Genomic DNA, 104638 nt, shown 5'->3' on the forward strand with positions numbered 1-104638 from the left:
GGGCTGAACACAGGCCTACCACACTTCCTAAAATCTCCTAAAATTTTCAAAATGCTACTAAAATGTCCTAAAATTAGAGTTCAAAAATCTCTTTAAACTTCTATAAATCATCACTGACAAAAGAGAGTGGAAATTCTTATTCTAGATTACCTGGAGACAAAATTAGCTGCTACAAGTAAGAATTTCAACTCTTTTTTGTCAGTGATGATCAAGATGAAATCAGTGGATGAGAAAAATAACATGAAACATTACGTCTGCAACGCTTTTCATTTTTTAGATCTCCAAAAAGCAATTGTTTTCGAAATTACTAACGATAGATTTGAAATAATATTCTGTAAAACGTGTTGGGTCATTCTGGATTTAGATACTGTCATCAATACAGTGGTGATAGCTTGATTAAATATGTCGAAAAACTTACTTGTTCTGAATTCCATTTGGAATAACTTTCTGAAAATAGGTATCGCAATCACAAGTCGACATACTTTTAGTCATATTTTATCAAAGTCTTAATTTTTGTATGACGACAAGAAAATCGTTAACTTTATCCCCAACTCAAGATCGGACAATCAAACTTTTTCGACTTCTTTATATGTTATCGACCTTCAGAATAACAAATTTAACCGAATGAAAAAAACATAAATTTTGTGTAGGAAGAGGCGAATGTCCAAAATTGAACTTTGAGCGTTTTGGTAACTTTGGGTGACTACAATTTTTCTGGATAGTCATTTCCGATCCTGTAAAATCTATAGAATCTAAATACCTAGTCTAAGAGTATGCTGCAACGTGAGTTTACAAGAAATATAGACTTCCAAGCAATAGTCATTGTAAAAAAAAGGTACGAGTTTTTTTTTAAGAAATAGGGGCTTATATTATCAGCATTCGTATGAACTTATCACAACAATACTGACCTTACACAAGGGGACATAAAAGTTTTTTTTTTAATATATTCTTCCCAATGAACGAAAGCTGCTAAAAATCTCCTAAAAGCTACAAGTTTAACAATCTCCTAAAATATGGGGATTTTTAAATCATTGGAGGCTTGTGAACATGTTTAACTGCACTGCTCTTTTTAGTGCTTCAAGTTGTTAAATCACTGACCCTGCTTTGGCTTTACAAATACGAGCAGCAATAAAATCAGGGAATATTTTTCGTAAAACATTCCATACGCCTAGTCGGTTGGCCTGTAGAGTCGTCACATTTTTGTATAGTACTTCAATCTCACTGGACTATTTTTTAGACCCGTACGAAGTACTGGGGTCTTATAGGTTTACGCATACGTTTGTAACACGTCGAATTGGACTCCCTGAGTAAGGGGAAACCTATTGTGGTTGTCTAGAGATGCCAAATCCGCGAAAAAAAAATGTCCGTCTGTCCGTCTGTCTGTCTGCACGATAACTTGAGTAAAACGCATCCGATTTTGAAAATTCTTTTTTTTCCCGTTTGGTAATGTCAAAAGACAGGCTAAGTTCGAAGATGAGTGATTTTGGATCGACCCCTCCCGAGCTGTGGCCCAATAAGTGCTTTACGGTTTTTCGAAGATATCTCCGGACATTTAAATGTTAAACTTGTAAGTGATCCGTCAAATTAAAGGTGTTTACAATACCGATCGACAAAAAAAAAGTTTATGGAAATCGGATGACCGACTCGTGAGTTAGAACCCTTGGTGTGGAACAGGCACAGGGCGGCAAGCAGTTTTTGCTTGTAGGTCGGCCACATTTGAACATATTTCGTCTGTTTTAGCTTTATTAGATAGGTATTGACCGTACCAATCAGGGAAAAAAATGAAATTATGTTCTCCGGAGCGTGAGCTAGGTCTCTTGGAGTGAGCTCTTATCTGGTTACTCGGAAATACAGTGAACGTGGTGTATTTTGACAATATCTCGAGTAAATTTTGACCGAATTTCATGAATTTTTTTTTTGTTTGAAAGGTAATAACGAATGTAAAGCGTCGGTACTATTTCCGGTCTCCTAACAAAATGGCTGCCGGCGGCCATATTGGATTTTAGTAAAATAGAAATATCTTGGGAAAAATGATACTTAGAGAGTTTCTGTTAACATGGAAATAATTTGTTATGTGTGTGGGGTTTCAGGGATTCCATATACGGACATCTATATATACCTATATACAGCTATATTGAGCTATATACAGGCATATAGAGCTATATAATAGCATATTCCTCTGTGAATTGTTTATTTAAAGTGAAATATAGGTAAATATAGCGGTATATAGCTGTTTAAATAGGAATTTATGAAATTTGTCTTCGTACGGGGCTGTCTATATTGCCTCCGGCAATTTAGTTGTATATGATAACAAGGCAAAGAGTGGATAATGTAAGTGATTTTAAAGGGAGAATAGTTTTTCAGCAGAGAAGAAAATGAAGTAAGAGAAATGAAGAGTTTCACATTAAAGGCTTTTGATACGAATAGGTGTTTCGTACGGGTCGGCGTTAGCTATGTTTTGTGTAACAACTTCACATTGATTCATTCCCATAAAATGTCACAGCAGTGAAGTTTGTTCATGAAAAAATAATTCAGTGTCAGCAGTCTTTTTATGAAGAAAAGTACTAAATTACTAAAAGTACTAACCCTAAGTTTTTAAACTCCATTCTCCTATAGTCAATTATAAGTACGACTTATCACTAAACATCTACTTATTGCTGAAGGAAGCTTGGTACGTTTACGGTAAGGGTATTTCCCTTATACTAGAGCACGGCAGAGTAAAGTGGACCAGGCAGGAGCGCTTGATTTGACTAAGGGCTTGAATTATCTAGTAGCCTTGTTTGGCGCGAATGAAATTATTCGATTTATGTCAGTGTTCATTTGAGAACACCGCTACTGTCTGGTTTATTTTACTCTGCCGTGATCAGCTTATCTGCTCGTAACTAGCTTACCATAATGGCTAAGGCGGTGCAGAGACTTGTCAATGATAATTTTGGACAAAGTGCTATTCTTGATAAAGGTAATTGACTTAAAGTCAATTTTTAATGAGATAACAAATATTTTGGTTTAGTGATGTGACGAATTCTGGCAATTAATTTTGTCTAAAAAGTCTAAAGTTCGCTAGAGTTGTACAAACAAAAATTTGCTATTAAAATTTTAGGTTCATGTGGAATTACTTTCAATTTGCTAAGGACGGTTAGAAAGTACGCTATGGGACAGCGTAAACAGCTTGCGCGCGCACGTTTATACTTCGAACTCGAGCTTATACGTATGCATTGGAACTGTTTACAGATAAAAAACCTAACAAATGCACCATAAACAGTTGAAATGGGCGATATGTAAGACTACACAGGCTTTCAAATCCGTATACACTCAGAATCGATCATTCCACTTTATATCAATTTTAAATTCGACAACTTTGTTATTTGGCGTTTTCCCTTGAAAATGTTAAAGAACTTTCGATAAGCCGACCGAAAAAAAACAGCAAACGATTATTACGTCAGTCAGATCATGTGAAACAGGGTCTAACCGAAAACAAAATGTTGCGCCGGAAAAAATTGGATAATGAGACGAAACTGACAAGATCTGGTCTGAGGGTCAGGAGTTATTTTTTTTTATTTATTCACAAATCTACGAGAAAAAAGCATTATGATAACGTAGTCCATTCGTGAAAAGGTCTTCACAAATACATTTGTTGATGGCTTGATGATTTATGAATATTTTGCAATTCTTACCCATTTTGAATGGAGTGTGGAACACTCTTTGAACGATGTCAAGTTCAAGTCAAATCGATTCTACTAACTGTATAGTATTACACTATCTTCTACTGGACTACGATCGAGTGTATGATATTTAACGATTACTTGAACCCTGTCTGCAGGTTATCATAGACTACGAAAGAATAAAAATCATTTTTCTGAGAAAAATTATGTAAATATTTGGCACCACGACAATCATTTTTGTTAAGGTAGTCTTCGGCATTACATATAAGCAATTTTTGAACATTTTTTAACACGCGCAATGAAATTCGCAATAGTTTTTGTGGCAATCATACTGTGTCCTGTACTGGCAGATCATTTTCTGGACATAACCGAAGCTTGTTTCGTTCAATATCTGAAGGAAAAAGGAAAACTCAGCAGTAACTTCGAAGCAGCCATAGAACCAACCGAGGAATGTTTGGAAAAACTGCCCAATATGGTACAAGCACTACGAACATTCGTCGACAACTTAGTCAAAAAAGCGATGCCATACGAATCCGAATGTTTGCTGGGTGAACTCGATTACAGAGACGCGGTGGATCACTTCATCACAATTTACGTTGTACGTCTGAATAAGTTTCTGAGTGAAAATGTGCTCACTCTTCAATTGGAATCAAGTCGTGCTCAACTAAAGCAGGAACTGGAAAGTGCAGCGTTCCGGTGTGAAGTGGATGGTAAAGATTTTGTGCAATTATTCAACAAGAATCTGGGCATCCGAAACGAAACGTTGGCGGCGTTACAGCATGACTATTGCATCACAAAGTTCTGTGTCGACACCAAAATTCTGGAGTCGGAAAATTATGAATTGAACCCGAACAACATTTCAACGGATGATGTTAATTGTACGTCCATCATTGACATAGATCGAAACAACGCTGAAAAGGAATTCACTGATGAGTACATTACAACGCCTGAAACGATAGCTGCGAAAGATTGCATCATGGAAGTGTATCGGAATGAAAAGAGGTACGAGTTTTTTGCCGCTTTAAATGTTCTCGGTAACGTTGTGTTCGCAAGAAAAACAAAAGAAGCGGATGTGACAAAAGTTACAGAAAAGCTTACTGATCCATCATTTGGACAGCTAATAAATAATAATTGTTTGTAGACATTACAAGAGTTTACCCATTATTGTTGAATCTGCCTCGGAATCTGCGAGGCACAACCAATTTGCCAGCAAACTTCAATTACAACACACTGTCAAGAGAAGGCAACAACTGTTACTCCTCTAGGTATTTTCTTATCAAATTGGTATCTTTTACGGCGCTAGATTTGCTATGCTGTCATTAGCCATACTTCACCAAATTCCAATTTGATCCAAAGAAGAAAAAGAGATTCAGAACCAACGCGACTCTCCCTAAGTTGGTAAACACGGCAAAAAAAACATAGCTAACGCCGACCCGTACGAAACACCTATTCGTATCAAAAGCCTTTAATGTGAAACTCTTCATTTCTCTTACTTCATTTTCTTCTCTGCTGAAAAACTATTCTCCCTTTAAAATCACTTACATTATCCACTCTTTGCCTTGTTATCATATACAACTAAATTGCCGGAGGCAATATAGACAGCCCCGTACGAAGACAAATTTCATAAATTCCTATTTAAACAGCTATATACCGCTATATTTAACTATATTTCACTATAAATAAACATTTCACAGATAAATATATGCTATTATATAGCTCTATATGCCTGTATATAGCTCAATATAGCTGTATATAGGTATATATAGATGTCCGTATATGGAATCCCTGAAACCCCACACACATAACAAATTATTTCCATGTTAACAGAAACTCTCTAAGTATCATTTTTCCCAAGATATTTCTATTTTACTAAAATCCAATATGGCCGCCGGCAGCCATTTTGTTAGGAGACCGGAAATAGTACCGACGCTTTACATTCGTTAATACCTTTCAAACAAAAAAAAAATCATGAAATTCGGTCAAAATTTACTCGAGATATTGTCAAAATACACCACGTTCACTGTACTTCCGAGTAGCCAGATAAGAGCTCACTCCAAGAGACCTAGCTCACGCTCCGGAGGACATGATTTCATAAAAAAAAATTCCCTGATTGGTACGGTCAATACCTATCTAATAAAGCTAAAACAGACGAAATATGTTCAAATGTGGCCGACCTACAAGCAAAAACTGCTTGCCGCCCTGTGCCTGTTCCACACCAAGGGGTCTAACTCACGAGTCGGTCATCCGATTTCCATAAACTTTTTTTTTGTCGATCGGTATTGTAAATACCTTTTATTTGACGTATCACTTACAAGTTTAACGTTTAAATGTCCGGAGATATCTTCGAAAAACCGTAAAGCACTTATTGGGCCACAGCTCGGGAGGGGTCGATCCAAAATCACTCATCTTCGAACTTAGCCTGTCTTTTGACATTACCAAACGGGAAAAAAAAGAATTTTCAAAATCGGATGCGTTTTACTCAAGTTATCGTGCAGACAGACAGACAGACGGACAGACGGACAGACGGACAGACGGACATTTTTTTTTTCGCGGATTTGGCATCTCTAGACAACCACAATAGGTTTCCCCTTACTCAGGGAGTCCAATTCGACGTGTTACAAACGTATGCGTAAACCTATAAGACCTCAGTACTTCGTACGGGTCTAAAAACTGAAATGTAAGTATTGGCTTAAATAGGTAGTGAACCAGCAACCTATCAATGCAATGTTTACGGTATTTTACCTAGTTATGCCCTACTTAAAATCCCATGTGTTGAGATAGGCGGATAGCTCGAATTGGTTGTATAGGTTCTATGGCTATTCGGTAATACTTCGGTTTGGACTTAGTTCTTTTCTTTATTGAGCTGAGATTCGCCACAGATTAATAAATTTCACACGAAAGCTAGATGTTTCACCCAAAAATCCATGGTTAGGGTCTGTGTGTTGCATCAGAGTTTTTTTTCTTCTTCTTACAACAAATAGACAGATTTTGTTGTATCTATGTTGTAACATCCATTAAACCCAAATCTCCTATACGCCTTACACTAATGGGAAGTATTTAAAATGATAACCTTGGAGAGGAAAGCAGACTCTACTTTAGTATGAATCATCAAATCAATTTTTTCTTCCTATTTTTTTTTCTAATGAAAATCGTTATGGCTCGTCAGTATTTTTTATGGTCAGGTTGGACGGTAAAGAATTCATGTTCAAATGAAAATCCGATTGACTCTCATCACAATGCCAAATGGAAAATTATGCAAAATGTTCATTCGTTATTCGTTGTTTGCCTGTAGAAACGAACGCTATAATTCCACAATTGCACCAAGTGACACGAAATTAAATTTTTAGAAGATTTTTGGTTCATTCTGCTTCGAAGTAAGGTGAAATCACCTCGACCCAAACGTTGCCAAAACTACATTTTTTCATATAAAAACTGAAGAATTCGAAAGGTACAGCATATGACTTCACGAGAAAAATACCTTTGGCTCGATCAGGTTAGTTGGGTGAGTGAAGTAGGTGAAATCAGCTTCCCAGTGGTCATAATTGTCATCCTCGAATTTTGACTCGTCGAGGTTATCTCGAAAAATTTTGTAACCATTTTTTTAAATGGATTTGAGCAACATTTTCTGTGGAGCTACAACCACCAACTTAAAAAAAATATATTTCTGGCTATTAATGACCACCGAAAAATATCACTTTTATAGACATAAATCCATCAAATTTTGAGCTACCAACCTCACATTATGCTAAAACTGCGCGTCGTGACCATGGCTTTCAGAAAAAAAAGTTTACACAAATCAGTTCATTTGGTGAAAATATTTTTAAAAGTCACAACCGTGTAACGCAACTAACCGTCGACTTCTTCGATCACACAAGTCACACTTCAAAGGCTAAAAATTACAATTCTTGTTGGTATGAATGAAATCACTGTGTCTCCTGAGTATCAGAACATTTATAGACTGATTTGTTACCGCAAAACATAGCCAACACAGCTCATTTTATGACTCAAAGATATAAAAACGAAATTTGAAGTTGTGTTACCCTGGAGTTACCCATATACTGTCTGTTCCAGCACGGCAGAGTAAAATAAACTTTACTCTGCCGTGGTTCCAGGTAAGGGTATAATTAAATACTGCTTACAGTATATGAAGATTTACTTTTATATACTGGTACCTTCCAAGTACATAAAAGTAAATGATCATATACTGCGAACAATATTTACTCGTACCCTTATGTATACTCTTGCATACTAAAAGTCAGTCTGCCAGGAATTCTCGTCGAGGCAACATCCTTGGTGACATGTAAAAAGATTAAAAAAATTCATGAAACATTTTCTTGTCAGTTCACATTATACTGTTAATTCCGCTGTCGTTTTTCTTGTGAGACGTATCTGTAGGGCTTTCACTTGTTAGGAATATGTGTAGGGCTTTGTCTCGTTAGGTATTAGGGATTGTCTGGCAAAAACGGATATTAACAGAAAAATGTGCAACTGATAAGAAAAACTTTGTTACATTAATTTTCTCATTCTTTAAAGTGAATCAATTCAATAAAGATTATAAGTAAATGAAGATGGGTAATCAAAACCGAAATTGTCATATTTTATTAGAAGCACATTTTTCACAAATGTCACCATAACTATTTGAAATTATTGACGGTATACTGAATTTTCATGTACTTTCATATACTGACGGGAAAAATACGAAAAAAAGGTATCCAAATACTTCACCGTTTACAAGGAAATGGTCATATACTTTTTCGCAATTCCGGTCTATAATCATCACCTTTCCATGCATCCATTTAATGTTGTTTTGAAGGTATTTATTTATTTCACTGTATTTCTGGACACAGTGCGATATTTTTTCGCACGCTAAAGAACCTATTACCTTCAACGAAGGCTAAATTTTTATAAATAAAAATCTTGCATTGACCAGAAATCGAACCCCCGACACCAAAAGGTTTTTGAACACAAAGCAGCGACTATAGCCATTCGGCTATAGAGTCACACAATTATACCGAACGTATTGTTGAAGCGTATATATGTACTAAGCATTGACTACTCGATTTCATTCAACGCGTCTCTTTACATCACATTGCAATGTGTATTATAATGCAGCCTTCTTGATCGTTCAAATGAATTTCTGTATACACACACAAGAATTTTGGAACAAAATGTAGGACATGTAGGAAAGGTGATTATGGCCCGAAATTGCGAAAAACGTTGTATCTACCACGGTAGGTATGCCGGTATTTTTTCGCACACGACGTCCTGTCGACCTCGGCTTCGCCTCGGGTCGACAATCGACATCTAGTGCGAAAAAATACCTTCATCTACCTTGGTAGATAAATAACTATTTCGTCGATTTTTTTCTTTGGTTATAATTATTTCCTTGACTGTAAGTCATGGGTTCTGCAAAACAAAATACACCGTACGTAACACGTTCACTATGATTAAAAATGTATGGAAATGTGATGAAAAAACGTTAAATGTTAAAATTTTGTGCCCTTTGTTAACACGATAACTTGGGTAAATCTCAACCGATTTTCAATTTTTAATCGACGAAGTATTGAAATCCTGAGGTCAAGTTCGAAAATGGGCGTTATCGGTTCAACCATCTGGTAGTAGTTCTCGAAAGAAGCCTTTTCTCGTCTTTGTTAACACGATAACTGGAGCAAAGTTCAACCGATTTTCAAAAACTTTTTTTTTCCGACGAAATATTGAAATCCTCAAGTCAAGTTCGAAAATGGGTAGTATCGGTTCAACCATCTCGAAAGAAGCCTTTTCTGCTTTTTGTTAACACGACAACTGGAGTAATTCTCAACCGATTTAAAAAAAAATGTTTGGTGGAGTTCTAAGATAGATTATGTTGGTCTAACGAACAAGCTGATGTTGCTAACAGAATTTTTGTATCTATTTCAATAGTATTTTTCTTGTTATGTGACTTTGCCTTGTAAACAAAACCGAATAAATAGAACAATAGAAAAATTAACGAGTGTATTGTCCACACGAGTTCAAATTTTATTGAAAACATACGTAATTTTTTACCGGGGCATTTTATATACAAAGTTTCGAAGATTTTCAATGAAAATAAACAGAATTAAATCATCAATGAGAGATTTATTAGACCGTTCTAGTAGTTCTTCTTTTCAATGCGTTTTTGTGTCCGTCAACATACAAAATTAAATTTCATTCAAATGAATCAATAAATCATTGCCAATAAAAATACTTTTGAGAAGCTCAGACAAACAGTCAAGGGATCTGACCCGCACAACAGTGTAGTAAATAGAAAGATGTTCCCCAGCGGCTTAGTTTTCAAATAAAAAGAATCGAAATTAAGAGGGTAGACTAGGTGTGAAGTAGGCTATATATTGAAAAATTGGTTTTAAAATTAATGTAGACCATTTAATGAAAATCTGTTCCAGCAATTAGATGAGCAATATGTTTATCTATCTCTAAAAAATGAAAAACGATTTACAATAATCATCAGTTGGAAGAAAACCGATTTCCAAAATATGAACGTCGCTTAAAGTTAGGCTAAGCAATATTTTTTTGGAAATCGGTTTTCTTCCAACTGATGCTTATTGTAAATCGTTTTTCATTTTTTAGAGATAGATAAACATATTGCTCATCTAATTGCTGGAACAGATTTTCATTAAATGGTCTACATTAATTTTAAAACCAATTTTTCAATATATAGCCTACTTCACACCTAGTCTGCCCTCTTAATGTCTTTCTTTAATTGTATCCTGTGCCATTCCATGGATAAAACAGTGAAAGAATGTTCATATTCTTAAACAAGGACTAATTTTTGGAAAATTTTCTTAAATTTATTTACATTTGGGAAAGTGTGGGAAAATTTAATAAAAACTGTGAAAATGTTTTACCAGAAATAGTGCCTTACCTCAACGCTCTTCAAGCATGAATGATCATAGTCGATCAGCTGCATAAAATACTCTATTTCACATGAAAATGTTTTTACAGTGTTTTATGTTTGTATGACACTGTCAAGTTTTAGTACTCTATTTTGAGTACCACTCATGCTTAAAGTGCGTTGCTTACCTCCATTAGATATTGGTAGAATCCAGTATTCATTGATATTGGCGTAGTGAATGAGATGAAATTAACACAGATCGAGACTAGAAGCAAAATGCATAAATCCTTTTAAATAATTAATTATATTACAAGTTACAGCTTCTTTTCGATAACAAATTTTTTTTTACTGAATTTTGGTATGTAATTTTAAGTAGTGTTTTGTGTCTGTGTGTGTGAAACGTTACATTCTGTCTTACAGTTAGGGAAAATTGAAACCTTTCCATTTCATTGTTTGTTACTTTGTAATTAGATTTATGAAAAATATAACAAAAACAATCGGAAAAAAACTCTTTACGTCTGCATTATATAATAGCAATATAATTCAGTATAGACCCGTACAAACAGGAAGATACATTTAACTTTTCAAGGTCATCATAGTAGTGAAGGAAATATTAAATTCAACAAATAACCCAATTCACAGAAGCTTTCCATACGTCACTACACCTAGTGCATACATCGAGTGTGTATTGGGCTATTTCGAAGTATATTTTACTGTAAGAAATGAGACTGTTGTTGGTGTGCACATGTGTATCTTTCTGGGAAATTTCACTAATTCTTAACGATTCATTACCTTATTCCAACCGATTCATAACTTGACACCAATAGAGTGTTATGATGAAAGAGAAACAAATATTTTGACAAGTAGTTACCTCAAGGCAAGTTATAATTAACTTATATAGACTGTTATGATCAGAGCGAGAAAACCGAAGACTAGTTATTGTAACTTGCCTTGGGGTACTTTTCAAAGTATTTACTTCTCGTTCGTATCCCACACGCGTCAGTCAAGGGATGATAATAAAGGGATCGTTTTTAAAAACATTTCTCTTTCAACGTGGTACGTTGAGAGCGAGAGGACCGAAGACCAGTTTATTATAACTTGCCTTAGGGTATTTGTCAAAATATCTCTTTCTCTTTCATCATAACACTCTATTCGGTCGTCTCGGTCCGATCATAACACTCTATCCACTCATTGTATACAATAACAACAAAAAATGTGCTCCCTAGAGGTACGTACACAATTTCTTTGCAATCAATAAACAATATCACCTATTCCTAGCAAAAAAATATTGGAAAAAAGGAACCAGACGAGAGATCACCCAAGGTGGTTGCACAAATAGATGAATTATGCAGCCTGACATTTGAAAATAAATTCGATAACGTCGAAAATATGCGAATGTTAGCTACTTTTACATGAAATTATTCGCAAATATAAAACCGCCATTAAGTTTTTACAATTTTTGTTTTTTAAATTGATATTTTGAACCTGATTGTTAACAAAATGCTTTGTTGTTTGTCTGGATGAATATGGTGATTAAAATACATTTTAAGTTAAAGCACGGTGACACAATGTCTATCGAAAATAAAACCGAGTTCGATACATAAACTATTAAGAATAGGTCATGCGTACATTAATCGGACGTACTAGACCAGAGTGATCGAAAAAAAAAATCGTGGAACAACCATTTTAGAGTGTTTGAAAGTCAATTTCTCTTTCAAACTGCAGCTAAAGTGAATACCTGGAAAAAAGTACTGCAAATGTCATCAATCAAGCCATAGAAGAGCTGAAGCGTAAGAACAACATGTATAATATGATTCACAAGGACACGGTTTCTCCTATAATCACACTACCATAAGATAAGAATTGTTTGTCCTGACAAATGCTAAAGCATAAGAGAACGGCCAGACCAAAATTGTTGAAAATTTTCAATAAAAGATATTTCCGTCACAAGGGAGGAAATCTTGAAAAGTTGAGTTTTCGCGTGAAGTCTGTTAAATCGAGGCGAAACCAAGGCAAAAAACACACGGAAACTATACTTTTAAATTTTCGTCTGCGTTTTGTACAGATTGATGTCGATTCTGTTTTTTACTATGTATGGAGTTTAACGCTAGGACTAGTGGACAGACCTATAAGTGCCGGGAAAACCATTTCATTACTCAGGCTGTTAAATAAAAGGTTTCAAATCATAGCTTTATTAGGGACGGTCGGTCTAGTAGCCGATGTAGAAAACATTGTTTTGGCCATCCGAGCAACTTCTACCATTTTCCGACTATTTTCCCTACACTTGCAATTAAAAAAAAAAACTTAAACAGACGTCGTCTTCAACAAAAAAAAACTGCTCTAACTGTAGACATTTTTCGATAACCTCTTCTTGCTTTGAAAAATAGGAGTGGAGTATAGTTGATAGATAAAGGTACCTAAGACAGAAATCAATATCCGTTTCGGGGAAAGAGAAAGGCCGGCTGATTTCGATAAAAACGAATTTCAAGTCAAATGAAAAATGTTTCTTTTGAATTAAACGAAACAACGGTCTCAATTTGTGCGTTTCCTCTGTTTTTTTTTTCGTTGTTATTATGACCGATGCATTTGAACTAGTTCCAGAAACATATTAGATATGGGACAGAATCAGTAAGAATGCGCATGAGTCTCACGGTTCCTACTAGGCGTATGCAAAATATGAATCAAATATTTCTATTGAAATCTATTGATGACGATGAAGATGTGAATTTTTAAAGTGTTGCTGTTGGTTCGGTACGGGTATATCTTCGGAAACGGTCTGACGTGTTGCTCCACTTGCAGCTGCAGCAGCAGACGAAGGTGTTGACGTGGATGGCTTATTAAATGCTGTTAAATCTTGCTGTACCACAAGCGGATGCAGATTTTTTATTTCTGTGACGGATCGCAAACTTGCCGACAAACCCTCACTAGAAGCTAATGAAATTGATAATGGCGAGGTGTGGTCAAGCGAACCGGCCATATCTGCGAAACAATATTAGCCAATGCAGTCCACTGTTTTCAGAAGCGCGGAGAATTGAGTGAAGATCTTACCTGTTTTTTCAGAGTCCGGTGACAGAGTAACTAGATTCACAGCCGTTTGATTTTTGTATAAATCTAAAATTTCTTCTTCAAGTCGCAAAATGATTGCCTTCTGTGCATCGTACTTTGACTCGAGTGCCAGAAATTTCTCTTGATATTCTTCTTTTACAGTCTTCAGAAGTCGTTTTTGGTCGGTAAATTTCGAGTCTCGACGTGATCCATCCAATTCCAATTCAGCTAAACGTGCCTTGGCGGTGTCCAACTGGGACGATTTGATATCCAGAGCAGTACGCATTTCTGTGAGAAATTTGAGATAAAAAAATCGTTTTAGATGGCAAGACAGAGAAATGGTTGTAAAGTTTAACGGGAAATCAAATTACCAAACATTTTGATTGACTCACCTCTAATCTCATTTTCATATGCTAAAGTTAAGGCATCCTGTTCTACGTCGCGTCCTCGCAAATCATTCAGTTCGCTAAGCTTATCTCTACATTTGACATGAATTTCTCCCATCAGAACGATTTCCGATTGCAAGCGATTGAATTCGTCTTTGTACTGTAGTCCCAAATCGGCCTGATATTGTGTTTGCTGTAATTCATTTCTCAAATCAAATAGCTCGGCTCTAGCTGCTTCCAAATCCTGCGATATATCCTTTTTCTCGTTCTTTTCGTCGCCCAATCGTCGTTGTAAATTTTCAATTTGCAGTAGGAGCTGCTTCTTCTCATCCCGCTCTTGTTGAATATCACGCTTCAGTGTATTGACTTCTTGGCTATAGTCCTGATCGCGACGTGTTTGCATGATTCGTGATTTGTTCAAATCGTTGGTGAGATCGTCAACAGCTCGTACCAGTTTCTCCTTTTCTTCCTTTAGCTTCTCATTTTCCATTTCCAAGACGGCATTCAGACGACTCTTGCCCAACATTCGACGATTCCGTTCAGCATGCACTTCGCGTCGGTACTGCTCATATCGCAACTGAATGTTCAGCAACTGGATTTGATCTCGATAATGTTCGGTTTGATTGTTATTGTCCTTCGAATGTTTCTTTTTGATGGATGTTTCGATGTATTGATCAAGCAATGTATGCGGTGACATTGGAGTACTTCCCACTAGTGAATTGGTTGTTTTCGATGGAGCGGCTGGTTCGTTCGCACATACCAGCAATTTTTCATACGTTGGAGGTAGTTGTTCCACTGTCTGTGTACCGACAGTTGTTCGTTCACAGGCATCATCGATGTCCGTTGGCTTCAGGCGCAATGTTCTAGATTTGAGGGCTTCTCGCTTCTTTTGCAAATTAATGTTTGAAGTGTTGTCGATACCACCGAGATTGGAATTACCATTCTCCGAGATATTTTTCAAACAATCAATCATCCGATTTGAGTCACACGGCCATGACTTTGAACATTCGATCGTTGTGGTTTCGTCCGGATACGGTTGGCGCAATTGTATGGAATTGGAATTTTTCAGATCCATCTCAATTGAACCAGCGCCGTGAAAAGCTTTCAATGTTTGACTGTTAATTTCCTTTACTTCCTCGTCCTCCAGCGAAACTTCGTTTTTATTTCGTTCATCAATTGAATTCTCAATCTGAATGGTTTCAACGTCCCTGATGTTGCTGCCGTCTTGATGCTGGTTCAGTTTTTCCAGTATTTGCATTTGACACAATTTTCGGTCTTGGACCAACGACAGCAATTTTTTTGATTGATTGCCTTCAGACTGTAGGGATTGTGATGTACTGAAATCAGGAAACCGAAATGGCGACGGTTCCTTCTTCATAATTGGTGATGATGGTTGTGACGTCGAACCTTGGGTTGAACCCAGAATTGCACGAGCTGCAGCTGAACCCATTGGAAATTGACGCAATGGTTTCATATTATCTTTCATTGGAGTTGTTTCCGGTGTTGCTTCAATGGCTGCTTCCGGTGGCGACGCACCGCTGGCACATAAATGAGAGCCGGGCAATGTTGGTATGCCATAGTTGGGAATATTTGGTGTCGGTGTTGGTGTGTGCGGTATATTACCGGTTGGAGGTGGTGTAGCCAAAACTGCAATACTCGGACTCCATAGACTATCGATTCGTTGAGCTTCTTTCAATCTATCCTTTGGTTCGTTGAATAATGAGTAGAATGGAGACGCCATCGATGACGGAGTGTTTCGCAATGATTGTTGCAATTCAATGGAAAAGGAAGTTTTGTTATTGCTGTAGCTGGTGTATTCCGGATTTCTATGAGCTATCGGTGAAAAGTAGTCGGACTTATGGTGAAACCTATTGGCATTCTCGAGACACAGCTTCGAACATTCGACCACAATGTCATGCGGTTCCATTTCTTTCCATCGCGAAGTACTCTTTTCCGTTTGCACTGTGTGCGTGAGTAGCAATGGATGGATCTTGACAGTGTCAAGCAGGGGCTTGATGGTGTGACAGTAGACACGGTGACGGTCCGTTTGCGACTTGGTGAGAAATGCGAGAAAATTGCACGGATACATGCCATAGAGGCGTTGAAAGAATGTCGACAATCCGATTTGTAGATGGATTTGTTGATCGTCGGTGAGCCGGGGCTCATTGGTGCAATTCCACGACGCAAGGTAAGAGAATATGTCGAACAGATCTTGAAGATATTGTGGCATAGACGTTGGTATGATGGGAAGTAGCGTTATGATGCAAAATAATGCGCTCATTATCGTAATTATGTTTTGTTCCGTCTGGAAAATGCAGAAGAAAAATCGAATGTAAATCTCTTCCTCTCTTTGTTTCAATAGCTTGGATGCTTCGAGGAAATCCTTACCTTCAACAGCTTCAAAACATCCTTTAGAAGTTGGTGATTGGCCACTTTGTGCAACCATGACGGATGTTTTTCCACAATGAAACCAAATAGTGTGATAGCCTGATTTTTGTTCGGACCATTAACCCAGTCAAGTAATTTATCGAAAATGTGAGTATCATGCGGATCTCTAACTTTGACTAGCACGTCAACAGCCCTTGATGAATTTGTTTGGTTGAAATATTCCATCATGCCGTAGACTAGCCAGTTTTCCTTAACTAGAATTGAAAGATCATTAGACAGGTAGGTGGGGGAAAATAGACAAAAAACAACATTGGAAAACACATTGCAGACAATGATGGAATAGTTGCATTATTTAGGACGACAAAGTCAATAAAATTTATCGAAACAATCCCGTACCGTATGTAAACGAAACTGTTCTGATCACCGTTCAAAGAGAGTGTTTTCATTGTGGCATGGTATACGGAAAGCAAAACTAAAAAAAAACATCTGATAAATCGAACCAATCAGATGGACAGTGAGTGGGTTTTCGTTTCATCGATTTGTGGTTCTGTTGCACATCATTACAGTGTAAACAATTGCAAATTCAATGGTTAAATTTGAACGGATGACTTCACTTCTGCCCGTAAGGAGGTTATGTTGAAGACAAAAGGAATTATTCGCAAAACTTACCGTTAATAAAGTTCTCGCTCAAGATCTTCTTCGATTGTTCCACTTGCATGGAATTCGTTGATTCAAGATCGTTAAATAATTCATTCAAATCCATTGTGTTGCGGTGCTATAAACTACTAATCCATCGGAACAAAAGACTTGGATTGATTCGATTTCGATATCATCGAGCGAAATTCTAATTCTACGGAAAAATTGCACTATTTTTTGTGGTTGACGATCGACTTAATTCCTTTTTTCTGCATTGATAAACAATGTATCATTGTCCCACTAATTGATTACTTATTGAATGTATTCATTTTACGGTTATGTGGCTATTAACAGAGAAAGATAACTTGTGGAATATTGTTCATTGACGATTATAAATAATAAAGAGTTTACGACCAACTATTTCATGTAGAATTTACTCGAAGAGACCTTTAGCTGTCAAAAGCAACTGACAACTGTGAAGAAAATGAATTACGTATGCCTGTAGTGAACAGAATGGAGCTGAGAGTGAATCAGCAGGCCCGTACTTTTCCTTAAGTATACGTAAAAGTTGCAAATTTTTGAATATGCGCGGCGATGTTGAACCTCCGAATCATGTAGACTGTTGTTGTCATTTCAAATAATATGCTCTATTGTATGAAATGCCAACTGTCATGTACAAGGAGGCAAATCGGAGACAAAACGGAATGAAAACCTTCGACTGTGAATTCAGACTTAGTCTTCCGTTTTGCCTCCGTGTAGATGCATTTCATACAAAGAAGCATATTATTGGAAATGACAACTGTCACTGTCACATACAAGGAGATATAAAACGGAATGAAAACGAAGACGAAACGGAATGAAAACGGACGACTCTGAGGCCAGCTTAAAGTATGGTTTCCACTCAACAAAAGTACTCCGTGTGAGAGCGATCTGTCAAATAAACAAAGCAAAAGTTGATAAAATTGTATTTTGTCTCTCACTCGGAGTACTTTTTGGTAGATGAAAAACAATCATAAGCAAAGCAAAAATAGAAAAAATTAAGTTTTTTCTCTCACACTACTTTTTTGGCAATCAAGAAACTATACTTAACAGCTGAAATTGAAAGAGACTTTACATAAGCTCCTTTTCAGAGGTTCGAACGTCAATGTTGGAAGTTCAGTGTTAGAGTTACTTCATTTTCCTGTAAGATTCACTTTTTAAGTATTTGAATTTTTTTTTGTTCGAGCAAAGTCCAAAAGTCACTAAAGACTTGCAGTCAACAACATTTGAAAATTAGAAGTTATACTCTATGAACAGACTATATTATTTCGAGGTGCTGGTTCGTTGCTACTATTTCTGCTCTGTTCATTTGTTCATTTTGTTGATATCGTGTGTTGCGCGTGTTGCACAGATTTTTGTTATTATTTTCATCCCGCCACTTCCCATTATAAACTTATTCTTTTGTTCATTTCATACGATATGTATATGTGGTAGTGGTATACGTTCTACAAATGACGTAATCTTTTGCAGTTCCAATTTGAACAGGATCTCTAGGTTTGGCATGAAGGGATCGAGTGGAAGTAGTTTGAAAAAATATCTAAAAATTCACTGCCTCTACCGCAAACTACATTAAGTGTATAATAGATATTTATGCCACTTGAACGAAAAAATTGCCCCATCTCGATCCGAGATACCGGGTTCAAGTTCAAGTAGCACAGATAGTTTTACGTGTTACGGCATGTTTCATTTTCATTTACATTGCCTAATCACGTAAAGCATTGCACTTACGGGATTCCAAGTTGTTATTTGACCACTGTCCCTTCGGATCGGGCTGTAACACCCCACTTATCAAATACACAACTTGGAACCTCGGAAGTAATATACTATTACACATCGAGCTATTGAAAGTTCACTTGCTATACTGTAAAGTGATCTTTCTATATAATAAGTGTAATATGTAAGTGGGTAGTAAATGTTTTTCTCACGATCTCTCACACTAGTCAGAAAAACATTTGCATAATCTACTACTAAGCAAGGATAAATGTGTTTTTGACGTGTGTGGAGTTGCAGTTCGAGCTGACGACATCTTGTGTTTCCGATTTCAGCTCAACAATAGTTACTCACAAAGAGTTATACTTGAGAGACGCATGGTGGCGCTGTCGATCAAAGGAAACGGCTTAAGTGTAACTCTATGGTTATTTACGTCTTTGTTTTGGACTATTGATTTTATTCTCCGACTCGGAACTAAAAAATTTCACACAAAAAGCTTAATTTCTATTATTCATCGTTGTTTAACTCCTCTCAACCGTTTATCCATCCCATTATTCGGACGAAATTTTCTGATATATAAACTGATTTTAGACTTTACATTGCAAAGTTTACGAAAGTTAACCTGAACAATGACCTGAAAATTCGGGAAAATTCACGTCAAATTCATTCTATTTTTCAGGTCGGTCTGATATGACCTGTCGTAACGCTGTAGAACGAAATATGTGAGTGGAACATGATTCTAAGTTGTGGTCTTTTAGCCTTGTTAGCCTGAAAAGCACCAGATATATTCACCTTACCCCAGACGATCTGTATACCTTGGCTAATCTTCATAACGAGGGTCGTAGAATTGAAATTAGAAAATTTGAAATAGTATTGTAACATAAGAATGTTTGTTTTACGAGGACAAGTCTATGTATGCCGATGTTACAGGTCATTTATCTCTTTGGTAAATGACATCGAAACATTAATTTAAAAAAAAAATTCCCGGCAATTTTTATTCTATCGCAGCTTTGAATGACATGTACAAGATTTTATTTTTGCTAGCATCACTGTTCGCATTCGTATTGTATTGTAAAAAAAAAGTTTAGTTCGACCGGCGTTTTCTGCATTAATTTCTGTTCAATTTGTGGAAAATAATACAAGGAAATTGAAAACAATTGTAAAATAATTGTCAAAATGAGTGCTTGGATACCATTGCAATCGAATCCCGATGTAAGGACAAAGTAATTTAGATTGAGAAAAACTTTAGTAATTTTCAGAGTCAAGGACACTTTTACGGATTATAATCAATAGAAGTCGATGATTTCGGTTGAAAGTGGGGTTGTGTGCTTGATGTCGTTGTCGTTAATTGGATCATCTTTCTTTGTTTATCAGTGACGACAACGTCGTTATTTTCTGTAGATTTTTATTCCGGCAATTTTATGCATAACAACTAATTAGTCTGTGTGGTTGCTAAACAGCTGTTGATCTAATATTGTTTGTTAGGAGTGGCTCTATTTGCTATTTCTTATTATATTAATGAACAGTTCATCAAGGACCACTGACTTCATTTTTCAGTCAACAAGCACCCTAGACACAATCAGATGCTATTTTATCCTTCAACTCGCACCTTTTTTCAATTATTTCTTAGATTCAGAACGCATACCTGCGAAAGCTTGGCGTTCCCGAAAACTGGAATATCGTCGATGTTTTGGGATTGGATGAAGAATTACTGGCTATGGTTCCACAACCGGTTCTAGCTTTAATTCTTCTGTTCCCGTGTTCTGATAAAGTAAGTCGTTTAATTCGTTGGCTAATTAAAATTCCTCAAACAAAATTATTTTCACAAAACAAAACTTTGTAGTATGAGAAACATCGATTGGCTGAAGATGAAAAATTGAAGGAAAACATTCCGAACTATCCCAACGACTTGTTTTACATGAAGCAGACAATTCACAATGCTTGTGGCACTTGTGCTTTGATTCATGCAATATCCAATAACAAAGAGTAAAACACACATTTTACTGCCATGGATGCAGACAAAGTCGTGGCTCTGATTTTATTATTCATTTTTACTCCTTTAGAATCGTTCTGGAAGATGGAATTCTCAAAAAGTATTTGGATGCTGCTCGCGATCTAACCGCCGAAGAGCGTGGAAAATTGTTAGAAGGCGATACGTCGTTCATGGAGACACATCAAACGCTGGCGTCCGAAGAACCATCTGAAAACCCTTCCGATGGTGAAAATCATCATTTCATTGCGTTGATCGAAAAGGATGGAGAATTGTACGAATTGGATGGACGTAAATCGTTTCCGATTAAGCATGGCCCTACGACCAAAGAAAACTTTTTAAATGTAAGCATTTGCTAGCGGAATTTCTGTTGAATTGTCACTAATTTTTGTAATATTTGTTCAGGATGCAGCGAGAGTTTGCAAAGAGTTTATGGCACGCGATCCAGATGAGTTGCGTTTCACTGTAAGCGCTGTTACTGCGAATCAGTAGGATGAAACAGTTTGTCGATGAGATGTTAAAAGACATGAAAAACCTATATGATTAACGGTCAATTGAATAAAACTATTGCTTTGAAATGTGTGAGGGTTAAACACTTCATCAAAAGTGAAATTTGATATTTTTTCCATTATGTATTGCCTGCTTTAAAAAAAGAAGAGAAATTTTGCTACCTATTTTTATGATATATCACGCTAGGAGACTGCTAATGCTTTAAGTTTACTTTGATAAATAAAATGATACTGAGTTTAAACACAATCGTCTGTTGTTCTGAGTAATTGGAAGTAGACCTGGCAGACTCTAAACAATTTAAAACGTTTTCTAGAAATGGGAGAAAGTTAATCAAAAGGTAAGCTTTCCCATAAAAGTGCCCAAAATTTTGTTTGAATTTTCGTAAGAAGTCAGCTGAAAATTAAAGAACGAGCGAATAAATAAAGACAATATTTATTTAAAGTGAAAAAAAGACTGCTCGCGTACGGCGCAGTCAGTAAAAAAAACGATCTTTTCAATCAACAAATATTACAATAAATAAAAATCATCCGCTCTATTATTTCCTAAAGTTCCAAGAATACATGCCACATTGCCTCTTTGTATGGCAATAGAAATTTTCTGCAACAGATAATCTTTGAAACGTGGCTCCCCTGATGCTCTCTCCACTAATGATCCGAACTTGTCAACAAATTTCTTTGTTTCTGGTCCCATGCAACCTAATGATTCAAAGGCAAGGGGGGTAAATAAATAGTTTTCTTTAAGACGCATATAATGATTATGATTAAATCTCTCCGCTTTATCTGCAATATACCCTGCTTTCTTAGAGGATTCACCGATGTATGAAGGAGCCAAAGTATCACGTATTGGTACACCTGACCTGACCTGACACAATCAAGCCTGGTGCCTTTGCACACGACCAGAAGGATATGAACGTTGGAACTTTGGTAGCACAAAGTGTTATCGACAGAACCACCTTTTGATCCAAGTTATATAATGGATGTGAGTCCAAAAATAACAGCGCTGGCCCGCAACTTGACATGTATAACTTAAAACTAACAACAACCACCGTCGCTCGACTTGTGGCCGGACTAGCTACTAAATTCGTCTCAATATAGTTCATTGAAATTACCTGTAATCAGAGGACCTGATTTACCTGAGTCAGTTGCATCTGTTCATTAAAGTTAGTACCTTGTTTGCCCATTCCATTCGATTCGTCGTCTTGACTTGACTTGACTTCAGTAACCAAAATGTGCTCCTGTGAGCGATTCAATGATAACACTGAACGTGAGGACTTTGGCACGATTGTGAGTCATACCCTAATCCCCCCTTTTCGTTCTCCTTGATAATATTCAAAGCACACATCACTAAATGTCTTTACGTTACAATTCAACTCCCACCTATTGACATTCTGGTCTACTCTGGTCCACTCTGGTCTACTGTTATATACCACAGAGTATTTTCTGTGGTAACTAACTCAACCACCGTCGCACGATCTGTGTGGTCAGACTAACTATACACGGCAGTGGGGAGATGAACCAACCACCTGAGCTCTTTCGTTGCTCGGAAATACTTTTGTATCGAATTGGTATCGTTTGTATAAGTGAAGAAAATTGCCTGTAGCAGGAGACTTACCAAACCACACGTCATAAAAACCATTCAATCATATCATTCAACAGCATGCATTCTAATGTGACCATGATTACGCATATGGGAAGTATCCACGATGTTATTTCCATTTAGCAGAATTTCACTGAAGCAGAATTTCCCTTCTTGTCATCCAAGGCTGACAAGGCTGCGACTGTGATTTTGATATTTCTTCTGCCGCGCATCCTATATCTTGATCATAACATTCATTTGCACATAATATTGGTTCTTCATCGTTCGTTTCATTATCCTCAACGATTCAACCCTAAACCTGACTCAAAACCCGGCGACCCTAATATTTCAAGAGAAGACTCATCAACTCTTTTTTTTCTACTAAAACTTTAACATTTATTTAATTATTTTGGTTGACATACGGGTTGTAACTCTCAATGTTAATCTTAATCTTAATGTTCAGGAGCGCCCTGGACTGGTGCATTTCTGAACTATCAAGAAGATTCAGCGTCTTGAACAATTCTAATCCAAGTGAGATGCAAAACGTTTCTAAGATTTTATCTCGAAGAATGACTGAGCATTTTTTCACTTTTAAAAAGACTTTGCTTTAAGTGCAAGAAGTGTCACAAGAGCGGCAAATTTTTCAATCCACCAAGGTTGGAATATATTTTAATTAGTTTTCGATAGCTTCCAGGAGATTCAAGCTCCTTTTGACTTCCAAGCTTGTGGAAGATACACCAAGTGACAATGAACTCAATGAAGTCAAAACGCTAGCGTGATCTCAATTCTCTTGTATTTTGAAGGTGTGTGAGGCACGCTGTTTGAAGTTCTAGTGTTTCTACTCCTTATCGGTGAAGATAACAAAAAATGACTTAATCTGTGTGTTGGATTGCCACAGAACGGAACATAATATTTGATGATTGGTCATCTGTAAACGACATAGATAAGCGACGAGCTAATGATAGTGAACAAAATAAAATGTACAGACGACCCAAATTTGTGGCGCAATTTGCTTTAGCTGCTTTTCAGCTGGTCCACTAATACAACTTCACTTCACCTTATACTTGTTAATACGAGTTTGATAGCCATTCGCGAGCAGTATAAACAAGATATATAAGGTAACGTGAAGTTATATGAGTAGACCAGCTGAAAAACAGCGGAATTAAATTGCATCACACCATTTGGTTGGGGTTTATTGTATGTCAGAGCAAATCCCAGAAAGTGGAAAACAATTTTTTCATCCTGGAGTACCAAAAACGTCACATTCACTCACCAAATTTAGTACCAAAAGAGCAACATTCTCCCCTACTCTTTTCTCTCAATTTTCATTCCCTGTTATGTCATTTTCGATCCTATGTTTATTATTTGTCAGATGTGTCAAGTCGTTGGATGCACGCGAATATAATTTTTTTAGTGTTTTGAGACAATGCATTCATAAGGATTGCTTTTGGCATTAATACGGACTGCTTTCGGCATTCATAGACTTCGCGGCTTCGCGGAGCTCCGTTTCATCCTCGGACGTTTTCACCACCTGGGTCGAAAACACACCGTTTTGATCCTTGGTATGTAACATAACTATTTTTTCGATCATTTAGATACGCGCTGACGGTACATTCAAATTGGAAAACAAATAAGTCGTTCAATTTGCATGATTATATCAATTTTTATTTATTTATAGTCAGTTAAATGTATTAAACTTTGAAAATTTCCTTTGATTATAGTAAATTTTGTTGTTGTTGTGGTTGTAATTCGAGAAATGTTCAATAAATACTTAAACGTGTAACATCTTTTTAAGTGGTACAATACAATAGATTATATGATTCCTGTAAATATACCATGTATATAAATGGTGTGTGTGTGTATATGTGTTTGTGTTAAATTTTAACAATCAAATCAATAAAAAAAAATTAAAAGCAAAGATTTTCTCAACCCAAAATTGTTTATATAAATATTACAGTAAGAAAGAACAATAACAATAATCCCCGTGTGCCGCGGCTGTCTTTCATTTCACATTTCTAATGCGGCTTGCCACATTTGTTGAATATGTTGGACAATTCGTCGATTAACGTTTCGTAGCGATAGGATACACGGATGTCTGGTACATTTGTTCGTGATATATCATTTCCAGCCACACCTTCCCGCGTATAGTTCGGACCGAGCCAATGATGTTTCATCTGCGAATTTCGGGTAATAATTTGGTTTCATTAAACAAATTTGTTGGAAGATGAAAAGACTTTTAGAAGCCATTAGAGACGGGAACGACCGGGAACGACAAAAAAAAAACGATGGGACCTGAGCAAAACGTATTGTTACAATGAATGAAGTAATAGATTTAATGATTACATTACCATGAGCTTGCCATTTCAAAGAGGCAACGTACAAATTTGAATAAAATCAGTAAACCGAACGAAAGGGAAAGTGAATCCGACAGAAAATGCAAAGGAATTGGTCGAGTTAGCTAGAAATTTAGAATTGGATTTCATGATCAACCTCAAGTTTTGACCATGACTTGAGAATTCGGTCAACATCCAAAGCTGAAGATTGAGGCGATTAGAACAGTTATGAGTCGTACGCTCATTTTTCCCGTTACTCTTTCAACCTGCATCAACAATGTATGAAAGAGAAATTATTGTCGGTCGATTGCGTTCAGTTCATCGTTGCTTGGTTAGACGATCTCGTCCTAGACACATAATTTATCTACAAATGAGAGTTTGGACATGTCGTAACCTATGCTCAGAGATATTTTGTGGATCATAAAACCCAGAGAAACTTTGGAGCTAAACTTGGCTTTTAGTTTCGGGTGAAAATAAATGTCTCAAAGGTGTATTCACGTCACAAATGACAATAGATTTGCGACCGTGAGACTACACGTAACAAAAAGAACATTTTTCAGTTATACCTTATGAGGGAATCCACTCATAACCACACTATTCCGAGCCAATTCGCACATGTCACATGAGCTTAATTTCCACACTTGTGCTGCAATGCTGTACTCTTCCATCAATGGTTCCTGAAAAGGTGTTAGAATTAAAATTTATGTTGGACAATCCAATGTTCCCTACGAACCTTAGTAAAATGAAATTGTAACGGATCATCGGTACTGAGCGATACACATAGGCCACGAGCTAAATATTCGGGAAGCGGATTTCGATGATAATTCAAAAACAGCGAGTTATTCGATAGCGGTGACATGGCAATGCCAATCTGGGACAAGTAGTACAGATACTGCAGCACCGGAACTTTGCGTAACAGTAAGCCGTGCGAAATGTTTTCGGACATCAAGAATCCACAAACCAAATGTTGAACGGGACCGGCCTAGAAATGATAGTTTGAATTTGGTTAGAATTTTGAGTTTGATTAAAAGAACAAAGACGGGAAAAAAATCTTACCTCGCCACAATGTGGCCGCAAGACGAATGTGTTAAATCCTCTTTCCCTGAAAAAAGAATTGGGTATAGTTGATTGAATTGACGAAAGGCAATTTCTTATTGTTCAACACTTCTCCCGAATTCTACGAAACTTTGTACCGTTTAGCAGTGGACTTTCAAGTTTTGTAAAATTCTGTCAACTCACTTCCTGAAGTTGTTTAAAACAGTCATATTGGCGAACGTATAGTAAATATAATATGCGTATGGTGGATTGTCTTCGTTTTTCCAATTTTCTGGTGTATCGACATCCTTATCGAATAATGGATTCTCGGGCTTCGACTCATCATCCACCGAATCAAAACCGATCACATATTGCAACAATTTATGCAGCTCCGGATGCTTTTCAGGGTCATTAGTAGCCTCAAACAATGGTAAGAAAATGTTGTCCAAAGTCTCCTGAAACGATTCCATGATGCGGTTGGTTTTGAAGATATCACTGAAAGAAATTGTCACGTGAAAATGCGTCCGAAGTGAAGGGAATTCTTTAATCTTCTTACTATAGTCGGGGTATTTGAATCAACCAACGAATGTTGTCTGAGTAAACGTTCCCTTCTATGGCCCATTTGGCTAACTTTGTCCACTCATCACGTGACTTGCCATAGATGGACAATCGGAGTTCAGCATTTTGATATTTTGATTCTTCTAAATCAGCTGCCACTTCCTACAATAATTACGACGTAAACAAGAGGTCTTGCCAGCACATTCGTTCGACCTACCTTGATAATCTCAGCAAAATATTTCCCATTCAAATAGTTGTCGGTCTTCAGAAACACCTCTCTCAACCGTGACTCTCCGATCGGATTATATTTGGCATTAAACTTATCGAACCTATGAAATGTGTTTCTGTCTGCATGTACATCCAGCATGTCCACAGTCAGATCGTATGTGGTGAGTGACATCGACTTGAATACATCGGCCAATGTCATCGCCTTCCCTTTGCTAATCGTAACCACTTCGTCAGCATTATTTTTCAGCGTTTTCTTTATGAAACGCAATAGATGTTTCTGATTCATGCACGAAGCGGCGTGAATGTGTGTGTCGACCTTACGAATATTATAAAAATCCCTGTGTGGTACAGCCTTTTGTGAAGCCAATTCACGTAACTCATTCAGTAGGACATGAAGTTGGAATTTCGAATTTAAGTAGCTCAAACGTCTATAGCAAAATGATTTCAATGGACCGTCGGCTATCATGGCACACATTGTCTGCATATCCGTTACGAATGTATCTAATTTACAGTATGGATAATTCACGTTCTCCGTACACTGTTCGTCTTTGAAAACATTGAAAACGCCGTCCACAGCTTTGATGGTGTAGCCCATACTGGGTGGAAATTCGATGTTCCAGGGGTCGTGGATGTTCGATGGAGCGTGAACCGAGTAATCTGCGAGAAAAGTAAAGAATAGTTAGCTTGACGAGAAAAAGGAGACGTTCGTACAGTGTGAGTGAGGGCATAATTTAAGAGAAAAATGAACAAACACCCGCTGCAAGATTCTCAAATAGAATTTTGACACGAATCGATAGTCGGAATGTCTGATTTTCTGACCGACGTGCCATTGATTCAATATGTTCAAGAACTTGTTTTCAGTCGGGGGTGGTTGCGGCGGTAAATTATGCTTTAACTCACAAATTGTTGTCTTACTTACTAAAAAGAATTTACTCTTTTTTTAAGGACTCTTTTCACATTACAACAGGCCCCTATTTTATAGAATAAAATCTTTGACATTTTGTAAAACTAAATTCTATAAAATTAGGCAATACAATTAGGAACAAGATTGATTGAAAGCTGAATCAAATTCAATTGATGTAAACTACAATTTGGCCCAAGCTTTTTTGTTTTGCTTTTCTGAATAAAAAATCGAAAAAAATACGGTGACACTTCAATCAGTTTTTTGTGCGAAATAATTTTTGTTTGTTTGCTGCAAAATAAGAGCCGTACGAAATGTATTTTGGAAACATTTTAGTAATCTGACTGCGGTGACTGAGGTCATTAAAATATTGGAAAAGTGTTCATTTACTTTTCTAGCTAGTGCTTTCTACTTAATAAAAAAATCTGTGAGCTTCAAAAAGAACAGAGCCGAACTGGCTAACGGGGCCCACCGGTCGATGTATGCAAAAAAATAGTTTCGAAATGCTCGAAAAATTTAAGCTTTCATTCAAAAGTTGAAAAAGCCCTCCAGGTCATGTTACATACTTTCTTTAGACAAGCTGCAATAGCTACCAAAGGGCGCTTCTGTCGAAGAGGGCGAGTAGCACACACACATTGAATTTGTCTTTAGGCAAGAAAGTGACGCCAAATTTCATAATTTTTAGTTGCACCACAAAGGACAACGGCAAGCGTTTCGGTCATTGTCGGACAAGTCTGGACTTTTCGAAACTGTTTCAGAGTGGAGAGCCGAAATATTTTTTTAAGTCGGCTAAAGCCCAAGCCGAGGCTTTAAAAAAATATTTTGTCTCTTCACTCTGGTCTGTTTCTAGCTTTAGATAAAGAGCTTAGAGCTTAGAAATTCTTTCGTTTTCTAGGTGGATGCCCAAAACCGTGTTGAATTATGACAGAATTACAGTACATGGTACAGTACGTACGAATTACATCTACAACTCTTTTGTGAAAAAGAAAGTCTCAATCATTATGAGTAGCTTGGAAGGTTTCTTGTAAATTATTCACAAATTTTTTGTCAATATTTTCAATGATGGATACAATGTCGAAAACATTGAAATTCGTTTCCATCACTTCTACTTCGTACGGGTCTATACATTAAAAAAAAAATGTCTAAAACTATCCCTGGATAATGACAGATATAACTGATCCGCATTACTCAAAAAAGCCCAATATGAGTTCACAGACATTGACGACAAATTTGACTTGGGATAGGGTATGCTCCCCCATTTACTTTGTTAAATATTTTTATGAAAATTCATTTAATTATTGTCGGTGAATTCCACTGATGTTTTCACTTAAAAGTCGTGTTAAACATAGAATCAACACAATACGAATTAGTCATAGATTTTGTTTTTGCCGATGAATACATAATTATAATAATGAACGGGTCTATGCCGCTTTCAAAAGCGTGCAATTTAAAAAAAAAAACGAAAATTTCAAATCAAAATATTTGGTGTCCGGGCGGTTATGTAAAATCATGATCATCTGAAATCATTGCCATTCGTCATATTTAAGCTCAATTGAGTCAATTAAGTTGACATGGAATGGAGAGATTACGATTTACAATGATAAGTTGACATAAATCTTTGAGTATAAGTTACTTCTCCATACAAAATATTTGGCGAGTCTACTTATAAAGCACAAGTTTTATGTCGACTTATAAGTGAAAAAATCGGAATCGTTATATTGAGTGTCCAGTATTTTTTTTAAGTTTTCGGAATTTACACAGTCGGCAACTTTGAAAGTGACGCATTTTGTTTCAGCTGTTTTCCACATAGAAAGTGCACTTGTTTATGCGTGCAAAATACTTTTGTTGAGGTCAACAAGATCAGGTGAAACGAAACGCGGCACTCATTTCACAGCCGACGACTGTAAAATTGACAGTCGGAATTTTGACATTTCGCAGAATAATTTCGGGATTTCCATTTTTTTTAGATGTGTATGTTCTGAGAAATATAAGGTCCGACAAACTTTATGCAGTTCATTTCAATCGACGTTACGTTGTTATATACTTATACATATTAGGGTGTTTCTCAAATGCAGTTGGTTCTCTCACCATCGTAAGTCCATCAGATACTTCCAACAAAGAAATTTCGCTATTCTTCAGGGCGTCTAAGGGCAGTAAATTCGTTGACAAGGGTCTCAATAAATGAATTGAATTGAGGGGTATGTTACAAATTTCAGGTAAGCATTTACTGACTTCAGACGCCCTGAAGAAAAGAGAAAACTTCCTGTTGGACATAAATATGAGAGGGTAAAAAAACCAACCGCATTCGAGACACTTTGTGTCGTAATGTTGTTATCATAAGGTAGGAATACGGATTGAAATGGTCGGTTCCTATAATTCTCCAACAGTAGCCAAAGAATTTCTTTCATTCTTAGAGTAGCGAACATATTCAACAAAAATGCAATTTACAATTGCACGAGAATTGAAGCTTCAGGACGTATGATTGCATAGCATAATTTAACACAAATTTCTTAACAATTCAACAAGTCGTCCACGTTACAATATATATTCGTTCGGGCCACATTTCCCTGTAGAACACTGAACTTCCATCCGTATTTTTACATAAATTTTTGGTTTGTTTTAACTTGACAGAATGACAGTGAAAAATGTCAGCAACGAACGGAGACACAATTCATAATAAACACAACAGCCTAGACTATACACGTTTGGTAAGACTTGAGAACATGAGTTAGTCAAATTTAACACAAAATAACAAAAAAAAAATTATACAAATGAAATGCTACGACCAATTTTACTTGAACTTTTTTTTTGACTTCGTCCCAAAAGATAACAAAAAACTTATAAAAATTGGTGGTAATTTTCTGGTCGCACCGCGACAAATTACCTCTCGGTCTTCGACGATTCGTATTTCTGTATTCTTCTATATTACAAGAGAGATTAATAAATAATGATAATAATCGAATGGTTGTGGTTCCATTAATCTCATTATCAATTCATTGCATCTTATGACGTACCTGCAGTTGTGCGTTTATCTTCATACAAAACGTCGGCGCTCATTTCTTTCTCATGCACGGACTTCAAGAACCGAGCTGTTGTCGGTGGAAACGATTGATTCGAAGCACTCATGTAACGTTCGCGCAGCTCCAATGCTTGGATCACTAATTTCGATGCACGTTCCAAATCCTCCAGAGGCACCCCAGAGGTGTCCTCGCCGGAGATTGATACTCTACGAGAAATGATTTGAACGAAAGAATGAAATACGGTTCATGCGTAAACAGAAGAATGTAAAAACCATATTTACCGCTGAAAGTGTGGAACCAGCTCGTGTTCATCCAGATTTATATCGTCATCTGAATGAACTTCAGCAGCTAGAGATTGTTTGTCCTCCATTGCCCTGTAATAATGAATTTATGAATTAAAATTGTTGATGAATAGCAACAACAGCATTATGGAAACAATTGTACGCTGTGCGACAAAATTGTTGTGTGAGACTAAAGTCGCTCTCAAATGAGAACATGGCAGCGTTTTTTGATTGAAAAGGAACAGTTATGAATCGACTGGATGAATGTTTTGAGTTCCGTTTCGTGAAAGGAAGGACTAGTCGACAAACAGCAAAGTTGCGGAGTCATTAACTTTTATATCGAGTATTTACAATCGAAAGTAATGGTAAAACGTAAAAAAAAAGTTCGACCGTCAAGTTGCCACTCAGAATTCAGAACAAATAGACAATTTTGAGAAAGTGTTTCTTAACACGTTAGTATTACCCCCTCGTGCTACACGCAATTAATTTCGTTCGTTCCTTATTTGATTCATCATACGAATCTTGATTGATACGTTTTTCATTTCGGAGCTGTAAGAACGGAAAAAATTTCGGCTTCAGGTGTTTATGAACCTACCTACCTACCGTGCAGTTCACTTTATCACTCCAAATCTATAAATTCACGGTTTGAATTTTCACATTGATTGGGGCTATCGGGGAATTGGATCTCATCCATTCGGAATATTAGTGGACGTAATTTACGCAATGGTGTAAGTCGAAAATTGATTGATAATCCATCATCCTACGTGTAATTCGACAGGATAGTGGCAGCTTAATAACTTTTATCGTACAGACACAACAGAATTAATTCACAACAACTAAAACACAATACAACAATTTCGCTGGTAAAACACGACAACTAAAATTTTGGTAACATTTTCATTTTCACACAACAGCTTGACTAACACTCAATGGAAATAAGGTCCAATAACATAAACATCTACACTTTTTGGCTGCTTTCGTTTTACACAAATTTTATTTTTCTTTCAGTGTCCTGACTGAGTCTGAGTCTTTCACGTCTTTTGTTTCGTAACTCCGAGACTCCAAGAACGTTTAACGGTGCGAAGATACGTCTTAAAGTGCTGAATTTTGTGTTTTATTAAATAGAAATTGACATTCAGTGAAGAGCGGGCAATGTACATAGCCAGAATAAACAATAACGTTTCCATTTAAATTACCTTGGGGAACTCTGGGGTCGCCACTGACTTCCAGTCGGACTATAAGAATTAAATGTAAGACTTTCGTTTTTGCTTGGTTGATTGCTAACTCTAAATTCACCATGAACCAATCAACGGAAAGCAATTAATCAAAATGAAAATTTATCCGGCACTGTCAACTTCTGCACGTGTTCCACGCCAATAACACACTCAGATTTTAATCGATTGCGAACACAAAACCATAATGTCGTCGATCATTGAGAAAAGCTAAACTACAAAAGCTTTCGTGAAAGCGCTATAAAATACTGAGCATGTAATTAACGCAACTATGCTTGCGGAAATATTCAATTATTTCCATTGAACCTCTGGGCATTCTTCATTCAGCTTAGCATAAAGAATTCTGTTTATTTTACCCCTTGAGGGAAAATACGATTGGCTTTCCAGCATTGAATTCACATCGATGTTAGCTTAATTATTAATCGATCGATCAATAATATTTCGAAAATGAAAACCATCTTACTGTTTTAGTACATTGGTAGCACTTCGTCGATTCGATGCAAATTTATCCATGTCTTTAGCGAATGAAAACATTTGCAAGATTTTCATTCGATTTCTTCGTTAACTTCAAACCACAAACAAGCGAACACCGAACAGGAATCGGTGTCCAGTACTTCTTCTCTTTTCGAAAATAATTTTGTTAATGAAACGGAAACCTTTGAAAAACGCAATGTCGCTTTTGAAAAAGATTATGCTAATGGCATATATGATGTTGAATACCAAACACCTCATATTTCTTGTTGCTTCGTCGTAATGAAAGCGTTCAGTTGACAATGAATTTAGGTTAATGTTTTAGTATTTGGACATTTGTTCGCAGGCACAACTCAGTCAAAATTCATTAAAAAATCACTGCTTCGTTACAAGAACATCGTAATGAACAACATTCAATGAACATAACCATTCAGTTCTAGAGTCAGTGTGCTCACGGAGCAAACCTTTTATTCGAAGTAAATGAATTAAATCCAATAGGTGTTGACAACCTCAATAAAATTGAAAATAGTTTTTTACCCGGATGTATTTACAAAGGGAAAGCAACAAAAAATTCACGAGAATTTCTTCTAGAATATATGATTGCAAAAAGTTATTTCGCGATACATATCTGGGTAATTCCAGCTAATTTGTGACTGTTCGAAATATTTTCACCAATTGAAATGCGATTTCGGCAAACTTTTTTTTTCCTTGAAAGCTGTTGACCAGACGCGTCGTTTAAGCCCCATATTAGGTGGGTGGCCAAAAATCTCGGGGAGATACCACCATAAAAATGTATGCTTGTTTTCAGCAAATTTTTGAAAATTCTAGTTTATTTCACGAAACCTGAACCGATTTCACTAAACTTTTTTTTTTCTAAAAGCTATTGACAAGACGCGTAGTTTAACACCAATATGAGGTCATTGTAAAATGCGGTCTCGGGGAGATATGACCAAAAAGTGTTTGTATTCGACATTCCGAGATATTCTCAATAAATCTCAAATGATTTTTGTAAATTTGTTTTCCTGTAGATGTGACACGAAATTAATTTTTTTTAACGATTTTTGGTTCATTCTGCTTTCAATCAGGTTAGTTGGGTGAGTAAAGTAGGTGAAAACAGCTTCCGTGACCGTGACATATCAAGAGCTGGTGCCTGTGCACATCTTGAAAAATTTTGTAACCATTTTTTTAAACGGTTTTGAGCCAAAGCAACATTTTCTATAGGGGAACAACCACCTCATATTGGGCTTAAACTGCGCGTCTTGACCATAGATTTCAGGTGAAAATATTTCGAAAAGTCACAAACGTGTAACGCAACTAGCCGCCGACTTTTGCGATCACACAAGTCACACTTCGCAGGCTAAAAATTCCAATTCTTGTTGGTATGAAAGCACTCTGTCTCCTGAGTATTAGATTTATAGACTGATTTGTTACTGCAAAACATAGCCAACACAGCTCACTTTATGCCTCACAGATAACGAAATTTGTAACGAAACTAACCATGGAATTACCCATCTATGGAACATGCGACAATGTTTTTGTTTCCCTGTCCAAGTCCCTGCCCTAATTGAACAGAATTTTATTTGTATCTCGAATATTTATTTTTACGTTTCTTGGTTTCACCAAAGAAACAAGAAAACAGTAAACGGCAGAACCATTTTGATGCGGATTTTGATGATAAAATAATCATCACTTTACGTAAGCTCGGTACGCTTTCATGCCTCCATTAATGTCTTAGACATTAATGATCGTTTTAAATGTCTGTCTTTTTATATTTCCCTGTGTGTTGAGACTAACATTATGCATCAGCTCGGAGAGAGAGTTTGCGTTTATCTTTGCATCGACACATAAAAAATGATGTTCACCTGTGTCCAAATGCTTATTTTGACTAGTTGGATTATGATCCGAGCCTTCGGCTTAGTATCACAATCACCAACTCGTCAAAATAAACACTTTGACAGAGATGCATAATATTTAATGCTTTTAACCTGTTACAGACGGCTGCCATCTGTTATCGATAACGACAAGCTCTGACTGATGTGGTCGAATATAGCAAAAAGCATGTTCTAAACAAATGAAGTAAAAGATTTCTGAAATTTTTCGATCAAATGAACTAATAGATCAGATAATAAAACTGTAAATATGTTTTGCTTGCAGTCTGTGACAGGGTAAGATAAGAAATGTCATTGGTCTTGTTTGCTAGATGTTTTTTATCACCATCCCACATACTTGTAAGGTGAAAATAGTTTTATTTTCTATCGAATTTAGTAAGTTACTCGTTTACAGCTGAAACGGTTTTTGAATATTAACAGGTGAACATTTTTATCTTATATGTCACAATTCCTAGATAGAATGTTATGTGTTGTTTCTTCGCCGTTTGTCAATGAATGTTTGGTGTTCAAGAAACATCAAACAATCACTAGAATGTCGCAGTCTTCAAAAAAAAATCTGCAAAGCATTTCGGTGGTGATTGAAGAAAGGTTTTGACATAAACATTGCCTTGCATCTACCGATGTGTACAGCAGTCGAAACGTCACCGTACATGAACAATAGATTACGCACAATATAGCTTCTATTGTTTGCGATTCTTTTGTTCTATTGTTCAGAATGTGCGGATACTTTTTGAGAGTAGCCTTAAATTAAGGCTCTTAATAGTAGTACTTACTGAAATGTCTATTTATAAACAAGAACAGAGAAATGGAAGTCGGTTTATTGAATGGCATACTTACTTATAATTCAATTGTCGTTGTATCTGCAATTTTCTTTCAATTTGTTCAATGGGAAATTGAGAGACCTCATACGGTGCTGATATTTCGTTAGGCAACATGACTGCATCTCCGTCGATTGTTGTTGACGAAATGGTCATCGGTGATGGAGAAGACTCGCCTATAGGGGTAAAAACATGATAAATTAAGTTTCTTAAAGATTTTCGTTCGGAAATGTTTTTTATGATCCCCAAAAGCGGTAAAAACGAAAAATGATTTTGCCGCCAAAATTTTGTAATTGCTTGAGCCGGTCAAACAAAAGGGAAACAATGAAGCTTGAAATGGTTGGTCGATTGGGAGAGTTAATTTAGTTTGAATGAGTGGGACAGAACCACAGAACCAAAGGATGCAATGGGCCTATTGTGCGAGTAGTAGACTCGGCTGATTAAGAAGTACCATCACAATTTTTATTTCTGCTAGGAAAGTACCCAGTCAAAAGTGACACATTTAAAACACCGTAACTTTCGTAATAACAATGATTACACTAACAAGCCCTCATACTAGAAAATTGGCTTTCGTGTAATGATTTCTTAGACTTTCATGTGACGTGTTGCCTGTTGCTCCAACTTACCCCTTGTTCTGACAGTGTCAAAATATTCAGACTTTAAAATATTTGGACTTTTGGGCGATATCATTTCAGCCTGATCACATAATGAATCAGTCGAATCAATTCGAATTAGCACGCCGCGTACACTCATTTTGAATTTACACAATTAACTGAAATTTCCCCGCACTAGGTTAAAAGCTTAAAGCATATAAAATGTTGACGCGCAGTTATTTATGCGATTGTTGTCACTGAACAATTTCTGCTGTAAATCAGAAGAAGTTCATTAGTCTACTGCGTTTTTTTTTTCGGCTGATAAAAATAAAAGAATTCTTTATCTTCAAGAAAAAGTGCTGATTAAGCGATAAGATATACAAAAATTCAAAAGATAACCAACACGACGATATATAAGACACTACACATGTTTGATTACAATTTGAATTTCTTCAAATTAAAGTCGTACGGTTGCTCATCAATACAATCACGGTTTCCATGCAAAACATTTTCGTTGATTTGTTTGATCGTACAGGTATATAGTTCATACGATGGAATGGGAAGGCAAAATTTATTTTTGATGCACAAACATCCAATGGAAAATGCCGAACTCTGACGACAGATATCATTTGACATCTTTTTTTTATTTATTTATTGTATTATCAGTGATGGTTTACGTTAGATACATATGCGTCTAGTAGTTCAACTTGTTATTAATTCGAACATTGGAATAAACGCTGAGACACGCAGCCGATATAATAATGGCAAGAAGAATTTAAGGAAAATTCCATTCGAAGGTTTTCTCCCGTTGACATGGCACCGATGAACACCAGTCAAAATATTTGATATGGCTGAATAGATTTTTGGACAAAATTCTTGTGTCACTTCACTTAAACTAGTTATGGAACAAACGCGTAATCATGATGTAATCGCATGACTAGGAGGAAAAAAGTTCATTTTCTAAATTCCCATTCTCTCTGAAACTAGCATCTTAAGCATTTAAATTCAACGCAATTGACGGCGAAAACAAATGAAAATTGCGTTCATTTCAATAGCAAAACAATTTAACCGAGAGTGGATATCAGTTGTAACATTTAATAAAAATCATAAATGCGAGCGTAGAGAATGGAACGGTATAGGACTGATAAATCAATCGTAAAGTAGTGTTTGGAAAACTGTGGCAACACTCATTACAGTTGGTTATTTCTATTGAATTTAAGTTTAATAAACCACCGATAAGATATAGAGATTTCGGAGCAAAACGAAAAAACAAAAACTGAATAATTGAAAATGCAGCCCGCAATGATGTGGGAAAACTGAAAACGTTCAGCGAAACGATTTAACAAACAACACAAAAATGTTATTTCGTTTCTACAACTAAAAATAACATCGGTTTTTCAAATATCATCTACCTCTGCTAGTCCGGTCGGAACGCTACGAAAAACAAACTATTCGAATTTTCTGTCTTGATACAGTTTTGTTGTTGGTACCGAATGTAGACTAAAATTGAGTTGAAAAGTCGATATTTAATTCTTGGTTTGGTTTTGACATAAGTACTTCCTGCTTAAACTATTGCTCTTATCCATTTTGCCGAAAAATAGTGAGAATTAAATAGGATTAATTTATCCAGAATCGGTTCCATTTAAAAATGAGAAGAAATCATTCCGAGATTTTTGAGTGACGAAGACGCCATTTCATTCAGTCAGTAACAAGTCAACCCGCTTCCTCGGCGATTATTTAGATAAGACTGTAAGTCTTCATTAACACAAGTAACAGCATATTATGTCAAAATGTCAATGTCCAAACAATTTCGTAAGTTATTTTCTCACGATTCCTCGCAGAGATGAGAATTACTGCAATCCGGTAATGAAACATTTTACTCGTAGCACCTTTACGCGCAAAAGTCCATGTTCAAATTTAACAATTTCCATTCGACGCGCAAAAGTCTATGCTCGTTCAGACCCGACTAAGCAGATATTGTTTGCTTGTCAATAGCGACTCTTGGTGGCATTGCATGTATTGCCAATTATAATGTTAAACATTGTTTATTAAGATACACAGCATACGCAGCTAATGTATAACAGTTTATAATAAAATTAGCGTCTACCTATACTCTCTATTTCATCGAACATTTCCACACACAATACATCCAGTTCAATGTGTCGGTAGGTTATTTTTTTTTTCATGATTTCAGAGTAGCGAACAAATTTTTTTCTCAGTAACAAAGAGAATCTCTTACTGTTATATAGTGTCGACGTCTTCAAATTACTCGGATGTTGACTCTCACAAAACGAAATGCCGGCCTGTTTTTGAATCTTAATAAGAAAAACGTCACCGTAAACGAAGCGTAGCCAAATCTGCCACTGTACTAAGTTGTAAAGCTTTGAAATCGTTTCAGGATGGAAATGGAAATGGAAATCTTGCCAGCAGTGCCTCTACGAAGGAAAAACTCGAAGGAAACTTCCATCTTTAGTCCAGAGTGGACCTATGCCCAAAACTATTGAAAGTCAAAAAGGTTAATTAAAGTCTTTCATTATGTATGAGCCAGAGCTAACCAGAATTTGTTCTTTTCATATGGAAGAGATTTTACTTAGCATAGAACTTTGTGCTGTGTACGATGACTACTTAGAAATCTGCTCATCTCTGCTAATAACAATAACGACAACGGTAAGATATTAGCTACTTATTTGCAATAGATCGTAATGTATGTTAGAAACAATTACGGAAGGACACACGGGGATTTAATGATCAAAATCATGGCGTTTATTAAAACCAGGGCGTTTACGTTAATTCGGATATATTTACAAACAAATTGAGTTAAGCCTCGTTGAGCCAGTAGATCTAAATCTAAGAACCTCTCAGAGAAAGAGGTATTCACAACTAACTTCAACAATAAGCAATGTTTAATTGCAACTTGAAAAATCGCACTTAAATACAATTTATTTGCAAACATTTTGGGAAAATACCAGCAACGGAATATTTCTGGCTTTATCAATGGGATTTTTCTTTTACAAATTGTTTGTAATACCTTACCGTTATTTCACTAAATTTCGACCAATAACTACCAAGATTGGGAAAATATAACGGTAATGCTATTATGGCCAACAGTCACCCCATATAAAAAAAACGCTCGAGTATTATCATCGGTTCAATTTTTAACTACACCTTACGATTATCCTTCATGCCCTTTTAGCGACATCTTATCTGACCGTCAAGTTTCATTTTCTTTAAGACCGATTACAATAATAGAAGTCAAGGTTGTTGAAATGCCGTCTTTACCACGTACATTTATAAATGTTTTTTACTAACCCGGTTTTTAATGATAGATGACGTCCTGCTTAAAAGGACTGTATAGTGATGAAGTGTTTACGATTTATTCACAAGGAGTTTTGTGCATAACATGTCGAAAGGATTAGGCTTTACAATAATTTAGCGGTTGCATTTCAGGATCTGATTTTATGAATGCTACAGGAATTTCATAATAATGATGTAGCTATAGTTTTAAGTGTCACCCTCAGCGGTAATATCATCCACGTCCATTTTTCACTAACGCGAAAAGCAGTTTAGGGAAAAATCAATAAATAAACGGAACGCATTTATTCACATTTAGCAAAATTGAATGTTATAGTGTGCCTTTTATTGACCGATTATTTTATGGTAATCAATTCATTATGGTTTTATTGCTCCTTATTAAAAAGAACCATAGCGCTCAGGGTTTATAAATAGAGTCAAAGTTTTTGCTTGTTAGTCGCACAATTTCACACACTGACCGGTCAATAAATTTATCCAGCCTGACTCATTTGAAATGTAATTAATGTTGCACCTCTTTTAATTTCGCTCAAGAAAATTATTAATAGAAAATGTCTTACCCACGAGTGCATAAATTTGTGTAAATAATAAACGTGTCACACTGGCAATAGCGCATATCGAAATACATTCAAAATATCTGCCATAACAACAATACTCATATAGAGTCTTACCGATTTTAATTGCGCCTTAACTCATGCAAATGCTTATTGGGATATTTTAACATTTTCGTTCTTTATATTCTTTAGAAAAAGAAATCGTCACTTCTATGCGTCGGTATTGGTTATACACACTTGAGCAAATACGTACATTGTGTTTATGCTTTGTTTATTGTTTTGTCGTGCGATGGCAACGTCTTCATTGTTCACCGGTGTAAATATTATGGTTTGTTTTTTTGTCCCATTTGTAGACGTAGAATATTGAGTTATTATCAGGCGTGTGACACTTTGAACGATCTACAACAAACCCAATAAAACGCAGATTTTTGTTTTGGTCAAGTTGAATTTCAATGTAGACACTGGCTGTAACCACGTAAATTACCGACCCATTTGACCGATTACCAGCTGGTCCACGGGATAATAAATGTCTGAACTTTTTTAATAGGTCTGATTTTGTTTTTAAAAAAATATTTGAAACGAATAGAATAACTTCTACGACGTAGAATTTCCAATTTTATACCAGAAATCGTTTAAATTTGCATTTAAAATGTTTGTCGATTTATTTGACTGGGTTTGCGGAATAAGAATAAGAATTGTTCTGCTCATTCTAAAGTTTTTTTTTTAACAAAAAGAATCAGATTTTAATTGAAGAGTCATGGGAATATTCGGTGTTAATTGTAGCACTGTAAGTACCACCGGTTCGAAAAACATTTCGGTACATTTATGGTATTGTCGGTAATGAGCTGAAAGGTATTACCGGTATTGCACAGTCTGTATTATACCTCTAACAAAAACAAAAAAGAAATTGCTAGTCGGTCTATCAAAAAAAAAAATTGTGTGTCATACCCCAGGCTACATTATACAGAAATCAACGAACAATAAAAGTTGTCCGGATGAAATCGTCTTGTGCAAAAAAGATGCAAAATAATGGCGGCCACTATCAGTTTTTCTTTCCTCTCGAAAAGGTGCCTTCATCCAATAAAACTTGTGTATTATTTACCTGCTTTGAACTTCTTCGACGTTTGTTCCATGTCTGTGTCCACGTCGAATGAAAAACTTTTCGTTTGATACGCGTCCATATTAATGTTTTGATGTCAACTGAGTCTCGTTTAACCGAAATCACCAAACTTAAAGCAACTCGAAATAAGCAAAACGAAAAAACTTTGTTCTTTATTGATAAGCAGAGATGATTAAGAGATGAACAATGTTTAACATGCAGCAACTTTGAATTGAAATGTTATTAAAGGAATTTGCCATTTCACTTCTGCGTATACTGACTGATACTGAATGTCATCATATTCTATGAAAATTACAAATGTGTATATAGTCAAATGTGTTCTCTTTCACACTATAGGGCATTAACAACACCAAATAAATGTTTTATGGTAAAATTCGGAATGAGAAACTCCATTCAATATGAACGTACACTAATATTGATCGAACATTTTTATCTGCTTGTGGCTCTTACAAAGACCTATACTTGTTTGGAATGAATTTTTGTTGTTTTTGGGCTTGTTTTGTTTGAAACACTCCAGCTTGCATTTTAGTGCGGTGCTCTATGTACTGTACAAAGTCCACCAATTCGGTTTAATTTAGAGGCGTCAATCAATCTGCAGAGAAACTAGTGAGTTGGGAGAGAGGTCTCCACTGTGTGCTAGTGTACTCGATTCAAAATGTTCGATGTTATTCTCTGGATACTTGCACCGCTATAGAATAACTTAACTTGACTTAACTCAACACCCATTTTTTGGGAGGAAGAGAGATCACCGGAAACGATGCAACGATCAAATCATACCAATTGGCAGAAATCATCTTTTTTCAGAAGATGGAAAATTTTACAGATCACTTTATTGTGACACTTTGAACGTATTTCGCAACCAAAAACAACAACTACTGGACTTCCATTCTGATAAACTAAATGTTTTTCTGTCTCGTTCTGATAACCGTTCCGTTTGTTTGTCTTGAGTGGACATTTACCGATAACAGATAGAACACTCAACACAAACTATGGATGAAATTGAACACTTGAACAACAACCTTTTACATGAAAGAACAACAAAAATTATTTTAGTTTTAAATGTTGTTGTTGGCTCCGTAGAACCGTAGTAAGAAGAGACAAGACAAACTTATTTACATATTATAGTTTAATTAGAATTAGCACCAATTGGAGCCAATTTAATCTAGGACCGGACTGATGAAAAACTTTTTCTGTCACAGAATCAGTGCTTCTGTGTGTTGATATATTCTCTCGTCCCAATCTCAAACCGACATGAAAAAAGGAACCAATCCTATTTATGTTACAAAATAATTGTGTATCGAAATTGAATCAATTCGAAATTCACCCACAATGACTAAACTGCGTATATTCCTGACGTATCCAGCCCGACCATGTTTCACTCTTTATGTTATATCAACCATTTTTATGAATAAACGATTAATAGTCTGTAGAAAACAAAAACAGAACGGCAATGGAATTGTGGAGATCCGACAATCTAAAGTGTTGAAATGTTTGGACAAGGGCGAAAAACTATTCGTAGAGTGTCCTCTCATATAAATTGTCCCTATCGGAGTTGATTTATAGGATGTTGAATGACCTGTGAAATTATATGAAAATGTAATGGAAAGAGTGTGGTCGTCGTTATATGGCCTTCAGGAATTAAAGAATATATTAAAGAAAAGTCTATAACCACGATATCAATTTTTTCGGACGATTAGTGCGTGTTTCAAAATATTCACTAATGGATAAGCAATTACTGAAATTTAAAGTAAGGGATTTGAAACACATGGCAAAGTAGTTTCGTTGTCTGCGATTAACCTGCGGTCTATTAAATGGATAGACAACAATTCGTCATTAAAATTAACTCATGTAGGCTAGTTACAAATAGACAAAATTTAAATTGCAACATCGATTTACACTCAATTAAGGTCGTTGAAATTTTTTTTAATTTAATAAGGCTCACCTGACCGATTTTGAGAGAAGTATATCTTAGGCACGGAACTAAAAAACAATTTAAAAATGAAATTCAACGTGCTTTAGGGAAATTTTAGTGTTACACGTGATTGCAAATCGTGACGATGTCGCTCAAAAGAAAAAATACAGTTGATGATGCTGCCAAAAATAGAAAAATAATATCAGCCCCAATTGTTTGGGCAGCAAACAGTTTGAAACTTTGTAAACAGATGAAATGATTTTCTTTTGTTGATTTATATCATTTAAGTCCACTCTTCCCATAAGCATATTGGAAGCCTCTACTCTACGTTTCTTCTCATTTTTTGAACAACTTTGAACATTTGATTAGTACTTTCTAATCCGAAATGTTATTGCATTTGTGTATAGCTCTATTCTGTCTTTCACGACATCGCTGTGCGTGTACCACGAAAAAAAGTCAGAAACTAAACAAATTCAGAGATACATTTCAAATCCAAATATCACCCAACTAAATGCTAAAATGGTATATTATGACGGCCGTGGATGTATTTTTAGAATAAGTTTTATGAAACGGTCTAAATTTAAACGAAAATTTATTTCCGTTTTTTCCTCTCTAAAATTAAGTTGAAGAGATCGCACTTTTTTTCATATTCACGTTTATGTAGGTTGGGAAAATATACCATATTGTGATAGCACAATTTTGGCCATGCAATGGAAAGTGAATAGATCTAAATAGACGCCTAATGATCTGGCACGCAATGATCTCTGGCTAATGTCGTCATTTCTCTGAATGTTATCCATTCATACCAAAAATGTTTAAACCAATAATCGTTATTTGTTAAACTAGGGAAGAAAAGTTGAAAATTTCATTCAGAGGGTGTTTAGTGGGGTTAGAGAGGTTACACGAGAAAATGAAATTTCCTACTTTTCTTCCAGAGGTCAACACAATGGAGAGAAACGAAGTCACGTTAATACGAAATGCTCGTTTTTTACGAAATCCATCATTAGCGATCCCCGACAGTGATGAGTTTCGAAGAAGACAGACATTTCGTATTTACTTTCGTATTTGTGTATCAAGGAAAGGAAGTATTTAGATAACCGTTCCTAATTACATTAGGTTTTTTTCTGAACTTTCAGTCGTACAGTGTACCGGCTAGAGTTTTGTTAACAAAATGTTCGATATTTTAAATGTAAAGTCTAGGCAACGGGCCTGATCAATACCCTCTCTAGCAATAAACTACTTTTTTAAGGTGGTGAAAGGGTCAAGTAGCCTTTGGAATTTACATGTAAATTACAGCATGGTCAGTGAAAATATAAAATAGCGTTTGTAGAATTCAAAGAAATTAGGTGTGAATTTGAACAGAGAGCTGAGAGTTTGTTTGCTAGAGGGAGTATTGACCTTATATATTAAATATGGAATCTCGCGTGTTTGTGGGTACGTTAGTTGAATTAAGTGAAGTGAAATATATTTTGCATTAATCTATTAACAATGCTTGCATCAAAGAATGAACGAATTTGATACCTCCGGTTAGTAGTAAACTTCCTTAGTCTTGAAAAAATGACCGAACATTTTATAAAACTAACAGAAGCTGACATGAAAAACAATTGTAAATTGTGTTTAATAATTTCTTTTGAAAACTTGTAGACAGAAATAATTCCATTCTAATGCTTGATTTCCTCTTACCAAAAAAGTACTCCGTGTGGGAGTCAAAATTGAATTTTAAAATTTTTTTTTTTTTTTTTATTTGACAGCTGGCTCTTTCATGGCTCTCTCACGGAATACTTTTTGTTGAGTGGAAACCGTACTTAAAATTTTGAGCTAAGGAATTTTGTTACGCCCTCAGTACGTAGCTTTCGTCTTCAAAATTTCTAATTCCGATTTTATGACTGACAACATTAGAGTCTTTGAAACCAAGTCAAAGTTTCATTAAAATATTTTAAGCCATTTTACGATGGTAGCCCAATTTTTTTTTTTTTAAGTTTTAGAAAAGCTTTCTCTTACCTTGTTGACAAAATTTCCGACATTTTCAATACATTCTGGGTTAAATTTATAAGTAAAAAAAAATTCAAGGACCCTGCTAGTAACACTGGTTGATAAAGCTGTAAATTCATGTCTTTATTTGAATAAAGTAAATTTGTTAAAATAAATTCAAATAAAGTAAAACGTTTAATACTGATCCAATAAATTGCTTCGCCCCATACTAAAAAACTAATATCGTCGGTTGCGGATGTTTTGATCCTGTGATGAGCCTAACGATAATTCAAGACAATAAATTTTTCTCCTTTTTTTCTCACATTTAATTGATCGATCGACTTACTTTGATAGTTCCGATTGCTATCCACGTCGTGAGCATTGTATTTGTCTTTGTACTTCCAGGTCAGACTGTTGTCGGAATCTTCGAAGTTAATGTGATCGTAGAGCCAGTCTTCAGAAAGAATTGAGACAATTCGTTTACAAATCAGATGTTTCGATTATTTGATTTTCGATGTCCTTACCTTTACCCTCGGTGATACGAGTTATGTTTGACAGTAAAAATTCTTTGTCTTTGGCTTCTAATTGCAGCATTTCCTTCAGTAATTTTACCATAGCTATACGCGCCCTAGACTTGGATCTTAAATAGTAGACGATTACGCTAAATTGATTGAATGAGTAAGTGGTTCGGTTAGTTGAGCGTAGCGAAAAAAAATTAAAACCAAAAATTACCACATCAATAGCAATATTCCACCGATAACGGCCGGTTTGGTGACAATTAAAATTAACCGCCAGAACCAATGACCCTGTGAGAACAATAAGGACAATATAAAACTTTAAATTGATTTCTATTGATTGTCTCAACGTACGTCTCTCAATTCAAGCATTCCTTCAATAAACACTTGAAACATGAATCCATGATCTCGGAACGGACCGCACTGCTCGCTAACGGCGACTCTAGTTAATAAATTTTTAAATCGTGAAAATAGAGTCGAGAAACGAATTTGTAATGAATTTACTGAGTGATGATGTAGCCATGTGCAACAACGATGCCCAAAAGGGAGAGGAATGTCATCACCAAAAACAGTGTCGACGTTTGTGCTGAGCGGTAGAATTTGGCTGGTGGCTTGCAGCAGTAAATCAGAACCGTTTTCTGAGAATTTTTAATTTTTAATTAAGTTGTCCGTATGCTCTGTCATCGCTGAACTTCTTACTTTGATGTAAAATGTTAAAAACATTTTGATGGAAACCACACCTGCTAGGAGTGGCGAAAATAGTAAACCGATCCATAGCAAACTCTGATTGAATATCAAACTCAAACTGCCCATTGACAAATCGAATTCTGGAAGATCTACAGACGACCAAACGAATCTAAAAATTAGGAATTTAGAAGTTTTACCCATTCGGTTGAGACGGTTTGCTCGACTATTACTTGTAAATTAAAAATCTTATCAAGTAAATAATTGCACCGCCCAAACTGAATACTATAAAGTCAACGACAACCAAGCGATAAATTTCTTGGCCAATTGATGTTTCCCAACATCCAGTCAAATTTTTGGTTAACCAAAATACTACAAGAACTCCAATGATCACCAAATCCAGCAAATAGTTTCGCAACAGTGTCACATGAAGGGCTGTCCTGGACGATTTGTAATCTTCCATTCTGGTTAATGAGATCCAAAACGTTAGTCGACAATTTTGATCGTTCAGTTCGTGAGACTTACTTTGCAATCCACGTGAAAAACAATTGTAAAATCAGAATTGTGAACGTTATTCCGAACGACACGTACAGCGTTGAAATGTCCGTAGACGTACTGCTATCACCAATGGCCTGGAAGTGTAGCACAAATTTAAACAATCGACATGGTCGTTTGGTTCCGATTTTCATTATTTTCTTACATTCAACGCAGCCCACATTCCAACTCCTAATCCGGCTAGCATTACTAATACCAAAACGTGAGCCGTAATTTGACCCAAAATTATATAAATCGATTGTAATTTGGTGGGCTTTTCCGGCGTGTGATAGAATTCGTTGAGCGTCTCCTGCAGATCATTGAAAATGGACTGATGTTTCAATGCAGCCGACTTTTTATTTGAAATACCAAAGTCCCAGCAACAGAAAATTTTGTGCGCAAAGATATTCTGAACGCCACCCGAGGTTTCTATGAAACTACGTCGATACGATCGAGCCATGCTGATTCGGGAAAGTAATGAGGAAAATTAGGAATATTTTTCGGCGAATTGAATTAGTGATAATTACCCAACGGAAATAACTGTGAACGTGAACACGTACAACAGGATCATGGTCATAAAGTAAGCGTATGGCACGTTGTAATAATTATTGCCAATCAAATTGATCGTTAGATTGCTATAGGAGCCATAGAACAGTATTGACTTTCTAAGCATTCCCTGAAATATTCAATAGAAAAATATAAATTCCAACGCAACGAGAAAAGACAGCAGGACAATATTGTACCATCTTCAGTCCCTTGCAGTCTTTGAAAAAGGATCAATCAAAATTATTAACAATCTGATCTAAGATCAACGCACTGACATGCAATATAGTTATTGAAAATAAAAATAATTTTACCTGCGCCGTAAACAGATCAGCAAAATTGAAGACCTCATCGTTCTCACTGCCGGCTGAAGCATTGAATAGAATTTGTGGAACAACAATGAACCTAATCCGGATAATTTTATAACAAATGAAGATACGTTTAACAATTGAAAAACCGTCAACTGCTCACCCTACGGCAATAACGCATAGCGACAGATTCAAACCGAACAGCCAACGCAAAAATTTAAAATAAGTTCCAACACCGCTGCCAAATCGTCCCTCAATTTCTTTCATTGAACCGTACCACAATTCGATACTGTTTAGGGTGCTCATAATTCGCTGTTTCGTTCGTTTGACCTTCATGGTCACTTTGTATTTAATTTTAGTGTGACGACTGATTGATTTCGCTCTGGCGTTATCTGTAACGGTTTTGGTCAGTTTCGATTTTATTTGACGCTTAATGGTCAACGATTGTGGTAGTGCTTTGAGCGTGTCTCTGCAAGTAGGAAAAATTTTAAATAAAAATTTATGAAGTGGGTCCTGCGCCTGTGACTAACATTCTCAGTTGTTCCGAATAGGCAGTGTCTTCCATCAGATGTTCATGTTTCTCAATCTCTTGAGTTAGTTGATCGATTTCTAAATCGTGATCACGGTGAACGTCAATACCTAATGCTGAGAAGAAACAAGTCGTTGGTAAGAATTCTACCCCAGGATGTTTTTCATCACGCTCATCCCTGTGTACACTCTGTGCACTCTAAACGAGTGTGTGGAAATGGATGAGGCGAAAAGAAAAGTCATCAAAAGAAATCATCTCAATCTGTGCACTGCATGCTTGTGCAAAAATCAAGAGCACAAATTATAACCGAAAAAGTCGACAGCTGAGAAATTTACTCATGTTTTAGCAACCACCTCACACAGCCATCGCTAATTCAATTAATTATTTGAAATCGAAAAACCAATGATCTCAAATGACCGTTTCAGTTAACCTTATCCGATCTTGTAAAAGTCGCTAAAAGAAATATTCAGTTCTCATGTATATGCAACAAACGCCGGCAACAAACTCGCTTTATTGCTACCGTCCAATGAAACATTACAGTCCAAACAATAGGAATTGATTGGTGAATATTTGGACCGGGTAAATATGGATCAAATGCAATGGACATTGACATAACGAAATAAGTACACTCAACAGCATTCAAAAGCACCGATATGACCTAGAAACGAATTCGAACAGACACATGCGTAAACAGTAACACACAAAAGTTTACGAAAAACGAGGAAAAGTAAGAGAAAATTCGTTCGACGGTGGGTCAAGTTCATGACCTACCAACCTACATAGAACTTTTAGCAAAATGAAAGGAAAATCGGTACGAAAAAGGTCACGGTCGAACAGAAAAAAGATATGGAAAAAGTTTTTTGATGAGAAGCATTAAACATTGTGACTGTTTCTATTCATTTCATTTTAACTGTAGAAAATAGAGAGCCTGAAAGCTGAATGCTTACACATTTATCTTCTGATTTAAAAAAAAATGTTGTGGAGCTTTCTCTATCCTTCTCTATCAACAATCTATTCTCTGAAAAACGTTTTTCTTTCATTAAAACTTACCGCCTTGCATTCGTGACGGCATAAAGTTAATGGTCTTTTGTCGAACTGTTCTTTTACCATTTTTTGCTCCTTTCGGTAAATACGTTTGCGACCAACGTCTCATATTCTACAAATAAAAGAAAAATGATCTCAACCCAACGCCCAGAGTTCGTTCGGCTAAAATGACATTACCCCCTGCGAATTCATCACATTTTGATGTGAGTTTGACTCTGAAGAATTCGATCGGAAGGTCCTCAGATTATCTAGAGTTCCATAAAAATGGGTGATTAGGACAGAAAATTAAATATTTTTTTTTTCAATTCAGTTTACCAATTGACTGTCGTGATGTATTTTGTTCCGGATCAATTTCTTCTCGCAAAACATAATTTGCTCTGTCTTCGTCCGCGCGATGGACCTCGATGGGGAACATATTTTCCAAGCGGGATCGCTTGCGATTCATTTTCTTTGATTTTGTGCTTAGATCACTTTCATTTAAATAACAAAAACAAAAAAAAAATTATAAATAAACAAAAAAGCGATTTTTGATCTTGTCAAAATCAGTTGGGTGTGTTGGTAACGCAGACTCTTAACACTTCTGTACCATTTTTATAAAAATTTAGAGACGAGAAAATGATCGGATGGATCAGAGATTTATCATCAACTGAACGGATTAAAAGGAATGAGTTCAATTGTTTCGAGTGTGTTTTTTCCACAAAAATTCGTTTTTGTTTTTATTTTAAGTGTATGTTCATAGTATCACCTCTATCAGCTACAATACACTTTCTGTATTTCCTGCTATTAATTTGATAACAAACTCTTATCGTCTGATAAGAAACAACAATTCGTTATAATTTTTGATAAAGTCAATCGTTTGTTCGTCATACTTTAAGCATCTAAGCTGCGGAATCAGTCTGAAAAAATCGAATTGGAAAGCTTACAAAAATTCAAAAGCTCGAAAGACACATATAAAACCTAGTCATACAATTTAGCAAGAAGCAATGTAACGGGAACACCCAACCAATTTCTCTTTTTTTAGGCTCTCGATCTCGATGTGTCGGACATCGAAAACAATAAAATTTCCCTTTAGATGCAAGGATGTTCAATCGAACTGTTTTGGGATATTTTTGTTTTGACAGGTGCGGCTCAAACACACGAGTCAAATTATGCTATATTTATTGACCTACTGGATAGTTTATTTTTCATGTGTCGGGGCCGAAAACGGGGTATTGAAGAAATTTTCTCTGGTTTTCGGCCCCTTACGCATCTATTGTGGACGGTTTATTTTAGGCACTTTTGCTTGCCGCCCTCACTTTGTTCGGGCTACAAATCGCATAAACAAATACATAAACAATCAAAGATTTTTTTCTTTGGATTTAATGACCACAAAAAATCAAATTTACCCTCGTGAGATTGTTACTCTTAAAAATTCTCGAAGTTCATGCAAAAGCAAAAGTGATTCGAGTGACAGCTGCCAAATAGAGTACTGTTTTGTATGAACAATTTTTCCAGATTTTTCTACAGTGTTAATTTGTTTGATACACTGTCCTGTTTCAGTACTCCATTGTAAGCATGCTACGTTCTGCATTTCATTTAAATTTTATGAAATTGATGCTTTGACTGCAACTATGAGATTTACAAAAAAAAGAAATTCGACACGAACGTCGCTGTGTGTAATGCGTGTAAGGCCAGTAAAGCCCCGACGTTCCAGTATTTAAAAGAAAATTCCTCTGATGCATCGCATTATATAATGCTAGGACACTCCAACAGATGTCAGCCAATGCATATTTCAGACATCCGCAAGTCAAAATCAAATCAAAATGGAAACGTCCGAATCTTGATAAAGAAATGTTTATTTAAATTTATGAATGAAAGTTGGTACATTAATAAATTAAATGGAAAGATTATTTTACGAAATAAAAATAGTATCTTGCGAGTTGTCATAACCCTCTTCACACGACGGTTAGTCCACAAGAAAAAAAAAATGAAAATAAAATTGGGCGACATCTATGATCTATGAGCTAAAGCTAGGACTAGGATTCTAGTTCGTTGGTAGTAGAAAAAAAAACCTCATCTCTATACCGCTCACACACAGATACACAAAAAACCAATCTCTGCAAAAAAAAATCTAACTAAAAATTTCAATTTGTTGCAAGAAATCACTCAAAGTCCAATAAATAGTTAAATTAAATGTGCCAAAAACAAAATTCCACAAAGTGCTAACGTGATTATTCAATAAAAGACTGTTGGCAGATAAATAAATCTGTGCAAGTGCAGCACTCATAAATCAGAACCAGAAAAAAACAAATCGTAAAAATGGTTGAAGACAACAAGAACTTTTTTTTTTATTTGAAATACCAACACCATGGTCATGTTAGACAAATCAACAAAAATATCATGGAATAGTGGTGATGTGTGTGGTTTAGAGCGAACATTAATTCTATAAACATTTTACTATTTTCGTTGGTTTTTCTGTGCGAAATTACACGATGAAACGTAATCTGAATATTCCTTTAAAATCACATTATGCTGGAAAACGCAGTCGATGTAGCGGTGAATAAACGTCTACTTTAAATTATATTATTGTACTGAACGAAATGTACGGGTCGAAAATGATTATCAGACTGCAGTATTGGCATAGCAGTATTATTATTATTTTGTACATTGTGCAACACATTGCAGCTACAAATAATGTATTCAATAGTTTTGTTCCTATATACCTGAGTGAAAACAGTAAATCTAATAGTAGTCATAGTCTTTATGTTAATGCATCTGCAATATCAGCAGATTTATCCAGTAGCTATAATCAGTCTAGCAGCTTAATTTTTAAGAAACCCAAAGTGCCTTCACAATCGAATGATGCTTCGTTTCACAATATACTTGATCTGACGGGTAATTTGGAGAAGAGATTGAAAAGCATCAGAAACAATGAACTGGACATACCGATCATCCAGGAAATGTTTGATACAATGGAATTCAGTCCGATTGTACGTAATGACACCAAGGCTGCATCCGATATGGCCAATAGAATTACGCACAAATTGAACAAAGCCATACGAATTCTGAATCAGACGAAAGAATTCATCGACACCAATACGGACGGACTGGGCGAGAAAATCATTTTGCACACAATCGTCCATCCGTGCCCGTATGACGAGCAGAGTTTGCAGTATGACAAGAGTCAGATTGAAATCAAAAACTATCTGAAAAATGTGGGAAATTTTGCCGATCAGGACGATCTCAATTTTACAATCAATTCGGAATTGTTGGAAAAAATGCGACAGTACAACGGAAATGTGGAGAATTTTAAACAAATTTATTTCATCTCGAAAAACGATTATGTCAGCGAATACAATTGCCATTTTCACAGTGCCAACATTCACTTGCGGTAAGTTTCGATGATTCCGTAGCTATTCTCATACTAAATTCTATCAAATTTACAACTGCAACTGTCGAGGATCACCTGTTTTGTTGTTCAAAGTGTTTAAGGTGGCCCGGGAGTATATAAAATCGAAAGAGTATGAATCGAGGACGTTTCCGTATAGGTCTTTAGACAACATCTCCAGATTCTATGTCAGCCAACCGGACATCCAAGCACGTGAAAGAGATGCAAGATATGGATAAAAATGTGATATAAAGACATGCAAGTAATCCTAACGTGTGACATATTTTAATATGATTCAGAATTGATTGCGGTAGAATTTCTTGCCTGTCTAGTTATACTGGCATCTCTCCAATCCTTCCTTTTAGATAGGCGCACACACTCTGCCAATGACTTAAAATGTCTAGAATGTTGCTCAGAAATTTTTTCTTAAAGATTTTGGGGTTTAGGATGAGAAGTTGTGAACTTTAAGAAAATAAGGCGAGAAATAGGATCTTCGGTAACCAACACATGATTAGCATTTTATTCTTCTTTCCTTAGGAACTGTCCCGGAAGTTGACATTATCGCGAAGTGCCCTATACCAGAAAGTTTCTGAAAAACGAATTTAACTTATCGCTGTGTTAAAATCCATTTTTTCAATTCTGTTTTCAGATACATATTTGCATCAGCCATCAGAAACAAGCATTTAGTTCTGTTGATTGATCATGGTAGTTCCCTGAAAGCGGATCAACTGGATCTCACAAAAGCATTTGGTAATTATAAACTTCAATATTTTTGCAAGGCAGCAAGCTAGAGAAAATTCGGTCCTGTAAAACAGGTCCGATCCTCGTTTTAAATAAACAAAATATTTAAATAAGAATCGGAATGGGTCGACCCACTTCTAACGTGGAGTTTTAAAATTCACAGTGAAACATTAATAGACTGGTCTGGCCCTTCAACACATAAAAATTTTAGTGCAAAAGAGATGCAAGATTTTGAGAGAACGTATGAAATTCTCCCACAAAATCGTGAATCTCTTTTAATTCTGTATGCCAATGGCAAGGCTTATTTTGAGGATTTTGATCCTAAAAAACTCTGAAAATTCCAAATAATTCCGAAAAAGAAATTTAGAATTGTTTCGGTCATAATTGGGTTGACCCATGTCTAGATCCTTACTCATACAAACAAATACAAACATCGATGAATAACTAATCAATTGCCCGTTCTTTTCCAGCAACAAACATAGTGAATATGTTAACTGAAACCGATCGGATCAGTATTATAGCCATCTCCGACAAATCTTCCCGATTCATCGACACGAACGATGAGTCTCAAGTAGCCAAAATGTACACAGCCTCCATAGATAATAAAGTGCAAATATTTAAATTTATTGACAATTTGAATCGATCGAAAGAGATCACCAATCATACACTGGGCTTCCAGTATTCGTTTAGTTTGCTTAGAGAAATTTATGAAAATTCGGATGATCACTTTAACAAGAATGTACCTGTATTCATGGTCTATATCAGCCGGGGACTATTGTCGCCGCTGAACGAGGCCAGAGCTGTGTTGGAAGCGATTTCTCAGGGTCAGAGACTACTCAAGTATCCGGTTTTGATCAACACATGTGCCATAGTATTAGGTAATCACTTTGATTAGATTTTACAGTGATTCTTTCTGCTTAACGCGTTCGATATTCTTATGCAGATGAGAAACGTGTCATGTACGAGAAACAATTTTTAAACGATGTGGCCCGACAAAATTACACAAAGTACAATATTGATGTCAGCGATTGGATACATAAAATCGACTACGATTTGATGGGTTCAATGTTTACGGTGAATAAACGTTATCCGGATGATGTTGTGAAAAATGGTGCGGCTGTTTTCAGTAAATGGTTTAGAAGACCATATCTCGAGAAAAAGATGATTGCCCATCTGCCGATTGCCATAGAGCCAAACCTGAAGGGTATGTAACGCACTGTTGCGGAGACAGCGACGACTGACTTGTAATTCCCTTTTTTTGTGTTGCAGATATGATTGTTCCTCTGACAAAAACTTATTCGGATGTTGGAATCGTTGGAATTGATTTGTATTTAAGCGATTTAGTCGAGGACGTCGTCAGTTACAACAAATACGAAGATTCCTATGCATTCATCATTGATATCAATGGATTTACCATCATGCATCCGTCGTTTCCGCGACCCACATCAATTCTATCGAATATCTATTCCATCGATATTCGACATTTGGAACAAATTGCCGATTTTCGATCGGTTTACGAAAAAATGCTATCGCTTCGACACGGTAGTGAGACAGTGAGTGGAAATGTGGATGGTGTTAAGACAACAATCAGCTACACGTGGCACAGAGCGTCTGAGTTTTACATTGTTTGTGTGGCTTCTTATCGCAATGTTACCGTTAAAATACCGCTACACATCAGCCATTTAGGAATTGACTACTACCAGAACAGCGACAATGTGTTGGTCATTGACAATTTAATTCCGGAACTAGTTTATCATCGTTTAGACTTAATGCCTGTGCAGACTACACTGTGTCGACATTTCAAGCAAATAGCTACCATGGGTGAGAACAATTTCAAATTTGTGAACAACGCCGTTGTGATAACCGATCGTCATTTCAGATAGCGTAACATTGTTCCTGAGCCCATCGTCTTTCACATCACCATATGTCTACCTGAAAAATAATCGCGATGCAAGCCTAGAAACCCGCACGCACAACGCCAAAAGCATAATGGCATACATCAAGGACACCACAAATTTACTGGCGAATCCAGGACTGTTACCTCAAGTAAGTTGAACGAATTGCATAACGGAAAACCTTCCTACAGCAGCAAATTTTCCAGATACGGAACGATGTTACAGCCGTCTTTCATGCCATGTCGATCCTCAAGAAGCGGCACACCGAAAGCGGTGAATTCCGGAAATATATCATCCGTCGCTATGTTGCCAGCATGAACGGTGTCGTGCAAGTGTATCCCGGCTGCTTGTTGAATTACGATTTCGAGACACTGCGCCGTCCATGGTTCATGAAAGCAGTTGAGTGGCCGGGAAAAATCGTCTTGACCGAACCGTATCTTGACGCTGCCGGTGGCGGATATATTATAACAATGGCCCATACCATACTAGAAGGAAAATCGAATGCTTTGCACAATCCTAGCGATTCAGTTGTGGCAGTAGTTGCAGTTGATATGACATTGGGGTTCTTTTACAAACTGCTGCTGCAGTCAGCAAGTTTTTGTTCGGATGAAAATGTGAAATGTTTTATGATTGAGGACAAGGGTTTCCTACTGTCACATCCAAGCATTTTGGAACCGTACACGTTGAACGGTAAAAGTACCCGCCGACCATTAGAACATATAACGCACAAGGAATCGTACATGGCCAATGACATCTTGTACCACAAAAATCTCGTACAGAAGAAACTGTGCACCAATTTTCTGAATCGCACCAACCAACGTTACTTCCAATTCAATGTATCATTGGGCGAGATTTTGACGAACCGAGTGCATGGCGAACGAACAAAGTATCAAATAACTTCGATTCCCGGCACAAACTTATTCATCAGCCTCTTGAATTCAACGAACGATAGCGGAACATCATCGGCCTTCTGTCCGTGCAGTACGTTGGACCGCATATGCTTGAATTGCAACCGAATGGAATTGACAAACTGCGAGTGTCCATGTGAATGTCCGCTGGTGTATTCGTTGATGTCCTACTCGAATGCCACTTACAATCCGCCGGATATTTGTCACATGCAATCCGAATCGTCAACGGTGGAATTTTCAATGTCACAGGATTTGATCGAAATGGATTTGAAGGCATGTGTGTCGGTCAATTGTGAGTCGTATTTGACGCAGATGGACTGTTTGGGGCTAATGGGCTGTGAGTGGTGTATGGTTGATATGGACGGTGAAGCATTTACACCGTTTTGCACGCAGCAATCGTCATGCTTCAATGGTGTATTGGGCTCAATGACTCCGTACGGCGATGGCGATTTAGGTGAGTTTACTTGAAGAGTTTGCCTAAATGACACAGTTTTGAAACAAACAAATATTTTAGGAGTTCCCATTGTCGATCCTATAGTACCACCATACTCAACTATCGGGCCTGTAACTGGGTCCATTATTGTGTTATGTTTGGTGATCGGTTTTGCCATGTACTGCTATCGTCAGAATTTAGACTCAGGTATGTGTAATAGCTTAATGAGTCCTTGCACTGAAACTAATGTCAAATTTCCCATTATTCAGTCAACGAACAGCTTTACGCCAACTCAATTCCTGAAAACAATTACGGAATGCCATTGTCTCGCTTGGATTACGATGACATCAGTCCACACGAGGACGGAGATTTGGGCGGCAACAGCCTCAATCGCAATTTACTGCGACCGTTGACCGTGCCAGACATTTCACCGTATCGCATGAATGCCGGCGTATACCGACCGCCGAACGTTGAATCCGATCACGGCTACTCTACAATGACACCGCGCGAAGACTCCGAACACCTATGCTTTACACTGGCGGAACCGTTGATAAACAACAAACGTATTTCCATGTCCGACTCGGCATCGGTAAATACGTCCGTGTCCAGCCCGACGAATCAAAATTATTTTATAGCAATCGATAAGCCCAAAATGCCAATGCAAGAAAGTACAATATTGATGACACCTTCGCCGCACCATATACAAGCATCCGTTACGGTACATCATCCGATGGAAGCGGTGTGAAGAGAGAGAGAGAGAGAGAGAGAGAGAGAGCGAGAGAGTTTATTTTTATGTGAATCTAATTTATACTTAAAGCTCAACCGTAAATGAAATTGTAAATTAATTCCAACTCCCCATTTTTATTTTGTTTCAACTTTTAATAGAGTAATGAATTAAAAGCAGCATTTTATGAAAACTGGGTGGTGTCTGGTGTTTCATTCGCGATGCGAATTCGTTTCCCTTGTAAGTTCATCGAAAAAACAAATTTTGGGTAGACTTATCAATGATCAACACCAACGCATAACTCTGCATAAACGAAAGAAAATTTGTTTCTTTTACCAGAGGATATATGTACAAGAACAGCAAATTGTCGCTTATGAATATTGTCAACCATACGGTTGTCTTCAGCTTGAAAGGCTCAAAACGGTCATACTCTTGCGAATATTGTTTTTCGATGACCGGTCAACTGAGTCAAAGGACGACATACCGAGAGTATTCGTGTGATGAGCATATTAGGCTTTTACAAATGAAATTGGTGTCAAAATGAAGAATAGGCATTGAAGTTGAAGTCAAATGAAGAATGAGAGAAAATGTAATAAGAGGCATGTCGTGTTCAATAAGTTCAATAATATAAAATTTGACTTATGATTTGCACTAGGAGACCTTCTACCTTCCAATTTAATTTATCTACGAGATGTAAGCTGATTGAGCTATATGCTAGGCCTACACTAAACAGCCCTAATGGTTTTTGCGTTAAATGTAGCACTGTTCGTAAAGCTAACTCTTTAAAATTGTCGAAAACAGTCCAACTCAGTCGACCGCAGCAATATTAGTTACTCTTAACTTTCGACTTGTTGTTTCCTAAGACCATAAGAGCTTTCCGTTCAGAGGACATTGTAAATTAGATCTTAAAATATTATTAATCATACTTTTTATTGGTTTGATTGTTCAATATGAGTGATATCAGAGTGTGTAATGCCATAGCCCATGGGATAGTATTTTGTGTGTGGTCAATGGGAAATGAGACCTGTCCGGTAAATAATAGATTAGGTCAGATCTTTCACATGACAATCATAGATATCCAACAACATTTTCACCGGAAACAAATGTAATTTTATTGCCGAGTAGTCAACGACTTTGCAATTGAAAATGAAAGTAAAAAAAGAGAAAACTAAGCAGTAAAAATAGACAAAGTTTAAAAAAGAAACATTCAAAAATTCCAACAAAACAGAAACAATACCATCTGTCGTTATTTCTTCTAACTATGCATCAAAATAAATAACTCGACTATCCGGAATAGAATTCAAAATGAAATCAAAATATTGTGTTTTCAGTAGCTGCTTGGCTGCTCTACTTATTTAACGTTGATATTACGATAGTTTTCACTGAATTTTCTTCTAAATCGGAAAGACTAAAAGATTTTCGCCATTTCAAAATATGGAATTTTCATTAGAATGATTATAGAATCCTTATATACCACGACAATCCAGAGCAAAACGAGCAAAACATACCACAATATGAAAATAAGTTCACTTTGGCACAATTTTAAATGGCCCCAGGCAGGGTGTATAAGAGAAATCAACTTGACAAAAACAAAAATACCAGCATAAGCTCGTGCGGATAGGTGTGATTGTCATCGCGTATGTGTATTGTTTTTTTTTGCCTAAACCCATCGGACATCACCAACAATCGGGCAATACTATTAAAAATCAGTAAATTCTCGGCTATGTTTGTGTAAATGTGATTCGCGAGGGAAAACGCTCCCATTTTTCGTAATTAAGGTAATTAAATAAATCAAAACCAATTGCAAATTATTCCCGACATTACGTTCAATTGTTTTACGATAAATTGCTGCCAAATTAATCGAGTGAAATGTGTTTATTTTGATGCTTTGCAATGCTCCATCCAAGTGGCGCAATAATTTCTGCCATTGCTCAAATAAAAAAAAATGTTTTATCGTCTGCAAGGTTATTGTACGAATTTCTTTGTTTTGATCCAAAATGATTATTTTCGACTATGAACTTATGACTAATATGATTAATAAGACGCATAACGATCACATCTTCATTATTTATTTCAATTGTCGAGTGCAAGGAACTTTTTCCCCGATTCGTTTTTCGTTTAAATGCACTTCTTTTACGTACAGAGTTTGTTAATTTTGTGTGCCTTTTATTTTTCCATTTAAATTCAAACAAAAAAAAATGTTCGGCGATTGATTTTTTTTCGCACCCAAATGGTTTATGGTAAATCAAATTCCTAAATTATTGTCATTACAGGCATTGTCAGTCTGAAAATCTGAAAATTGAATTTATTTTTTCTTTTTCTTTTATTTTTCTTTTTTGCTTCATGGCGTTTTGTGAATGATGATTAGTGTGTAGTGAGTATAATATAGAAGATTAGTGTGTGTGATAACGGTATCATGGTGTTTGTATTGTAATTTTTCAATGAGCCGATGCCGTAAATATTCATTTTTCTATTTTATTACTCTTTAAATGTTGGAATTTCGAGAATTTGGAACTTGTGAAATTATTTTTTTTTCTTTTATGTCCGATATCACCAACAGCATACATGCATTATAATTGTCTACAACTTTCAAAAATCGTACAAAATAACACACAAAAAAAGAGAAGAAAATTAAATCTCTACATAGCCTGTCGTATCATATGCAACGACAAATTTTTTTTTAAATAAATTTTATTGATTTTTTTGATTAAGTAATTTTAATGACCTTGTTATGATATCGACAAAGTGTAAAAAAAGAGTAAACTTTTGATGATACGCTAGGAAATATGTGTATATAATACAGGCGAGAGAAGCAACAACGTTTTTGTGCGATTGTATCTAAATTTAATTTCATGATGCACTATACGATGTAAGTTAGTCGAGGCTATTGTGTGTGAGTGTAAATATATGTATAACAATCTTCTGTGCCAGTGACGTCATTGCCACAATCAGTAGTGTAAATGTTGGATGGTTTATTTGTAGAGCTACACCAGATGTAGGATCAAAGTTTTTCACGTTTGACATGACAATGAATGTCTAGAAAGATTCTTTCTTTTTTTTGTTATATTTTGTTTCGTTCGTATGGCTTGTGACTGCACACATGCACAGCGTCAAAACATGCTAGATATTTGCGACCCTTATAGGGTACACGTGATTGTTAATTTGATGACACCTATTTGCCAGTCTGATGAATGTATAGAAGAGAGAAGAATTAGACTAAATCTATAATGTCTATAATGGTTTCAAATTCATGCGAGATAATAAATATTTTTAGGGCAACATTTGTATTTATCGGTATGCAACAAATCCTCAATGGATGTGTATTCCGCGTATTCCGGGGTATATGCAATGCATACACGTTTTCCCATCTGCAGAGAATTTGTTCGATATAAAAATTAGAAAAAAAAATCTTCTCTTTTTTTGTGCGATTTTTGTGTGTTTCCCCCTTTTTTTTAGATGTTCGTTCGAACGTTGAGTCGATAAAAGAGATGATAAATTTACCGGAAAAAATGACTAAGTTGGTCGAGTATATAAATTTCGTTTTCGGATGAATAGCAAGTAACGCCCTTTATGTTGTTTACATTTTCGTTTATATTTTTTTCTTCTCTCTTGTCTTCGGTCTTCAATATCAGCTTTAAAAAGTGAAATTTTTTTTACTGCATACCATCGGCGATTTAAAGATAAATTTGTGATCTTTTTTTTTCCGATTTTGGGTATTTTTCGTATTTAAATTGAATTCAGTCCAAAAGAGTTGAACGTTGAAGATATTTTATGTAAATTGTTTTGGTTGAGTAGCAACGAAAAGTCCTCGCAACTGATTGAATTTCGGTTGTTTTCTGAAATGTTTCTAAATTATGTGGAAACAATTCGTCTTACCCTACTACAAACGAGCCTTAAACGTTTGTAGTAGTTGACGTAAATTGAGGTCAAGAATGAATGCCTAAAGTCTGAAGGTAAATTATCTGGTAGAAAAGGCATACAATCGTCTGGGTTCAGTATCTTCAGTTTGACCGTTGTCATCCTTTAATATCGATCATATCATTCAGGCCGAAATAAATCTTATCAGGTGGCAGGCTATCTGTGACCTGATAAGCTTTCAGTCTTTGATGTCACGTGTGTTCTCCCATATAAATTTAAAAATGGTGAAATGAATTCAGTGAATACTGCTCGATCTTACCTCTCCGTCTTCCACACAATATCTTTTACCTCATAGATTGAAGAGCTGAGACTCTGTGATCTAGCTATGTAGGTCAGTCCCTCTTAGGGCCACAGTTTGGAGCCTATGTCACAATAGTGAACGTCAGATTGTTCGAACATAAACGGAATGTCCAACACAAACGGAAACACAAACGATTTTTACCTTTGGGACAATGTAGCTTTGCCAAAGAAAAATCGTTTGTGTTTCCGTTTGTGTTAGACATTCCGTTTCTGTTCGAACAATCTGATGTTCCCTATTATTACATTAACGTGTTACAGACGGCAAGCATAGGACCAGTATTGTTATCGGGTCTATTACTTCCATCGATCAAAGTATTTATCAAAGTCGTTATCGATAACATACGAATTCTACGACTTTCGTTTGTAAACGCTAAGACTCTGTAGCTGACTAATGAAGAATCCCAATTTGAAAATAAAATTTTTTATTGATAGAGCTGTCATAGTTCATTACCCATAGATGCCCTGTGCCAGTTTTAAATAAATTTGTATTTTCTACAATGTGTGAGGTCCTCGATGTACATATACTAGGTCTATCGTCGTTCTGACCCTGAAAAGTGAATGTTATAGAACAAATATTGGTTTCCATGTAATGACACGCCGTAGGTATCAGACCTTGGTCTGACGATGAACTCATTCAAAGACTCTCGGTCTATAATTAAGTCTAAGATACGATTCGCTTTGAAAGAGAACACTATCACCAGTGGTCATCGTGTCGTAGTCGTAGTCGATAACATATATGACAAGCTGCTAATAGATTGCTAATCTACGATTTTGCTTGATTAAGTGGACTCCAGTGCTGTTTGCTGCTTAGCCATAATGAATAGCGATTATTTCACTGTCCAAAATTACATTGACAATTTGCAGTGAATCATTATCACATTAAAGCGTCATTATCATTGCTTCGATTATTGTCCGAAATAATTTCTAGAACCACTTAAACAGCACAATGCAATGGCTGGTAATTATTTTGGTTGAATCAAGTAGTCAACACTTTGTCGATTATTATTTTTGTCATTTAAGTGGATTTCACATTTCGAAGAAAATTCGTTACATAAGTAAAACCCAAAAAGCAAAATATTGTTGGTTCCGACTGCTATACCTAAATTTTAATTACGAAACAAAATATTCAGCTAAATTCCAGAGTAGTTCAGCACTAATTGCTTTTTATGTGTGTGAATGGTCAGTGATCGTCATAAAACAGGTAAAAATCCAGTAGAACAAAGATTCGAACGAACCGAATCTCGAAATCGAAGCGGTTTGCATTCTTGCATACTCGGTAAAGTTAGTAAAAATGTGCTGTTCTGCGGTATGCGTAAATTTCGATCATCCAAATTTTCGTTCGTCCTGATTTTTGCATCTTCTGGTTTTACCTCTCTTTTCCTTCCTGATTGTTCGATGAGAAGTGTGAACATTTAGATGTTGAAACTAAAGCAAAAGACAGCAACAGGTTATTCCAGCAGACGTTTCATTTTCGTCAAAATGGTCAATATTTTTAATGAAGTGAAGCTAAAATCTAATTTTGTAATTGACGACAGCATGTCGGATATTTCTGTCGTCAAATATGAAATACATCTTCCAATTTTATATAAATAATTCCCTCGAAACATATAATATCCAACATTCTCCGAGGCTAAATAGTCATTGTTATCAACCGAAAGCAATGTGTATTTACGTTTGCATATTTATATGCTGATTGCTGAGTGTTGTGACTGTATGTGAGTGTGTGTGCGTGATGTGGTGGTGTTTATTTTGGCATGTATTTATGTAGATTCTCGTTTAATTTAACCCACAGCAATGAATAATATTTTGACTATGAACCGAAATATTATATTTGTTTAAGATTATGTTCTCCCAAAATTTGTGCATTCATCAGCATTTACACAAAGCACAGAGTCGGTATTCGACAATATACCCATATTGATGGAGTGTTTTTTCTTTACTTTTCGTTGCAGCTTATCGATAATGATAGTAACCAGTTCAACAAAAACTGATTAATATTCGCCAAACATGGAATTCGATCATGGAAAATGGTTCAACATTAGCAACATGAACATCCATTAAGTAAACAAACAAAGCAAGAAAACCACAACCAAACAACAAACTACCATTACTGTGAGACAACCAAGTCAAAAATATTTCAAAAATCATCGGAACTACTAACTGTTTAGACAAAAAAAGAAGAAGTTTTCGTTGTTTGCACATACACATCCAAACACAAACACGTACCACCACCCAGCAGTTGCAGTAAGATTTTGCCGAAGCAGTTTCGTTTTTTTCATTGTGTTGTTCACAACACTTCTTAAAGACACGCGCGCCGCCAATTTTTGTTCTAACTCAACATCAGTTTCCTTCGTTGTTTTTTTTTCCGTTTTGTGACAAATTTAATTTATTTAATTTATTCGAATCATCAACAATGATTCCAACATATATACCTGCTGTTGGACTAGTCTCTGTTGGACTTGTACAAAATGTTTAGACAACTATTTCGTAGCGATCTTTGTCATAGCCACCGAAGTAACGGGTGCCGATTTCAACAACATTTCGCCTCGTCCTTTGTGTTGTGCAGCATCGGATTAATTACATCACGTGAATGACATTGTATTTGTTATTAGTTAAGGTAAATCAAACGGCTGCTAATACCCCCGTTCTACTGTGGTATGATGTGCTAACCGTTTCTTAAATTATTCGTTTCAGGCATGAAGTATCCCCAGCTCGTATCTGCTCGTGCAGTTAACGCCATATCTGATTGGTTGGTAACTCGACTTGAACAGTTAGGCATAGACGCACCACTTGTGTACTCAAGACTTCTTCTATCACTGTTACATACACCGTTACAAATAAACGCTCTGGATCTTGCTGAAATCTCAGATATAAATGTAAGTGTCGGCGTGTGAAGGCATCGTGCAAAAATGACGCCCAACTTGTTCAGTGCTACCAGTAAATTTTAATGGTTCCACAAATTTGCATTTTTTGTAGCCAAATGTGACTTCATAAAATGCATATTTGTGAGATGTTGACCATTTTACTGGCAGCACTGAAGACGGTGAACGTCATTCCAGTATGATACCAAAGTGTCGCATTGAAATTAACGAAATGACATTCGCCCGTTGTCCATTAGATTGGTAACATTGGACGAAAAAGCAATCGCAGATTCTCGTCGTCCGATACCGAAGCAATAAAACGTATCGCTGCTATCGAGAGTTTAATCGAAGCAGTGGCTGCTGATCAAAAAATTTCGAATGTCGAAAAATTGGTCGACGATTTATGCGAGAAATTACGTGAGATCGAGGGGCAACAGAATAGTGTGGATGAAAGTCAACTTACGGATTCAACGGAAATAGAAACAATGAAACGAGTAAGTGGTCTTGCCTCCTTTTTTATCATTTTAAATATTTTTGTTAGCCAAAGCCTCGTTCTTAGCCACATTTACAAATTCATTATACGTAACATAATAGCTTGTTGCAATGACCGGTATTAAGAGACCTTTATGTTCGTCCGAAAATTGAAAACAAGTTCACTGTAAATGCAGTGAAAGTTTTTAAATTCCATAATTAGTTATTCAAAGCGAGTTCCGTCGGTCGTATTATTTTTTGAAGACATGAAGACAGAAATGTCGTTAGAACGTTACATGTAGTCAACAAGTGACCGATTCCTTATTCCTATGCGGTCTACAAACAACAATTGGTTTAAGTTTAGGGAAATTAATTGCTCGATTCTCTTCAATTTGAACTTAGATCTGTGCACCCTTTGTGCGCTCTTAATCATACAAGACCCCAGACTTTTACAATTTCAACTAATCTCACAAATTTTATTCCAACCATTATAGTCATCTTCACCTGAAGATCCAGCAAAACGATACTATCGAGCATTTCCTGCTTTGTCAAAGGATCTATCCAACGATAAAGCGATAACCGCTACACCGAAGCCGCTAACGTGGCCACTCAATTGTGGAAGTTCGGTGAAATCAGGAAACTATTCAATTGGATCCAGCAGTACGGCTGGGGTAAAACGGAAGCCGAAACGACGACGTAACCAGGCAATGTCTAAAGGAAAAACATCATTCAATCGAAGGTGCAGTAACGGCGTCACTTGGGACACCGACTTTGAAGGTTCGTGGGAAATGGGCCGCGATTTGATCAGAGAATTCGTTATGATGCAGAACAATCGTAATCGCAGCATATCGGAGAGCGATGCAAGTGCATTTGTCGGAATCAAAGACATAATTGATAAGAAAAATGCTGGAAATAATGCTAGCGATGCTAGGCAATTTGTTGAGAAGAAAGCTCACAAAACGGATGCGGATGGGACTGTTGACTATAAAGTGATTAGCGTCGACAATGATGACTTTGATGTCATGTCGAAGAACGCATTCGAAACAGAGAATTCTCTGGAAAATATTACCTACACTTCTTTGTCCGAAATCGAAGGTAGTTTGTCGACAGCACCGCGTCGTTTGTACGAGAGAGAAATATCCAACGAGTCGCTCAATATGTCTATTCAAGAGGCAAACAATTTGGCATCGTTCGAAGCGAAATTTGATAGAAGCGTCGAGGCTATTTGGGACAATTGCGACGACGATGACAAATTTGTGCCACCCAAACCCAATAACGTCGAATCGTTGAAATCCTTTTGGTTTAACTACTACAAGCATCACTACAACACCGATCATCAACACGAGAGTCAATCACTTTTATCGCTTGCATCAGACGACAACGATCTGGGTCATCATCAAACCGTTGATTATGAATCAACCAATAAATTATTGCCGCAATTTTTGAACAATTGCAACGACCTAAGATTTTGTGGCGTCTCGATTGCTGTTAACTCCAGTCAACCACTTCAGTCTGCCATAAAGCCAGACAGCATTTGGTCGAATAAAGCAGAGTGTGAAGATGATGGAAGCTTTTATGCGAATGCCATGTGGAATTCTGCGGCAGCAGCAGCAGAAAATCTTATGCAGCCATCTCAGGTAAACAAAGACGAACAAGAACACTTTTTTAACACACCCAACACTGCTGGTCACGGCTGTATTATCAGCAAACAACCAGATCACTTCATCCACACATATGCTAATGGTTTCATCTCCTTTCTTTCAGATGGCAAGTGTCGATTCGCAACTTAATGACTTCGGAGCCGTGAAAGCGAAAGAGTCCGGTTGTTACAACAATTACGATTTGCCAAGCCTATCAAAGTGGTCGGACTGTACGTTCGAAATTCCATTCGTACCACCATCATCATCCACATCATCAACCACCAATTTGTCAATTCATCAGGATTTGTCGGCCAATACAGAAGACAAAATAAGAAGAGATTTGTTAGAAAATTCTTATTTTTACGACTTAAAGTCGCTGCCCGTCATGAATAATTTTAAACGGACCGACGATCAGTTCAATGCCACCCGACTTGGACCACAGTTAAATACTCATTTCTACCAACCATTTTTCCCCATGGACAAGGAAACGGATGTTTATCCGCCCAATGATTTGGCAACCCGCATGGCCAGGCCGTCATCGAACGTTACTCTTACCAACCATTCGAAGGATAGTAAATTTGTCGAGGTGAAAGCGAGCACTGCAGTTGGCTACAACAGCAATAACCGTGTTAACTACGCGGAACAAATGAAAGTGCACGATGGACGTGTCAAATATCCGCAACAGATAGCTACACCGAAAGTTGAAGAAGAGAATCTGCTCACGTCGGAGCGCACCCATTTCCGGCCAATTATTAAGTATCAGGATGGCTTTTCGTTCGATATACCCGATACGTTGGACGAGGTGAAATTCAATCGCACCGAATGTGGAGCGATGTACTTGAATTCCGAAAAGTACATGGAATATAATGCGCGGGGCGTAGAAGATGACGAATTTTTGGTGAAGTTTTGCATTAAGCAAAACGATAAATGCTGTCAAACGGATGTAACCAGTCTGGATCGCTTTTCGTTTCTTGATCGTGGCTATATTTGCGATCAGTCCACATCGGTTAGTACCGACTTAAATGATAGAGAGGACGATTTTAACAGCTCGTTTGGATTGTCGGAGGAAATTGACGCGTATAACAAAACTGACGTTAATTTGGACCTGGAAAATTGGACGATGGGAAACAATGGTAGGAAATGCAGTCGTAATGAAAATGCTCATTCGTTGTGGGAACACTGTAGTGGATGTAGCTGTGACATAGCTTCGAAACCGGCCAATCAGATGATGATTGAAGAATTGTGCGCGGATGGAGATCAGATTATGTCGGACCTGAGGTGTATGTACATTGGAAGCGATTGGAACGACGAAGAAGAGGAAGAAGAAGGAGAAGAGCAAGACGAGTTGGAAGAAGAGGAAGATAACGATGGGGGCAGCGTGCGAGGTGTACATAAAGAGGATAATGAAGAAGTAGTTACCGTAGAACCAAATAATTTACTTTTCAACGTCAGTAAGTTGATTTCGGATTTATTGAAACCGGAAACGGCACAGTCACTGGTGCACGCGATCGGCACAAATATTTTTGAAGAAATCGCCCTGAGTGACACCAGAAAGGACAGCCAATTGGCTAATAAGACGGACGATGTGAACGAGAAGGAAACGAAGAATGAAATAAAGTTGCGAGGCTTGTGCATATCCGAGAGGTCGGACGATTCCGAGTCGAATAACAATTTTTCCAATAATTTCGTTGGTGGACTGTGGGCCAACAATGACAACAACATTTGGCAGAAGGATCTGAGACCTTCGACCGATAATTGTGTGTGGTCAAACTACGGCGTTCACAATAGCAACACTGCGGTTCGTGACAGCAGCAATTGGGAACATTCGAATTTGGAGCGGATCTGGAACAGCGACGATGACCTATCACCCGAAACGATCGAAATCTATGACAAGTCAAAGAGCAACAACGCTGATGCAACTGAACCGATTGAAGATGATTATGTTTTTGATTTGATTGAAACACACGAACTAGCTATTGACAATGAGGCGCTCAAACGGTACATTGATTTTAACCGAACATTTAATGGTAACACTGGCAACGACACTGGCAATGACGACGGATTTATGAGTTTACATAGCAATTTGAATCGCTGCGATCGAAAGCGACGCCATTCAGCATCGCAGAGCATTTCCGAAGCGCTGGAAGCAATGATTGGCGAAGGTGCGGACAGAAAACTGGCATCGATGTTTGATGACGAACTCAATGTGACTACAATTATAACGTGCAATTACTGGACAACGGACACCTCTTCATATGTTAGCGGAAAGAATGCAGCATTGGAAATCAATCCAACGTCATCGATTTTAAAGCACATTCCGATGGTATCGAGACCGTTGACTCGTTAAGTTGTTTTTTTTATTATTTTATTTTACAAAAGAAATTTTCTTTTTTCGTTTTTGATTTCACATCCGCACTTCTATAGCTCTTATTTTTTTGGATGAAATTACTTTAATGTTTACTCTTTTTCCGATATTACAAAAAAATATATTTCTCGTTGCAAAACCATTATTCACACGTACACCAAAAGAAAACCCTACACAAGAGAGAGAGAGAGAGAAAAATGTATTTGGTTTTAGTATTTGGTTCTCTTAATTAATTTAATGTTTTTTTTTCTCTTCTATATTAAAGAAAATATTTTTTTTTTCGTTTCGTCAGAGATGTACTGAGTATATAAGTAAACAAAACAATGTCTTTGTGACTTAAATTTATTACTATGTATGATAGAATCAAAGCATATTGATAATGGGCATAAAATTACATTAAAAAAAAAAAATAAAAAAAGATAAAATCACCAAAACATCAAACCCAAAATTTATGTTGAATTACCAATTTTAATATTTGAAATTTGAAAACTCATTTCTTTTTTGTTCCAATTCCAACATGAAAAAATCAAATAAAAAAAGCAGAGTGATAGAAATACTTAATATCCGACAAGCAGAAATACTTTTGATTTTCTAATTTCTCTTCGCAAAATCAATAAGTGAATGTAATAATCTTCTTCGACCACAACCGTGTAACTGTAACAAAATTTATTTCTATCTCTATTTCACCTTTTAAAAAAGCAAAAAAACAATGTGTACATATTTAATCATTTACTAAAAAAAAAATATTAAAAAAGAGAAAAATATCAAAAAAACAAAAAAAAAATGAATAAAAAAATCGATAAAAAATCATAAAAATAATGAAAAAAATATTTAATCGTTTTACGAATTACGTCAAATTGTATACAAATCGACGAGGTATTATTTCGACCAATCAATTTTGTTCACAACCTCCGTTTCCGTTTCAATTTTCTATCTCTCGAAGAGGGTCAAGAATTTATACGATTCTAAAAGATGTAATGATGCAAACACACACAATAGTAGACTTTTAGGCGAAAGTAATTTTTTTTTGGTTCACTTAAAATTCTTTTTTTGAAATAATGCCAATCGATTTGTGTAGCGGTGTAATTTTTATCATTTAAATAAATTTTAATTTAAAAACAAGCAAAAAAAAAAACCTTAAAGAAATATGGAAATAAACAAAACAAACAAAAAAAAATGCGAAAAAAAATATTTGTTCATTTTGGTGTGCTTCATATGCTACAAGCTAATTTAAAAAAACAAAAAAGAAAAAATTGCAAAAAAAAAGTTTTTCCGATTTTCAAAAATTTAATTTAACAATCTTATGTACGTTTGTAGCTCGCCAAAATTAAATTTTATTGGGATATGAAAAATTCCCTCAAAAAGCTATTCATTATTCACCAGTCGTGCTTCCTTTATGTTTTTTTTTACTTTGCCGATAAATCTCAATCAAAAATAATTAATTTGTTTTACGGAAACGTTTTGTTCTTTTTTTTTCAAATTTAAATTTTTTAAAATTTTTGTTTCTTACAATTTTGTTATTTTTAAAAATTTTCAATTCACATTGTCATAGCACTTTAGACTCACAGCGTTAACATCGACATATTGTGGAGGCGTTTTATTTGTTAAGAAATTTGTCTTGGTTTCGTTGTCTTGAGTTGAAAAACACTGTACAATGAAAATATTTTGAAAAAATATTTTCTTGATTTTTCTCCTTTTTTTATTAAATTTTCCTGAATTTTTATGAAAACGTTTTTCCAGAAATTCGTGATAGCTTTCAAGAAAATGTGAAAAAAAAATCTTCAAAATAGGTTTTGTATACAATCTCAAGCCGTAGCTTACTCGTATCGTTAAAGTCTTCGAATTTGACGTTTGTCAAACAAGTTAGTTAAAGTTAATGCTTGGAGCAGTAAAATGCTATGACTTTGTACGTATGGACACGTTCCATATAAACTTTTTGTTGTTTACTTTACGAAGAAATATGTTATTATCAAAAAAAAAAGAATTTTCCTGTTTCGTTTTGTTTCGAAAAATGTTTTCGATTAATTTTTATAATTGAAATTTGTAGAAAAATAGACCCAAAATTACTTTATCACGACATGTTGAAACCGAAATTATTTTCATTTTTTAATTCTTTGTTTTCGTTTTAAATTGAATTTTCTTTTGTATAATTTCCTGTATCATATTTATATATTATAAACATCCCCCCCGTCCATCAAATCATCATCAAAAAAGTCATCTAAATTTTCTGGATTATTTCTTTTTCATTCATCTTTTTTTCCCCGAGCATCTCACACACATATAAAAACATAGAACCAAAATCAATCAATCAATAAAAAATGGAAATAAAATTTATTTTACAATTCAATCGTTGTTTTTCAAAGAAAAAATGTTTTTATTTTGTGTTTTGTCTTCTAAAAAAGATTCTATTGCAGTTTTGATATTTAGTTGTTCAGTGTTTCATTATTTGATTTGTTCTACGATGGTAGTAGGAAACCTGTTAGTTTATCGAAGAGAAATGGAAATTTATATGGATGGATATAAATACCTTGTTCACATCCATGGGTTGGAAGTATCTTAATTCAAGTAAAAATTAAGTTTTCATATTGTTACGTTTGAGGACCATTTGTCTGGATGATCCAGTCTGGATGCATCTACACGAAATTGTTTTAACTGACTTAACGATGATCCATTGACTGAAACAACAATAACAGAAACTATTTGTTGGGGAGGGAAGGTATAACAAATTCGTCTGGTTTTGTTCGGTATTTTGGTGTACATGATTGTATCACGCACTGACTCGCTATTATTGGTATGTCGTGATGGACATTCTAAAACCATTGAACATTACTTTTCCTCAAAATAAGTTTCAAATTTCTCTGAAATTTCATATTTTAAGTTAGATAAAGTGACAAAATGGATTAACACTGTACATCTGTAATTTTTGCGGAAATGAATTCCACAAAATTTCCTATTTAGTTGAATTTGTCTAGATTCATTGCATAGAAAATCTGAATCAAAGGAAAATGTTTTCTTATCCATGAAATCGTTAATAAAAACAGTTTCGTTAAACTTAGGCTTTATAGTTTCATCAGAATTGACAATATTATTCCCGTTACTCGTTTTTCATTTAGTTGACTTTTATGAGACTACCTGTTTTTAAAAAAAATGATAAACTCTGTCTCCGCTTCGATATTATATTTGTTTCAATCGAAAATCAAAGCTTATGGACAGATATTATCGTCTCAATGATGTAAATAGAAAAACAGAAGAAAAGATGTGTTCGTCTATTACATAATCTAATAAGAGAGATTCGTCAAGGAAGGTTGATATTAGTTGAAAAGGGAAAATTTTAATTTTGGAATTAGGATGGTTATAATTCAAACAAAAGAAAGAACGAAATCTAAGGAAAAATGAAAATAATAAAAAAAATCATTTTTGTTTCGGCTATTACAATATAGTGTGAATGGCTTCACAATATTTTCATTGACGGTAAAAATAAAAGTTTCTTTTTTTGTATAAATATATTTAAGTTAAAAAATAAAACGAAATTTGTTTTAAAGACGTCGAACAGTGAAAATAAGAAAGAGAAAACTTTAAGGAAAAAAATAAGAAAGATAAAAAATTCCAAATTATCGATGACCATTTTATGATTGAGTATATGCATCATCAAAATGACGATATAAAATTGAGTTTAGTTTTTTTTTTTAAATCAATTAATTATTTGAATTTTTATCGTTTGCACGGGATATTAAATTTTTTGTTGTAAATAAAAAAATAAAAATAAATAAACTTTCCACAAGAACGGAAATATTTTTTGAATAAAAATTGATATTCCTGCAAATACAGGCTGTGTTGTAATTTGAAATTTAAATTTTGAATTACATCTTAAAAATTTATATTTATTTATTGAAAAAAAAAAATTAAGAAGAAATAAGAAGAGAAAAATATAAATTATTATTAAACCCAGAAACAAGAAAATATATAAAAATTAAGATTAAAAAATATTTAAAAATATAAATTTAGTCTTAATTGTATAGTATGCAAGTTATGGCATGCATTATGGACGTGATTGCCCGGTCAAATGTGAAACGATTTTATTGGTTTTATCGCATCATTCATGTTATACAATTTTAAATGAAAAATATTTGCTAAAAAAGAAGTTCAACCTAACCAAAAAAAAGTAGAATTGGAATGCTGATTCCTTAACTATAATCTTGCGAAATGAATGTTGTTCTGTTTTTTTCGTTGATGTTTAACAATATTTGAACTTATATGACCGCAGCAATGTCCAAATGTATTTTATATTTTGTGTATTTATACAAAAGTGCATATATAGTCTTTCATTAATAATTGCTTTTCCTTCAAAATTATTTTGCTTCTCATTTCAGGCATACCGTTGAATTAGAAAAACAAAAATCAAATTTTTTAGATTTTCCCGCGTCAAAGGCAAAAATATTTTCACAATTTATCAAATTCCATGTACAAAGTTTTAGCTACAGTATTCACTTCGCAGAAAACATTTTCTTTGGAAAATCTCAAGTTTTTGAAAATAAAGGTGCGATTAGGTTCTCCGACTCGAAAGCAGTAAACTGATCACCGACGGAAAATATATCGGTCGATTAAGCGATGATCACTTATTAAAAGCAATCGAAGTCAATTTGGAAGTTTAACCGGAAACCGACTGGAGTATGATATTAAAACAAATCATGAATAAGTAAGGACACCAAGTGACCTGCAGTCATTCTGGATTTTTTGTAACTTGACGTTTGTATCATTCGCGGTCAACAAAGTTCAAAGGTTTCTGAAATATTTTTTATATTGAGGTGGCAAAATCGTGTATAAAATTGACATGGAGCAGAACTGACGATTGCGATAGGATTACTTTTGCAACAAAATTTTAGTTTTCGGACGTTATCTGATCGTTTATTTACTCAGGGTTGGACTAGCTACCAAAAGGCGCATAGGGCAAATAAAGCCAAGAAGCGAGCGAAAGATTTGATGAAAAGAAGCGTCCACATAAGAATTTAAAAAAGTGAAAGTCGCAATCAGGCCTGCCATTCCGGCACTGTATTCACTGCTCTACCGGAAAATCGATGATTGACATGAACTTTAAAACTCATTTCCCGTGGATTAGTGAGTAAAATATCTTACGTATTTGTTTGGAACTTTATCTGTAATCTTGAACTGCAACCCTGTCACTTAATAAAAAAATACAAACAAGGACGTAATTTACCATAATTCAATTTACAAACTGTTGCATGGTTTGAATAAGTTTTTCATCAATTTCATAGTTTTTGCCTCGGAAATTGGGAAAATCAAAAAGTTTTTTTTTCGTTACACATCCCTTCTAGACCGAGCGATAGACATTCGATGAAAATCGAAATTCATGAACGTCATTCAGAAGCTTTTTAAATAAATACGGAGAAGAAGAACAATTAAAATATGGAAATTATTAAAGCATCACACTGTAAATTTTTATTGATTTTATTGAATACAATTTTCGGATCGGCTATATATTAATTTATTTAAAAGAAAGTGAAATTATAAGATATTTATATATGTGTAAATAAACAAAAAAAGGAAAAGAAAAAACTTTGAAAAGATGCATTAAGTGAAACAAAAATTATGTATATTGAAATGGTGTGTGTATAAATGTTTTTCACCTTTCAATCTAAAAGAAGATCCTTTTAATTTAAAAAAAAAAATAACAAAAAAAAGTTTAAATGAAAAAAAAACCTTTTAATTTATAAATAGATACAAAGGTTTTGTGCCTTTAAAAGAAGAATCATAAGCATAATGATAAACGTAAATTGTAAATTGGAAAGGAAGCAATTCAAAGCACACACTGGCATGCTAACGACATTGAATCAAAACGATTAAAAAAGGCAGAGCAAATTAAGATCCAATGAAAATATATTATTTTTGTTATAATACTAAGCTTCGTCTTCAAGTAAAGTCTTTTGAAAAAAGGTGTCGGTCCTAAACATTTATTAGGATTAAAAGAATATGTAAATTTTGACAAAAATTTTAGATCCAACTAACAAAATAAATTTGAATGAAAAAGAACAATCTTCACACCAATCGGAAACCCATTTAATAATGCCAGTGTGTCCGTTCGTTGGAAACAATATTGCAAAACTAAATAATTCTTATTTTACTAATTTATTTAGTTTCGTTTTTAGCTTCTAGTTAGCATCATATTATAAATAACATTTTAAATATCAACGTTTTTGTCAAATCATTTAACTAATTTTTATCATGAGATTTTGTATATCATAAAGATATTTCAAAAATCGAAAGTTAAAAAAAATAATTTTGTTCTCATCAAAATATGAAATCATAGACAGAGAGGGAGAGGTAGTGAGACAGAAAAAAAACTCAATTTCATCATCACCATTATCATCATCATCATCATAAAATTCACGTAATTATCGTTTTTAATGGTAATTTATTTTTATGCGCGAATTCTAAATTAAAAAAAAAACCATTTTCCAGAAATCTTGAAATTCGCACAATTTTTTTTCGTGTAACCATTCAACAAAAAAAAACCAAGAAAAAAATCCACCACATTAACTTCACGCATAATTCGTGTAAAATTGCAATAAGACAAAAAATGATAAAACAAACAAAAACCAAAATTTAGCCAAGAAATTATGTGTCGTCTTTGCATTCTGTGTTGATTGCACTTTATTTTCGATTTTATTTTATTTCCAAAATCAATTCCTGGCTCAGAGTTACTCCAGCCACAATAATTAAACTAATATCACAGACGACCACACAACATTTCAACAGAAAAATGTAATAATTTCAATCAATTTGTAGTTATTATGATCACACTCCGAAGTTATAATTTTTTTTCTTTGTTACTTTGGTGGTAAGTGACACAGTCCTAGAATATCCTTTTTCAAAATTGAAGAACGACCAATTTTTGTTCTTCGACCAAAGTTGAATTTCAATTTGTTTATCATTTTGTTTTCGTTTGTGGAACAATACAAAAACATCATTTTGTTGTTAAAGATTAATAAAAAGAAAAATGTATTGGCTCATGTTTAAATAAACAGCAATCAACGGATAAAACGTTTGAATTTTTTATTTCGTCACATCATGTACTTACCAGGGAGTCTACATCCAATTCCAAAATTTTCAACATTTGATACATAGCCTGGGGCTCCACAAATAGTAGATTATGCACCTCTGCCGAGCCGAGGGCGTGATACATAATCCAAATCGTCAAAATAAACATTTTAAGCAGAGGTGCATACGCTATTTTATCTGCCGAGAACAGATTTATCGAGATAAAGAAATTTTCCCTCTAGAGATAACATCGAGATTATCGTTCAAGACAGATAAAAAAATGAATCCAGCAACAGTATAGTAGTTGTTCGCAACAAATGAACCATATAAATATACGTTGGAAAATACGCCCTAACTCCTGTTTTGCCAACTCCCGTTTAAAGGTAGTACGCGACTACAACCTCTGAATTGCAGCTTTCGACGCATTGAAAACACCGATAAAAATGAATTTTCAAACTCGCTTTTGGATCGGAGGGGAGGGGATGTTTCTACCTTTAAACAAAAAAGAAAGACATTGTTGAACCGCAGCACGCTCTAAATTAATATTTATTCTGTACCAAAGTCCAGATGTCATTGGAAGAAACCGAAAAAATCAGACGAAATTATGCTGGCATGGTCTGCAATATTATTTGAGGTGTTAGGGACTCACAGCTACAACTTTTCGACCCGACGATACTTTTATTAGAATCGTCTGTCAATTCTCTACAAACTACCATTAGATCAAAACCGACCGGGTCGTTTCATTTCGGGGTAAAATTTTCTGAAAAAGTCATGATTTTGAAATTTTCAAATTTTCTTAGAGTCGCCCTGAGCCGGAGAGGTCGTTTAAAAAAAAAACTACTTCTACGAAATGATCACCTTGAAATTCCCTATCGATAGCACCATAAACGTCCGGAAACAAAAATGGTGCGTCCGATTCAAACAAATTTTCACCTGTAAGCAAGATCCCAAGGTGGAACTAGATCAATCAGTTTCTGCTTGATGAAAGTTTGCATCAAATTGCAAATAAAATCGTGAGGCTCGATGTTGTAGCAAGAAGGAATTCGGGTTTCTTTGAAATGAAAAAGCATCAACCAACGTTAACTCTCAGAATTGTATTTCTAACATAATTTAACACCTAAGCTTGTTAACGTAAGTCTAATGAAAATATGAATAGCAATCGTCGTGTCGCTGATCTATTGAGACTGACACAACGTTGCTTTTGTTGTAAACTTGTAACTCACGGAATTGTGCCTTACTGACAATCAAATGACATCTGCTGTGCTGGTATTTTGTCTCGAATGTCCGTACAATCTTCCGTATTGCGACCGGTAGATGTAAAAATCTTGCTTGTGATATGGACAACATTCGAATATTCTGCGTAAGTTCCAATAACTTGGGTAAATTGAAAACAGTTGTAGAGCTGCGTATTGTAATTTCCTCCAAATTTGCCAAATGTCTGACGAGACCGGTATGGTTTTGTAACAGCCACTCGAAATCTGTTTCAATGGATCCACTATCATCTTCTCTGAAAATTTCGAGTCTTTTCGAATCAACCGAATATTTAAGCAGCCACAATCTGTAGGCGTAGTAATCAGAAAAATTGAAATTGAATTTCAGCTTCTTTATTCCACGCTGGGATATAAATGGCATCAATGGATGTGCAGCGAGACTAGACGCAGCCGTCGACACGACGTTCAAATTCGGTAAAGATGTTAGAAAATTGTACGGCAGCGCAATGGACGTATTGGATGCGCCTTTGTTGTCGGAATTCGTGAAGATAAACACCTGTAATCCCTTGCAGTGCTCCGCCAAACAGTTACCAATAATTGATGTGGCATTCGCTCTAGGAATAGTATGTCCAGTGAAACTGAATACTCGAAGTTTAGGATGTTCTCGTATGAAATGTGTCAAGTCATTAACGTATAAATCACAGGACGAATGTATCCAGATTTCACATAAATGCTTCATGCAATCGATTCGGTTTCGGAACCAGTTGCATTGGACTTCGTCGGCTCTCAGCTTCAATACTTTGAGATTCAAGGCGCTACGGACAATTTTGTTCAATTCACCATCAGTATCTCGATCAATTTCTTCGGACTTGACTGAGTGCTTAATAGTCAGCTCCTCTAGGTTTGAAAATGACTTCAGCTCTTCTATTGTAATTCCAAAGTCAAATGGCCCTTGCGCTTCGTCTGTCTCGCGGAGCTTTACAATCGCAATATGGATTTCTCTTATCTGGTTCGGTATGCAATTATCGTATATTTCCCTTAGTATGGAACCACAGTTATAACCAATGCATCTAAGCCTCCGCATTGATTTTCCGAATACATGTAAGATCTCAGACCTTTGCGTTACATTCACATACACCAGCTTTTTGCCAACTATATATTCCGAAAGCTCTTTGAAGTCTTTACCCATTTTAGATACTTGCAGCAAGTCGTTGATGTCCAAGAATTCTAATATTTTGAGCTGACAATGTCGGTTCAATTTGTGCAGAAATCGGGAATTGTTCGAATCCATTCTCTCGGTTATTTCTACAGTAAGTGATGAAATGTCGGCAGGTGCTTCGATTTTTGAGGTTGCCTTTTCACTCTGACTTATTTAGAAGTGAAGTTAGCTGCCGGCAGAAAATTTTCTAAATCATCAAATCATCATGGATGGAGAAATTTGGCGCTTTCTTGTTCGAATAGCCTTACATTGTGATCGTAAAATTGGTGGATTATTCCTTTGAAAAGTTTTTAGTTTATATAAATCGACGACAATATAACCCAAAACGGTGTATCCAGTGAACAGCTAGAATGTCAAGTCATGTGACGTCGTTCCCCAGGGAGCCTACAGATACCGTTTCAACACGTCTATCTCAAAACTCATTAGACCGCTTGCATACTCGCCAGGGACCAAAAATTTAGCTTAACGAGACTTTTGTAATAATTCACTTAGTGTGGATGCACCAGTCTCCGGACAAGTAGTTCTTCACTGATAAACTTTTTTTATGGACTACTGATATATGTCCAGCGACTGCGACTAATGGTGCCGCCACCCAATCTAATTTATTTATTTTTTTAATGAAACAGGCGACGTGTTTGATCAAATTTTTTGTCATTATTTTTAAATTTTAAAACCGATTTATTGAAGAAGTAAATGCATGATTGGTGTTAATAATAAATGGACTCAAATTATCCATAATTTACAATTTTATTATTTAATCACTCAAATTGGTGTCGTTACAATGTATCACTTTCAGTTCTCATTGTCCTGCTGTGTGCTAATCACTAAAAGATATAAACTAACTTACACGCTTATCAGCTTACAAAAATGCGTTCCTATAAAATTCAGAGTGGAATCAACGACATGACAACACTATTTTATCGAATTGGTTTTTGGCATCGAGGACCAGCTGCCTCACCCAGGGAACTGTGCCTGAAGTTATTTTATTGCATTCTTTACGTTCAATTCCCGATTTCGCTGATGGGTGGTGCAATTATCAGTGACACTATAGGGGAGGCCATATTCTTGATGGAACCATCAGTCATAACATCGGTCATGTTTACAAAATTGTGTGTCCTGATTTGGAAACAAAATGAAATTATGGAATTTTTGAATGGAATTTGCGTATTTCCGATTAGATATGACGAAGACTTCATGTATGTCGATGTGAAATTGAAACGATTTATGACATTCGTTAGAGTAGTTCTGGGGGTGGCACTCGTTGCCGTTGGATTCGAAGGCATTCTTGTACCGATTATAACAACTGAAAGATATTTATTTTATAAAATTGCATTTCCGTGGGACTGGAAAACAGACGATCGTGCATATTGGGCTGCAGTCGCCTTTGAGTTTATGGGAATTGTATTTACGGTTCTAGCGTTTGTATTTTCTATAGTCATATGGTACTTGCTGTTAAACTGTTCGTTACGGTATGAAGTGCTTGGGAATGAAATGGGAAAGATGGGAAGTAAATGGGACAAAGTCAGAGCAAAGGTTTCAGTAATGGAAAGGGAAAACATCTTTTCGCGGGACTTAAAGGCATCAATCGAAAGCCACTTACGGATAAGGAAGTACAGTGATAATGTTAACATTAAAGAGGTACCTTGTGCTGTTTTAAATAATTCTTTTCCAGATTGGTAGATCAATTGGAATCATTTCTCTTCAATTTATTTTTTCTTCAATTTTGTACGAGTGGGTTGTGCATTTGCACATCAATTTACAGTTTGGCATTCGTAAATTTTAAATACTTTTTCGCCACCACATGCCCGACTCATCCAATTTTATTTTATTGACAGAACGTCGGCAGTAGTAGAACGGAACGGTTATGTCACGTTTTCAATTTGTCGTATAACATATCCGAGATATTCATGATTACACTCTTCGGTAATGAGATTCTAGTTGCCAGCGATCGCCTTTCCTATTGTCTATTTGAATCAAACTTTGTTGGCCAGACAATATCAGTAAAAAAGCGTATCATCATTTTTACTGAATATTTGAAGCAACCACAACGTCTGATGATTGGTAATTTGTATCCATTGACTTTGGAAACGTTCACTATGGTATACCAGTCTTTCGCTTTCATTGTTAAACTTTTTTTAAAAAAATTATTTCCTTGAAATACAGGTCTTAAAGGGCGCCTACAGTATGTTCAATATTTTAAAAAACGGTGTGAAATAAATCAATATTCTTAAATGTCGATCCGTAATAATTTTGTTGTTGAATAAAAAACTTGCCCAAAGTTTGGACTTGTAAAAAGATCCAGGCAGATGAAATGTAAGCATGCAGTCAACGTTTCATTAAGGTCCAAAACAGCAGTTTTGCTTAAGAGGGTACAAGCAAGGTAAATATACATACTGAAGGTAACGCAAATCCTCAGGGAATAGCAAGAAAGACGGACTGCAAGTTCCGGGTGAATATAAGATTTGTTATGTTGCATCCGTGACGTTTGGCGTGATAATTTTGGTGGAAGTGTGTTGTTTAGTATTGAGTTTTGGCATGTGCTGCAACCTAACAAAGTAGGGGTCCGTGTGTTCTTGCAGATTTGCGTTACCTTCAGTGTTTATATACTTTGGGTACAAGGGTTTAGCTTCGGACAAGAACCAAAATTTCGCGAAAAATAGGGCATGTTTAGGAACATAATTCTCAGGATTCAAGAGATGGAATACAGCAAAAAGGGGATTAACGGTTAATTTGAAACTTACTTAACATAAATGTGTTTTCGCATTTATAACATTACTAGATTTTCACAATTATAACACGTCTGCAAGCAAAATTTTTTCCACTTTAGGTACATTTTTTCGGCAGTACATCGAGAATAATCACATAAGTTGCTACATTAAAACCGTTCCTTATGTCGCTGACCACGAAAATGTGTTTTAATTTTTTTAAATTCCGTTTTGTTTTGACGAAATTAGGTAAAATTAAAAAAAATTCTACGGCGGCGGCCATCTTTATTCCATTTATTTCAAGAAAAAATAGAGGTTACAGTTTCCTACTTCTAATTTTACGTAAGCACGCTAAAAAAATCAACTAAAAAAAACTATACAGAAAAGGAAAAGTTAGTCTGCGTAGCTTCAATACGCAATTTTAACGATTCAAAGACGCTACGAAGCTTGTTTTCATAGTATATGGTGTCCGTCTTCGATGTTTCAGATTCTTTTGTTGTTTGTTGAAGACACAACGAGCATTTCATTTGAATGGGTTGTGATTTTTGCCATTTTTAGAAGAAGAAGAAGAATGACGTTTCAGGTCTATGACGCTCAGTAAATATACATAATTTGTGAAACTATTTATGTTTCAGACATGTAGTATACGTTGAATAAATTGGTTTATTGAGTGAAATATCTCAATTTCAATAGATTATTGAAGTGAAAAATCAAAAAGAAAATGTTGAAATTGGCGCTGGCGATCAGTTTCGACGGGCAAACCATGAAATTTCATCACAACCCATTAAACGATGTGGCGCCATGCCATAGTGCTTGGTTTATGTCCACAGCTACGCCCTTGTACGCTCTTAAGCATAAAATGCATAAACAAAATAAAGCTTTTTTATACCTTATGCATAAAGTTCAGAAGCGCCTCAGCATGAAAAATTCAAAATTATATACCTACGCATCTGTTGTGGACGGTAGACTTTAGGTAGTTTCGCTTGATGCCCTCAGTTCGTTCGGTCCACAACTCGCTAAATTGCCTAAAGACTACCGTCCACAACAGATACATAAATAACTATCACACAACGTCTTCTTTACTACACTTCAGATAAGAAGCTTGGGACTTTTCAATTTTATATGAATATTTGGTATGACGCATTTTGAATTTTTTTCATAGACTTCAATTGCCTAGATGTTGGGCCAGGATTACCTCTGTTCCCAACGAAATGTTGGTAGTTAATCAGCACTTTCTGCCTTTCCGGTCGGAAAAGCGATTTTCCATTTTCGTGTAAAAAATATTCACAAATTTGCATGCTCAATCACACAAGTCTACAAAAGTTAAAAAATTGATACAACCAATTTACCAGTATTTTTTAAAATGCAACAAAAAATCAGAAATCACACACTTTCCACAAACTTTCTAATTTCCACTGAGAAAAATGCAGCATATTACTTCGTGATGATACTTATAATATATTACGCTGCTAAATTTGTTACTTTGTATCTAATTCTAACACTTTGACGCTTTGTCACATTAATATATGAGTCTTAAACGATCAATTTCTATTACAATAAATTAGTAATACAGTTCTCATTTTTTCGATTAAATGACTCTTATAGCTGATAAAGAAATCGACTGATAATTGGCTGAACAGGTGTTCAATTGAACGGATTATTTAGTTGCAATTTAATAGGAAGATTAGATATTTCATACAAAGTTACAGTTTCCTAATTTAATTTTATTACTTTCAGTTTCGTTTTAAGTGTCAACGGTAGTCGTTTATCGTGAGAGAATATTGTGCCAATTAAATAAATGTAAATTGGTCCGTTATTATGGCGAGTACGTTACCTTTTAAAAGTTTTTTTTTCGTTTTTAATTTTTAAGAAATAAATAAAATTTACGAAACCGGCAAATTCTCAAAATGCAATTTTTGTGCAACAAAATACAACAAAATATCCACCTGTACAGACTTACTACAAAACGATCGACTCTAATTTACACCATTCAGATTTAAGGAAGAAGAAAAAAATCGGAAAGAACGGATGCAAGAACGGTTTGTTGTAACAGTGAATATCGACAAAGATCCCTAGTGATGCAACGTAATCCAGAGACTACATAGATATAAGTATTAAGTGTAGACTAGATCTGACGTGAATATATTCCTAACGAGTCAGTCAGCAGATATTTGTAACAGCTTCTGCTTTACACCAGATTAACAGCATTTTCTAAATACAAATGGCATAACTCGGGAGCAAAAAGTCAAGTTTACGTGAGACTGTTGACCGAAGCTTTCACCTCGGATCAACAATTTTTCACTTTTCGTTCCTAGCTATGTATCTTCTAAATTGACTTGCATAAAATGTTTTGAGTGCTACAGTAACTAACCATAATCTTCTTTACGTTTTTGTGTTTTTCGTCTATTAGTGAAAGATCAGATAAAATACAAATAATATTATCTACCACGCTGCTTTGTTCGCCTTGGTAATCTGCATGCTCATGTAGTCTGCTTTTTATATCTCACACAGATGACTGAATCATTTAGAAAATACCCAAGATAATGAGCTCTCTTTGCGTTATTATCAACCAAAAATTTTAAAAATATTCAAGAGATTGTCTGTATCAGTCACATTAAAAATTTTTTTAATCGATTAGTGCCAATTTGAAACCGAATCCAAGATTGAATTCACGACAAAAGAACCGAACAATGAGACGCTGAATGGGCTAAATTACATGCGCTTGAATCTAACATTTTTTTCTCGGATAGAGTTCATTTTAAGGTCAGCAACAATTTAAATCTAAATTTAGATTTGATGACATGGGTCTGTCTTTCTATCAGTTTTCGTGTGGTTCGAATATTTAATCAGTGTTTGATTCTCCGCTAATAGAATAGTCAGTATGCCATGATGATTCAAATCACTATTTTCGAGCCAAGCTCATCTACACACTTTTGGGACCTCAACAAAATTTCAATCAAAACCCAAAATGACTACGAAACAAACATACAAATTCGATAAGAGTTTGAATAAGACTGATGTTCGAACACAAGCTGAATATAAAAATTCTTTTCCAAAGACGACTAATCAGTGGTATGGCAGGCAGAAGCCACTTCCATACGAAGTTGCTGGTCCAATGGTTCAACGTATACCATATGTTAGACAACGAAGAATCGGATGTTGGGCGGTGAATTAATGTACAAACAATTTAATGAAAAATATCGAGAAATAAAATGTATTCTCATAAGTGACAAGTAATTTGAAGAACTGCTGTTTGTGACTGATGAGTGTGTAATTCCAATAGAGCCTAAGAATCAGTATGAGGCTCTACCTCTTCGAATTTGGCAGTGCGAAACATCAGCTTTTCGTCACTTCTTACACTCCTCCTGAGCGAAACCTTATAAAGAAGCCTGACAGATTTGTATGTGATTTGGATTACAGCCATTAATGTTAACCGTCCATTAATGGCTGTAAGGGTGGATAATACTAAAGTTTCGTCAATCCATTGTTTATTTTGAGCTCATTGAAGCTTGTCAAAGATTTAGACTTTATACCCACTATCACATCTACTGCTACGAATTCTTCAAGTTTGGCGACGAACAACTTTTCTAAAATTCAGAGATGATAATAGATGGCGTTACTTCCGACGGCTGTAGGCAATGCCATCTGTTATCGATTATTTGCACTGAAAAGAATATTACTCTGCACCAGAACAGAATTTCTAATGAACTAAGTTTTGAATGTTACGTATGATGCCACTGTTTTCCGACGTTCCATAAAAAATGAGGGGCAAATCGACCGTCAGAAAAATCTGTTCTGGTGCTTTGTTTGCACGAAAGTGAGATCCTGGAATTTACAATTATTAAACGTAAAGCTTGTGTAGAATCAGCAAAAGCTGAACATCTCCAGCTGGTCGACAAAGACAATGCCTTTGTATTAAGGTCATCTATGTGCGCAATAACTCGTATGACTGTACTCGTTGTTTAGAATGTGTTTTGATTGTATATTATACAAGTTGAGTATGTTTGTTGATTAGTTGGTGTAGTTCAGCTGTAGCTGATTCTACACAAGCTTTACGTTTAATAATTGTAGGTCATCTTTTGTAACGTTAAAAATCGCAGTTGAGATTCACAGGTCATTGCCACCTCTTTGAAGTCTACACATTCAAAATAATCGCGGCTTGTGAACTTTCGGCACCCTGGACTTTACTTAAATAGTCGTGGAATGCCTCCAAATAAATTTCTAAAGATCTAGAATTCAGTTTTGGATTCTTAGAAATTTATTTGGGGACATTCCTTGACTATTTAAAGTAAAGTCGAGGGTGCCGAAAGTTGGCAAGCCGCAATTAATTTCAATGTGTGGTGAATCTGTTGACAGTGAATTTAAGATTTCTAGACATCACCTGAATTCTAAGTACGTTTTCAACTGCTGTACAGCATTCCGATAAAAACATTACGGACAAACCGGCTGCCGCCAAAAATTCAAAGCCATGCAAATTAGCACAAAACTTTATGTCATAATATGTCAAAATATCAACGACAACAAACCGTCACAACAAACTGTAATAAAAATAAACAAAATTTTCATAAACTAATTCATTAAATTTATTGTGCGTGAAGCCCTCATATTCCAAATGGTTCCTTCTTATTGACATCAGATATTGCTGCAGAAATCGAACACTCTACCAAAGAGGAAGTGGACCATCACAGTGATTGTTCTGAGACGATGGATCTGAATATTGTTATAAAGTCTGAGTTGGTCGAAGTGATAGCTGTCCCCATGGAACACATAGACATTAAGGCAGAGATCATAGACTACGATGAAGTTAATATTAAACAAGAAGAAATCGAGGCAGAAATGGCACATTATCCCGAGATTAACATTAAACAAGAAGACCCAATCGATGCAGACTTTGGTTGTTCGGGTAGTAAGACTTTCAGCGATACAGAAATCAAGATTGAAGATAAGGAGGCTGTTGAACCAATGCAAAGTTGGGCAGTGAATACAGTGAAGATGTCGTTCGAGTGTTATATTTGTAAACTGTCTGAACGCAGCGTTTATAATCTTCATCTACATATGAATAGACATCAAAATGTTCAATCGTTCGATCCCCGTGTATGTACTATATGTTCGAAACGCTGCCAATCGGTATTCCACCTGAAACGGCACATGGCCTACCATTCCGAAGATAAGAATATTAACTGCGAGATATGCTCGAAAAAGTTCAAAACAAAAGATTGCCTCAAACAGCATATGCGAATACATGGCGACAAAAGATTCTCATGCACCATATGCTCGCAAAAATTGAAAACGCGCAACGGCCTCAAGATTCATATGATGAATCACAAAGGTGACAAGCCGTTCGATTGCAAACTCTGTCCGTTTAAATGTACCAACAGCGGACGATTGCTGTATCACATACGTTCCTATCATACCGGCGAGAAGGCCTTTAGCTGTACAGTATGTTCAAAGAGATTCTCAACAAGTGGTAATTTAGCAATACATCGACGCCTCCACACCGGTAAGAAACTCAAATTCGATCAGATCTTCAAGCTGAATCATAACATTTATTGCCAATCGTTTCATTGACAACAACAGGCGAAAAACCGTACGTTTGCGATAAGTGCTCCAAGGCGTTCAGCCAAAGGCCGGCGTTAAAACGACACAGACTTACGCATGAAGAATACAGACAGTGGTTTGAGTGCAGTGTCTGTTCGAAAAAATTAGCAACGAGCAAGAGTCTACAGCTTCATTTGGAAATCCATACTGGCGGAGAAAAGCGTTTCAAATGCAATTTATGCTCATATGAAACACGACATCGGTCGTGTTTACGGAGTCACATGGACGCACACGATCGCAATGGTCCTTTGTGGTATCATAAGCCCAACGACAAACATTAAAAATTCACCAGATTTATTTCCATTGTACATAGCTAGTCAATAAAATCGACATATTATTTCATTACCTGTGTTGAACTGAAATTTAACTTCTGTCTTCAATCAGGTTACTCTAAACTGAAGACAACCCACCTTACTTACGCTAGTCCAAAGATTGGACAATCTGTATTCTTAGAATATTATTCATTTACTGTGCATAACCGATGGGGCGTCTCTTGAGTTCAGGACTTATTTTCGTTAAATTCTTGAAAAGTCTTGATAATGCTCGAAATTCTAAAAATTTAAGAATTATCGGGAATTTTCGCAGTCCTAAAGTCTTGAAAATTCTCGAAATTCACAAAGGAACTGCTGCAAATAGATCCTGTAAGTTAGATTGCCGTGAAGTATCGACAAAATTCAAAGCACCTAGCAGGATATTAGAGGTTTCTTGGTGTCAAATAGAGTAGTTTTTAGTACGAGTTGCCATTTACATTAAATTAGACAGGAGTCGCCGTGAGATGCCGTATTGGAGGTAAATTTGAAAATCGACAATAAACGAAAAAATGGTTACTGAAAAGTATATGAAAAAATGTAACTCCGAGAACAAACATAAACGATTACTAAGACGAGTTATGTCCTTGTAGAAACTGACCTACAGTAAAACATTTTCATTAAAAACCTTTACATGCCGGTCACTGTCTATGTTCACGCAATATTCAATTTACAACGAACTAAAAGCATAATCAGCCATTAAGCAACAGTCGTTCCAAATGAGTACTCTAACAAAAGTTCCCGTAGGAAATTCTAGGTGCTTTGCAAAAAAAAAATTCCACTACCAACTTTCTTGTCAAAAAGCTTTTTGTGCACCGGACAAATGAAATACGACAGTTGTTGAGAAATGTCAGTTTTTCCCGAACGATTGGTACGAAATAGTACATTACTATGCAAGGGAAGTAAAGTGATATCTCGTATCCAGATGAGTAAAAGTAACCGAGGGCTTTAGCCCGAGGTACATTTACTCATCGTGATACGAGATATCACTTTATTTTCCGTGTGTAGTACGACGTTTTACTATGCGAGTGATGTAAAGGCCTATGCCTATGCATGTAATAGCCTTATTACATGCACCAGCATAGTAAAATAATATTTTTTACGTTTTAGAATCGCAACGAATCGAGGAAGATACCGTAAATCTTCAATACTTATAATTTCACGTACCTTCTTTTCAGAACCGTACCTTCTAATTCTCTTACTGCAAATATTAATATCTTTGTCAAATGGCCAGTCGGATGGACATTGCATATGGTACGGTGAATGTTATTTGGCTGGATCGAGCTCAAAGAATTGTGTTTACGATGGTACTGCTTTACCGCTGAATGATGAAGGAGCTGAGGATATTATGCTGGAATTATGTCCACACATTTATAAATCCAGTAAGCGCTACAGTTACGTTTAACCTTTCACAGACGGCTATTTTTTGGAGTCGTTGTCAACAACGGTATAGCCGTCTGTGAAAGATTAAGAAGATATAACGAAAAAAACTGTGTTAAATCTAACTGAATTGCTAATTTAGGATCAGATCTGCTTTGCTGCGATGCTGTACAGGTACGAAAAATTTCGGCGAATTTTCAACAAGCCGAAGGCATTTTCGGTCGGTGCAAATCATGCATGAAAAACATGATAAAAAGTAAGTAAGACAATGGATGCGCACTGGTTAATTACTGCAACTCACCTTCTTCCTTTAGGCATATGTTCAGTGAGTTGTGCACCTGACCACAGTCGATATGTGACTCCAACAGAAGTGTTAACCAGTTGGGATGGTATGTATGGGGCTGAGTAGCGTTTCACCTTCTTCCACAAGCATTATTCAAATGTGTACTTAACAGTGACATATCCTTGAATTCCCTTCTTTCATTAGGAAGAGATTATATCAATTCGGTAGAAATAGTCATGGACGAAACATATGCAAACAATACGTATTACAGTTGTAGTACGGTCATACATCCAGCGAGTGGAAGACTGTCTATGGACGTAGCATGTAGTGGAATTTACAATTCGAAGACATGCACACCTGAAAGATGGTACCACTTTCTAGGCGATGTAGCGAATCCATTAGTGCCGTTCCAAATGTCTTACAAATTTTCACAAACAGATGAGAATCGATTCAAGGAGGAAACGAAATCGTGCCACGAAGCTTACGAAGTGAGATAGACAAAACAATGACAGATTTTTGACCAAAACAAAATCTAATTTTGCCATTAGGGAGACTATCCATGTTCGTGCATTGATTGTAGCCAATCATGTCCGGTCGGTAATGCACCCGTCGAAGATTCAGCACCAACAATCGGTGGACTGAATGTTATAACATTTTCCATTGGTATTGTTTTGGGCGCAATTGGGGTAGCAGCAGTGCTAGTGAAAACGTGCTGTCTCACGCACAAAGAAAGTGTCCTTCCACAATGGTTTGGTGGATTTAACGGAATCAATTTATCTTACACGAATTTCTTCAAACAATGGGGAATCGGTACGTGCGACTCTCTAATTAACATCGGTTTAAATTTTCATCGGTTCCGATTTCAGTGTGTGCTGAACATCCTGTTCTAGTCCTAGCCATATTTTCATGGATCATTGCTGGATTAGCTTTTGGAATCCGAAATCTGGTTATTATTACGGATCCTGCAGACTTGTGGGCATCTCCGACGAGTGATGTCCGAATCGAAAAAGATTATTTTGATAGCCGATTCGGACCATTTTATCGAACGAATCAGATCTTCATTAAGCCCACCAACACACAGCATGTATGAGCCAATAAATTTCATCTAACAAAAATTTTGATTGTTAACAACATCTCGATAACTGATCAGATCGAATATGAAATCAATTCGGAAGTTCACACATACGGACCGGCTTTCAACTACGAATTTTTATTGGAAGTATTTCGGCTGGAGATGTCTGTTCAGAATATTGGGCAGGATGAGGGCGCCGGATTAGAACACATATGTTATACACCTTTACTGCCCAGTGATACGGAGCCACAGATAAAAGACTGTCTCGTTCAATCTCTGTTCGGGTACTATAGAAACAATTTCGAATCGTTTTATCTGAACTACTCTTACAATGGAAACAACTTCAATTATTTGAACACTATGGACGCATGCATCAAGTGAGTATTGAACGGAAGGACAAGAAATTAATTTCGATTTTCAACTGAAATTTTTAATTAGTAATCCGTACGATACTAACAATTGTATGGCATTGTATGGTGGTCCGATTGAACCGAAAATTGCACTTGGCGGATACCCGGAACCCGAAGAAGGTATTGCGCAACTGAATTATTTGATCGACTAAAGTGTAACTGAATTGAAATTTAAAAAATATTCTAGGGGAACTACCGAACTACCGTTTAGCGACAGGAGTTATTCTAACATTTTTAGTTAACAATAAGATTGATAAATCAGAATTGGCTCCGGCTTTAGAGTGGGAACGGAAGTAATTTTTGTAGAATCTAAAAAATTAGGTAGCGTCTAGCTAACAACCAACAATACTTGTAGGTTTATCGACCTTTTAAAGAATTATTCATCACTCGAAATGGAATTTGCATTCTCGGCCGAACGGTCCATCGAGGATGGTATCGAAGAAATATCCCAGGCTGAAATTCCCACGGTTGTCGTCAGTTATGTCGTGATGTTTATCTATATTGCCATTGCATTGGGAAAGATCAGGAGTTGTCGGTATTTAATGGTATGTACAATAGCAATGCCATTCTCGATCGCTTCAACATAGCAATAACTAATTCCAGATCGAAACAAAAATCACTTTGGCTACAGGAGGCATTTTTGTGGTATTAGCATCAGTTGCGTGCAGTCTGGGATTCTTTGGGTATTTGGGAATTTCGACGACAATGTTAACAATTGAAGTAAGTCATTGTTATGGCTGGTTATGGCTGTTATTAACATAATTTTCCTCAGGTAATTCCATTCTTAGTTCTTGCTGTCGGAGTGGACAATATTTTCATGTTGGTGCACGCATTCGATCGTATAGATCGTATAAAATACTCAAATTCGTCGCAACGAATCGGTGAAGCACTAGGAACAATTGGACCGTCCATATTACTCACATCTTTGTCGGAGTGCTGTTGTTTTGGAATTGGTAATTGAAGATGTTGTATGAGCCCTTGACAGTGCACTCACTTTTGATTCTAGGCTCGCTATCAAATATGCCAGCAGTGAAGACATTCGCGTTGTACTCAACAGTCGCAATCTTTCTGAATTTCATTTTTCAAATCACAGTTTTTGTTGCCCTCATGAGTCTGGACCAGAAACGATTCGAGGTATGCCAATTGAGCCATTGATACCTTTGTCGATCGATATTAAAATAACCAAAATTGTCTCACAGCAAAATCGATTCGACTTACTGTGGTGCATAAAAGTTCATCGGAATAAGAAAGTGGACGGTTCGTCGAACAGCATATTGCATTATCTGTTCGAAAACTATTATACTCCGTTCATACTTTCGAAGAAGATGCGACCATTAATTTTGATTACGTTCATCGTGATCACCAGCTTATCGATAATGGTGATTCCATCAATTGAGCCCGGTTTGGATCAGCAATTGTCCATGGCTAAGGATTCGCACATCGTCAAATACTTTCAGGTAAAACTAGACTCAACGCAAAAATCGCACAGTGAAGGGCTGACAAATTGTTTCAACAGTTTATGGGTGAAATGCTGATGAGTGGTGCCCCAGTTTATTGGGTATTAGGACCTGGCCTAAGTTTCTACAATGCTACTGATCAAAATATCATTTGCGGTAGTACTGGATGCAATAATGATTCATTATCCACGCAACTGTATCTAGCATCTAATTTTGAGAAAATGTAAGTCCGACACTCACCTCTGTGTAGTGTACACGCTTTATCGAATGATGTACTTCTTTTCCCTGATAAGAACTCGCATTGCAACACCAGCCAATTCATGGATCGACGACTACACTGATTGGCTAACAATAGGTTCGTGCTGCAAGATGTTCGCAAATGGTACCTACTGCCCAAGTAGTGGTAAGCGACTAAACTTTCTAACTTGCAGAATTGAATCGATTTACCATAAGTGTATTTTACACCAACCAGACCTGTACAATGGTTGCATAGAGTGTCCGAAGACTTTCATCGAAGATAGCCAACGTCCGACACGGGAAACGTTCGATAAATATTTAACATTCTTCCTCACGGATAAGCCTAATGAAAATTGTGCGAAGTCTGGTAAGGGTTCGTACAGCGAAGGACTGTCTTACGTATATGACGATAACGGTGACATTCATGTTCGTGATTCGTACTTCATGAGCTATCATACAGCATCAACTGGATCGAAAGACTTTTACACATCACTGCGGCAGGCAAAAAGAATAGCAACCAATGTGAAACAAATGCTTGCCGACAATGGACACCCGGATGTGGTATTTTTCCCATATAGGTAACTGTTGCTTGCAATCTGAGGATTCGTTTAAGGACACTTGGATTAAATTTGAACCGATTCTCTTGTTTCAGTGTCTACTATCTGTATTACGAGCAATATCTCAACATCTGGAATGACACATTCTTTTCGTTAGGACTGTCACTAGCGGCCACATTTCTGGTTACTTTTCTTTTCACTGGTAAGTTGCGCCAGCAGCAAAAAGTATCTTTTAAAAAGAAATCACCTCGCCGAATTCAATTATTTTCCACTACTAAAAGGACTGGACATTGCATCAGCAGTCATAGTATTTACATTCGTGACAATGATTGTTGTCAATATGGGAGGAGTGATGTGGTTGTGGGGTATTACTCTCAATGCAATATCACTCGTGAATTTGGTGGTCGTAAGTAGAATTTTTGTTTTTAATTATTGCGCAAAGATAGTGTGTAAAAACATTCCTCTCCGTCCCTGCAATGTTTTACAAAACCGAGAAAGATCGTGTAGAAGATCGATCGAGTGAAACTCTGGTCTTTTCGTTGCAACGATATATAACGTTTAATTCACTGTTGCTTCTTAACCGACCGGGAGTCGGATTGCCAAAATAGCAGTTTGAATGGTCAAATCCTCTGCACGCTGGGTTTCCTATTTGGTGACGAGACGTTGATAACTTACAACTATTGTTTTCATATAGGCTGTGGGCATTGGCGTTGAATTCATATCACATACTGTACGGTCATATTCAACCATTAAGGGGACGAAACTTTTCCGTGCGAGTGAATCTCTTTCGGTAACTGGAAGTAGTGTCCTATCTGGAATCACATTAACCAAAGTGGCCGGTATTGTCGTGCTGGCATTCGCCAAATCACAGGTATAGATCGTAAAATCTTAAATTTGTAAATTTCATTTTTGATTCCATTCATTTCGTAATTCCTTTCGTAGATATTTCAAATATTTTACTTCCGTATGTATTTGAGCATTATTTTAATCGGCGCAACGCATGGACTTATTCTATTGCCGGTTGTTCTATCACTGATTGGTAGGTCGGACCAATCTTTTGTGAAAAGGAAATTTGTTTAATCAATATTTTTTCGCAGGTCCTCCATACAAGAAGAGATCAAATTGAGGGTGGAGTTAGAGTAGTTTCGGCCTTTATTTATTGTAACATTTTTTTATATATATTTTTTGATTAAAATTCTTCTAAAATTGACAATCTGTTGCATCATATTGGATTTTCTATTCGTCATTGGCGTTAAGCTTTAAAATAGATTAAACTTATCTTAGATTTTATCTTCGACTATTGTGCAGTTGCAGGTGCGTTGGCTATGTAAGTGTTTTTCTTATATTTGAAGATATTAAGTTTCATACCGATTGTGAAAAATTATAGTTGTCTTGTTAAGAGGCACAAATTTGGTATGTGGCTGAAAAGTACACGTTTGGGCGTTTTTTTTTTAAACAATTTTCAGAAATGTACGACCACGAATGTGATTCCTTTCAATAAAATAGTACATTTCGTACCTAGGACTAAAAGTCTTTTTTAGCATGTGAGAGGACGAAGTCGCACTTTTCGGATCCTAGGTATGAAAAATACTATTCGTACCACGGACTAAAAGTCTGACTGGAAACTTCTCACACGCTAAAAAAGACTTTTAGTCCTAGGTACGAAATGTACTATTTCATATTGGACGGAGAAAAAGTGCGACGCACTTTTCGGGTCCTAGGTATGAAAAATAGATTTTGGTTTCAGAAGTTTGACCACCTCTACCAAAACTGAGCTATGAAAAATTCGGTGAACTGCTGACTTTCTCTCAGAGCGGGTGAAACTGCCATACAACCAAATATATTTTTTATTGAAAGCTAACACATTCGTGGTCGTTATTGCGGCCATAAAAATGGATTCTGATATCCAGATATCATCAAAAATACGAACGGAACACACAAAAGTAGGCTACGATTTTAGCTAAGAAGGGTTTAAGGGATTCTTTTGAATTTCGACTAACCGAAATCGGTGCTATTTTTTCTCGGATTTTTTTTTTATATATGCCTAGCTAGGCCTTGGTGCCTAAGCCCCAAAACCAGTCTCATATATTTTTCAACTTCTATACCAGGCTGGTGGTAAGTGGCGAAAATGGGGTTTCGTAGTCTGGATTTCATTTCCGTAAGGTGGCGAGGATATTGGCATAGATGGGTTCATTAGAAAGCTAAGGTCGAATACTCCTGGGGCAAAAATTAACTTCAAAAAATTTGATGATGAACGGCCGAAAATATGACCACCGGAAAATTTCTTAAAATCGATAGAACCTCGGTGAACTTTGGTGAGGACATACGAAAAACATTTGTGCTTCGACTATTTGCGGGTAAATATATACATTGTGGATGTGATAAAACGAGGATGGTAGACCTGGTCTGGTCTCTATAATCAGCCGTCTAACACATATTGTAGAAAATCCAAATTTTGTGTCCAAATCCAAAGTTAAAATATTTATTGAAAGATCTGTTGTGGCAGCCGAGCCAAATTTTTGAGTTTTTTTGAATTTACTCCAATTTTCTAGGTTTTCTCAAATATTTTAACAAAAATAGGATCTTTGTGGCAGTCAAGTTTCAGCTTGTCTTGGCAGGCATTGCAATAAAAATTGAATTTTTAAATTTTGTCAATTGCGTTCATTAGCTTCATTTTGAAACAAATGAGGACTTATTCGGCCGTGTGACGACTGAGATAATATATGGGATATTATATTCTACCGATAAATTAATTCAAAACTACCGATAAAAATAATAAATGACCAATAAACACGGTACCGATAAAAAATAATAAAGTACCGATAGCGAAATTCCCAAGTACCGATTAAAATATTCAAAACTGCCGATAACTCTTTACCGATAAAAAGTTAATTTTCTATCGGTAGTTCATTATTTTGTATCGGTAGTTCATCATTTTCTATCGGTACTTTTATTTTTTCTATCGGCAGTTTATAATACTTAATGTTATTGGTCAATTATTGTTATCGTTTGGTCAAACATAAATTTTTAGTGCTCAATATATTCAACAACGAAAGTCGCAGAGCCGATATCTTGACGTCTTGTGACTCTCGTTCTATAAAATTACCACACATCAGGTCGATGTTTGTTTCTGTGTGGCATAATTTTACTGAATATACACTAAGATTTAGAAATAAGATTATCTGGCATGATTGTACGGTTGCAGGCAGGGCCTACTTTTTAGAAACTTTTGGAGAAAATCGAGAAATTCAAGAAACTTTGAGAAATTCAAGAAACTTCTAGAAATTCAAGAAATTTCGAGAAATATTTCTTGAATTTCTCAAAGTTTCTTGAATTTCTCGAATTCGAGTCATTTCAAGAAATTCCAGAAAATTCAAGAAATTCGGGAAACTTCGAGAAATTCAAGAAATTTCAAGAAACTAATTTCTCGAGTTTCTTGAAGTTTCTCGAATTTCTCGAATTCGAAAAATTTTAAGAAATTCGAGAAAATTCGAGAAATTTCAAGAAATTCAAGAAATTAGTTTCCAAAAAGTAGGCCCTGGTTGCAGGTGCTAGCTTCCATCGATCGAAACTGCTTCGGCCCTTTACTAGCATTGATTAAAAGATTGATTGGTAATCTACATCAAGATAAAATTTTAATCCTCAAAAATTAGATTTTTTTTTTCAAACATTTTCAATAATAAAAATTGTGACACAACATACTGTATCATTGGTCAATAAAAATTGTTTTATCTAAGACACTATAGCCATCGGCCATAAAAAATGCGAATCAATATAAGGTTGTAAAGGCTGGAAAGTAGAGAAACTTATGAAGATCTTTGTTCACCAATTAGCACATACAAAGCATGTTTGTAATGTCCGGAGGTGTCTCCCTGTAACAAATTTTACGTTTCAGAACAAAATCATTCGATTTCAGCACTTCCGGTCTTACCTTAATCCAACTACGTAAGCTTTTGCCATATTTCTGTTCAAAAGCAGTTTTAATGTCGTTCAGGTCAATTTCACATCGAGTTACGATCAATCTGATCAACTGATTGTCATTGGTTCCCAGTCCGGCCATACTTTTGTGTAGCCGAGACGCAAAGAATTCCGATTTATTCGAAGTGCATTGTAAAATAGCAACAAGGCCGTCCATTATATCGCCGCTGAATTCGTTGTTTATGGCTCTCTCAAGCGAATGACCAGATATTTTCTCATACTCGTTACAGATCTGTTTGGCGAAAGTAGAATTGTTTTCAAACGATTTTCCATTTTGACCGCTCAGTTCCAAAACTTACAAGTCTAATTTGCGCAAAATTTCGCTGACACAGTATCATATTGAATGTACTTTCATCTGTGCCGACACGTAACTCTCCAGCCCTGAGTAATTCCGTTGCATCTCGACGAGCCGCATCGATGTCAGTACTTCCGCTTTCGTCTCGATTCGCCGTACACAATGCCACCAATAATCGCTTAAAGTGGCCGGATGTTTCGGACATTAATTCTGATTCGAGATTTTTCCCGTACACTAAACAATTGGAACATTAATGTCATTGACTCAACGTCTTGATTGATTTAACTTACATCGTTCATACGCATTTTTGATCGTATGAATCTCGTAGTTTGTCATGGAGCATAGAATTTCGATCAGAACATCTTCGTCGGTACCAAGACCGGACATTGCGTCGTGCAATTCCTTGACATAATAATCAACAATTGGTGTTAATAATGCGACCAACAATTTCTCAAAATTTCCACTGGTTTCTGATTTGATATCTTCCACCAAGTCTTTCCCGAAGTTGGTTTTGTAGGAACGAAGGATCATCTAAAGATTGGACAGAAAATGTTCTTTACGTTAGCTGGAACGATCGCAGTTGAACTTTCAATTAGTTACAATTCTTTGCTCGTTGCTTCGACGGCATATAACATCAATTAAGGCATCTTCATCAGTTCCAAAACCTTTCATTGCTTTGCGAAGTGCTTTTGCGTCATCAACCGGATCGAAATTTTGGGCTGGAACCACAGTCGGATTACCCTACAAGTGAAGTATTTTGTAAAAGCGTACAAATGTTAGACGAACAATTTTGTCTTCCAATGTTCCTGTACCAAAAGGATGCAAATCGATTTCTACATTAAACGAACATTCCTCACCAAGCAATGACCAAGAAAATATAGGAAAGGAAGCGTAGGATTTGATGTAGTGAAGGGGAAACGAACAAAATGTTAACAACATAAATATTGGGACATGTAAAACAGCATAAAACATAAATAAACGAAGTAAAAAGAAACACACGGCTGTGAACCATTATGGTTCAACAAAATTATTTCGTTAGTCCCGTTCGAAGTTTCTGGCACAGCGAATTCGATTCGCTTCTTTTTGAGACATTCGAGGGTGGGCGGAAGTAACTAGTTCCTCTTGATGATCATGACTAGTGCTACAGAGTCAAACTACACATCCGTGCAACACTACCTGTGCTTATAGTGCTTCTTTGGGCATGATATGAGTAAATTCTAACCGATTTCCATAATTTTATCTTATCTTGCGGGGAAATGCGGTTTGGATAGTAATAACAATATCGAAATTACGGTTTTGAGCATTATTGTGGAAAATATGACTGGTACAAAGATGAGCTTAAATGAAAAATTTTAGTTGCAATAATTGAATATTCGGTCTGTTACGAGATTTTCTTTATGTGCCATCGTATTCAACTTCGTACGGGCCTTTACGGTCAACTCTGAGTCCTTAGGCTTTCAACAGAGCTTACAACAATAGGGCGAAAATGTTTCTTCAATATTTTATTGAAATTTTTTAGTTAACAAGAAAGCGTATCAACATTGTTTGCTGCCAAAAAGCCCGTTGCATTAATCTGGCAAAAGCCGAATTTGCCGATTTCAACAAAATATTTCATTCGACACACAAACATCCTAATGTTCCCAAATGAATTTGTGTAAACAAACCTTCGAATGATTTTCACGTTTATGGCTCTGCATTTCGGAAAAGCAGGCAGCCATGTGGGTTGCTGCAATATGCTGCGACGGTGCTTGAAATCCACTGTTTTGTAGCGAAGGATATCCTTGCGATGGTGCAAAGGATTGATTGGATGGAGGTGGATATTGTGTTTGCGAAGGGTACACATTGTTTGCAGAGCTCGGTGTAGGATAAATTGATTGGGAAGCTGGTGGATAACTCGGCATAGCCCCAGATTGAGCTGGAGGATAATTCGATTGGAATCCAGGTTGAGATGGAGGATAGCATTGCTGAGAGGGAGGATATGCACCACCGTGCTGGGATGGAGGCAATGATGGATAAGAATTGGTTTGAGACGGAGGCATTGGCGGAAAGCCTGCACCGAAAGGCATAGAAGATTGTTGAGGATAAGGAGCGCTATTAGGATATGGTGGTTGAGATGAATAGCCGCCCTGAGTAGGATAACCAGGATTCGAAGGATAAGGAGCTTGTTGGTGGTTTGGATACATTCCTTGATTTGTAAAACCACCACCGAATGGTGGCTGTCCTTGATTGGGATTGGGATAGGGAGAGGAGTTGTTTGGCTGTGGCATTCCCGAGCCCTACGAAAACAAATTTTAGAGTTTTTTATTAGAAAGGATAGAAAATATTCGTGTAGACATAACTGTTGTGAATGTTGTGAATTAATGTTATTATTGTCTGTGTGTATGGTTACTGCTCAACGTACACATGAAAAATTAGCATCTAAATATCTATAATCTCATTGCTTTATGCTGCACTTAGTTTGAGGCCAGAACTGATATATTGAGGCATACGCCCTTTGGTAGTCAGTTCGGACCTCCTTCCTCTTAGTAAAGAGCTTGGCGAGAGAAAAACTTGAATAATTTCGAAGTAAAATTAAAAGTAAACAAACAGCAAGCAATGATTGAATTGTACTTACGAATGGATAACTCATTTTGATGATGGGTTGGTCCGCTTAAAATCTGTAAATAAATAGAAAAGAGCCCTTGCCATTAAAGCCGCTGCAATAAATTTTCTTATCAAAAACATTTCGATTTATAGACGATTAACTGATGATGCCATAGCACATGGCAGCATATCTTATCGGCATAATACTTCTTATGGGATAGGTATTGATAGGTCGATCAGATATGAATCCGTTAACATTAATAATTCGAAGATAATTGGATTTATCAGGGCAATTGAATGGCAATAAAAAAGTTTCTTCACTGATTTCGCTTTAAACAATTTTTTGAAATTTCTGGCTCATTACAGTAACTCACATAATGACACATGAAAATCAGCATGCAGTTTTGTATATCTGGACTAATTATCGCATGCTGATTAACTGCACCGTTTTTTTCCCTTCATATTTCCGCTTTTTAGTATTATATCGATGACTTCCCGCAGAACAAGCTGGTTTTATGGGCTGAGCTTTTGTATTTTTTACAATAAAATCATGAAGGAAACACGCTCGATGACCTACAATCTCAAATTAGATATTAGAAATGCATATAATGCCGTGATGGAATTATGTTTTTTTTCACATGCTTACAAATATGTGAAATTAGAACAAACCATACGTTTGTTGTCGGATTCATCCCATGTCGATGAAGGGAGATTTTGTTGAATTCTTTTGTTATAAATTTTCACTACGTCTCTTATGCAAATTACAGCAGATTTCGTTTAGAAGATTCGAAAAATACTTAGTGCTAGGAGCATAATAACTCGTCACAGTATCTGAAATAAATCTAGAATGCCACAATTGCAGACCACAATAATCGATTCGTTAAGCTATTTTTAATCGAGCAATAATCAAACGGAAAGAAAATGTTTAAATTGGTCGCTTGTTTACAAGTTATTTTCATCGGATGACTAAGAAATGCATTGAAATCAAATGACGAATGGCAAATTGCATTGATAGCTAATCATTAAAAATCCCAAGGGGTAAATGTGACGCACGTCCTTATGTCTTTACTAACAAAATATCTGATATCACTAAAGACGTTTTGCCAAAAAAAAGTGCGTCACAACGTGGTAGATAATTAAACTTTGTTTTTGTGATAATTGTTTTTTTGGAATAATGGATTGTCTGATTATTACCTTTCGTGAATTAAGTGGGCCAGCCGAAAAATGGATTTGATTTTAGTTTTCAGTTATTGAACTTTATATAATCGCAGCGGTTCGAACTTTCATGGGTTAAGTAACTTCCCCTAATCGTAGATCTGAAGACGAGTGATAGCGAAGAGTGAAAAGTTACTGTAAATATGTTCCTTAGTCCCTATATAAATGTTTTTGTTGTACAGTGAGAGAAAAGTGTAATTTCACAAGATTTCTGTTTTTGGAATTGTTGTTTGTAAATGATTCCACACAAAATTTGTGTGGTTCTTTTAATAAAACCTAACCAAAGTTCAGAAAATTAAAATCTAGATTTTCATTTGTTCAAAAAAATTCTTGTTTACAACCCACAACCATTCCCAAATTAGAAAACATGTCGAGTTTCACTTTTCTCTACCTGTAATAGGACTCGCGTCACACCCGATAGCTAACGGACTGTAATGATGCAGATTGAATTTTATCACTTGTTCAAAGAAGAAGTAGTCTTCTCATTAGGCAAAGTATTTAGAACAAAGCTTTTGGTTTGACGCCCTGAAGAGCAGCAGAATCATTTGGAGAAATTTAGTGGAATGTTGTATTACCTGGGTATTGAAAAATATTTCTACAATACAGCTTCACGTAAAAAGCTTCATAAAAAATGTTGTTAATCTTCAAAATCTAGCGGGTACATAATTTCCATTGAAAGAATAAATACGTCCGTTACAAGTAAAATATTAGTTTTTCGTATTATCTTTAATTCCATCAGTCCAAATTCTAGCAACTTTTACTTTTAGTAAACCGAATCAATTTGTAATAAATAAATGAAAATTGATTTTGTGCACGTTATTACAACAAATTAAACGGCAATCATCACATGGTTGCTAAATAAATAAATTGTAGGTATATACATCGGCAATATGGTGGGAAGCATACAAAACATTACTCACATCAAATTCTACGATATTATTGTATCGTATGTTAATCTACTTTCTACAAAATTACACCGAACTTTCGTAGCCGATAAGGAAAATGCAGGTACAAAGTAACCAGACAACATAAATAAATTAAAACCGAATGTGACTATTGTGACTATCTACGGTGTAATTTATGTAAATATAGGCCGAGGCAACAGGTAACCGAGAGAATGAAATAAAAATGATATGAAAAGTAGAAAAAAGAGTGTACACTGTACACACAAGTGACGACGACGTGTGTGAATTTTTGCTATAGGTATGTAGCCGGGGACCAACTGTTTTTGTATTTATATTGTTAATAAACATTTCAACGAGTTGCAAAAACGAATTTTTATTTCGCTTTTTCGTTTGTTTGTTGGAAATGTGTTTTTAATATCGAAAGAAAAATGCGAAAATTGATTCGGCATCCGACAATATTTCAGAGCAAATTTTTAGCAAATAATTTGTCGGCAACAGAAAAAAAAACTCATTATACTATGTGTCTTATAGAGAACACAATAACCGGGCGCCATCGCGCCTCTTCGTCTTACAGACATTTTATACGGAATATAGATTCGAGTCTCCAAGGATTTACTCAATGTACATCACTTTGGTTGTAATGAGATTTTATTATTTATTGTGTACACTAAGAAAGAGCGTTACAAGTCAATTCAGTTAATTGAAAAATTAGATTCCTTTTTGATGTCATTTTAAAATTGAATCAAATTTAAACTTGTGCTACGTGTACACAATAAAATGTAATAACTAAAATGGATTTATATGTTCAGACGCACTTAACATCTTGTCAGAGTACAAACACACAAAAAAAGACAGACCGTTTGGCACTTAACAAAATTACAAAACCAGAAAACATTTCATACCTTTGAGTTAAATTGGAAAATTGTTCGGAAATTGACAAACTTTTTTTTGTGTTGTTGTTGCTTATTGTCAATTTTTCTGACACACACTGCAACTATGCCTTTCTGTTTGTGCAAAATGTAATTTTTGCTACTCTTTTTTTTTCTTATCACACTCTCGTTTTAATATACTAATCCGCCAGAGAATTTATCCACTACTATTTTGTTCGGAACGACTGTGTAAACCTTATATAAATTCGATTCAACCTCACTGAACGATGAGTTTGCGATGACTGATTAACTCGTTAAAAACGAACGAACACAAAATGTATACGTTGGTGACTTTTCACAAGACTATGAATAGTGGTGCTGTATTATTTTTATAAATAATACGAAACGAAACTTTTCTATACAACAACCGACATATGGAAGATTGTTTATGCTGTTACACACACAAGATGAACAAAAGTTCACAATAATGCTGTGAAATGTGTATGAGTAAACAAGTTTTCTCGGAATTTTGAACTTGATTCCATTCTATTCTATTCTAAAAGTCTCTTTCGTGGGTTACAATTAACGTAAAAGTATCAATATTACAATGAGATACGCACATTAAAGCATTATATGGAGTTACGAATCGGTAACATTAGACAAAGTTAGTCATCGTTAGAAATAATGTTCAAAAATCAAAATTAAACTGAAAGAAGCATGATGTCACCTAGCGCTAAGCTTTCGAAGACTATGCTGAGTATTATATGTTCAGCAGCATGTTCTTTGTAACCGGCCAGTGTTTTCTGCAATAAACACAGAGAAAGTTCAAGAGTCGATTGGATTGAACATTGCAGAAGCGTCGTGAAATCAACGAACTTTATATGTATAACGGGGGACTGAAGTATTGAAAAGTTACATAAAACGTTTTTCTAAGCAAAAAATTGTTCTACGACATGCCTCAAAATGCACGGATTTTTTTACAAGCCTAATTGAAAAAATTAATTCTAAACCGCCTAAACCGAAAGGGGCGCATAGAAAAAAGTAGTTTTTGATCACTACAATAATTTTAATTACTCTTCCAAGTGAATATCCTGCAATATATTTGTAATTCAAACTGAAAAACAGCTTGTAAGAGTCTGTTCGTTTATTGATAATACATTTAGCCTCACTAAAATAATTGGCGGCTGTCCGTTTAGGGTAATTTTTTTTTAAATTAAGTTTTTAAAAAATTGGTGCATTTTAGAGGGATGCAGTAGAATAATTTTTTGCTTAGAATTATGTTTTACGTTGATTAAAAATAACTTGTCAAAACTTCAGTTCCCCATTGTTGAAAGTCACAGATGAGCACTTAATCGTTTTGTATTAATTTGAAACTTTAATTAGTAATTTTTTTCATTTGTACAATGCTATCCGGTATACGATGCGTCACGTGTGTATATTTATTGAAATTAGCAGACAAAACGAAATAGCTTTTCCGGTAACTTTAAAGAAATATTTTGATGCTTCTTAAATACTGAGATGCGTGTGTCGCTTTAATTCACATAATTGATATCTAAAGAATTTCACAAATAATTTGTGGAATTTGATAATTTGATAAATAAATTTTTTAAAGAGAACTCTCGTGCAGGCACCAAGAGAATCTGTTTAATAAGTCATTATATTGTTCATTATAGAAATAACAGAGCAATGAATGTACAAATCGTACGAGATATACTCGAGATACCACGAGAGTGTAGGCTTGTCGATTTGGAAATGTGAATGTTGTTTTCGCCTTAGTTTATGCTAATCGAGTTATTGCTTTAATACCTTCAATACGAAAAATGAAATGGCAGTGATTCGGGCTGTTGTTTCTTCAACAAGTTATCAAATAAAATCGATTACCTATCCTAAATAATGTGTTAACGGTTTATTTGAATTGACATTGATTTGAGTTGTCTTTCAGATAAGATAACAGGTCAGTAGCTTTTTATTGGAAAATGATACGATTCAAGGAGGCAATTGTAGAGATTGCAGTATCTCGTTGCCGTTAAGCAAAATTGGTCTGGAGAAGTATCTCGTTGTCGCCACACAAATTTGGTCTGTAGTTCAACCATTTTTAACAGAAAATATTGCAAAGACAAATTGTTGTTATTGTTGTTGTTGTACTATTGCCTTATCTGATCTGAATCAAAATTTTGACGAGTTGGTGATTGTGATCCTAAGGTCAAGCAAACGGGTTGTACGGGAAAACATTTGAAAATAGCTGTATATTATTTTTCGATGCAAAGATAAACGTAAATTACCTCTCCGAACTGATGCTTAATGTGAGTCTTACCCCACAGATCCATATAAATATATTTTTCATACCTATCTCCATCCAATATGAAAAATACTATTCGTACCACGGACTAAAAGTCTTTTTTAGCGTATTCGATTCCAGACCTCGCCTTCGGCTCTGTCTGGAAACTTCTCACACGCTAAAAAAGACTTTTAGTCCTAGGTACGAA

The 104638-nt window shown here is 35.9% G+C and overlaps 10 protein-coding genes and 1 long non-coding RNA gene across 23 annotated transcripts; 7 read left to right on the forward strand and 4 right to left on the reverse strand.

The window, feature by feature from the left end:
• Nucleotides 1-13019: 13019 nt before the first annotated feature.
• LOC119067268 (hamartin) lies at nucleotides 13020-17462 on the reverse strand. Its single transcript, XM_037170147.1, has 5 exons — nucleotides 17019-17462; nucleotides 16350-16603; nucleotides 13968-16266; nucleotides 13579-13863; nucleotides 13020-13509 (listed from the first exon to the last, which is right to left on the reverse strand). The coding sequence occupies exons 1-5, from the start codon at nucleotides 17110-17112 to the stop codon at nucleotides 13232-13234; spliced, it is 3210 nt and encodes a 1069-aa protein (XP_037026042.1). The 5' UTR covers nucleotides 17113-17462; the 3' UTR covers nucleotides 13020-13231.
• A 2325-nt stretch (nucleotides 17463-19787) lies between these two features.
• On the forward strand, nucleotides 19788-21480 carry LOC119067156 (ubiquitin carboxyl-terminal hydrolase). The gene is made up of 5 exons (XM_037169948.1): nucleotides 19788-19946; nucleotides 20365-20505; nucleotides 20578-20720; nucleotides 20798-21068; nucleotides 21130-21480. The coding sequence occupies exons 1-5, from the start codon at nucleotides 19911-19913 to the stop codon at nucleotides 21214-21216; spliced, it is 678 nt and encodes a 225-aa protein (XP_037025843.1). The 5' UTR covers nucleotides 19788-19910; the 3' UTR covers nucleotides 21217-21480.
• A 3056-nt stretch (nucleotides 21481-24536) lies between these two features.
• On the reverse strand, nucleotides 24537-41592 carry LOC119067161 (AMP deaminase 2). 9 transcript variants are annotated; one of them, XM_037169955.1, is made up of 13 exons: nucleotides 37363-37465; nucleotides 36202-36439; nucleotides 35595-35751; nucleotides 31166-31258; nucleotides 30879-31090; nucleotides 30749-30784; nucleotides 26953-27620; nucleotides 26734-26897; nucleotides 26382-26672; nucleotides 26199-26244; nucleotides 25876-26124; nucleotides 25709-25819; nucleotides 24537-24983 (listed from the first exon to the last, which is right to left on the reverse strand). In XM_037169955.1, the coding sequence occupies exons 2-13, from the start codon at nucleotides 36326-36328 to the stop codon at nucleotides 24825-24827; spliced, it is 2313 nt and encodes a 770-aa protein (XP_037025850.1). In that variant the 5' UTR covers nucleotides 36329-36439; nucleotides 37363-37465; the 3' UTR covers nucleotides 24537-24824. The 9 variants fall into 9 exon arrangements, with proteins under 9 accessions (XP_037025850.1, XP_037025851.1, XP_037025853.1 ...); XM_037169956.1 differs by having other exon boundaries at nucleotides 37402-37420; XM_037169958.1 differs by lacking the exons at nucleotides 36202-36439; nucleotides 37363-37465 and adding an exon at nucleotides 41134-41592.
• LOC119067165 lies at nucleotides 35146-37112 on the forward strand. Its single transcript, XR_005085879.1, has 2 exons — nucleotides 35146-35177; nucleotides 36966-37112. It is a non-coding gene; the product is annotated as an uncharacterized LOC119067165 (long non-coding RNA).
• A 3546-nt stretch (nucleotides 41593-45138) lies between the features above and the next one.
• Nucleotides 45139-49881, reverse strand: LOC119067160 (transmembrane channel-like protein 5). Of its 2 annotated transcripts, none has more exons than XR_005085878.1 (17): nucleotides 49507-49881; nucleotides 49369-49439; nucleotides 49198-49303; nucleotides 48149-48263; nucleotides 47782-48087; nucleotides 47625-47715; nucleotides 47295-47443; nucleotides 46934-47228; nucleotides 46759-46865; nucleotides 46467-46697; nucleotides 46242-46405; nucleotides 46054-46187; nucleotides 45904-45991; nucleotides 45767-45840; nucleotides 45559-45695; nucleotides 45381-45488; nucleotides 45139-45312 (listed from the first exon to the last, which is right to left on the reverse strand). XR_005085878.1 is itself a non-coding variant. In XM_037169954.1 (17 exons), the coding sequence occupies exons 1-17, from the start codon at nucleotides 49634-49636 to the stop codon at nucleotides 45272-45274; spliced, it is 2340 nt and encodes a 779-aa protein (XP_037025849.1). In that variant the 5' UTR covers nucleotides 49637-49877; the 3' UTR covers nucleotides 45139-45271. The 2 variants fall into 2 exon arrangements, 1 of the variants encoding a protein (XP_037025849.1); XM_037169954.1 differs by having other exon boundaries at nucleotides 46249-46405; nucleotides 49507-49877.
• A 1359-nt stretch (nucleotides 49882-51240) lies between these two features.
• Nucleotides 51241-57293, forward strand: LOC119067157 (VWFA and cache domain-containing protein CG16868). Its single transcript, XM_037169949.1, has 9 exons — nucleotides 51241-52561; nucleotides 53208-53308; nucleotides 53770-54177; nucleotides 54243-54503; nucleotides 54569-55120; nucleotides 55179-55345; nucleotides 55401-56556; nucleotides 56617-56742; nucleotides 56805-57293. Exons 1-9 carry the CDS (start codon nucleotides 51771-51773, stop codon nucleotides 57278-57280), a joined length of 4038 nt encoding a protein of 1345 aa, XP_037025844.1. The 5' UTR covers nucleotides 51241-51770; the 3' UTR covers nucleotides 57281-57293.
• Nucleotides 57294-58900: 1607 nt separating this feature from the next.
• LOC119067158 lies at nucleotides 58901-69231 on the forward strand. 2 transcript variants are annotated; one of them, XM_037169950.1, is made up of 6 exons: nucleotides 58901-59037; nucleotides 63430-64094; nucleotides 64172-64353; nucleotides 64596-64832; nucleotides 65304-66446; nucleotides 66574-69231. In XM_037169950.1, exons 3-6 carry the CDS (start codon nucleotides 64174-64176, stop codon nucleotides 68794-68796), a joined length of 3783 nt encoding a protein of 1260 aa, XP_037025845.1. In that variant the 5' UTR covers nucleotides 58901-59037; nucleotides 63430-64094; nucleotides 64172-64173; the 3' UTR covers nucleotides 68797-69231. The 2 variants fall into 2 exon arrangements, with proteins under 2 accessions (XP_037025845.1, XP_037025847.1); XM_037169952.1 differs by lacking the exon at nucleotides 58901-59037 and adding an exon at nucleotides 62660-62678.
• A 9896-nt stretch (nucleotides 69232-79127) lies between these two features.
• LOC119067162 (odorant receptor 23a-like) lies at nucleotides 79128-80517 on the forward strand. The gene is made up of 4 exons (XM_037169965.1): nucleotides 79128-79910; nucleotides 79973-80072; nucleotides 80136-80399; nucleotides 80464-80517. The coding sequence occupies exons 1-4, from the start codon at nucleotides 79168-79170 to the stop codon at nucleotides 80515-80517; spliced, it is 1161 nt and encodes a 386-aa protein (XP_037025860.1). The 5' UTR covers nucleotides 79128-79167.
• Nucleotides 80518-82674: 2157 nt separating this feature from the next.
• Nucleotides 82675-93517, forward strand: LOC119067159 (NPC intracellular cholesterol transporter 1 homolog 1b). The gene is made up of 23 exons (XM_037169953.1): nucleotides 82675-82830; nucleotides 88090-88293; nucleotides 88434-88547; nucleotides 88606-88680; nucleotides 88779-89062; nucleotides 89123-89384; nucleotides 89441-89658; nucleotides 89725-90023; nucleotides 90085-90176; nucleotides 90244-90349; nucleotides 90412-90601; nucleotides 90660-90776; nucleotides 90829-91009; nucleotides 91063-91190; nucleotides 91256-91513; nucleotides 91573-91736; nucleotides 91807-91916; nucleotides 91986-92328; nucleotides 92403-92509; nucleotides 92589-92713; nucleotides 93002-93178; nucleotides 93250-93346; nucleotides 93405-93517. The coding sequence occupies exons 1-23, from the start codon at nucleotides 82824-82826 to the stop codon at nucleotides 93431-93433; spliced, it is 3687 nt and encodes a 1228-aa protein (XP_037025848.1). The 5' UTR covers nucleotides 82675-82823; the 3' UTR covers nucleotides 93434-93517.
• Nucleotides 85490-86945, forward strand: LOC119067164 (gastrula zinc finger protein XlCGF8.2DB-like). Its single transcript, XM_037169966.1, has 2 exons — nucleotides 85490-86505; nucleotides 86583-86945. Exons 1-2 carry the CDS (start codon nucleotides 85710-85712, stop codon nucleotides 86882-86884), a joined length of 1098 nt encoding a protein of 365 aa, XP_037025861.1. The 5' UTR covers nucleotides 85490-85709; the 3' UTR covers nucleotides 86885-86945.
• A 2400-nt stretch (nucleotides 93518-95917) lies between the features above and the next one.
• On the reverse strand, nucleotides 95918-102521 carry LOC119067460 (annexin B11). 3 transcript variants are annotated; one of them, XM_037170444.1, is made up of 8 exons: nucleotides 102186-102518; nucleotides 99195-99237; nucleotides 98245-98856; nucleotides 97181-97321; nucleotides 96871-97111; nucleotides 96585-96814; nucleotides 96239-96517; nucleotides 95918-96179 (listed from the first exon to the last, which is right to left on the reverse strand). In XM_037170444.1, exons 2-8 carry the CDS (start codon nucleotides 99207-99209, stop codon nucleotides 96114-96116), a joined length of 1584 nt encoding a protein of 527 aa, XP_037026339.1. In that variant the 5' UTR covers nucleotides 99210-99237; nucleotides 102186-102518; the 3' UTR covers nucleotides 95918-96113. The 3 variants fall into 3 exon arrangements, with proteins under 3 accessions (XP_037026339.1, XP_037026340.1, XP_037026341.1); XM_037170445.1 differs by lacking the exon at nucleotides 98245-98856 and having other exon boundaries at nucleotides 102186-102521; XM_037170446.1 differs by lacking the exons at nucleotides 98245-98856; nucleotides 102186-102518 and adding an exon at nucleotides 101299-101315.
• Nucleotides 102522-104638: the final 2117 nt, after the last annotated feature.

The sequence above is a fragment of the Bradysia coprophila genome (genome assembly GCF_014529535.1).
Source record: "Bradysia coprophila strain Holo2 chromosome X unlocalized genomic scaffold, BU_Bcop_v1 contig_12, whole genome shotgun sequence".
Classification (NCBI taxonomy): Eukaryota; Metazoa; Arthropoda; class Insecta; order Diptera; family Sciaridae; genus Bradysia; species Bradysia coprophila.

Bases quoted from the DNA above. Each gene is read 5' to 3' on its own strand.
- LOC119067164 (XM_037169966.1), top strand. From the start codon at position 85,710: ATGGATCTGAATATTGTTATAAAGTCTGAGTTGGTCGAAGTGATAGCT. The intron at 86,506-86,582 runs GTAAGAAACTCA...TGACAACAACAG, and splicing joins ACATCGACGCCTCCACACCG to GCGAAAAACCGTACGTTTGC.
- LOC119067161 (XM_037169955.1), bottom strand. From the start codon at position 36,328: ATGAGTGTACGCGGCGTGCTAATTCGAATTGATTCGACTGATTCATTA. The intron at 31,091-31,165 runs GTAAATATGGTT...CATTTCTCGTAG, and splicing joins CTGGTTCCACACTTTCAGCG to AGTATCAATCTCCGGCGAGG. The intron at 26,898-26,952 runs GTAGGTCGAACG...TAATTATTGTAG, and splicing joins ATTTTGCTGAGATTATCAAG to GAAGTGGCAGCTGATTTAGA.
- LOC119067156 (XM_037169948.1), top strand. From the start codon at position 19,911: ATGAGTGCTTGGATACCATTGCAATCGAATCCCGAT. The intron at 20,721-20,797 runs GTAAAACACACA...TTACTCCTTTAG, and splicing joins GCAATATCCAATAACAAAGA to AATCGTTCTGGAAGATGGAA. The intron at 21,069-21,129 runs GTAAGCATTTGC...ATATTTGTTCAG, and splicing joins CCAAAGAAAACTTTTTAAAT to GATGCAGCGAGAGTTTGCAA.
- LOC119067159 (XM_037169953.1), top strand. The intron at 89,385-89,440 runs GTACGTGCGACT...TTCCGATTTCAG, and splicing joins CTTCAAACAATGGGGAATCG to TGTGTGCTGAACATCCTGTT. The intron at 90,602-90,659 runs GTATGTACAATA...AACTAATTCCAG, and splicing joins GGAGTTGTCGGTATTTAATG to ATCGAAACAAAAATCACTTT.
- LOC119067160 (XM_037169954.1), bottom strand. From the start codon at position 49,636: ATGAATCGCAAGCGATCCCGCTTGGAAAATATGTTCCCCATCGAGGTC. The intron at 48,088-48,148 runs GTTAGTCACAGG...TCCTACTTGCAG, and splicing joins TATTCGGAACAACTGAGAAT to AGACACGCTCAAAGCACTAC. The intron at 47,716-47,781 runs GTGAGCAGTTGA...TATCCGGATTAG, and splicing joins CTATGCGTTATTGCCGTAGG to GTTCATTGTTGTTCCACAAA.
- LOC119067268 (XM_037170147.1), bottom strand. From the start codon at position 17,112: ATGGATTTGAATGAATTATTTAACGATCTTGAATCAACGAATTCCATG. The intron at 16,267-16,349 runs GTAAGGATTTCC...TGCATTTTCCAG, and splicing joins ATGTTTTGAAGCTGTTGAAG to ACGGAACAAAACATAATTAC. The intron at 13,864-13,967 runs GTGAGTCAATCA...AATTTCTCACAG, and splicing joins ATATGAAAATGAGATTAGAG to AAATGCGTACTGCTCTGGAT.
- LOC119067162 (XM_037169965.1), top strand. From the start codon at position 79,168: ATGCGTTCCTATAAAATTCAGAGTGGAATCAACGACATGACAACACTA. The intron at 80,073-80,135 runs GTAAATTTTAAA...TTTTATTGACAG, and splicing joins CAATTTACAGTTTGGCATTC to AACGTCGGCAGTAGTAGAAC. The intron at 80,400-80,463 runs GTATACCAGTCT...CTTGAAATACAG, and splicing joins CTTTGGAAACGTTCACTATG to GTCTTAAAGGGCGCCTACAG.
- LOC119067460 (XM_037170444.1), bottom strand. The intron at 97,112-97,180 runs GTAACTAATTGA...TCCAATCTTTAG, and splicing joins GAAGCAACGAGCAAAGAATT to ATGATCCTTCGTTCCTACAA. The intron at 96,815-96,870 runs GTAAGTTAAATC...CCAATTGTTTAG, and splicing joins CAAAAATGCGTATGAACGAT to TGTACGGGAAAAATCTCGAA.
- LOC119067158 (XM_037169950.1), top strand. From the start codon at position 64,174: ATGAAGTATCCCCAGCTCGTATCTGCTCGTGCAGTTAACGCCATATCT. The intron at 64,354-64,595 runs GTAAGTGTCGGC...GTTGTCCATTAG, and splicing joins CTGAAATCTCAGATATAAAT to ATTGGTAACATTGGACGAAA. The intron at 64,833-65,303 runs GTAAGTGGTCTT...CAACCATTATAG, and splicing joins AAATAGAAACAATGAAACGA to TCATCTTCACCTGAAGATCC.
- LOC119067157 (XM_037169949.1), top strand. From the start codon at position 51,771: ATGTACGGGTCGAAAATGATTATCAGACTGCAGTATTGGCATAGCAGT. The intron at 53,309-53,769 runs GTAATTATAAAC...GTTCTTTTCCAG, and splicing joins GGATCTCACAAAAGCATTTG to CAACAAACATAGTGAATATG. The intron at 56,743-56,804 runs GTATGTGTAATA...CCCATTATTCAG, and splicing joins TCGTCAGAATTTAGACTCAG to TCAACGAACAGCTTTACGCC.